Source organism: Monodon monoceros, unplaced genomic scaffold, assembly GCF_005190385.1.
Source record: "Monodon monoceros isolate NGI ecotype Baffin Bay Population unplaced genomic scaffold, NGI_Narwhal_1 Super_Scaffold_4, whole genome shotgun sequence".
NCBI lineage: Eukaryota > Metazoa > Chordata > Mammalia > Artiodactyla > Monodontidae > Monodon > Monodon monoceros.
The window spans coordinates 20,074,112-20,215,977 of NW_021703781.1; the positions used below are offsets into that span (position 1 = coordinate 20,074,112).

A 141,866-nucleotide genomic window follows, 5' to 3' on the forward strand; every position below is an offset into this window, starting at 1 on the left:
GTGTGCATTTACAGTGTTACGTGATGCTTCTGGAGGGGCCGTGAGGTGGGAAGGGTGAGTCAGCAAGCAGGGTGAGGTGTGGACTGGGCTGGGCCTGGAGCTTTCTGGGAGATGGGACAGTGGGCGTTCTCTGCCTGCCACCTCCCTGAGCAGAAGTAAGGGTGAGGGCTGTGTTGCTGACTTGCGGAATTCAGGTCAAACGGCTGCCCTGGTTGTAATAAGTCACAGCTGCTGTTTATGAAGCACTTAACCTGTGTTGGGCCTGCCAGTTTATAGGCATCACTCCCATCATCCTCACAGCATCCCTGTGAGGTAGTTTTGCCATTGAAAGGGAAAGGAGCTGAAGGTCATTGTGACTTGTCTGAGGCCACCCAGCTGAGGCTCCTTTTTTAAAATTAATTAATTTTTTTGGCTGTGTTGGGTCTTCCTTTCTGTGCAAGGGCTTTCTCTAGTTGCGGCAAGCGGGGGCCACTCTTCATCGCGGTGCGCGGGCCTCTCACTGTCGCGGCCTCTCGTTGCGGAGCACAGGCTCCAGACACGCAGGCTCAGTAGTTGTGGCTCACGGGCCTAGTAGCTCCGCGGCATGTGGGATCTTCCCAGACCAGGGCTCGAACCCGTGTCCCCTGAATTGGCAGGCAGATTCTCAACCACTGCGCCACCAGGGAAGCCCCCTGAGGCTCCTTTTAACCACCATCTACACTAGGGTGGATCTGGGTTCTTAGATGCTAAGGCAGAGAAGTCCTGGATTGGTTCACAGGTTAGGGGCTTTGCAAAACAAGAAGCTTCTTTTCCATGTGTCTTTAGCCTAATAATAGGTCGGTGTCATGGTTGGGTGCTGCCGACAGGTGTGTTTTGTTTGGTTTATGCAACATTTATAAAAATGGGAGCTCAATTGAACAAACCTGGAAGTTTCACAGATTTGGATTTCTGGCTTCTCTTGAAAGGTTTGGAGGATCTGGCAACACTGGGCTCCCAGCCACATGGCAGCATCTGTCCAGAGCTGATCGGCTGTCGTCCCCTTTGCATTCCTGTGCTCTCCAGTTTGCCGCAGTCCCCACCCTTCCTTTTGCCCCAACACTGAAAGTCACTTACCTTTTATCATTTTACCTACAGTTTTTCTTTTATACTGGATTCGGTTTACTCATGTTGTATGCCCCAGGGAGGCATTCGAGCTTGCAACTCCCAGATTAGATAAATGTTAGCTCACACTGTCTTCTCTGACTTATTGGACGCCCTGAAGCACTGTCAGAGGGGTGGCTGGGAGAGTCAGCACCCACTGCAGAGTTCCTGGCCCCATCTTGTTTTTCCATTGATGTACTGAAGGCTGAGGCATGGGCCAAACTCTCTGATGTAGAGTGTCTCTCTGGCTACTTCTCCAGGGTGCTAAGCCTCCCCCTGCAGCCAGGCACAAGGGTTCAGGGGTCAGCAGACACTTCAGCTTGCAGACTTCCAGCCTGCCCATTGGCAGCCCCAGAGGGGGCCACATCCCCAGCCATGAACAAAGTCTCTTTAGTGTGACACCTGTTGACCCTCGTGGAAAGGGATGAGGTGTGAGTCAGCTCAATCTTGTCCTCCTCAGTTGGCGTGACCCATGGGTAGCAACGGTAAGCAGGCCGGAATCCAGAGCGAAACCTGGGGGATGGAGGGTCATCTTGAGCAACGGAGTGAGGGCGGCAGTTATGGGAACTGTCCTGTGGCTGCTCCCACCTCCAGGAGCCGATCTCTCCTCCAGAGGAAAGTCGCTGCCTCGCTCCTAAGAGCTCAGGGTCTCTGGGGAGACACGTTCTTTAGTGGATTTGGTTTTTGGAAACAACCAGAAGTAATCTGGAGCTAAGTCCAAGGACTGAAGCGAGCCGAATGAGACCGTTTGTTATTACAAACAAACAAAAATAAACCAAGTTCGGTCATAAAGACACAACAGATTTTCTTGTTCGATTTGTTAATTGGCTTCTAAAGGAGTATGCAAAGAGGAGTTTTAAAAACTTGGGGCTTTGGCAATGTTGGGTAGAATACGGATGCTTTGAAAGAAAATATACACATGGAACTACCAAGTTTTAGTACGTTTGCTTAAAAAATAGACAACTTTCCCCAAGGCAGCAAAGAGGGTCCACCTGTAAATTGGAGATCAGAGGAGGCAGAGAGTGACTGGAAGAAGTGAGAAAGAGCCGGCAGAACAGATGAGACCCTGTGTGATGCGGAGGGAGGGAAAGAACTATATGGTCTGTTCCCGGAGACGCAGGGTTCCGAGTTTCAGAAGAGCAGGCCCGATTTTGGTTCCTCCCGCTGTAGCTCTGAAGGTTCCGTGGTGCAGCCCAATAAATGCCTTTATTATGGGAGCTTCATGGCCTCTGCCCACACTCAGCATGTCCCAACCCGAGCTCCCCACCCTTTTCCCCCAACACCCCCCCAGTCGTCCTCGTCTCAGTTCCTGACAACTGACCACGCTGTCCTTCCACTAGTTCAGGCCAGACACCTGGGGTCATCCTTGACTCCCTCTCCATCAAATTCTGTTGGCTCTACCTTAGCAATCTCCGGACTCTGACCACTTGTCACATGTCTAAACCCACCATCTCTCGCCTGGATTATTGCACCTGCCTAACCATCTCCCTGCCTCCCCCACCTTGCCCCTCTGTGGTCCAGTTCCAACACAGCTGCAAGACTGATTCTTTTAAAAGGGAATCAGAGCATGTGTTTCCCCCGCTCAGAACACTGCAGGGCTCCTCATGTCAGAGAACCAACCCAAGTCCTTACCTTGACCACAGGGCCCTTGCTTTGGCTGTTCCCTCTGCCTGGAATTCTTGTCCAGACACCTACAGGGCCCACTCAGTCCTCAAGTCTGCTCAAAAGACCCCTTAGTAAAGCCTACCCTGACCATCCTGTAAAATCACAACCCTTATGCCCATTACTTCCCCCGGCACTTCCTGTCCTCTCTTACCCGGCTCTACTTTTTCTTTTTTCTATAGGATTTATCACCTAATACACAATGTATATTTACTCATTACATTTGCTTATTGTCTATCTCCACCTCCCCACTAGAGGGTCAGCTCCCCGAGGATAGTGATCACTGTTTTTGTTCCCCGGGGTGTCCCAAGGGCCTGGAACAGTGCCGGGCACACAGAGCCACTGGTGAATGTTTTGCGGAAGAATGAAAATTCCGCCAGGAACACCAGTCTTCAGAGCTATTGTCATCAAATACTGAATGATTCAGAAGTTGTAAAGCCCTGGGGTGTTCAGACTCCCAGGGACTGTGTCTTTGGGTAGCGGGAGAGTGACCAGTGCACAGACACAGAAGGCTGGGAGCCCCCTCCCTGATGTGACAGTCCCTGTCTCCAAGTTCACACTCCTACAACTGCATGCAAGAGAAATGTGTGATGCGGGGATGAGATTACAGGCCTTGGAGACACATGGAATTCCTGCTGTATGAGTTTAGGAGAGTCTTCCTTTTGGAGGCTCAGTTTCCTCATCTGTAAAATGGGGATAACACCTCCCTCCCATTATATATTTGCCTCTCAAGTGGAGGGTTCTGGCAGCCATTAAACAGTCAAAAAAAAAAAAAAAAAGTACAGTCTCTTACTTCCTTCTGGCCTGCCCCGGGTGGGATGTCTGAGCAACAAAGATCCTACTGGCATTATGAGTGGTGTGGACATGTGGGCAGGGAGGTGATAAAAGATGCCCAGGGCCAACCTCACCCACATCATTGCCTCGTTAAGGCCAGGACTCAGTGTCCACCTCTCATCTCCTCTTACCTGGCTCCACCGTCAAGGCTTTCTGAGAGGCTGAACGACTTGCTCTGCAAGCAGGACTCCTGGGCTGGGGCTCCTGCCTGGCCCAGCACCTCCTCACCTGTGCAAGTGCCCCTGAGCAAATGCCAGCCCCTCTCTGGGACTACACTTCTCTAGAAGTACAAGGGTTGGGGGGGAAGTGAGAACTTGGCTCCTTCCTTTCTGGCAGTCTCTGCCAAGGTCACTTCCTAGCTGCCCTGAAAGCCCCTTCTGTGATCTTCCAGGGAGTAACCTGCTCCCCCTCTAGTCTTGGCCCCGGGCCTCAGGTTGAGTGGTTCGTTCTGCTGCGGTTGGCGCTGTTCTCCTCGCCCAGGGACAGTCCTCAGTTCTTCCTCAGTGTAGGAAGCTCTTAAAACCATCAGTCCCTGCCTCCTTTACCTGGCTCCTTCCTTCCGCCCTCTCTGGCTGTCCTTCTCCCTCTCTCCCCTCCCTCCATCTCTCTGTCCCCCTCCTTTCTTCTCCTTGTCCCAGATGCAGCCCCCAGAAGAAAGAGCAGGGGCAGGCAGACGCGAGAGCTGTGGCCTGGGCAACGGGGCAAAGCTTTGGGGAGGAGGTGGGGCTCGAGCTAGGCCTGGACCCGAGGGAGGACTGTGCTGGGGGCTCCCTGGGGGGATGGTAATCCCATGGTGGCGGGGATGGATGGGCACAGGATTGAGCTGTGCAGGGGAGTCCAGGTGGAGATGGGCTGACGAGAGGGGCTGGGGTGAGGGCTCACCTGTGGTTGAGGCAGCAATAAGTGATGGGATTGTACATGGTGGAGCTCATGGCCAGCCAGAAGAGCGCCAGGTACACCTGCTGGATGAACTTGTGGCAGTAGATGTCCTCCTGGAAGCTGCCCAGGATGAAGAAGAGGTGGTAGGGCAGCCAGCAGATGGCAAATGTCACCACCACCAGCACCATGGTCTTCACAGACTGGTCCAGGAGAGACTCAGGTCACTCCTCAGCCTGGAAGCCCCAATCCCCAGTTTTCCCGAGGGGAAGCACGAGGCACGTCTCATGCCCGCCTGAGAAGCCCTCAGTAAGCAGGCCCTGTCTACCTCCACAGGCTCAGGCCCCTGGAGCTTCTGCTACCCAGACGCTCCTGGGCCTTCCACCTCAGGGCTTTTGCTCAGGCTGGTCTCTCTGTCCACACTGCTGTCTTTTCTTTGAAGTCCTCACTCCTCAAAGCCCAGCTCGGTAGCCACCTCCTCTAAAAGGCGTCTTGGATCCCTGTTAGAGCAGAGCAGCTCCCCTCCCTGGAGAGTGGATGAGCTGTCGTTCCTAACCCCATCCTTAGAGGAGACCATGCCAGCTACGGGTTCCAAGGTCTCCCTCTCCCTGCAATCTGTGTCTACCACAGCCCAAAGACCAAAGCAAGTCCGCCCGCCCGGGAAGAAGGAATGAATGTTCTGGCCAGGGACTTGGGACAAGGGCAAGTTACAGGTGGAGTCTATCCTCCGCGGCGCCCTCTAGGCGACATGCCCGGAATGGCTGATCCCGAGGCGGGGCCAAACTTCCGGCCCCGCTCCCGGAGTTCACCTTCTCTGCCTGCAGGTGGCGCAAGTTGGCGCCATGCACCTCGTACCCTGGGACAGTGCGTCTCCAGAGCGTGAGACCGATGACACTGTAGGCGACGAACATCACCACGAGAGGCAGGAAGTAAATGAGGGCGATCACCACGAGGTGGTACCTGGAAGGAGAGTCAAGGGACTGGGCACGGGGCGACCTGGGGGCGACTCCAGTATCCGCCAGCACTCAATCCCCAGGACCTTGCTGACGCCCCTGAGCTGTCCCTGGCGGGCTACCCTGGGCCACCTCCCAAGGGCTTGGTTTGAAAAAAAAAGTAAAAAAAAAAAAGAAGGGCAGACTGGCTAGCACATGTGCCCAATGAGAGTTTCCCCTGCTGCAAAAGGGACACCTGTGTTAGCTCTGAGTCCTTCCAAGTGACAGACAAGTTACCAAACAAGGAAATAAATAGGAATGAAAAAGTTAACCAAGTAATACATTTGTTTAAAATTTAAAATGCCGTTAAGCACAAAGGAGGAAGTAAAATTATGTATCTCACCCCCACCACTGTTAATGGTTTGGAATATTTCTTCCAGAATCATGTAATATATGTGTATATGTATATGCACATATGTATTAGATAGATTATGTATATCTTCTATATCTGCATCTGTCTGTCTAGATAGATTTCCTAGAGTTGATATGGTTCTATCCTGTACCAACATCCCTAGCAGGGAAGGGGCAGTGGAGACAGGCCACACTGTACGTGCTAGTGGAGCATCTCTTCCTGACTATGAGCATTTGGTTGGGAACATGGCTCACATCTGCAGGTACTCTTTCACACCACCTGTGAGCAAGTGGCCCGGAGCACCATTGATGGCGCTCATCCAGTCCCCGTGGAGGACACCCGGGGCTGTGTTGAGGCCTTCTCATTTCCTTTTGGAAAGATGCATGCTGCCCATTCTGGTTTCTGAGCGATGCTGTAGCCTCTCTCTGACAAGGCCCAAGCAGGAGCATCCGGTGAATGGACCCAAGACCCCTGGCCCTGTCATGTGACCTTTTTCTAGGAGAACAGAGGTGTACCCAAGCCCCTCCTTTCCTCCCCGTGTGCCAGCCTTGCTGGGTCCCTTTCAAGAGGTACTGACACCTGGAGGGAGGGGAGTAGGTGGCTCCAGCAAATGTCTTCCCTAAAGCCTGAGTTTAGAATTTGGCTTGCTCACTCTTTTGGCAAGCATGCTAATTACAAAAGGTTTGGGGGCTCCTAGACTCCCCGATCATCATCTGTCCTACTGTGGAGCAGGTGAGGGTGGAGCAGCAGCCAGGTGCCAGGCCCTTGTACCTTACCTTCATTGTGACGTCACAGTGTCTGAGATAGATAGACCTTGAGGATCAGCAGGGCCACCTGTCTCAGCACCCAGAGCGGGAAAATGAGGCTCAGAGAGGCACAGGAAGTCTGTGTCCTGTGAAACAGCTCTATACGGACTTAACGCACAAATGATTTTCCTTCCACTGAGGGTCAGCCCTGTGGAGTCGGAAGAACTGGGTTCTTGCCTAGCCTCTAATTTAAAGCATGACCTTGGGCAAGTCAGATCTCTCCCTCAGTCTGTTTCCCCATTTGTAAAACAAGGAGTTAATCTCTACCATCCTTCCGGAGTATGAGTGACGCCTTTCTGTTGCCTCATTCTTTCGTGGGTCAGTTCAGGTTAGGAATTCACTCCGGGCTAGGTTCCCACACAAAAGGGAGTGCCAAGGAGCTTTGGGAACCATCTTCTAGGGCCTGCCAGAATCTCATAGCCTGGACTGCCTTTTTTGTATTTTGATTTGGGGAGCGTATGTGCATTTTCCTAGATTCCTACACACACAGGATGTGAGCCTGTACGGATGGAGCCCCCAGTCTAAATCTCAGAAGCTCCCCAACCCAAGAACAAATAATATATTCTTACACACAAGAAACCAGGCTTTCCCCCAAATCCTCTCAGAATTCGAAGTAGCACCAAAGTATAGCCTTCCTAGCCCACCTCTGCCCTCCTGTTTTCCCCTGTTGCCTGGAGCAGAGTCGGAAATCACCATCCCCAGAAAGGTGGTGGTTGGTACCCGAAATTCTCACTGGTCCGCACCTCAGAGAGAAAAGCTCACTGTTAAGGTGGAGAAACACCGCCCCGCAGTGGCCAGTCAGGAAATGTTCTGCTCTCCGCCCCTTCCCAAAGCCAAGAAGGGGGGCGGGTCCCTACGTAGACTCCGCCCCTGGAGCCGTGAGTCCTGAGAACGTGGGCTACGGAAAGAGGGCAGAGACGCAGGGCAGCAGTTTCCCGGGAAACTCAGCAGTTGCCAGGAGCAGGCTTCTCAGAGGAATGGCGCCTTCCCCGAAGGCCGCAGCGTGGCGCTCTTCTGTCTGGTGCTCGGGACGGGAGGAGACCAGGTAGGGGCGGGCGTTGGGGGAGGAGCGTTAAAGGAGGCGGGAGAGGGAGTTGAGCTGTCGCTGTGCTCTGGCGGCTCTGGGCTCAGAGCGTGCACATCCTCAGGCTTGGGGCAGCTGGGCTTTTCTTGGACTAAATCTGCCAGGTTTGTTTTCGTTTGTTCCCCGTTTAAACTACCACCTACTGGGCGCCGTTTCTGTGCCAGGCACTGTGCTAAGTTGCGTCAGGTACATTTTCTCTTCTGTGTTCGCAACAACCCCTGAGCAAGGTTCTCGTACTAATCCCCTTTAAGAGAGAAGGAGCCAAAGGGTCAGAGAGGTTAAGTGACTACAAAGGGTCCTCGGCCAGCAGGGGACAGCGCAGGACTCCAACTCGACTACTGTCTCCAGAACCTCAACCAATTCTTTATCCTCTACTACCAACCCCCCCCCCTCCCCCGCCCCGTGCTTGGGGATGACAAAGCCACACCCGCTGTGAGAACTGGGCAGACTGACTCCCAGAAAGGGAAAGGACTTACCCAGTGTCACACAGCAGCTGCACCACGCCTGAGTTCTGTTTTCTCCCCCCATCCCCCAGCTCACGGTGCCTGCCTCAGGTCAAGTCCACTCCAGGCTCCTCCTGAAAACATCCCAGGCTCTGGCACCTGCCCTTTCTTTCTGTCTCGGTACCCTAACATGTCCCTTATTTAAGTAAGAGTGGTGAGGAGATTGGGCTCTGAAGCAGGACTGCCTGGATTTAAATCTTCGATTTACCACTTACTAGCTGTGTGGTCTTAGGCACATTACTTAGTTTTTTTTAGTGCCTCAGTTTCCTCATCTGAAAAATGGGAATAATAATACATACATACCCATATTGTTAGGAGAATCCAGTGGGTTCATATATGTAAAGTACTTAGACCAAACCTGACATTTAGTAAGTGCTAAGTGTTACTTTTAGTTGATACTGTACTCACATAATCCCCAGTTCACTCACAGACACATGTGCACACCCATGCATACACACTGCACATGTGTACGTGCACATATGTGCATGCACACACACACATGCATGTGAGCATGCTCCCCCACCCCCAGGCCTTACAAAAGGTGCATCTTGCCGCCGCTGTCTTCTGGCCAGGCCACCACGCACTTGGTGGCACCCCGGTCCATAGTGATGGGGCAGTAGAAGCAGTAGGGGAAGGCGAGGGCCAGGGCCACCAGCCAGATGCCAGCAATTACTGCTCTGGTGCTGGGGGCCGAGAGCCGTGGCTGGAAGGGGTGGACGATGGCCATGTACCTGTGAGCAGAGGGCGGTGTGAGTGGTGGGTGCCCTCCCGTCAGACCAGCCCAGATCTGCTAGTCCCATTCCCTGCACCCTGGCTGACGACCTGCAGAGAGCCAGCTGGGCTGGTGCTCTCCCACAGCCATGTGGGACACTAGCGCCCTACATGCCTGCCCACCCCACCCCGTTCCACCACATGGCCTCCCTCTGAGCACGGATGTGCTCTCGATGGCCACAAGAGAGCGGTGTGGCCACATCGGCAGTCCATCTGGGGCCTTGTCCTGAAGCTCAGCCCTGCCGAGTTCCCCAGCCACACAGCCTGTCCTCCGTTCAGAAACCTTAACAGAGCCCAACGGTCTCCTGGACGAAGCCCAAAGCAGCTGCCCACCAGCTTTCTGCCGTGGAGGAACTGCTCTACATATGCCGAGACGGCTTTGGTCCTAGATGACCCCCGGGCCTTCCTCCCTGGGATTAATCTGAACCCTGAGACCAGGCCAGAGCAATAGGACGCAGCTCAAATCCCACTCTCACAATAAAGCTGATCCTGACACCCATCTAACACTACGACCTGCCCTCCCCCAGCACACATATCCTAGTGCCTCGGATCCCCTTCCTGATATTTTTCCATAGCACTCATGACCTCAAAATACAACATATCATTTGTTTAGTCTTGTGTTTATTATTTAAATTCTCACTAGGGCAGGCATCTTTGTCTGTTTCTTCCCCCAGTGCCCAGAACAGTATCTGTACATAGTAGGCATTGAACATAAGAATGAATGAAGAAATGAATGGACAAGTCACCATTATTACCATCCTGACCTGAGCCACCATCCTTCCTCACCTGGGTTATTATTCAATGTCCTCCTGCCTGGTCTCCTGGCTCCCACCCTGCCCTCTACAGTCCGTACTACCCACCCTCCACCCAGCCTTTAAAATGGAAGTTCCATGAGACCATGATTCCGGGACTCTTTTCGCACTGATGTTTATTCCCCAGTGCCTGAAACAGTGCCTCAAATACCTGAGTGAATGAAAAGAAAGTCTTAGGGGACTTTCAGATCTGCCGACTGATCACTCCTCCACCCCTCCTGCCCCCACCCCATCCCCGTCAGAACGTCACAGTCTGCAGCCCCAGAGAGCAGCATCAGGGAAGTAATTGGCCCCATCTTAATTATATAGTAACTGCATGCAGTGTTAAAATTTCCCCTCATATAATATATCTAGGAATAGGATGACAATATAAGCAATTTCCTTTCAGTAAAACAAAGATCAGCTCCAGAGAAGAACACTTCAGAAGGTCCCTAAAACACCGTTGGTCTTCCCCTGTAGCCTTGAACAGCCGTCTAGTGCGAAGTTCTTCCTTGTGTCTAACGTGAACTTTACTTGCTTCGGTTCCACAGTCCCCTGTCTTCCAGATGCATAGTTTATGATCATGATCAGGTTAGGAGGCAACTAATTCACTGGGTTCTACCCTTAACTTGCTGTGTGACTGTGGGCAAGTTACCAGCCCTGTGTGAACCCAGGAAAGCGAGCCGACTCCCCGCAGCTGCCCCCTCTTGCCTGTCGGCGGCGATGGTGGTCATGGAGTAGATGCTGACAAACATGGCTGTGATGGGGAAGAGGTTCTGGAAGTAGCAGAAGGCACGGCCAAAGTACCAGATGTTGTGGCTGGCGTAGACGAAGTTGAAGGCGGCATTGAAGGCGGCCATGCAGAGGTCGGCCAGGGCCATGTTGACAATGAAGTAGTTGGTGACTGTGCGCATCCTCCAACGGGCCAGGATTATCCAGATAACCGCAGCATTGCCCATCACAGCCACCAGCACCGGGGCCAGGTAGGCTGCTGCCCACAATGCCAGATGCCAGCCAGGCATGGAGAAGGCTGTGATGCTTGTGGTGTTGCTCTCAAGGCCAGATGAGATGTTGGTGTCGGTCACCATGGCACAGGCTCCCATGGCTGCCTCTGGGTCTGGGACAACAGTCTAGCTCCTTGACTCCTTCCAGGCCCTGGTGCCCTGCCGGATATGCTGTAGAAGACAAATCCTCTTTGGTGCATGAGTATGGGCGAGCGAGGGAAGCACTCCTGTGCAAAGCCAGGCACATCTGGGTAGCCGGGGGGCACTCCCAAGTCTCAAGCAAAGATGAGTTAGGCTGAGCAGAGAGCCGGGTCCAGAGCCGTTGGCATTTTACATTCCCATGGCCTGGCCAGACTTCTCCAATGTCATGTGGACATCTAGAATCCAAGACATGCTTTCAGAGCAAGAAACATCCTTATAAATCATCAGTCACCCCTTCGCTGCAGAAATGGAAAAACAGATTCCAAGAGGGGACCAGCCCAGGTCACACAGTAAGTTGGTGATAAAGCCAGGACTCAACCCAGGTCCCTCCTAATGCAATTCGGGGAACATTCTGGATCAGACGCACACACAGCAGCCGTCTTTGGATTCCATAGGTCAACTGCACAGCAGGCTCTCTCTCCAGGCATTGGGGTGCAGGCAGGGCTGCCAGCCCGTGGTTGCCTCCCTGCTGCTCTCCGGGCGGGGCGTGCTGGGTGGTGAGGGCCTTGGCGGAGGTGTTTTCTGCTCACGAGGTCGGGCTGCCCCCTGCCCTTCGTCCCACCCCTGCGTGGACGGCCCGGCCTTGTCTCTTGAGGGAAGATTTAGGACTGGCTGCTGAGGCAGGGAGAGACCCAAGGGAAATGGGAGGTGGCAGCGGTGGGGCTGGGCATGCGGGGCACAGTCCTTGGTAGGGTGTTTACATTCAGCGGCGCTGGAGCTACATCTAGAATGTGATTAGGGGCACGGGCTTGGGAGCCCCAGGGACTCCAGGCAAGTCTTTTAACCTTTCCCAGCTTCAACTTTCCCATCTGAAAACAATAGGAACAGTACGGTGCGCATCTCACAAGATATTGGTGAGTTTTAATGAGATAACGTACGTAAAGTCTATTTAGCACAGGAGCTGGCAGGTAAAAAAACATGTCAAGGAGTTGTAGCCCTGCGGGAGGCCCCCAGACAGCTCAGGGCTCTGCTGGCCGAGGCAGGACGCAAAGCATTTCTAACACGTTCTCAGGTGATTCTGGTGCTGCTGGTCCAGGGACCTCACTTTGAGAACCACTGTCTTAGGACAAGGGCAGGGCTCGCTGCCTCTTCTGTGAGCTCCAGAAAACCCCGAGGGGCTGCCCACAGACTCTACTCTTGGTCATTGACTGTGTGCATGTGTGTCGGGTGCTGCCTGAAGCTGCAATGCTGTGTCTGAGTGATTGTGTGTGTGACAGACGTGTGTAAGCACACACACACTCGTGCACCTGTGCACACCTGTGGGTGTGTGGACCCTCAAGGCCGGGCAGGCTCATAAGGGCAGGGCGTGTCCCTCATTAAAGCCGAGGAGGGCTTCAGTCACCAGCATTGGTGGCCCTGCTGGGCTGCTGGGCTAAGTGTGTGCTTGGTCTCCTGGGAAGCCAGCCCCGTTCCTTGAGGAGGGGCTGCTTGCAGGGGCCCCTGCTCCTCCCGTGGGTATGTGTACCGTGGGGCCCCGGGCCTCCTCTCGCCCAGAGTCAGCTTCAGACACAACTGGCTCCAGCCCTGGCCAGGCCGTGGGGCAGAGGCCTGTTCCTTGTCTGGATCGGGCCGCCAGCCTCTGTTTGCATGTCTGCCCTTTGCTGAAGGGCCTCTGCCTTTGATGCCTTTTGGTAGCAGCGGTAGCCACTCAACTTTAGGGCTTGTTTGTCTCATGCTCCACTGACCAGGGTTTTGGAGGTAGAATGTATAGAAATAAGGACGTAACCGCAGGGCAGTCTTCTCTGTTTGCGGTTCTGCCTCCTACTCCAGGCAGCCAGAGTTTGTTGAGTTTCAGGTGCAAGCCCAGTGCAGGGAAGCCCTAGAAGCCCCAAATAGCACGCTTTCTTCCTCCCCCCAGCGTCCCGCCACCTCCACTGTGTATGTGAAGATTATGTGTTGGAGCTGTGGAATCCAAGAGTTTTATTTCCCCCTTAAATCATGTGCTCTCACGCCTTTCCAACTATGTGCTCGTGGCCTCGTGGAAGGAGAGGGTGGGGGCCGCCCCGCCCTGGACAAAGGGTTTACCAGTCAGCCTGGCCGCTCAGAGCTGGCCTGCTGAGTTCATCGCTAAACAATGTCCTTGAAGGCTGCTCTTTGTCAAAACAGAAAAACATTCTAAATTCCTTTAGCTCCTATGGACGCGTCAAGACTCCAGTTTGCTCTTCAAGCATGTATGGGGGAAGTTCCCTCCGCCAGGAAGTGGAGGGGAAGGCCGCCCGTGGGTTCTGGCTGGCTGGGCTGAGGTGATTGCGCAGGTTGGGTACCCTTGGGAGATGACTCTGGTTCAGACTTTAGAGTGCAGGATGTTTATTAAGGAGTGCATGGGATCAACCCCTGGCGAAGGGAGGGGAAAGAAGCAGGTGTGGGCGGAAGGGGAAGTTGAGCGGTGATGGTGAGACAGCGGCCTTGGACAGCCCCGGGTTGAGTCACTCTGAGCTAGAATGGCCTGTTAGAGTTACCCTCATGGTTTGTGCTATTGTGGTCTTGAAGCGAGCATCCTGAAGACCAGAGTCGGAAGTGATCTGTGTTTCAGGGAGTTTGGAGGAGAAGAAGGTGGGAGCTGCTGCAGGGATGAGGGAAGGGAGGGAAAAGGGGCTCCGGGAAGCGTTGTGGCCTGGGTGCCCCTCAGCAGTGTCCCAGAGATGCCTTTGGAACTCGCCTGACCATGTCTCTGGCTGGGCTTGAGCCCTTGGTCCTGGCTTCGGCGGGTCACATGCAGCTGTGGGTCATCTGGTCACGACGAAGTTCACAGGGCTGTGGGCAAAATGAGGGTGAGGACAACGCACTGAGCTTTTTATTCCGGTGAATGAATCCCGTTTGAAGGCTCAGCCTTCATTCTGAGACTATGCCCTTCTTGCTCTTTGGGTTAAAGTGTCCTTCCTGTCATGAAATAATGGTGACGGCAGATGGTCGCTGTGTTCCTGGGTTTTCTTTTTCTCTAATATTTCTTACTCAGTGGAATAACATTCTGGTGAGCTGTGTGGTTCCTTCAGTTAGGTTTCTGATATTTTGTTGGTCTATGAAATTCAGAGACTCAGGAGCCCTGATCTAGTTCCTCATTTGGAGAAGAGAGGGGGAGCCCCCGAGAGGGGAAGGCTTGTCCTGGGTCCTCTGGCCCTGGAGGGGGGCCGCTTCCTGAGGGCTTCCCTCATCCTGCACTGGCCTGTCTGCCTCTGCTCGCTTGAGGCCCATCAAACCCACCTCCCGGTTACTTCCCTGTCACACAGGCAGGGAACTCCTCCGGACCTGGATTGTGTCTTATTTATGTCTGGTGTCTAGGAGAGTAGTCAGTATATCAGGTGCACTATAAATGTTGATTGAATCAAAATGTTGATGAATAAAATTTAAAATATGACTCGGGGTGAGGGATGATAAATTGTATATATAACATATATCATCTATCTATATCTAATATATATATATCTGAAAGCCTTATACTAATGGCACTGGCACTAATGGTGGGATTTTAGGGAACTTTGAGTGGGCAGGGCAGTATAAAGCCTAGTACATGGCACACAGTAGGTGCTCAATAAATGCCAGATGAATAAATGAATAACAAATAATAAAGTTTAAAACATCACCCTGTCAGGGATGATGGGAGTAGCATTCTTATTTTCACAGAATCTAAAGCTTAAACTAAAAGAACATGTGCATGTAGGTCGGGCAGAGCTTTTGGAGGATGTTAGGGTCTCCGCAGCATTCCAGGATTTATTCCTCACAGATAGCCCCCCCCCCCCACCTTGTCCACAGACTAGAGGGTCCCAGGCTGGCCCCTTTAGCAGATGGGCTCTGGGCCCTCCACCCGCTGGCCCAGAGTCTGGGACTTCAGCTGGGAGAGGGAGAGTTGCCGTCTGCCAAGAGCATGGCTGCAGCTGACACCTTTTTTAAACACTGTGAGTGTGCTGGGGCAGTGCCTCCCCCTGAAAGCCTGAAGTTTATCTAGCTGGAGAAGAGAGGCCGCGAGTGTTTACATCTGCTGTAGTCCTGGTGTACACAGAGCTCAGAAGCTCTTGACACAAAACGGGTTCGTTTCTCAACATCAGGCTTCTGCAAAATCTGCCCATCTATGGCAGGCAGAGGAGGAACTGGGTGCGGCTTGCCCTAGGAGGGGACACCCTAACACCCGCTTGCTGGTTGCATGACTGGGGTCATCCCAGAGGTAGCCTGTCTGTTGCAGGCACAGGGGACTTGGTGTCTGCCCCAGGTGCTGGCAAATGCGGCAGCAAGTGCTGTGGCGAGGAAAGGGGGGTGACAAAGGGTCAGCGCTTCTACTGAAAGGGCTGAGTCCTGGGCCCTGCAGCGGGTCTCTCGACTGGGCAGGTGGTCTGATGGTCAGCCCAGAGTTAGGAGAAAATGTCATGTCTCTACCTTCATGAAGCTCCCAGCCAAGTTGGGGAGCCGGGTCCTGGAATAGCAGAGAGAACTCACTACCCCCTGTATTATCTGTCCCCCTCCACTCCATCCTCTGCCGCCATATGATCTTTTAAAAACACAAATCTGACCATGCATTTCCTGCTTGAAACCCTTCAGTGACTTCCCATTGCTCTCTGGATTAAGAGGAAAATAGCCCTATTCCTTTACCAGGTGTGACTGCTAACTCTCCCTCAGGACCACTTTCCCCTTGTTTCTTTTAGCAATAGAACCTCCCCAGATGTTACCTGTCACCCGGCTGCCCAGCTAAGCACTACATTTCCAAGCCTCCTTCCAACCCAGGTGTGGTCACATGATTAAGACCTGGCCCATAGGATGTGGGCAGAAGAGATTTACATGTGTATGCGGACAACTTCAAGGTCTCGTGTTTGTTTTTTTTTAATTTATTTTTAATTAAAGTATAGTTGAGGGCTTCCCTGGTGGCGCAGTGGTTGAGAGTCCGCCTGCAGATGCAGGGGACACAGGTTCGTGCCCCGGTCCGGGAAGATCCCACGTGCCGCGGAGCGGCTGGGCCCGTGAGCCATGGCTGCTGAGCCTGCGCGTCCGGAGCCTGTGCTCCGCCACGGGAGAGGCCACAACAGTGAGAGGCCCGCGTACCACTAAAAAAAAAAAAAAAAGTATAGTTGAGTTACAATGTTGTGTTAATTACTGCTGTACAGCAAAGTGACTCAGTTATACATATATATATATATATATACATTCTTTTTCATATTCTTTTACATTATGGTTTATCACAGGATATTGAATATAGTTCCCTGTGCTATACAGTAGGAACCTTGTTGTTTCTCCATTCTATATATACCAATTTGCATCTGCTAATTCAAAACTCCCAATCCACCCCTCTCCCACTCCTCTCCCCCTTGGCAACCACCAGTCTATTCTGTATGTCCCTGATCCTGTTTCTGTTTCATAGATAGGTTAATTTGTGTCATATTTTAGATTTCACATGTAAGTGATATCATATGGTATTTGTCTTTCTCTTTCTGACTTCACTTAGTAAGATAATCTCTAGTTGCATCCATGTTGCTGCAAATGGCATCATTTCGTTCTTCTTTATGGCTGAGTGGTATTCCATTGTATATATGTACCTCATCTTCTTTATCCATTCATCTGGGGTTCTTTTTGTTTTTTTGCTATTTTTTAAAAATGTATTTGTTTATTTATTTATTTATTTTTGGCTGCGTTGGGTCTTCGTTGCTGCACGCGGGCTTTCTCTAGTTGCAGCGAGCGGGGGCTACTCTTCGTTGCGGTGCGCGGGCTTCTCATTGCGGTGGCTTCTCTTGTTGCGGAGCACGGGGGCTTCAGTAGTTGTGGCACGCAGGCTCAGTAGCTGTGGCTCGCAGGCTCTAGAACACAGGCTCAGTAGTTGTGGCGTAGGGGCTTAATTGCTCCGCGGCATGTGGGACCTTCCCAGATCAGGGCTCGAACCCGTGTCCCCTGCTTTGGCAGGCGGATTCTTAACCACTGCGCCACCAGGGAAGCCACATTCATCTGTAGATGGACATTTAGCTTGTTTCCATGTCTTGGCTATTGTGAATAGTGCTGCTATGAACATAGGGGTGCACGTATCTTTTTGAATTATACTTTTGTCTGGATATATGCCCAGGAATGGGATTGCTGCATCATATGGTAACTCTAATTTTAGTTTTCTGAGAAACCCGCATACTGTTTTCCATAGTGGCCACACCAACTTACATTCCCACAGTGTAAGAGGGTTCCCTTTTCTTCATACCCTCTCCAGCATTTGTTATTTGTAGACTTTTTAAGGATTGTCATTCTGAAGGTCTCATCTTTAAAGAGGGAGCTGGTTGCCTTTCACTTCCACTCCCCTCTTCCTACTGCCTGGAAAATGGCAACAACAGGAGCTGCCATGTTGAATCCAGAGAGGGCAGCCCTGTCTTATGGCTGGCAGAGCCCAGGGCTGTTACATGAAAAAGAAAAAGAAAAGAAAACAAACTTCTTTCTTATTTAAGGCACTGCATGTTGGGCTCTATTATAGCACTTAACCCTTCATAATACAGTATCCTTCAAGAACTTCCTTGGTGCTCACTCAGGTTAACTGTCTTTGTTCTATACTCCGGTAGTATTTCTGTGCTTTCCTTCTTGTTAACACCCTTACCCATCACATCTGTTCAGAGTGGGTTTTCTCTGCTAAGCTAAGAAATTCATGAGGCCAGGAATCATGTCTGTCTTGGTTATGGCCATGTCTTCCCTTCCCTCCATTGTGATGGGCACATTGTATATGCTCAAGGGTATTTGCTGATTAAGTAAGTGAATGAATACAGTGAAACAACTTGGGTGTAATATTAGGAATACTTTTTGCTATAAGCAACAGTGACTTAAACAAATGGGGGCTTATTTTTCTCACATAACCAGAAGTCTGGAGGTCAGTGATTCCATGCTAAACAGCTCAGTGGTTTCAAAGCTCTTTGGGAATTTTGATTTTTCTTGGCCTTTACCTCATGGCTTCAAGATGGCTGCAACAGCTCCAAATATCATGTCCTTACGTGACAGCATTCCCATCCCAGGAAGGGAGCAGGAAGGAAAAGAACTCCCCTTCCAGGTCTTTCTCTTTTGTCAGGGAGGGAAATCTTTCCCAGGACCCTCCCAGTAGATGTCCCTTATATCTTATTGGCCAGAACAAGGTCACATGACCACCCTTAGCTACATGGGAAGTTGGGAGAGGAAGTGTCTTCCTTCTTCAGGACCCAACTGGGTTTTGGCACTGTGGGACTCACTGGGGCTGGTGGGAAGAAGCCAGTTCTAAGAGCCCTTGCCTTTTCCTTACCCATGTGGTACCATATTCAGGAAGTCCCAGGGACCATGGGGTATCATGATGTGGTCACAAATCATGCATTGTTCTTAATGCTTGCTGGAGAATGTCACTTTCTATCTCTTGAAATTCTCTTCTGGACACTGGCCTGCCCAGGAGACTGAGCTCTGCCAATGAGCTCACCTGTTCCAGTACAGTCCATCAGCTATCATCTCTGTGGTCACAGCAATAGCTGTGCACCACACACGTGCCCATGTGCCTGGTGATTGAACAAGTTATATAACCTCTTCATGCCTCATCTTCCTCATTTGTCAAGTGGGACTAGTTGTCCTATCTCATGGGACTGTTTTTGTGCCAGTACCTGGCGCATAGGGCTAAATAAGAGTTTGCTGTTGTTATTTCATTATATCCCCATTTCACACATGGGAATATATGCTCAGAAGAGTTAAAGAACTTGCCCAAGGTCATGCAGTTGGGGGAGCCAACAGTCAAAGCCTGATCTGTCTGACTCCAGAGCCCACACACTTTCTTCTCCTACCACAGGGCTTCTCTGAGATGACAAATTTGTCCTGAATGTTCCAAGGGTGGGGTGTCTTGCCACAGACACTATGTATGAATCCTTTTAGGGCCCAGATGGAATGCTGCCTCCTCCTGGAAGCCTCCCTGGATACTTGCTCTCTACTCCTCACTGGCACATGGAAGCTTTTCTGGAGGACATGGGAGCTGCCCCTTGTCTCTTCCTTGGAGGGCAGAGAATGTCAGTCTTGGCCACTGTTGTGGTCATCAACACAGATACAGTCTTAGCCCTCCGGGGCACTTAGTCCTGATAAGGACACTGATGCCCAGGTAAGGCACTCACTCCATGTCAGACAGCCAGTACTAACAGAGCTGTGTCTGGAGCTCCAGCCTCCAAATTCCCCATGCAGTGCTGTTTCCTCAGGGCTCCCTCCATGACGTGAGCACTTTGCAGAAACAGCAGCTCATCCAAAGGACACCCTCATTCAGGTTGGACTGAGCATGGGGATCACTGGAGATCCTGGCCTGAGACTAAGGGAGATCATCTCTGATCTTTCGCCTCCACCCCCGTTCCTACCTGGGCCAAGGTCCTGGGTCCGTCCCCTGCACGTGTGTCACCGGCTGCCTGAGTGCCTGTCATACACAGATGGCGACACTGAGGACATCATTGCTTTAATCCTGGTGAACACAAGGGCTTCAAGCAGCCTCTCGGTCTCAAATGATGATTGATGTTGATGATAACGATACCCATGGCCGGGGTTAAGATTTACCGAGCCAAACCTCCTTGTAATAAGTGTGCATAATCTCTAATCAGCAGGTCTTCCCGCACACACTCCTTTCTCCTGCTGTGTTCTGCATCTCAGAAAACTGACCACATCCACCCAGTTCCCCAAGCCTGAAACCGGGGCATCACCATCAGCAACTTCTGCCCTCGCTCTCTCCCCACTATCGCCTACTCGCATCCATTCTACATCCTAAATCTTAACCCATCCACTTCTCTCCATTCCCACTGTTTGTCCTCCCCCCTCCAATTCCCTATTCAATCTACTGAGAGCCACAGGCTCTTGCCTCAAGTCTTGTGGTTCTCAAACTTTGCTGCACGTTAGAATCACCTGGGGAGCTTTGAAAACGCCTGATGCCACGTCACACCTCAGACCAATTAAGCAGGAGCTATGGGGGTGGGAGGCAGGCATCAGTGCTTTTTATTTTATTTATTTTTTATTTTTTTTGCGGTACGCGGACCTCTCACCGCTGTGGCCTCTCCCGTTGTGGGGCACAGGCTCTGGACGCCCAGGGTCAGCGGCCATGGCTCACGGGCCCAGCCGCTCCGCGGCATGTGAGATCTTCCTGGACCAGGGCACGAACCCGTATCCCCTGCATCGGCAGGCGGACTCTCAACCACTGTGCCACCAGGGAAGCCCCATCAGTGCTTTTTAGAAATCCCCAGGTGGTTCCAGTTTGCAGCCAAATTTGGGAACTACTCTTCCCTTGTTCTGAGACCCTCTTCCACACACTTTCACTTGGGCAGCCTCCACTTAATCTGTCAGGTCTCTCTTTCTTTTTTTAAAATTTATTTATTTGGTTGCACTGAGTCTTAGTTGTGGCAGGCGGGCTCCTTAGTTGCGGCTCCAGGGCTCCTTAGTTGCAGCCCGTGTGTCCTTAGTTGTGGCATGTGAACTCTCAGTAGCGGCATGCATGTGGGATCTAGTTTCCTGACCAGGGATCGAAACAGGCCCCCTGCATTGGGAGCACAGAGTCTTATCCACTGTGCCACCAGGGAAGTCCCTGGCAGGCCTCTCTTTGACATTGCTGCCTCCTGGAAGCCTTTCTGGAACAGACAGATCTAAGCAACTGCTCCTCCCCTCGACACTTAACCACTCTGTGTTGTTATTGCTTTTTCAAATGTCTGCCTTCCCTCCCTATCACCACCCCCTTCCTCACTGAGTGGAAACATTAATGGAACCAATCCTCACAACAACACGAGAGGTAAGTTTTATTAATCTTATGGTTTTGAATATTGCCCCAGGTTTTTATTTTTGCAGTTTATCTGTTTACAGTGTTTGAAGCATAAAGAAAAGCATTTTCTCTTTAAATGTGGATGTAGATATAAAGATGTTTGTTCTTAATACCCTTAAAGCCAGTGTTTTCCTGTTTTCTGTTTGAAATGCCCAAGCCATAGCTAATAATTCCTGAGGGACCTTGAGACTATGGAAAATACCCCATATTTAAAGCTGATCATAGATTATGGTTATTTCCTCTCAATCATCTACCGATGTTGCTTTTCTGTGGTCTAGATTCAAGAGCTAAAAATGAAGAATCTAATGTTTGCTTGATACTCTTTTTTTTTTTTGCGGTACGCGGGCCTCTCACTGTTGTGGCCTCTCCCGTTGCGGAGCAAAGCCTCCAGACACGCAGGCTCAGCGGCCATGGCTCACGGGCCCAGCCGCTCCGCGGCATGTGGGATCTTCCCAGACCGGGGCACAAACCCGTGTCCCCTGCATCGGCAGGCGGACTCTCAACCACTGCATCACCAGGGAAGCCCTGCTTGATACTCTTTTAAGGAACCTATTCTCTTTGCTGGAAGATTGTAGCTTTTTCTCTTTTCTCTGTGGAATTCAGGAATTTGCCAATTTATACCCTGTGTATAAAAGAGTATCAGTTTTAAATATGGTACTCAGTGAGTCCTTTCAGTTTGAAAGCACAAGTTTTTCTTCACAGGGAACTTTTCTTCTATAATTTCTCTATTTTCATATTATGTAAGAATGTTTTCAGGTATAAGTAGCAGAACATTTGAGTGAAGAATGACTTGAATAGTTGCTTATTTTCCTCACTTCACAAGGCACTGGGTAGGCAGCTGCTGGCTTGGGTTCTGTCATTTGACAACGTCAGGGTTTGGGCTGGTATCTCCTCAATTCTCTTGGCCTCTCTCTTGTGGTCACAGGACGGTTGCCGCAGCTCCAGGCACTGTGTTTGCAGTCAAGTTAGGAAGAAAGGAGAAAAAAGTGCGGCACTAATTGCATATGCATTTTATATCAGAAAAGACAAAAGTGTTTCTGGATGCTTATGTCTCATGGGCTGGAACAATGTCATATAGCAAGGGAAGCTGGTAGTAAGTGTCCAGCCTCCATAGTGGAGTCAGAGGAGGGAGGAGGAGATTGGGCACGGGGTTCAGCTAGTCAGTCAGCGGCATCTGCTACATTTCTTCATCCTGGATCTGGCCTCCACATCTCTTATCTTTTTCTTCTGATTTCCACTTCTTTGTGTTTTTTGCTCTGAATTGTGAGGTACTTCTCTCCCTTTGTCTTCCAGACTCAATTCCCATTCCTGACTGTCTCTATTAAATTGTTATATTGGAAAGTCATACTTTTTAGGGAATTCCCTGGCGGTCCAGTGGTTAGGACTGTGCCCCCTCACTGCCGAGGGCCTGGGTTCAATCCCTGGTCGGGAACTAGGATCCCGCAAGCTGCGCAGCGTGGCCAAAAGAAACAAAAAAAAAAGAAAGTCATATTTTTTAGTTAGCAGGAATTTTTTTGTGTGTCCTCCAACTGCATCTTCCCATAACCAATTTTTCTTTATTTGAAGTCCTCTCTTTCTTGCTACTTCTACTTAACACGCTCACCTAGGGCTTCCTCCCTTATGTTACTGAGTCTTTTTTTTTTTTTTTTTTTTTTTTTGCGGTACGCGGGCCTCTCACTGTTGTGGCCTCTCCCGTTGCGGAGCACAGGCTCCGGACGCGCAGGCTCAGCGGCCATGGCTCACGGGCCCAGCTTCTCCGCGGCATGTGGGATCTTCCCGGACCTGGACACGAACCCGTGTCCCCTGCATCGGCAGGCGGACTCCCAACCACTGCGCCACCAGGGAAGCCCCTGAGTCCTTTTAAATAGGTGTGATTTTTCTTTCCTTCCTCATATTTTTTCCCCCTTGGTCCCCATAGAGGCCAGGCTGTTGACATGTTTAGAACAGGGACCAAGCCAGTAAGCGGTGGAAGACACAGCAGTTTATGCTCTCCTGGGCCTTTGGCGAAGGAAAGGTCTGGCAAACAGTCACTCCTTCGCCTCTGTCCACTCTAGGCATCCCTGGAGGCTCGCTGGCCACCTGCAACCCATCAGTCCACCAGTGCTGCCCCCCGCTCCGTGGTGGTCAGCTGGGCGGCGCAGGCCCCCAGGACCACACACGGCCTGCAGGCAGAAGCAGCCCCTCCCTGAGAAGAGTTAGGGTTCCACGGGGGTGGGGGCAGGTCACCTCTGGGAACCAGAAAGTCCCTTCTACCTGGTGCCGAAAGGAGGCTGTGCCCCTTCTCCCACCTCTGGCCCTTCAGCTGTAGCTCAGGAGGGTGGAGCCCCAAACCTGCTCTTGCCCTTGGAGATGTAGGGGCTCCCTGCGGCCTCAGGTACTCCTTCCTGGCTTCCGGGTTATGTCACGCAGAGAGTGGGTGGCAGGCAGGGGGAGGGGGTAAGGGATGTGCAATCACTGCTCAATCAAGGCAATCTCAGGATTCACTTCAGCCCAGTTTATAAAGGATTGGCTTTTGCTTAATACCTGGGTACACTCTGTACAAACAAATGTTATAAATCCAGGTGCGACTTACCTGTTTGCTAAAACAGGCCTGGTAGGGCTTCTCTGGAGGCATTTTGTCAGGAGTTTGAATTAGTGATTTCAAACAGTGGGTTATGACTAGTGTTAAAAGGGACAGTATAGAAAATATAAGAACGCATCCTGCGGCAAGGGTGAGTTTGTTTCATGCAACTTTTGCTCAGTTTTGTGTTTTGTATGTACATTGGGCTGTAACGTAAACTACAGTTCTGGGTCATGTTAAAAAAAATGTATAAGCAGGGGAATTCTCTGGTGGTCCAGTGGTTAGGACTCCGCGCTTTCACTGCTGTGGCCCGGTTCAATCCCTGGTCGGGGAATTAAGATCCCACAAGCCATGCAGCGCAGCCAAAAAAAAAAAAAATGTATAAGCGGTATTGAATTGGAGGATGTTCTGGGGACAGTTGTTTTGGCTTCACAAGAGAATAAAATTAGAGGAAGATGAGATCCTTTACTAGAAGAATTCCATAACTCCCTCCACCCCAGCTGACTTTATTTATTTATTTAAAAAAATTTTTTTTAAATTTATCTTTGGCTGCGTTGGGTCTTCGTTGCTGCACGCTGGCTTTTCTCTAGTTGCGGCGAGCGGGGGCTACTCTTCGTTGCGGTACTTGGGCTTCTCATCGTGGTGGCTTCTCTTGTTGCGGAGCACAGGCTCTGGGCACACGGGTTTCAGTTATTGTGGCTCGCGGGCTCTAGAGTGCAGCCTCAGTAGTTGTGGCACACGGGCTTAGTTGCTCCACGGCATGTGGGATCTTCCCGGACCAGGGCTCGAACCCACGCCCCCTGCATTGGCAGGCGGATTCTTAACCACTGCGCCACCAGGGAAGCCCCCCTAGCTGACTTTAAATGCAGGTTCCTATGACATTTATGATGCACTAGAACTAACTACTGTTTAGCAGCCTAAACTCATGGTGTTTTTCCCCAGCCCCTACTTGACCCTCCAGAAGTCAGACCAGCCTGCTTTCTCTGCAGTCCTCGTGAAATCTCAGGGAATTTGCTGGGGCAGAGAGGGAGCCAGCATTGCTCCAGGGTTTGGAGGGAAGCTTGAGGAGGCTGAGCAGGAGGTGGAAACCAGCCCTGGGTCCGAGTTCCTGCGCGGACCCTGAAGGGCTGTGTGACTTTGGGCGCACACTCCGAGACTGTGTCTCCTCGTGAGTGAAGCAAGAAGTATCCTCCTCGTCTTGTTTCCCACACAGAGCGATTCTGATGACCCACAGAAAAGGAAAAAAACCACATTTCAGTCAACACATGTTTGTAACAGAAAATGGCATTTTGCTGGTGGAAGGCCTTTTGTTTTCTCTGAGCCGGGCACAGGGGGACTTGGGAACGTACGACAGAATGTAGGTGCTGCAGCTGGTGTGAATTTGCTTAGCAAACGAGAAAGAGGAAGTTGAAATGGCCTGAGGGGAAATACCGGAAGTAGGAGAAAGGAGTCGGCGTTTCTGGGAGAAGAGAACGGGCTCCTCCCGGGATAAGTTTTTCCTCAAATGTCTGTGCGACTGGCTTTCTGGTGGGAGCCCGGGGGAGGACGGAACCTGCAGTCTGAACGGGGCTGCAGGCAGAGCCGGCCCGCGCTGCGAGGGACAGCTGACCTGTGGCTTCCGTGTTTAATGAGCAGCTACGTGTGCCCAGCACCCGCCCCCAGGTCCCCAGATACCAGGTGGTGAGATGGCCCCTGCCGGCAACCGAGTGGGGAGGGGGGCGATATCCAAGTAAATCTGGGGGTGGTGAGGGTTCTAATAAGTGGGTGAAAGCACTTTGTCAGCTGTAAACTGGGCAGTCTACCTTTAAGGGGGTCCCCTAGCAACCAGCACAGGGCAGGATGCTGTGGCCTGTTAACCTTCCTGGCATAGGCCAGCAGATCCATGTACGTTTTCTGAGTGTAAAACCTTACACCCCTTCCTCAATAGCTGCAAGATCAAGTCCAGACCCCACTTCTGTGTCCCCCAAGGCCTATTCCTGGTACCTTCTGACCACCCTGGGGGCCCGGCCACCTCCTCTGAGGCTCCCCTTCCCCAGCAGCACCCAGCCTTCCAGAAGCAGGTGCCCTGCCCTCCCGAGTGACAGGTGGAGCTATTGCTGCCGCCCTGATGGCTGGCACTTACCGCTCCCAGTGAGTCACACAGGCCTGGCCCAGCAGCCAGTGTTCCCATGGTGCTTTCCCAGAACCCCTGGCTGGGCCCCAGCGAGACCAACCCCTACAGGTGGAGACTTCTCCTCTGTCAAAGCTCTGTGAGGCCAGCCTGGAATCTCCTCCAGAAGGGCCCCTCTCTTATGAGAAGAGATGGGAATGGCGTTTTCTCAGTCTGTCAGCCCTTGGCATTGCCCACTTAAAAGAATCTATTACTTAATTAAAAAATGTACAAAGGATAAAAACAGAAAATTTATAGAACCACCAATGGCTGATCAACATGTAAAAATACACTTGACCTCACTAATCAGGGAAATGCAAAATAAAAGGGAACATTTTTCTTTTTAAAAAACATTTATTGTGCAATATAGCACACATGCAGAAAAGGGCATAAAACATAAATAGGTAGATGTAAGCAGGATTCTGGCCTTCTTTGAGCTTGAGTTCCTCTGTCCATTTATGAGGCGGGTGGACCTAATGATATCTGAAGATCCTCCCAGCTCGGGTACTCCTTGAATCACCACTGTCAGCCTTGGTTTACTGCTAATTCCCTCTGTGGCCAGGGGAAATATCCTAACCTCCCTGTTCTCTCATTTGTAATTGGGCATACAAACACCTATCCAGCCTACCTCCCAGCGCTGGCAGGTGGCTCCAAAAATTTTGAAGGAGAAAACCAGCCAGAGGATAAATGTCCTAGGAGGGTGGATGCCAGGCTCAGGGCCAGCACGTGGGCTGTGAAGAGATGGAAGGGGTTCTGGTGGTCTCCGAGGCCTGGCCCCCTCCATGTCTACTGGTCCCCATTGGACTGGACAGAGGCAGGCCAGCTGTGGGCAGATTTGCCTCAGTTCTTTAGGAGCTGTTTTGTTCTAGGTACAGTGCTTGATAATTTCATTTGGTTACCTTGAAGCATCCCGTTTCACAGATGGCATTGGTGTCCCAGGAGGGTAACGAAAGTTCCCAGTATCCTCATTCAGAGTTGGCTTGCACGTGGTAGGTCTGGCATGTAACCTGCCCCCTGACTGTGAATCAAATGTTTTTCACGAAGCTGTGCTGCTTCAGGGAGCTTGACTCACCTTCAGCAGGTCCCCTTCGTCCCACTCCTATCCCAAGGGATCCCTTAGAATGAGTTTTCCTCTTTCCCCCATGATAACCTTCAGATAGCTGAAGTCACTGGTCCTATCCTCTGAGTCTTCCCTTCCCCTTTCTCTGACTTTTCCTCTGAGGGCACAGTTTGAAGCCCTCACACCACTGGCTGGTCCCTTCTGAACATCTGTGAGATCATGGGAAGAGTAGAAAGAAATAGGATGACCATCTTGTCCTGGTTTTGCACAGGACTCTTCTGGTTTTAGCACCCAAACTCCTAGATCCCAGGAAACCCCTCAGTCCCAGGTGAACTGTTACGGTTTCTAGGGACTGTCCCAGTTTTAAAACTGAATGTGCCATGTGCCCCAAGCCACTGATAGATACTAGTTATTGAGATGTTAACAGCTGTTGTCTGGGGGAAATAGGATTGTGCAGTCAAATATAGTTGGGAAAAGCTGCATCCCCATCTTTCCTCCTGGAGAGAAACAATATCTATTCTCATGTTAAAGGATATGAAAAAGTCCTGCAACATTTCCCAGACTTTTTTGATAGATTCTTTTTAAGGAAACACGTAAAAGCTCACAGAACTACTATTTTGCAGAAACACACAATAACACTATGTAAAGTTTCAGCTCTGATCAGTATTGAACTCTTAATGTTTGCGCTGTTGTGTATTATTTCTCGTTGCTTTTTAAGGCACGTAGTTAACACATTTCATTCTAGTGTAGCTGGGGCCACAACTGCATTCAGTAGAAAGCACATCATTTGCTGGCTCAGAGTATTTGAACTTCCCGCTGGATAAAAGTCAGTTTACTTCTCTGAACCTCAGTTTCCTCATCTGTAAAGTGGAATTCATCACATCAAATTCCATGGGTGGTGGGGAATTAAGAGGTGATTATGTGAGGGACTTCCCTGGTGGTGCAGCAGTTAAGAATCTGCCTGCCAGAGGGAGGAACACTCTCAAACTCATTCTACGAGGCCACCATCACTCTGATACCAAAACCAGACAAAGATGTCACAAAGAAAGAAAAGTACAGGCCAATATCACTGATGAACACAGATGCAAAAATCCTCAACAAAGTACTAGCAAAGAGAATCCAACAGCACATTAAAAGGATCATACACCATGATCAAGTGGGGTTTATCCCAGGAAAGCAAGGATTCTTCAATATACACAAATCAATCAACGTGTTACACCATATTAACAAATTGAAGGAGAAAAACCATATGATCATCTCAATAGATGCAGAGAAAGCTTTTGACAAAATTCAACACCCATTCATGATAAAAACTCCAGAAAGTAGGCATAGAGGGAACTTTCCTCAACATAATAAAGGCCGTATACGACAAACCCACAGCCAACATCGTTCTCAGTGGTGAGAAACTGAAACCATTTCCACTAAGATCAGGGACAAGACAAGGTTGCCCACTCTCACCACTATTATTCAACATAGTTTTGGAAGTTTTAGCCACAGCAATCAGAGAAGAAAAAGAAATAAAAGGAATCCAAATCCGAAAAGAAGAAGTAAAGCTGTCACTGTTTGCAGATGACATGATACTATACATAGAGAATCCTAAAGGTGTTACCAGAAAACTACTAGAGCTAATCAATGAATTTGGTAAAGTAGCAGGATACAAAATTAATGCACAGAAATCTCTTGCATTCCTATACACTAATGATGAAAAATCTGAAAGTGAAATTAAGAAAACACTCCCATTTACCATTGCAACAGAAAGAATAAGATATCTAGGAATAAATCTACCTAAGGAGACAAAAGACCTGTATGCAGAAAATTATAAGACACTGATGAAAGAAATTACAGATGATACAAATAGATGGAGAGATATACCATGTTCTTGGATTGGAAGAATCAACATTGTGAAAATGACTCTACTACCCAAAGCATTCTACAGATTCAATGCAATCCCTGTCAAACTACCACTGGCATTTTTCACAGAACTAGAACAAAAAATTTCACAATTTGTATGGAAACACAAAAGACCCCGAATAGTCAAAGCAATCTTGAGAAAGAAAAACGGAGCTGGAGGAATCAGGCTCCCTGACTTCAGACTATATACTACAAAGCTACAGTAATCAAGACAGTATGTTACTGGCACAAAAACAGAAATATAGATCAATGGGACAGGATAGAAAGCCCAGAGATAAACCCACACACATATGGTCACCTTATCTTTGATAAAGGAGGTAAGAATATACAGTGGAGAAAAGACAGCCTCTTCAATAAGTGGTCCTGGGAACACTGGACAGCTACATGTAAAAGAATGAAATTAGAACACTCCCTAACACATACACAAAAATAAACTCTAAATGGATTTTGAATGTAAGGCCAGACACCATCAAACTCTTAGAGGAAAACATAGGCAGAAAACTCTATGACATAAATCACAGCAAGATCCTTTTTGACCCACCTCCTAGAGAAATGGAAATAAAAACAAAAATAGATAGGACCAGAGGAAAATTCAAAGCTTTTGCACAGCAAAGGAAACCATAAACAAGATGAAAAGACAACCCTCAGAATGGGAGAAAATATTTGCAAATGAAGCAACTGACAAAGGATTAATCTCCAAAGCATACAAGCAACTTATGCAGCTCAATATCAAAGAAACAAACAACCCAATCCAAAACTGGGCAGAAGACCTTAATAGACATTTCTCCAAAGAAAATATACAGATTGCTAACAAACACATGAAAGAATGCTCAATGTCATTAATCATTAGAGAAATGCAAATCAAAACTACAATGAAATATCATCTCACACCGGTCAGAATGGCCATCATCAAAAAATCTACAAACAATAAATGCTGGAGAGGGTGTGGAGAAAAGGGAACCCTCTTGCACTGTTGGTGGGAATGTAAATTGATACAGCCACTGTGGAGAACAGTATGGAGGTTCCTTAAAAAACTACAAATAGAACTACCATACAACCCAGCAATCCCACTACTGGGCATATACCCTGAGAAAACCATAATTCAAAAAGAGTCATGTACCACAATGTTCACTGCAGCACTATTTACAACAGCCAGGACATGGAAGCAACCTAAGTGTCCATCGACAGATGAATGGATAAAGATGTGGTACATATACACAACGGAATATTACTCAGCCATAAAAAGGAACGAAACTGGGTCATTTGTAGAGACGTGGAGGGACCTAGAGACTGTCATACAGAGTGAAGTAAGTCAGAAAGAGGAAAACAAATACTGTATGCTAACACATATATATAGAATCTAAAAAAGAAAAAGAAAAAAAAATGGTCAGAAGAACCTAGGGGCAAGACGGGAATAAAGATGCAGACCTACTAGAGAATGGACTTGAGGATACGGGGAGGGGGTAGGGTAAGCTGGGACAAAGTGAGAGAGTGGCATGGACATATATATGCTACCAGACGTAAAATAGATAGCTAGTTGGAAGCAGCCGCATAGCAGAGGGAGATCAGCTTGGTGCTTTGTGACCACCAAGAGGGGTGGGATAGGGAGGGTGGGAGGGAGGGAGACGCAAGAGGGAAGAGATATGGGGACATATGTATATGTATAACTGATTCACTTTGTTATAAAGCAGAAACTAACACACCATTGTAAAGCAATTATACTCTAATAAAGATGTTAAAAAAAAAAAAAGAATCCTCCTGCCAATTCAGGGGACACAGGTTCGAGCCCTGGTCCAGGAAGATCCCACATGCTGCAGAGCAGCTAAGCCTGTGCGCCACAACTACTGAGCCTGCGATCTAGAGCCCGCGAGCCACAACTACTGAGCCTGCATGCCACAACTACTGAAGCCCTTGTGCCTAGAGCCTGTGCTCTGCAACAAGAGAAGCCACCGCAATGAGAAGCCCGTGCACTGTAACGAAGAGTAGCCCCCACTCGCCGCAACTAGAGGAAGCCTGCATGCAGCGACAAAGACTCAACGCAGCCAAAAATATATATATATATATATATATATACAAAAGAGGTGATTATGTGAAGTCCCACAGCTCAGTGCCTGATGCTAAATAAATAACTGGTCAAGAATAAATGGAGATCCTTGAGAGTTAAGATGAGATGGGAAGGAGAAGTGGCCTAAATTCTGAGCCACGAGATGGCACTAAAAGGAGTCAAGGAAAACCTGAAGGATAACAAAAGTCTCTCCTCAAGAAGAAATATATAGACTCAAAAATGCAGTACTTTGGGGGAAGAATTGGAAGAAGAGGAAAAAAGGAGATGGGTATTTGAGTTTAAAGAATTTTTTTGACTCTAAGAATGTACCAGTTATCTTCTGCTGTATAACAAACCATGCCAGAATTTAGTGCCTTAAAACAACAATCTCTAAATTGGTTCTCTAAGTTGGCACATTTAGGCTGGGTTCAGCTGCTGGTGCCTGGACTCATTCACATAGATACAGTCAGCTGTGGCGTGGATGGGCTGGATGGTCTAAGACGGTTTCACACACATGTCTGGTGGTTGGGGACTGTCAGCCAGGAACCTTGCTTCTATCTCATGTGGTTTCTCCAACTAGCTCATACTTGTTCCCATGGCAGTGTCATTCCAAGAGGGACCAAAGCAGGAGCTGCAAGGCTCTTGATTCCTAGGCTTGGAACTCAACCAACCTCACTTTTGTCACATTCTATTGGTGAAAGCAAGTCAGAATGCCAGCATAGATTCAAGAGGTAAGGAAACAGATTCTATCTCTTGATGAAGAAGCTGCTGAAATTCCTGACCATTGAAACTCTTCCACATAGGTGCTAACTCATGCATATTTGGCCTGGGAGGCTGTTTGGTGGGTTGGGAAGAAGTCCACGTATGCACTCCCACGTGAACGGCTTTGTACACCTGCCTGCTAGTGTATACTTCCCTGTGTTGTCTGCACTTACCGCCTCCATTTCTTCCCTTCCTTTCTCTCCTCCATCCACTCCAATCAGGATTTTGTTCCTATTGTTCCATTGAAAGAGCTCTTATCAAAGTCACCAGTGACCCACATCTTGCAAAGCTGATGGTCAGTTCTCTGCTCTGTGCCACCCATCCCCCGCCGCCCTCTCAGAACATAGTTGAAGCCTCAGCGTATTAAGGGGGGTTCCCAGGACATTAAGTGCTGTTGAGCATCTCTTAACTTCTTTTTTTTTTAACATCTTTATTGGAGTATAATTGCTTTACAATGGTGTGTCTCTTAACTTCTTGAAGCCCTTTCTTCTCTAGGCATCCCTGTCACCTTTCTGGCCTCATTTTCCTTCTACCTCACTGGCTGTACCTTTTCTGTTTTCTTTGCCAGCCTCTCTTCCTCTCAAAGGAAGGGGCCCCAGGGTCTGTCTTTGTCCCTCTACTTTTGCTACATTTTCTCCCTAGATGATCTCACATAGGCCCATGATTTAAATTGACCTGATGACTCTCAAATTTATATCATCCAGCTTAAACCTCACCTCTGAGTTCCCTGGACAATTCCACCTGGATTTTGAAAAGATAGTTCAAAAAGTTAAATGGCCAAACAAAGTAATTGATTTTTTTTTTAAAGGAAAGCTTTTTTCTTTTTTTTTGGCCACACCATGTGGCCTGTGGAATCTTAGTTCCCCGACCAGGGATTGAACCCGTGCCCCCTGTAGTGGAAGTGCAGTCTTAACCACTGGACTGCCATGGAAGTCCAGTAATTGATTTTTTTAAAAAATTTACTTATTTTATTTATTTTTGGCTGAGTTGGGTCTTCGTTGCTGCGTGCGGGCTTTCTCTAGTTGCAGCGAGTGGGGGCTACTCTTCGTTGCAGTGCACGGGCTTCTCATTGTGGTGGCTTCTCTTGTTGTGAAGCACAGACTCTAGGCACGCGGGCTTCAGTAGTTGTGGCACGTGGGCTCACTAGTTGTGGCTTACGGGCTCCAGAGCACAGGCTCAGTAGTTGTGGTGCATGGGCTTAGTTGCTCCGTGGCATGTGGAATCTTCCCGAACCAGGAGTCGAACCCATGTCCCCTGCATTGGCAGGCAGATTCTTATCCACTGCGCCACCAGGGAAGTCCCCAGTAATTGATTTTTGACCCACTTCCCCCCAGCAGCATTCTTTGTGACCTCCCTCACCTTTGTAAATGACAGCAACATTTACCTAGTTGCTCAAGGCAAAAGCACTTGGGAGTATCTTGATTTCTCTTTTCCTCACATTCTACACCCAATCTGTCAGTAAGCTCTGTTGGTTTTATCACCAAGATATATCCCCAGTGCAGCCACTTGTCATTCTTTCCAGTGCTGTACCCCTAGTCCACAGCCTTTTGCACTGAGACTGTGCAAGGGCTTCCTAACCAGCCTTCCTCACCCCCAGCCCTGTCTCCTGTCTGTCCTCCATGCTGCAACCTTCTTATTTATTTATTTATTTTATGGCCATCATGCGGCATGTGGGATCTTAGTTCCCTGACCAGGGATCGAACCTGCGCCCCCTGCGGTGGAAGCTCAGAGTCTTAACCACTGGACCACCAGGGAAGTCCCAGCTGCAACCTTCTAAAGCTTAAATCACATTCAGTATCACGTCCCTGCTTAAAACCTACCAGTGGCCCTCACTAAAACTGGAAACAAATCTACACTGTTTACGAAAGCTGTGAGGCTTCTTCCTATGCCTCTGATCTCTCCCCGTTCTACTCTCCCGAGGTCCTTGCATGAGCCACATGGACCCTCTCAAAGCTGCTTCTTCTCTCATGGCCTTTGTACCTGCTGCTTCTTCCACTAGAAGCTCTCCTCCCGCATCTTTAGCACATATCAGTACCTGAAATTACCCTTTTCATGTAGTAGTTGTCATGTGTGTTGCATGTCCCTGCCCCCCCGCCCCCACCCCCCCTTCCCCTGCCCCAGTAGAAAAGAATAGAAGCTCTTGTCTCTCTTGTTTACAGCTGTATCCCCAGAGCCTGGGGCAGGGCCTGAGTCATAGTAGAAGCTCAGTGTACATTTGCTGACTGATTTGTCTGTGAGGACTATAGCTAAGATTGTTAGAACTAGGTAGAAGAAAAACAGTCCAGCCTCATGGTTTCACAGATGGGGAAGCAGAGGCAGGGATGCAAACTTATGAGAGCCAAGTTGATTGTGTACAATCCGTAGGTTTCATTTTCATAAGCAGTAGTAGCCGCTAAAGGTGAAGGTTAGTTATTTCCTCCTACAATCTCCCTGCCAGGATTATCATGATAATCGATCTCAGAACAAATTCTGCTACCCGTACAAATATGTATACAACAAGCATTTACTAGCAGGAAGCCACAAAACCGGTTCATACAGTCTGTTCTGTAAAGTCAGTGAAGGCTCAGCCCTCTGTCCTTTTAGGTGCTCTGTCACCTTGCATGAAGGGTCCACTCAAGAAAGACACAACGTTCTAGATGCAGGATTCAGCTAGACAGATGGTCACATCAGGCAACCAGAATCCCTCAGGATTTGGGATGCCTCAAGGATTTAGCCCAGTGCATCATCCTTAAGTGAGATTTTTTTTTTTTTACTCTGAAGAGGGAATGGATGGTGCCCCTCATCATTTTAGCCAATCTACATATCTCGAATGCTACAGGCACACCTTGTTTTATTGCACTTCGCTTTATTGTGCTTTGAAGATAACTGCGTTTTTTTACAAATTGGTTTGTGGGAGCCCTGTGTCAAGTCCAACAGCATTTGCTCATTTCATGTCTCTGTGTCACATTTTGGTAATTCTTGCAATATTTCAAATTTTTTCATTATTATATTTGTTATGGTGATCAGTGACCTTCAATGTTACTATTGCAGAAAGATTATGACTCGATGAAGGCTCAGATGATGAATAGCATTTTTTAGCAATGAAGTATTTTTATTTATTTTGTATTTTTTAAAAGTTTATATTTTTATTTTTTAAAAGTTTACTTATTCTTGGCTGTGTTGGGTCTTCGTTGCTGGGTCTTCTAGTTGTGGCGAGCGGGGGCCATTCTTCGTTGCGGTGCACGGGCTTTTCATTGTGGTGGCTTCTCTTGTAGTGTAGTACAGGCTCTAGGTGCTTGGGCTTCAGTAGTTGCAGCACGCGGGCTCAGTAGTTGTGGCTTGTGGGCTTAGTTGCTCCATGGCATGTGGGATCTTCCTGGACCAGGGACTGAACCCATGTCCTCTGCATTGGCAGGCAGATTCTTAACCACTGCGCCACCAGGAAGTCCAGCAGTGGACTGTTTTTAAATTAGGCATATATATTGCTTTTTTAGACATAATGCTATTGCACACTTAGTAGACAGTGGTATAGTATAAATGTATCTTTTATATGCACTGGGTAACAAAAATTCCTGTCGCTCACTTTATTGCGATATTGGCTTTATTGTAGTGGTCTGGAACCCAGCCTACGATATCTCCAAGGTATGCCGGCAGTAATTTCACCAAAAGATAGCTTATTTCTAATACCTGTTGTGCTAATTAATAAGCCATGAATTTCACTGATACATTCATTATGGCGCTCTCTATGCTAATCATTATTGAGAGAGGGAGAGCTGCAGGGCTGTGCTGAGCTGATTGGGTGTGATTGTGTACATCTCAGACATGGCGGAAGTATTTACACTATGGAAAGTGGCAACAGGGTCTCCCTGCCCACCCCACCAACCAGAGAGCCAGTTATTAAACATTGACCAGTGCACCACTGGATAGCTTAGAGCCCTCTGGACTGTGGCCTTTCTGATAAATTCTGGCCGACCACCTCACCCTCATGACTACCTCTAGACTTGGTGATAGTCATAGCTGCACTTTAGAAATTACCTGGCACCTTTACAACAATATTGATTCCCAGGCCCCGGTTGGTGGAGATTCTGACTTAACTGGACTGGGGTGGGGCTTGGATATCAGGATACATTTGAAGCTCACCACGTGGTTCGAAGCTGCAGCAAGGGTCACACTCCCACCTCTGTGTCATACTATTTATGCCACATATTCTAACAAAGTTAATGGCAAAGCCAGGCTTGGCACCAGGCCTGCTGACCCCCAGCCCAGAGGTTCTGGCAAAAGGAGAGAAAAATTGAAAATAGGTCATTACTTCTTCTGAGATTTCAGTATTTGCAGATGTGTCTGAGGAGCAGCCCATAGTGCTTGGGGTCAGGTTGGGGGTGGGAGGGACAACGAAGTTGCCCAGGAGCCCGGGAAAGGCTGTGCTAGCCCCAAAGAGCTCCAGGCTCCCTCTGCGGGGGGGGGGTCTCAGCCTCATCCCTCAGGGCGTCATCGTTTAGGGGCTCAGGGAGAGCTGAGAGGGACCACTCAGATGTGTGTGTGTCACTAGGGAAGATTTGAAAGAGGAGAGCGTGCAGCTAGCTAGAGAGGTCAGGACTAAGATGGGGGCAACTAAAAGAAAACCGGAGTGGGGAAGGAGGCTAGGAGGCGAACCCCCAGGGAGAGGGAGACAGACAACCCCTCCTAGGGCAAGGTGCTGAGCTAGCCCTCCTGGGGATGGAGATGAGCACCTCCATGAGTGGGTGTAAGCCTGGCTCTGTGGGGCTGGTGAGGGAAGGTAGTCCTGCAAAGAGGGGTAAAGATTTAATTTCTTCCTCCTTAAAGGACAGAAAGGATGACTTCTAACCTTGGGGTAGGATGCCTTCTTAGCCCCTGGTTATTCATTTGAAGGTGACCCTCAGCAGTTCCTGGTTCCAAGTCTCTACCCAACCTTGCAAGGCTCGCTTCCTAGTACCAGGAAACTGGCTTCCTTTTAACTCCCTGGGCAGGGCATTGCCTCCCTCCCCACCCCCACCTTACTTTCTTCTTTCTATGGCAGAGCCCTGAGGGCTGGGACAGCCTGGTCTCTGTTTCTCTCTGGGAGGCTTGGGAGTCCAGGGCAGGGGACTGGGACAAGTGTGCCATTCCTGCAGTCACCACCAGGGACCCCACCTAGCGCTGCCATGAGCTCACAACCTCTGGGCCACACATTTAATTCCTGAATGGCACAAACACTGATTGCCAGCCTCCCAAGTCCCAGGCTGAGCTAGGCCTGCAGGGAAAGGAAATAGCAGTGAGTCAAGCAGGGGCCGTGGGAGACAGACTCACAGCCAGGAAGACAGATTCTGACCCCGGGCAGGGGAAAGGCTGGGTGCGAAGAAGCTGGGTCAGAGCTGGGCTGAGTGTGTGCAAGGGAGGGGGCTCCTGAGTTGGGGTGAGGGGGTGAGGGCTTCTCAGAGGAGGAGGCCACTGGGGCAGGGTTGGGATCTCACCTGGCCGCAGAGAAGGGGAATCTCAGAGACCTGGGGAAAAGCCTCCAAACTGTTACAAAAGGAAACTGCGGGCCTCAGCTCCACGAGGGCCCCGAGCCGCTCCCTCGTCTGCAGCACCTTCCTAGATGCGGCTCTCCCACCCCCTTAGGCTGAGGAACTCCACTTCCTTATTCCATGCATGCCTTGCACACTCATTTGCACACTTTAACACCTTAGCCATAAATTCCTGCTCTTTTCCCATAGTCTTCTCTCTTGACAACAGTGGAAAGCGAGCATTTCTGTGTACCCTGAATGAAGCACTCTAGCTGTCTCCCTAGCGCCCCTCTGCACACACTCTCCCACGGCCCCCAACGTGCCTGAGTACAGGCGCTTCCACAGCTGCACGCGACCTCTTTCGCAAAACCCTCGCCCCCGCCCCTCCCTCGGCCTCCTCTGGGTCCAGGCCGCTGCCCCGCCCCAAGCCCGCCCCCTCCCAGAGCGCCCATTGGCCCTGGGGCTGGGTGGGCCCGGGCCGGGGCTGTGATTGCGGCTCGCCGGTGTCAGTCCCCGAGTGAGCGCCGGTGGCGGGGCGGGGAGCCGGGCAGGCAGCCTCAGGTGGGGCTGCTGGCCGCGAGGGACCCAGCCCGGGAGACCCCCAGGATGCCCCGCGGAGACTCGGAGCAGGTGCGCTACTGCGCGCGCCTCTCCTATCTCTGGCTCAAGTTCTCGCTCGTCATCTACTCCACGGTGTTCTGGGTGAGTGACCCCAGTCGGGCCCCGGCATGGGAGGGGAAGTCGGCACTCCCTTGTTCACCCACACGCTGAGCCGGCGGTGGGGGTGGGCTGGGTCCAGTCTTGTCTGCTCCAGGGAGGGGCAGAAGCGCACTCCTGGATTCTCGTCCCACTCTCCTTGTGAACTAGGAAATTATGGTTGCTCCAGCTCCGCCTGAGTTTCAGCGGCTCGGTGCGGAGCCTTAGAGCTTGGTGGCAACGTCTCAGACGAAGGAGCTCCCACACGAAGGAGCTCCGCCTGGCTCACCTGTGTGCACCTGACCAGCAGTTTGGTTCTGCGAGTCCGCTGCGCTTCCGCTGGTGCCGTAGGCTGTGGTTACCACGTTTGGCCGCGCTCACCCCACCTGCCGGGTATTACTGAGTTCGTCTCTCTATCCGTCTGCGGAGAAGTGGTCGGGCTTTGTTGTCCGGAGTCGGGAGACCTGAACTCCTTATGCTGTCCCCACGATTTACTTGCCGATGCCCCTGAGCAAGATGCTTTTCCAGGTGCCTTGATTTCCTCTTTGGTGAAAGGAGGATTCCACCAGACGTGTGGTCTCCGGCTGCTCCCAGGTGCTCAGTAACTTAAAAAAGCCCCTGCATTTAACCTTCTCTCTCTCTTGTTGGGGGCAGGGTGGTAGTGGCTGGACATGAACCAGCCTTCGAATCCTGCCACTACCACTTTCCAGCGGCGTGATCTCGGGGAAGTTACTTCAACTCTCTAGGCCATAGTTTCCCGGTCTGCAAATGGAGACAGTAATTATACTCAACTTTCAGAATGGTTGTGGAGATTAAATGAAACAGGTCAAGTACATTGCTTAGCACAGGGACCAGTGAAGAGCTTAAGAGGTGTCAGCCATTATTATTATGGGCAAGGGAGCTGGGCCCTCCTGGTAAGCTGCCCCAATAGACTGGATTTCTTTATGGAGATTTCAGACTAGGCTGGGCCCCCTTGTAGAAATGAGGACATCTTTCTACAGGCCAGTGCCAGCCCTGCCACTCTAGAATAGCCCCCTACCCCCAGTATGCCACAGGGCAGACTTGCCCAGGTACCTGACACCTCTCCCCACAGGGCAGACTTGCCCAGGTACCTGACACCCCTCCCCACAGGGCAGACTTGCCCAGGTACCTGACACCCCTCTGCCTCAAAACACATGCACACTCCTGGTCTTCTCCTCAGCCCTCACTGGGTCTGTTCTGCTGGCAGGAACTGTTAGATCTGCCATCAAGCCTGGCTTTCCTTGTGACCCCTCTGTGTATGTGACCTTACCTGGTAGTCAAGAGATCCAGATTCTAGTCTTGTTCTGTTTTGAATCACTGGGAGAGCTTAGGCAAGTCATTTCCATGTTTGGGGCCTCAGAGCTGTTAATTGACTTGCCCAGCTCCCAGTCCAATTCTCTGACTATGTAATGTGGAAGAGAGAAGAGCAGTATGTGTGGGGGCCGGAGGATGGAGCACAGACCCATTGATGGAGGCTCCAGGGAGGCAGAAGGTTTTATGTGGAACTGGATGGGGGTGATTTGAGCTGTCATTCAGTGGTTCTCAAAGTTGCATCAGAATCAAGTACAGAATTTTAAAAACACTACAGTTACCTGGGCCCTGGCCTATGTATTTATTTAAACTTATTTAAGCTCCCCAGGTAATTCTAGTGTGTGGTCAGGGTTAAAAACGGCTGAGTTAGATGGTCTCGTAGGCTCTTTGATTCTGATTCTGGGTTTTTCTTGCCTTTTCCTTGTTCGTCTGGCCTCAGACGCTCATTCTCTGTAGGTCAGAGTTGAAAGAAAGAAGGCTAAGGTTGATGGGTGGAGAGGTGAGAAAATAGGGGAAGACCAGGAGTCAGAAGGTGGGGATTACTTTTTTGGCTTCACCCCTTCTCTTGATATATAATCACTGACCAGTCTCTTAACCTCTTCGCGCCTCCATTTTTCCATCTGTAAAATGGATAACTGATACCCTGCCCCACACTTCATTGGATTGTTTTTGGGGTTAGTGATGTGGGGAAACAGTGACATGTGGGGAAACCAAGGACTATAAAAAAGAAAGTTGCACAGTTAAAACGGAACTCGAATTTTCAAGGCCTGTCCTGTCACTGTCCCCTGCAGCCCTGAGAAAAGACCACTCTGTGACCTTTGCTTTGTCTCTCTTGGAGCAGGGTGGGACTCAGAACTCAGACTCTTTCCTTTCCAGCCACCTGAGATTGCCTTACCAAATCGTTAACTTCCCATCCCTGCAGGTATTTGTGCTTAAAAATCTCCCTAGGCATGCCAAGAGCTCAGCCACCTGCCAGGGCAACTCCAGGTGCCAGAATTTGACTGCAGGGTGGAGGCCCAGTTTAAGTAATTTGTCCTAGACTGGGTTTGCTGTTAATTGGAAGCCATTACAGAAGAGCCTATCGTCTCCATCCCTTGGGAGGAGGAGTAGGGCCAAGGGTTACTTGCTTTATAAGCCCAAAGTGCCAACACTTTCATCTCAGTATTTAAGGAGCCATAAGTTTTACCATAGCCATGCACCTTCTATAGGGCTTTTTGCTTTAAAACTTACTATCAAATAGGAAATGCAAGGAGACTGTACAACATTTAAAAGTATAGAAGAATCGTCATCAGTGATAAGCCTTCCTCCTATCCCTCTCTCCTGGCCTGCCCTGTCCAGAGGAGGCCTCTGTTACGAGTTTCTTATGATTCTTTTCTGATATGCAATCCTAGGCACAGGATGTCCTAGGCACAAACATGTGCATATGTTATATATTCCTTTTTGCTCCCCCTGCATAAAGTAGCATACTATACACAGCTCTGCCCTTACCTTTTCACTTAAATTTAAATCTGCGTAAAATTTGGAGCTTTGCTAGGGGCTGCCTCATTCTGTTTGATGGCTGCATAGAATTCACTGTAGGCTAGGCCAAAATAGACTTCATCAGTCTCCAGCTGGGGAACTCAGGTTGTTTCCAATCTTTCGTTACTGCAGACAGTGCCGCAGTGAGCATCTTCGAACGTGTCATTTTGCACATATGTGTGTATGTCTTCAGGGTAATTTCTAAAAGTGGAATTGCTGGGTTAAAGGGTATATGAATATATAATATACATACAAGAATACACTCATAATAAGTGTGTACAACTTGATTAATTTTTACAAAGTGAACACCAATGTATGATCAGCCCCCAGGTCAACCAGCAGAATGGACCAGAAGAAGCCAGCAACTCCCATTGTGTCCACTGCCAGTCGCTACCCCTTCTCACCAGTAGTAATCACTATTGGGATGTCTAATAGCACAGAACAGCTTCACCTGTTTTTGTATGTGCATTAAAAATGTTGATAGATGTTGTTCAAATAGCCATACGTAGAGGCTGTAACTATTATAATATTGTTTACATGTAATATTACATTACTTTAAGCTGATTCACTTTTTAAACTTAAGTTTATTTTTAAAAGGAGGCTTTATATCACCACTGCCATTGGGGAACCAATATTCCTCATCAAAAATAGCAGGTAGAAATGCAGATCAAAACTACAATGAGGTATCACCTAACATCAGTTAGAATGGCCAGCATCAAAAAATCTACAAACAGGGACTTCCCTGGTGGCGCAGTGGTTAAGAATCCGCCTGCTAATTTAGGGAACACGGGTTCGAGCCCTGGTCCGGGAAGATCCCACATGCTGTGGAGCGAGTAAGCCTGTGCACCACAATTACTGAGCCTGTGCTCTAGAGCCCGCGAGCCACAACTCCTGAGCCCACGTGCCGCAACTACCGAAGCTCGCGCGCCTAGAGCCCATGCTCTGCAACAAGAGAAGCCACCGCAGTGAGAACCCTGGGCACCGCAACAAAGAGTAGCTCCTGCTCGCCACAACTAGAGAAAGCCTGCGTGAAGTAATGAAGACCCAACACAGGCATAAATAAATAAATAAACAAACAAACAAAAAATCTACAAACAATAAATGCTGGAGAGGGTGTGGAGAAAAGGGAACCCTCTTGCACTGTTGGTGGGAATGCAGACTGATACAGCCACTATGGAGAACAGTATGGAGGTCCCTTAAAAAACTGAAACTAGAACTACCATATGACCCAGCAATCCCACTACTGGACATATACCCTGAGAAAACCATAATTCAGAAAGAGTCATGTACCACAATGTTCATTGCAGCACTATTTACAACAGCCAGGACATGGAAGCAACCTAAATGTCCACCTACAGATGAATGGATAAAGAAGATGTGGCACATATATACAATGGAATATTACTCAGCCATAAAAAGAAACGAAAGTGAGTTATTTGTAGTGAGGTGGATGGACCTAGAGTCTGTCATACAGAGTGAAGTAAGTCAGAAAGAGAAAAACAAATACCGTATGCTAACACATATATATGGAATCTAAAAAAAAAAAAATGGTTATGAGGAACCTAGGGGCAAGACAGGAATAAAGATGCAGACGTAGAGAATGGACTTGAGGACACGGGGAGGGGGAAGGGTAAGCTGGGACAAAGTGAGAGCGTGGCATGGACATATATACACTACCAAATGTAAAATAGATAGCTTGTGGGAAGCAGCCACGTAGCACAGGGAGATCAGCTAGGTGCTTTGTGACCACCTAGAGGGGTGGGATAGGGAGGGTGGGAGGGAGACGCAAGAGGGAGGAGATATGAGGATATATATATACATATAGCTGATTCACTTTGTTATACAGTAGAAACTAACAAAACTTTGTAAAGCAGTTATACTCCAATAAAGATGTTAAAAAAAAAGCAGGTAAATATGACAGTAAATATAGTGCAGGGAAGACAAAACAAGTTATTTAATCCTAGCTAGATACTGTGGGTGCTGTAGGCTGCAAACCTGAGGCTTGCCCTGGTTGTTCAAAAGCAGTTTGGCAAGTGTTTGAGAGGCGTAAAGACAAACTGACACTGAAGCTGAGATTTGCTCCTTGATGAGATTGGAAAGATCAGAAGGGAAATGAGCAATGAAAACTTCTCAGTCTATGAGTCAATATGAACATGACCTTGAACCCCTTACAGTGACCTCTTGTCCCACACTTGGGGGCCTTCTCATTTTTAGAGGGTGACCTCGGGGCTCAGAGGGGGTGTGTCTCAAGGTCACTGAGCAGAGCTGGCACTAGCCCCCACGTCTCCTCATTCCCAGTTCAGTGAGAAAGGAGCTCACCCAGAGGCCCTTGGAACCTCCTCTTCCCACCACATGGGTGAATCACTCTGACACATGTGCCCTTAGCCCACTGGGGACACATCTCTAATTATAGCACCAACCACAGGGTATCCTAGAGATCCGTTTACATGACTGTTTTTCCTCACTGGACTGTGGGCTCCTGGAGGTCAGGGGTGTAGCTCATTCATATCCTCTTCCAAATGCTGGTCTTGGAGCTGGGCACACAGTAGGTGCTCAGGGAAAGCTTGTTGCATTGGGGCACTTGAGTCCCAACCTGCATCTTGGAAGCAAGGATTGGAGATATGAGTACCTGGATCAGAGGCTGAACTGGGTGTATAGCCAGCAGTGGTCAGGTTTGCTGACGCCTTGAATTTGCAAAGTGGGCTTTACTGGTCGTGGAGACACTGGCTCTCTGGCAAGCACCTGTTGTCTTGACAATGAGGTAGGGTTTTCAATTGGGTAATGGTGTCAGGGCTGAGGGGTGTTGATGATTGAGAAGGAAGTGGGTGTGGATAGGTGATGAAGGTTATAAATGCCAGAGGCAATATTAACTCTTCTTGCCCTCTCCAAGGATGGGCCCCGTTATCATAGTTTGATCTGTGATGCTTTATTTTTCCCTAAAGTTTAATGGTGAAGAGTGTGGACTCTGTACCAAGCTATCTGGGTTCAAATCCCAACTCTGACACTTATAGGTTGAGTGACATAGGCACTAACTTCCATCTGCCTCAGTTGTCTTATCTGTAAAGTGGGTGACACCAGAACCTACCTGAGAGTTGCTGAGACCATTAAATGGATTAATTATAGGAAGAGCTTAGAGCAGTGCCTAGCACATGATAAACACTACACCAGCTACTTAAGGATTAGCCGTTCTTTCCCAACCTTCCTCTCTATTCTTCTTGGTACTCGCTGAGAATTAGAAGGGCCCTTGAAGGAACCTCTAGTGTGACCTTTTTGTTTTACTGAGGAGAAAACAGGCCTGGAGAGAGGAAGCAAGTATCTGAGACCCCACAGCAAGTTAGTGACAGACCCAGACCAGGACCCGGTTGCCTGACCTCACTTTCTTCATGGGGTCACTGTGACCTTTACCAGCCATTGTACCCCCAGCCCCTACCCCGTGGTAGTCCCTCCACATGTCAGGGCTCAAGGTGTAGGTGGAAGACAGCATTCCTGGAAGGAGCCAAATACCTGGCCTCTCACTTAAGCACAGAAGGAATTTCCTTTTTTTTTTTTTTTTTTTTTGCTGCATTGGGTCTTCGGTGCTGTGCGCGGGCTTTCTTTAGTTGTGGCGAGCAGAGGCTACTCTTCGTTGCGGTGCGCGGGCTTCTCATTGCGGTGGCTTCTCTTGTTGCGGAGCATGGGCTCTAGGTGCGCGGGCTTCAGTAGTAGCAGCACGTGGGCTCAGTAGTTGTGGCGCGCGGGCTCCAGAGCACAGGCTCAGTAGTTGTGGCACACGGGCTTAGTTGCTCCGTGGCATGTGGGATCTTCCCGGACCAGTGATCGGACCCTTGTCCCCTGCATTGGCAGGCGGATTCTTAACCACTACGCCACCAGGGAAGTCCATAGCAGGAATTTCTAAGTTTTGAAAAGAGCTTTGTTTGTGTGAAAATAATATGTGCACATAGTTTAAAAAGAATTCCGAGCAATTCAGGTAAGTACACAGATGAAAATAAAAGTCACCTTCGATTCTACCACTGAGAGAGAACCATTGTTGGGGTTAATACCCATTTGGACGTCTCCTTGTACATATATGTACATATTTAACTTTTTTTTATTGTGTTGATTGATCGGGCAGGTCTATTTCCCTCGTGTTCTAGGCAAGCATTTCAAAGAGAAAATAGGGAAACTCAAGCAGGAAGTGAGGCAGCCTTCATACTGGAGAAGCGGTTACCGTGCCTCATGGGCTGTCAGAGATGACCTGGCGCTGGGCTCAGGCCTCAGGCCCAGAGAGGTCCTCCCTTCCCCCAGCTTGGCCATGGGACCTTGAAAATCCAGAGAATCAGGAAGACAGTCCTGGAAGGGATTTGGAGAACCTTCTAATGAACTCATTTTCCATATGAGCAAGTAAGGCCCCGAGAAAGTTTCTTTGTGCTTAGTCGAGGCTTCTGTGCATGAACCTGCCCCCTCCTGTAAGAGAGGGGTTGCTTTAAGTTGTAGGAGTGGATTGGGACCTCGCTGCCTTTGGTTGTTCGTTCCTGAGCAGGAGTAACTACCTGCCCTTCTCCTTTCCCTTGCCCGGTGCCTCCTCTCTCTCCGTGACTCACAATGCCAACCTGGGGTGGGGCTTAGAGTCAACCAGATTAGGGACTGATAATGCAATTTCCATACCAGTTGGCTGCATATACAGGGGAATGATGTCTTCTGGGTAAGCCCCGGACACAGGGGATTGAGAAGATAAACCTTTCCCAGAGAGCACCTCTGGATGTGAGTGGGTTGGAATCGACATCTTCTGGAAGGCAGGAGATTCCAGTCTTGATCTGCCATTCCCTCCAGGGTGGGGACCGTTTGCTTATTCAGTCAACAAAATAGTTATTTAATGCCTACTGTGTATACCAGGCATTGTGATAGTTACCAGGAAACAACTATGAATGAGACAGGTTAGTCAGACAAACCAGTAAATAAACATAGTTGTGATAGGTGCTAAGGAGGAAATTAGGGAGGAAGTGGGAAGAGATGGGAGTTCCTACTTTAAATGGGGTGGTCACAGAAGGCCTTTATGAGGAGGTCAAAGTCTGAGAAGGACCCAGCCACAAAAAAGGCCTGTAGAGAGCATCTCAGATGGAGGGAGCGGTAAGTGCACAGGCCCGAGGTAGGCAAGTATGGCTGCAGCCGTTGAGGAAGGCTAAGGGCCAAATTGTGGGTGGAGAGACTCTGGTCATATGAGGAGTCTGGGGTCTGAGTGGCCCAGAGGGGAGGTTTAATGGTCAGGACCTGATGGCAGTGCCATTTGGAGACATGGATCAAGTGCTGGTTCTGCTGTGACGCTGGGTGAAGGACCAGCTCTGATTCTCCTGGACGCTTCATCTGCGGACACCCTGGAGGGCTGTGGGGAGGACCCTGCAAGATGAGAGATGTGGAAGCACCCAGCACACTATAGGCCCGGTGTCCCTGGGGGGGGATGGAGACTTATCTGGGGAGCCTTACAGAGCTCAGGGGGAGCTGGGACATAAGATGTGATGAGAAGTTCTGGAATTTGTCTTATCAGAGGAAGCTACTTTCTGCTGGGGATTCTCTGCCTGCTTAGAGCAGATGGCTGTGGCCTTGCCCTTGGGCAGAGAAGTCTGACCCCTTGGGAGCGCATTCAGCCTCTTCTGGGGCCTGAGTTCTTCCACCCTTTAGTTCCTAGGCTTTAGTGGTGTACCAGCAGAGGCTGTGTGCCACATGATGGGCACGTGGGTCTAGGGAGGCCAAACTAGAAGTATCCTCAATGCTCTGAGAGCCCCTGGAGAAGGAGGGATGGGAGGAGCACTTCTGGGAGCCCAGGTGCAGGGTCTGCCCTCGCCAGGGAATGTCACACAGGTGTGCTGTTTAGCTCCAGGCTGGGCCTTCCCACGCGAGGGAGCTGGAAGGTGAAATCAGGCGGCAGCAGCCAGTTGGAGGCAGCGTGTGCTTTCCTGCGGGGCTGCCTGGCCGTGACTGCAGAGGAGACCCGGGGAGGACTTCCAGGAGGTGGGAGCCGGGCTTGAAGGGCACGGAGGCCAGGCTGAGGGGAGTGGAGATGAGCTCTGGGAGAGGCGGGTGGGTCACTGCAGGATGGGGTATTTGTTGGGCCTGGATGTTGAGGTCAGACACGCCCTTTTTCTTTTTTTTTTTTTTTTTTTTTGCGGTGCATGGGCCTCTCACTGTTGTGGCCTCTCCCGTTGCCGAGCACAGGCTCCGGACGCGCAGGCTCAGCGGCCATGGCTCACGGGCCCAGCCGCTCCACGGCATGTGGGATCTTCCTGGACCGGGGCACGAACCCGTGTCCCCTGCATCGGCAGGTGGACTCCCAACCACTGTGCCACCAGGGAAGCCCCCAGAAACGCCCTTTGAGGGGACCAGTCCTGGAGGCTCAGCTCTACCACACAGCAAGTTAGGAGAAGGAGCACTTCTTGGTTGATGGGTGAGGAGCAGGTCTGATTGGCTACGTGACAAGTCACGGACAACTCTCTGTGCCTCAGTTTCCCTGTCTGTGGAAATGGGGTAACCATTGTACCTCACAGGGGGCCAGGCTTGGATGGGGCGATGCCTCCAGGGCTCTTAGCCGGGCGTCTTGTGCGGTAAGCATCAGCGCGGATGCCGGGAGAAGCATCGCTGGGCGCGAGCCCGGTGGCAGCTCACAGTGTGTTGGTGAGAAGGGCTGGAGGGTGGGAGGAGCCTCCACTTTGCACTTGCATCACCATACGTCGCTTCACTTCTCTGGGTCCTCAGAACAACCCTGTGAGCTGGGCACTTTCCCCTTTCACAGCTGCGGAGACTGAGGCCTAGAGAGGCCTAGACGTGACTGGCACAACCCACCATTTGCATCCATCCCTGAGACCGGAGCAGTTTCACTGTGAAAGTGGTGCTTGTTGTGTTTTGTTTAATTCTTTCCAGAGTAGACTTTCTCACCAGTGGAGGCGTTTGCATCTTGGCCTGCAGGGAAGTAAATATTTGCCCAGAGGGTTGAAGGAAAACAGCCTTGGCCTGGTCATTCTCAGAGCCCTCCCCCTTCCTGCTGGAGAGCCCCTCCCAGGATGCAGCGTGTGGCCTTGGACAAGTCACAAGGCTCCTTGTGCTGTTTCCCGTCCCTACCAGGGGACGGGCTGTGCTGGGTGCAGTGTGGTGGGCCACAGAGGTGCTTGGGGTCAGGCGGTCAGTTCCTGTGCACCCTCTGTGGGCTGGGCACTGGGCCCAGAGGTGGGCGCAGCCCCCAGCCCGCCCTGTCACAGATTGGGGCCAAGTCGCCCAGCTGGAGTGGAGTGGGGTGCTGGCTTCCGAGGCTGGCACCAAATTCGGAGACTGGGTCACTTCCTGAGGTCAAAAGACAGGACCTTCTGGGCCTTGGGCCTCTGAGGCCTCCCATCTTGAGGATTTCACAAGGGCATGTGTCCAAGCCCCATCTTCAGAGCTGACTGCATGGGTCTAGGGTGGGGCCCAGGCACCTATAAGTTTTAAACTTCCCCGGGTGATTCTAACGTGCAGCTGGAGTAGAAACTGCAGCTCATGGTGGTGTCTGTGAGGGAATTCTGATGGGAGTGGCCCGGTTTCCAAGCTGACTTTCTCTCTACCTGAATCCTGACTGCCTTGCTGAACCTTTTCCCAACCTCGCTGACAATCTGGACAGTGTCCGTGGGCTGGGAAGTCACTGTGCACGTTTGGGAGAGGCTCACCGTGAGGGAGCCGTCCTGGAAGGGGAGGGTGCGCTAGCCAGGGGTGGAGGAGCAGGGGTGTTGGGTGGGGTATTGGCGGGGCTAGTCTAGGCTGACGGAGGTGTGTGGAGACCACCAGCCTGGGGATGGGGGTGACCGTGCGGGAGGCTGGGCTTCTTCCGGGGACCCAGATGTATCCAAGTTGGGGGGTGCCCATGGTTCTAGAATTTTGTTTTCCTTTTGGTTATCTTTATAGCATCCTTTAATCTGCTCTAAAGGCAACACGTCTCTGTAGTTAACTTTGTAATTTGAAGAAGTTTCTATAGAACCAGACTTGAGTTTCTTGAGTCAGGGATTCACACACTTAGGGGGTGAGCTGTGTTAATTCCCCCCCCTCTGAAATTATGTCTCCAGTTTGAGAACTGCTGATGTGTAGGCATCATGTTGGAAAGCTGGTTGTGATCGTTGAGTGTCAGCGACCTGCAGTTCTGACTCTGTAGGGGAGGTACAGCAGGTGGTGGGGAAGCAGAGTTCCAGGTAGGTGTGATGAACTTGCGTGGGGTCACAGTGATGAGCTAGTGGCCAGTTCGTGGAAGGATAGGGACTTGACTTCTGATTCTGACCAGTGAGCTCTGTAGTGGGTTGGATTGTGCCCCCCCATCCCACAAAAAGATGTGTTCATGTCCCAGAACCTGTGAATGTGGCCTTATTTGGAACAAGCATCTTTGCAGATATAATTAGGTTCAGAATCTTGAGATGAAATCATCCTGGATCGCCTGAGCTGCCTTAAATTGAATGACAAGTATTCTTGTAAGAGAAAGGCAGAGGGAGCTTTGAGACAGAAGAGAAGACACAAACACACCTAGGGGAGAGCCGTGTGAATGCAAAGGCAGACGAACCAAGGAATGCCTGGAGCCACCAGAAGTTGGACGAGGCGAGGAGCCTCTGGAAGAAGCATGGCCCAGCGGCAGCTTGGTTTCAGACTTCTGGCCTCCAGAATTTTGAGAATACGTTTATGTTTTAAGCCGTTTGTGGTCATTTGTTGCAGCAACTCAGAAAACCAATGCAAGCCCTTTCCGCTTCACCAGGTTGCCTCGCTAGGGAGGGGTCCAATTGAACAGGTCCCTGAATATCCCTTTCCTTTCTGCGGGTGCTGAAGACAGAGGACAAGGGCTGGGGATGGGGAGAGGAGCTGGGCTGGCAGAGGGTAAGGCCCATAGTTCCACCCCTGCTGGTGGCCCCGCCCCTCCTGCAGCCCCACCCCCAAGCGGCCTGCCCCACACAGGCCCCGCCCCTTCCCAGCAACTGCCTGCCCACACAGCTCAAAGGCTGTGCTCTACAACTGGTTTCTGCAAGGAAAGCCTGACAGAAAGAGGTTAAAGCATGAGAAGGGAATATAAGTTAGCTCCCAGGAAGGACTTCCTGATTCTGAAAAGAGTTAAATTGAAACCGCTTTCTAAGTGGGGCTGTAAAATATCTGTGATTGCCTTACAACCTTTCTGAACAGGAGTATCACCCATCACTTGGGGCAGTTAGTTGGGTGGGGTTCCAGTTGGGCGAACTTCAAAGGGCCATGGAGGGCATCTGGTGTAGCAATGCCTTCCTCTCAGAGGGGAGGAAACTGAGACCAGGCCACACGGCAAGTGCCTCTGGTTCTAATACCTCCATCGTTCAGAGGGGACAGTGGGCACTGCTCAGTGATTTCACCCCAGTGGCATGCTCTCCAGCTGGGATTATTGGTGTCCCTACTGTAAACGGGCCTGCTGCTGCACCTGGGGACAGAGGCCTGATGTGTGACTTATCACAGACTGGTCTTCTCTGCAGAGCCAGAAAGAACTCAGGCAGCGGGAATGCTTGTGCGTGCCACCGGGGAGCACTGTTTGCCTGGCCCTGTGCTGGGTTGGTGGGGACAGATGAGCCAGCCCCGTCCCTTGAGAAGCCGGCACTCACTGAGTCCTAGCAGTGTGCTCAGGACAGCTGCAGATGTTCTGTGATTGGAGTGGGGTGGGCTAGCGGCTCCCAGAAAGCTCCGGTGGGTGGGGAGGCTTAGTCAGCAGTGGAGACTTGGGCTCTGGGCTCCCCACAGGGGTGGCAGCAGCCACTTGACTCTTTCCATCTTCAGCGGGGCGTGGACTCAGGATCAGAGCAGAAAGAAGGCGAGGACAGGAATTGTTCAGGGACCCACAGTCCTGAGACAGGAGCGGCCCTGTTTGTTTGTGTCTTGGTTCTCCACTGCAGTCTCCTCTGGTGCTCACCTCACTTAGAATCAAACGTTCCCCTTTGCAGTGAGAAAATCTCCCCTGGCTGCCCTCTGTCTAGCCTGGTTGTGCCTTCTGCTTCTTCCTCTTTTGTCTTTTTAATTTTTTTCTTTCAGTTTTATTGAAATATAATGGACATACAGCACTGTATACACTTACGGTGTACAGCATAGTGATTTGACTTACATCATGAAATGATTATCACAATAAGTTTAGTGAACATCCATCATCTCATACAGGTATAACATTAAAGAAATAGAAAAGAAAAAGTTTTCTTTGTCATGAGAGCTCTTAGGATTTACTCTCTTAAGAATTCTCAGGGACTTCCCTGGTGGTGCAGTGGTCGAGACTCCACACTCCCAATGCAGGGGGCTCGGGTTTGATCCCCAGTCGGGGAACTAGATCCCATGTGCATGCCGCAACTAAGAGTTCGCATGCCACAACTAAGGAGCCCTCGAGCCACAACTAAGGGGCCAGCGAGCCACAACTAAGCAGCCCTCCAGCCACAACTAAGCAGCCCGGCTGCTGCAACTAAGACCCGATGCAACCAAAAATATAAATAAATATTTTAAAAAAGAACTTTCATATGTAACATACACCAGTGTTAATTATATTTATCATATAGTACATTACATCTCTAGCATTAATTTACCTTATAACTGGACTCTTTGTCTTTTTAAAGCTAACAATTAATGAGCCCTTCCTATGTGCTGGACTGAGTTGTCTCCTAGACATTCTCTCCTTAATCCTCCAGCAACCCTCAGAGGCAGTTTTAGGGTTATTGCCCCATTCTACACTGAGGTAAAGAGAGGCTCAGAGAGGTTAGGGAAGTTGCAAATAAATGCAAAGCCTTATCTCCTCTCTTCTGGCAGACTTCTCGATGCCTTCCTATTCCAGGTGTTTGTCCTTAAGAGAAGGACGCTTTTAAGGGAGGTGGGCTGTTTGGGGATGGGTTGTTTGTTCATTGGTTCGGTCCTTTAGTCACTCACCTAACATTTCCCAGGCATCCGGGGGCCCTCTGGTTCTCCCTGAGGTGCTGCTAGAGGAGCAGGGGCCCTGGAGTGGGGACCAGCTTCCTGGGGCCAGGGCCCCAGGGAGGTGGGCTGACTGTCAGACTCTGTGGGAAGGGAGAGAGCAGACCTGAAGTGGCACAAGGCACCTGGGCCAGGTCCCTAGCGGGCTCTCTGAAGTTGCAGGAAGGCAGAAATGGAGCCTCCGTCACCGTCCTTCAGAAGCAGGTTTTTTATTTTTCTTTTATGAGAGGATATGCCAGGGCGTGAGAACTCTTTGTTTCCGATGAGGGAGGACAGCTTGCAGTGGAGAGAGCACTGGACTGTGTGACCTTATGGGAGTGACTGCCTCTCTCTGGGCCTCAGATTCCCATCTGCAAAATAAGGGGATGGGGCCAGAACAGCATCCATCTCCTTATTCCTGGTGGGTCCACAAGACGATTTTAGGTGGTTCCTGGGGGAACATTTTAAAATGTAATACGTGTGCATTAGGTGTAATGTGTATTACAGAAAATAACTAATACCTCAGATCTATGATTTCATAGATGTTGATTAGGTTAGGCCAAGACCATATTTATTTTAGTAAGAAAAGTCAGTCAATTTAAAGAAAAATAGTGGCACCTCCTGGTGAGGTGTAGGCACTTAACAGTCTTTGTATCTGCTGGCTTTTAAAGAAAGAATGGGGATTCTCATTATGTGTTACAGCATCTTAGAGTTTACAAAGGAGTTTCCCCATCTCCCCAGGTCCTTTGAGTGACCATTAGGCAGGTGTTATCGTTCCTGTTTAACAGCAGAGGCAGCTGACCCTCAGGCAAGTGATCTGTCCAAGGTCACACAGCTCCCAAGTGCAGAGGGCCTCAGCTGGCACATGCTCTTTGCCAGTCCCACCAGCCCAACCTCAGGGAGCGGTGGGTCACTCGGCCTTACCTCCTCCCACAGCTGGCACCGGCTGTCATCATATTGTTCGTTTGTCGTATGCATCTTCTCTTGTCCTGATTTCCTTAAAGCAGAGAAGGATGGGATTGAAGGTGACGAGTGACCCTCTCTGTCCCTTCCTGCAGGCCTCTAACCTGTGCACAAGGAGGAGCGTGTCCTACAGGCCCCCCGGGGTGCTGTTTTCTAGTGAGCTTGCTGGATGGATAATAGGTAGGTTCCCGTCACAGATGATCTTTAGCCCCAGTTGGCAGTTAGCGAAACATCTGGTGAGGGCATTAATTCCAGGCCAGAGGAGGCTGCCTGCCCTGAGCCTCTGTTGAGCCAGCCCCTGGCTGTGGCCACTGAGACTTCCCAGGCCAAAGGGAGACTCAGACTGTGAACAGATCTCCTCTTAGAAGAAATGGAACTTGGATGTTGCTTGCTGCTTCAACGTTTTTATTGTTAAAAAATAAGACATAAAAAAGGTTAAAGAATGATGCAGTGAACACCCATATGCCCACTAACCAGAATCAGTACTTTTAACATTTGGCCATGTCAGAGGAAGCTGCAGACATCATGACAGTTCACCCCAACCATCCTCAGATGCATCTCCTTAAACAAAATTGTCCTTGGATACAACCACAGCACCACTATATACCAAGTCCATGTTAAAGCTTCTCCAGTTATCCTTAAGATATTTCTCATAGTGCATTAAAAAAAAAAAAAATCAGGATGCAGAATTACAGTTCATGCATTATAGTGGATCTCATTTTGACAGAAAAGGTCCCAGTGCCTCTGAAACATGAGGGGTGACCTCTGAGGCCTTGAATGTTATAGGTTCTGGAGTCCCAGGGAAGACAGTCATGTGTCACTTGTCTGCATTTGTCTGATCCACCAAGACCTACTGGGGTCTTGCCCTCTCCTTGCTTAGGAAAATTCAGAAAGCAGAGAGGGAGGGGCTTGCTGGGCCTGGATATCCATGGGGAGCTGCTGGCCCACCCTGCATGATCCCTCTTCTCATTGGAAGGAGAACTGCTCAGTGGCCGGAAGCCAGACCCAGGACTCCCTGAGTGCCCACTGTCAGTCACCAATGGCATGTGCTGGGCCCTGTGCTAGGCACTGTGGGGAGATGCTCTAAAGAGCTTCGAGACCCGGGGCCCACTGCCCACGGTCTGCACGCCCTGGTGTTATCTGTTCAAAGACGCTCTGTTTGCAGACAACCAGCTTGTCTGGGATGTGTGGGGCGGAGCCTCTGTTCCTTGGGGAAGGGGAGGCGGGAGAGGCCCTTCTTTCACGGGACAGGGAGTGCTAAATAAGTAGTGCCTAATCAAGCTGTGATGGGGAAATGAACTTAAAAAAATTTTTTTAAACCCACAGAAAAGTTGAAAGAAGAGTTCAATAAATACAACATTTTTTTTTTTTTGTAGCCATTGTGGCCCCACCCTTACGTACCCCAGCATCCAGCTTTCCGAAAAGGGGGTTCTCCCACATGCTGCCATTGTCCATCTGAAAACAAATCACCATTAAATAGAACATCATCTGTGCTGTCCATTTCCAGATTTCACCAGTTGTTTCCCAAATGTCCTTTGTAGCGGACATTTTATCCAATCAAGGTCCACCCATTGTTTTCACTGTGACATGGCTCTTTCATCTCCTCTAACCTAGACTATCCTCACTGCTTTTGATTCCTTTGAAGCCTCCAGGCCTTTGATCTGCAGAACATCAGCGTTCTGGATTTGCTCTATGGTTTCCTTGTAATTAGGTTCAGGCCACACATTTCCTGCACGAACGCTGTGTGGGGAGGCGGTGAGGGGGTGCAGGAGGCCACCTTAGGAGGCACGTGATGCCCGGCCTCCCGGCTGCTGACTATGCCAAGCTGGACCGCCAGCCCTCTCCATTGCAAGCCTGCATTTCCCTATGATAACAAATGCGTAAACCGTGGATGACACTTGCGGCTGTGTGCATATTCTGTTTGGTAAAACAACTTTTTCTTTTTTTTTTTTTTTTTTTGTTTGTTTGTTTTTGCGGTACGCAGGCCTCTCACTGTTGTGGCCTCTCCCGTTGCGGAGCACAGGCTCCGGACGCGCAGGCTCAGCGGCCATGGCTCACGGGCCCAGCCGCTCCGCGGCATGTGGGATTTTCCCATACCGGGGCACGAACCTGTGTCCCCCGCATCGGCAGGCGGACTCCCAAACACTGCGCCACCAGGGAAGCCCAGTAAAACAACTTTTGAAAGCAAATCTGAGCATGTGACTCCCTGCTTAAATTATTTCAGTGATTTCCCTAATTTCAACTTCAAAATATATCCAGTCTGCCTGCTTCTTGCTACCTTCATGTGCCCACCCTGATCCAGGCCACTCTCACCTAGCATCTAGGTTACTGCAGTAGATTCCTGACCATTCCACCTCCATGCCTCCATCCCCCAGTTCTCAGCACAGCAGTCAGAGTAACTCATTTAAAAATTAAAGCCATATCAGATCACTCCTCTGCAAACTCGTACTGCCTTCCACTCAGCAAAAGTCAGAGTCCCCTCAATAGTTTCAAAGGGTCCATCTGCTCTGCAGCCCACACCCCTGCCCTCTCACCTCCTCCCTTCCACTCTCAACCCATCAGGCTGTAGCAGCTGTTCCTTGAACACATGGGCACATTCCAAGGTCTTGGAAGCTGCTTGGATGTTCTGCTGTGTATCCACGTGGATGCTACAGAGCCACGCCCACCCCTCCCCACTTCAAGTCTTCAGTGTCACTTTCCCTGGCTGTGCTATTTAAAATGACAGCCCCCTCTACCAGCCTCCCTGGGCTCCTTTTCTGTTTTTGTCTTCATAGCACTTATAACCAAGATATACCATATACTTTTCTTATTTGTTTCTCCCCGACTAGAACGTGAGCTCCACCAAGGCTGAGACTTTTGTGTTTCGTTGGTTCACTGCTAGCTGGGCCCCACTCACCACCCCGCAGCCCGTTCCTAACAGCTGCTCTCAAAGTGTGCTCCAGGGATCCTTGGTGGGGGGACTCTTTTGAGGGGTCTGTGAAGTCAAAACCATTTTCATGATAATACTAGGATACTATTTGCTTTCCTGCTCTCATTCTCTCAGGAGTGCCCCAGGGAGTATTTTAGGGGCACGTGATGGTAATGTGGCAGCAAACTGAGTGAGGAGCAGCTTCAAGAATCCACCAGTTCTTCTCATCAGCCAGACATTAACATTTGCAAGAATGTAAAGCCCATGCCACTCTTCCCCCTCAATTTTTTGGGGAAAATTTTTAACAAAAAATATTTATGTTAACATGGAAATCTATTACTGTTATTTCTAAATGAGTTAATAAATATTTAAAATATGTCTTAATTTCTTATGTAGTAAATAATTGATAGATATAATCCCCCAAAACAAAAACTCTAGGGTCCTCAAAAGTTTTTAAGAGTGAAAAGGAATCCTGAGACCAAAAACTTGAAGAACCGCTGGCTTACACAACCTCTCAGTAAAGAGATGTCAAATGAATGAATGAACTTTCTGGTTTAACCTGAGAGACCTTGCCTTGGTGGTCTGGCTTCTGCAATCTTCCCTGGCCTCCTCGCCTCCCCCATCTGCCTGTCCTTGGCTCTAGCTATGCTGACCTGCTATCCCCATGGCACCTTCATGGGCATCTGAAACCCCTTGTCCAGTTCAGAAATTCTTACTTATCCGTTACGTGCATCAGATGGACTCAGTTCAAACTCACCTCCTCCAGGAAGCCTTCCTTGCCCATGATTTAGCGTTTCCTGTCTCTAGTGCCTCTGCACAATTACCTCTACCCCAGTGTTTCCCCAACTCCACTGCATTTGTTGGTGTGCAGGTGTGTCTTACCAGACTGAGCTCCTTGAGGGCAGGAACTAGGTCTTACCTTTTTATTCCCAGTGCCTGGTACATACTAGGCACTTACTAAATATATGTTGAATCAGTGAATGTTGCCTTAGAATTCAGAATAGGGACTCTCTTTCCCCTGATTTATCCTTGGACCAAAGTGCCTCTAAAGGGGAAATGGTTTCTGGCATCTGATTTGAGTCTTGAAATGTCATGGTTACAACAGTACTGCATCTTTACTGGGAAAGGAGAAGTAACATTTATTGAGCACCTGCTGGGTGCCAGGAACTTTTGCATGGTATCTTGCTTCAGGGGCATTGTGGTTCATTAGGCCACTGTGAACCAGCTTGGGCTCTAACCACTTTCCATATGGCTTCTGTGGGGAGAATGTGGTCTGGGAGCTAAGCTAAACTTCCTGTGAACTTTTGGGACTAATGCATTTGCATCATGTATGCGGACTGTGAAGTTGTTGAGGTCAGAGATGGTATGGTATATGTGTTGCTGGGTCCTGCCACCTTGCTCTGCATGCAGTGGGTAGTAAATACCCAGAATGATCTGTTCAGTGGGCATAGTTAGTATTGTAAATAGCAGTACCAGTGAGGGCTTCCCATTGGTGATTTCATAGGTGATCACAAGTGGAGAAAGATCTCTATAGCTGGGGTGATCCAGGAAGGCTTTCCAGGGGAGCAGGCTTTGAGCTGAGCTTTGGGGGATGGGCATTAGCCTCTTTCAGCTTTGTTATTTCCAAAAAACAGTTGGTCTCCTTCCCACAGCTGCTGTGGGAGGCTGGGAGGTGTGTGCCTTGATCAGGGCGGAAAGGGCATCTCTGTCCCCTGTAGGACCTTTCTCATGCAGGAGTGTGACGTCTCCAGGCCAGGTGGGAAAGCAGGGGTAGACCCATGGAGAAGGACTCAGTAGAGGAGAGGACTTTGGACCACCCACGGTCTGCTCATGGCCAGGGTTCTAACAAGGGCTGTCTGGGCATGAGTTGCCATGGGCCCCCGGAGCAGTGAAGGGATTCTAGGGCTTGTGGCCGAATATCTCCCTTTTGGAGCAGGGAAATAGAGGCCCAGAGAGGGGAAGGGAGACTTACCCAAGGTTGCATGGGAGTTAGCGACAGAACTGGGATTAAAGTTCAGGGCTCCCCTCTCATCCTCCCCCCCGCACCCCAGTTCTCCTTCCAATGTGTCATGCTGCCTCCTTTTCCCTTTTGCCCTTTGACCTCTTTGGAGTCTTGAGCCTTTGGAGTGGGGGCAATTTATATTCTTTAAGTGTCATGCCAGGCATTGACACTTGTGGTCTGATTGCCTCCTCTGCCTTCCAGCCTTCGTTCAGGGACAAAGGGCCCTGTTCAGATGTGGGATTTTGTGCAAAGAATGAACCAAGGGCCATATATATATATATATATATATATATATATATATAATCAATTCGCTTTATTTTTTTCTTAGCTATAAAACTACATCTAACATTAAAAACAAGAAACACACAACAGTAAGCTCTGTCATTGCCAAAATTGTGTGGAGACAGCCCTTAGTTCGTATCTGCCCAGCGCAGCCAGGTGTCCCCCGGGAAAAGGCAGCCCTGGCTGTGGGGCCTCACTGCCTTCTGCACCTGCTGCTGGAATTTCCTTCATTCCCCCCCCGCACCCCCCCATGTCTACTCCCCAAACTCCTGTTCTCTTTGGTGCAGCTCCCTTCTTTTTTTTTTTTTATTTTTACAGTACGCAGGCCTCTCACTGTTGTGGCCTCTCCCGTTGTGGAGCACAGGCTCCGGACGCGCAGGCTCAGCGGCCATGGCTCATGGGCCCAGCCGCTCCGCGGCATGTGGTATCTTCCCGGACCGGGGCACGAACCTGTGCCCCCTGCATCGGTAGGCAGACTCTCAACCACTGCGCCACCAGGGAAGCCCAGCTCCCTTCTTTATTGTGGCTTCTCTCAGTAGCCCGGAGGGTCAGGGAGAGTTGAGATCATGGGGGACTCCACCTTCCTGCCCCCTTCCCTGAAATTCCTCTTGCCGCCACTTTGGAAAGAATGGGGGATGCCTGGCCCAGTTCCTGGTGGGCAGCTGGGGGTTTTGAAAGGCTGCTGGGACCTGAACTGGAGGCTGTCTAGGACAAAGTCCCCTTGTCACCTCTGTGAGCCTGTGTCTGCTTTTAGAGGGTCTGAGGGAAGGGGAGACCTGGGCCATCTTACTCACTCCTGCCAGTGGCCTGCAGCTCTGAGCAGGGGAGCCTTAGCCAGCCCTGCTAGAGAAAGAAGGGAGGGGAGACCAGCAGTGGTTTGGCACAGGGTGTACTGCTGAGTGTACCCCAGCAGGGGGTGCCCTACCTGGGCTGAGATCTAGGAAGATAATCACCCAGGCACCGTGGGAATACAGCTCTGGGAGGTGGGCTCTGACTCTCTTGGTTCAGACACATGGAAGGTGGAGAGAAGGAAAGGGGTCCAGAGACAGAAGGGAAAAGAAAACCAGGGAGCAGAGTGTGTTGGGTGGAGGTGATATGCTCTTGACTCTCCTTTGCCCCTTGGCTGTTTCTGTGGTTTTCAGATTAACCAGATAAGTCATCTTATCCTTAAGCCTCAGAGGGCTCTACTCTGGAATGGCATCACTAGTTTCTTCTTTGGGCTCATGGGCATCTGAAGCAATAGCATTTCTGATTCATTCCGCCGACAGATCTATCGGGCCAGTCCCTGTGCTGACGGAGCGTCCAGTGGTGTGAAGTCAAACTCCTGTGCATCCTCCAAGGCTTAGTTCCAATGGGCCTGCTCTGATTTCCCAGGAGGAAGTGACTGCCAGGCCTCTTGTCTCAGAAGATTTTTACCACTTGTTTGTTACACCACTCCCCATCTGCCTGCCCCTAAACTCTACCCAAAGAGAGTCCGGGCTCTGTCAGCTCCTACCCACAGTGTTTCATATGTTTGTGCTGGTTTGTGATTAGAAATTCCACTCTGCCCCGGCTGGGTTGAGTAGCTGGGGCTTGCAAACCTCCCAGTTTAACTCTTTCACAGCCTGGAATGAGCTGTGTGCATCTGGGAGCCTTTTTTTTTTTTTTTCCCAGCTGTAAGAATGTGGACGATCATCTAGTGATAGAGAAAGTGACAAGGCAGACCTCTAAAAAACTTCACAATATAGAGAACAGACAACATGTGGGAGTCTTTTATTTTTTTAATTTAATTTTTATTTTATTTTGGGAATATAGTTGATTTACAAAGTTGTGTTAGTTTCAGGTGTATGGCAAAGTGATTCCGCTATACATATACATATATCCATTCTTTTTCAGGTTTTTTTCTATTATAGGTTATTACAGAATATTGAGTAGAGTTCTGTGTACTATACAGTGTGTCCTTGTTGATTATCCGTTTTGTATATAGTAATGTGTATATGTTAATCCCAAACTCCTAATTTATCGTGTGGGAGTCTTTTAAATCAAGTGCTTGTAACTGTTGGTGACAGGAGGGTAGCAAAACAGACTGGTGTGTCCACTTTGCTTCTTGGAGAGATTTGTTTTCCAAAGGCCATGTTTCCCACCCTGGGCCTAGCTGGAGGGGCAGCTTGGGAAAGACTTCCACAAGTCTCTCCCCAGATCTGCCTAGACAGCCACAGAAAAGCTTGAGGGAGGTGGAGAGCACTGTTATTAGAGAGGTCATAATAAAGGTGATGTAAATAAAGAAGGAATAAATCATGCTTTTGGGCAGGAAGTCCTGATAAAGATGTCAGTTCTCCCCGAAGGGATCTATAGATTCAATGCGGTTCTAGTTAAACCTTAGCAGGTTTTTTCATGGTATTTGATACAATGATTCTAAAATATCTACACAAGAGTCAAGGTCTAAGAGTATCCAGGACACTTAGGAAGAAGACAGGAAGGAGGGATGTGGCCTAGCAGATGCCATGGTGTGTTATAAAACTGTAGTCACTACACTAGGGAGGTTCGTTTTGGGACCGAGTGACCGATGGGAGAGCCAGTGTGTGACAGCAGAGTCGTAGCACATCAGCGAGGACAGGAGGACTGGTTAATATGTGGTGCTTCCTACGATCCAAACAAAAGCAGACTGTCAGAGGATGTCATGGACCAAGTGTTGCAGTTAACCAAGTTCTCTGCATTGATGTCCAGTTTTTTAAAAAGAAAGAAGTCTAGGGTGAAGGCAGAGTTGACAGTGGAGTATCAGTGACAAAGACCAGAGGCTGGCTTTTTTGCTGGCAGTAGGAGGCAGTCTCTGCTGTTTCCTCCAGGGCTGGCTTTCCTTTGGGGTTGGGAGGAACCCCTTTCCTCAAGCACAGGCTGCCTGGACTTAGTGCTGGGGTCCAGGGCCCCAGAGCTTAGAATACTGCCCTGTAGTCCTAGAGGTGGGTCTGGCACCTTCCCAGGAGACAGAATAGGCCCTATATCAGTTTGGGTTGGGGATGCTGGATCTGGTGTGTCCTGCTTTCCTTAGGGGCAAGAGGGATGGGATAATAGGAACTGAGCTTTCTTGGGGAAAGTGGGAAAAGAGGTTGCTTTCTCCTGAATGAAGTCAGTGAGTATGAATTGAACTTCCTCTAGCTAGTGGCAGGATGGTTAGGGCACGTGACTCTCTAATAAGGGTGGTCTGTACTATCAGAAAGGAGCAAGGTGAGAATGGTAAGGGGCAGCGTCCAATGAGAGCTGCTCTGGAGCTGTGCTGTCCAATACGGTGGCCACCAGCTACACGTGATCAAATCTAAACTACTTTAAAGGAAGTAAAATTAAAAATTCAGCTCCCCAGGCACACAAGCCACATTTCAAGAGCTTACTAGCCACACATGGCTAGTGGCTACCGTATTAGACGTTACTATCATCACAGAACATTCTCTTGGGAGCACTGCTCTGCTACTGGAACCTTTGTATTTTGCAGAGACATTTCAGACCAGTTATCTCCCAGATCTAAGTGAAAGGCCCATCTGGTAGCCTTAGTGGCAGGCCAGACAGGTTTTGCCCACACATCCTGGCTCTGCCTCTCATAAGGTCTGTGACACTTAGCCTCACTGAGACTGGTCTGTAAAATGTGATCGGCTGTTTCTTAGACGTGCAAGGATGTGTGATGGTCAAGGGAGATCATGCCGGTGTAGCACTTTGCAGGATGCTGGCACAGCATAATCACTCTGTACACAGCAGCAGCCTTTACTGTTTTACAGGTGAAAGGTGAGGGTCAAAGAGGCGAAGTGACATGGCCAAGGGCGCTGAACTAATAAATGAAGGTCCAGAATGCCAACTCCCATCTCTTATCCTGCCTCTACTGCTCCTTCCAGCCCTAATCTGTGCGTGAGAGAAGATGATACAGAGTGTGCTGAGGAGGAGGTGGCTGTCTGCAGGGTGGGCTCTGCCTAGGGCCAGGCAGGATCGTCCTGGGGCAGAAGAGCTGATGGATGTGAAGTCCGGGGTTTCTTGGCTGGATGCAGGGGACCTGCTAGCCCCATCTTATTTAAAATCTCTCTCAGGCCTTGGATTTTAGCTACTCCCCACATCCTTTCAAGCTCAAAACTCAGAAAAGTGCTTTGTTTGGGCCACACAGAACCCTGGAGCCTTGAGTGACCCATGAGATGGTTTCAGAGTGAAACAGTTCTTGGGACCTTCCAGGAAACACTGGCTCCTCCAGGAAGCCCACCTTGATTTTCTGATGTTTCCTTTCTCCCCCTCAGTTTTGTTCAAATTCCCAGAGCCTTCCCCATGGGAGGGATTGCAGCATGCTTCCCGTAGACCTGAGGTTCTTCCTCTTTTTTCGTGAAAGGAACATTTCAGTTAAAGGCTAATGAAAGTAAGGATTGACTTTTTTCTCCATCCCCAGTTCAAAGACCCCTGAATTCCATCCATCAGGCCACAGAGATCATTTCTAGCCTCTTAATCTCCCCTCCTCCAGACTTAGCCCATTGTCTAGTCTTGGGACCCGTTGTGACCCCCAGGGTCTGGAACACAATAGGTGCCTGGCATGTGCCTTTGTGGGTAAAAATAGGCCTTGCAGGTCCCCTCGAAGTGCAGACCTGCCCCAGCTGGGGGTAAGCCAGCTGGGACCAGGTGCTTCCTGAAGGAGGGGACGACGCAGGTGCTGGAATGCCTCACACGGCCTCCTGCTTCCCAGCAGCTGCGTGAAGCTGGGCCTCAGCCTGCAGAGGAAGAAGCCGGTTCCAGGCTGCAGGGCTCAGAGGGGACCTTTGGGCCTGGTTCACAATGGACGACAGGGCTCCCATGCAGCCTGTTGAAGATGCCATGTGGCTTGCAAAGTCTGAGGCTCTGGTCCTGGCGCGTGGGCTACCAGCAGCATGTTCTTTGCCTCTTTGGCCCCAAATGGGCGTGGCCGTGTGCCCCTCATCCCCAGCCATGTTTAGCTGAAGCTGTGCTGCTTGACAAATGGGCCATTTACTTCCTGCGCTGGAGCTGGAGTGGCCGGCCCCCGAAGAGAGACTATAATTAGCAGAGAAGAGTGGATGGGATTGCACGCTAGCATCAACAGTTAATTTTATACTCACATGGAAACATAAACTGATGTCCTCAGAGATGTAAATATCATTTGGAAATCTTGAAGTGCCTGGGAGGGGTATGCCGGCCTCTCCCCGTGCCTACTGCCCCTGGAACCCTTGAATGAGGAGCCCAGATCAGCGTGTGCTGTGTGCGAAGCCACCTTGGGGACTGCCTGCTGGCCGCTGGGAGGGCTGGACCAGGAGACACGAACCTGTGATAGCTCAGTACACAGTGGTGCGGGAGTCCAGAAGTTTGGGTCTGCGTTTGCCACAGCAGCTTTCCTATGGCTTTAGTGGTCTGGAAATGTTGCAAGGCTGACTAGCAAGGAAAATGTGATCTTTTGTAACAGGAGAGAGATCAGACCAAAGGAAGTTTTGTTTCCTCCCGGCAAGGCTGTTCTGGAGTGTCCGGGGAGCTTATAAAAATAGAAGAAGCCACTGACTGGCCTTTACAAAGAGGGCTGGGGTCAATTCTGCTCAGAATGGAGGCCAATGACAGCTTTGGTGTTTTGGAGATGGTTTACGGTACTTTAATCCAAAAGCATAGCCTCAAGCGGGAAGGAGGGAGGGGGACAGGCTAGGGCACTGGGAAGATGTCAGGGCCTGTGTCCATCCTGCCCAAGAAGAGCTTTTTTTTTTTTTTACAGCAGGAAACAAAACAAAAGTATATGGAATCAATCCTGAAAATATTAAGATGTTATCTTGTTGGTTCAGTGACAACCTGAGAATCATACTTTCCACCAAGATAGAGGGTAAAGCCCCACCTCTGTTGCCCCCATGGCCTTGCATATTGGCTGCACTCCTGCCTGGGCTCTGAAGATGTCACCTCTTTGTGGGGTTCTTCTTTAACTGTCATCCCCAGGGTGAAGGGGTGGAAGGATCCCTGGGGTGGAAGGATCTCTGGGCTCTGTGTCTGGTTCAGGGTTAGGGTTGAGTGAGTGATTTCTTGTAATTGCACTGATTCGGAAGGGGAGGATTTGGCTCTCTAAAGCTGCTTGCCCTTGTTCTCAGAGGACCCGCAGGGCTTAGGCCAGCCTTGAACAATGATTTCACCATGTCCTGGGGTTTGGAGCATGAACTGACCAAATAACTCTGGTTAATCTTTCCCTATCAAAGGTAGGTTTTATTTCCTGTGGTCCCCAATTTCCTATAGAGGGCTGTGTGTGTGTGTGTGTGTGTGTGTGTGTGTGTGTGTGTGTGTGTGTATCCTGTCTTATAAATTAAAAAATTTACCCAACTGGGTAATTTGGATGACATCATTTCACTCACGGTTTTCCTGATATGGCCAACTTGTTAATAAGTGGCTCATGGCCAAGTTTGTCAATGCCTTTCGCACCTATTGGCCCATGTGTGTTGGGAAGGCATTCCTTTAGACCAGGGGAGTGGATCTCAGTAGTCCCAGATTATCCTTTCAAACTAAGGGGAATGGCACTTAGCTGTGAAATACAGCAGAACCCTGGACCCGAGGGAGATGGCTTCCCAGTAATCCCCTGTTACCCAGTGTTTCTAAGTAAGGTTGGTCTGTTTGACTTTTGGCATCCCCGCCACTTGTCAAAGCTTAGGAGAAGCAGGCACTTCCCTTTACCCAGGACAGTCTTGGTGCTCTTTAGAAGGCAGTCAAGGGGATCTACTTTGAGGGCACATTGTAGCCAATTTAAGGTGGGGGTAGACCAGGAGTAACTTGAGGAGTTCCAGATGTTGACTCTAGGGTAGCTGTGCTCATGGCACATCTGGCCCACATCTTGTCTGTATTATCCCTCATTTCCTTTACTCAGACCTTTGCTGACAGCACCATGGCTTCCAGCTCCTCTCCCACACTGCCTTCTGCTCTGTGAAGTCCAGGGTATCTGCTCTCGGGAATGTGTGGCCTGGAAAGCCAGAATCCTTGGACGGGAAGGAGGCTGGGTAGACAGTGGCAGACTCAAACCCAAGGGGGTCTATTAGGAAGCCTGGCTTGCATCCATTCGACAGACATTGATTATAAATGCCTGTTGTACTTCCTAAATGCCAGGGCTGTTGTGGGTGCTGACGATGTCCGAAATGGTCGAAAATCCCTCCTAGCATGGAGCTTATGTTCTTGTTGGCAAGACAAACAGTTAAAAAATAGAGCAAAAAATGTGGTATGTTAAATACTTGCAATTACAAAGGAAAAACATAAAACAGGAAAATGGGATCGGGAGTTTCAAGGAGAGGGATTTTCTACATTTAAACAAGATGACCCCAAAGGCCTCACTGAGCAGGAAACGATTGAGCAAAGACGGGAAGGAGGTGAGGGAGGGAGCCATAGAGCCATATGGAGATCAGGAGGAAGAGCATTCCAGGCAGTGGGAACAGCCTGTGCAAAGGCCCTGGGGTGGCACACTTCGTGTGTTTGACCAGCAGTGAGGAGCCCCATGCAGTTAAAGCAGAGTGAGGAAGTGGGGGAAGTGAGAAGTGAGCTCAGACAGGCTGTGTAGGCTGTGATTAGGGTTGTGGCTTTTACTCTTGGCACACAGAGTACCAGCCTGCCCTGATTAGGTTTCGCCTGTCACTCTGTTGTGGAGAACAGTGTGGGGGCCAGTTAGAACACTATTGCGGATCCCAGTGCAATGTGGCAGTGCAGCCACAGACTCATCTGAGGGTTCGGGGTGATGTCAGCTGATCAATCTCCCTGAAGATTTAGTATGAGAGTTTTCAGGCTGAGAGCAAAAAAGGGGTCCCCCAAGGGCTTTTTTTTGCCTGGATTTTTCTGATGGGTTGTTACAGTGGTCACCTTTCCACCGTTAGGAAAGTTGATGATGAAGAATTCACCGGAAAAGCCCTCCTGCTCCGACTTTCGGCATTCCCGATAGTCTTTCTGAAGATAAATTCCATGTTTATGGTGCTGAGTGAAATGCCCATCTCCCTGAGCAGTTCTGAAATTTCCCTTGGTGACCTGCCTGTGTAATACGCAGCCCAGGGGCCCCAGGCTTTACAGACTTACAGTGTTTCCAGTTTCCTTATCTCACAAAAGCCTTGCAAAAACCTGTGGGGTGAGCAGGGCAGAAATGATAAACTTCAGCCATTTTTCAGATGAGAACACGGACTCATGTGGTCCAAGGCCTATCCAACGCCCAGGGTTAGCAAGTGGCACAGCTGGGACTCGAACCCAGGTTCTCTGACCCTCTAGCCAGTGGATTTTCCCTGACTCACCAGTACCTTCTTCTAAAGCAGCATTTCCAAATAGGGTCTGTATTAGTTTGCTAGGGCTGCCATAACAAAGTGCCACAGACTGGGTGGCTTAAACAACAGAGATTTGTTGTCTTGCAGCTCTGGAGACCAGAAGTCCAAGAGGAAGGTGTGGGCAGAGTTGGTTTTCTCTGAGACCCCTCTCTTTGGGTCTGTAGATGGCTGTCTTCTCCCTGTGTCTTCACATGGTCTTCTGTGTGTGTCTGTATCCTAATCTCCTCTTCTTCTAAGGACAACATTTGTATTGGATTAAGGCCTAGTCATAAGACCTCATTTTAACTTAATTACCTCTTTAAAGCCTCAATCTCCAAGTACAGTCCCATTCTGAGGTCCTGGGGGTTAGGGCTTCAGCATGTGAATTTGGGGGGACACAGTTGAGCCCATAACAGTTTCCCTCACATCCAGTCACCTGGGGTGAGCCCCTCGAACGGCAGACATCACAGCCCTCAGACGAGCCCTTTGTAGGAAAATCACGCAACTGCCAGTTCTTCTCCTCTCTCACTCCTTGCTTTCTTGCCGCAGCTGATCGGGGGCCTGGTCCTGTCAGTGGGGATCTATGCAGAGGTCGAGAGGCAGAAATACAAAACCCTGGAAAGTGCCTTTCTGGCCCCGGCCATCATCCTCATCCTCCTGGGGGTTGTCATGTTCATCGTGTCCTTCATCGGCGTGCTGGCTTCCCTTCGCGACAACCTGTGCCTTCTCCAAGCGGTGAGTCTGCCCCACGCACCCCTCAGCCACTGGTGGTGGGGTCCTTGGCGTCCCCAGGAGAGCTGGGGAGAGCACCCCTGGGCCCTTGGGCATCCCAGTTATTCAGTCCTTGCCTCAAACCAGCTCTTTTAGAGTGTTTCCTGGGTCAGCCTGTCTGTGCACGTTGGCCCAAGAGTGCCCAGCCTCCTCCACTAATGCGTAGAAAGGCTGATTTGAATACTGTTCTTCTTAATTAAACCCTGTGTTGGTCTGGACTGTCGGTTGGAGGTGGGAGAAAGCACACTCAAATGAGAGCAAGCAAAACCAAGAAAAGTTGTTGGTGGTGAGTCAGTAGCTCATGTAACCAGCAAGCCCATACTGGGTCCAGGGCTACAGACGGTGCCCTCAGGCTCTCTCTCTCGCCACCTCCCAGCTGGACGCCCGATGCTGTTCTCAGGCTCTCTTTGCAGTGGTGGCCAGCAGCCTCAGGCCAACAGTCCTTATGGTTCTTGATTCCGGGGAATCTTTCCTGGTAACTCTGGCCAAGGTCCTAGGACTCTGATGGGCCTGCTTGGCCAAGTGCCTGACCTGGGGTCAGGGAAGGTCAACCCCCCTACCCCCCTTACTGGCAGGAGATGGATGGCTTCCCAGAGTGGGGGGTGCCGGGTAGGAGGATCTGTTTTCTCTGCAACCACGTGTGTGTTTGACCTCATTGACCCCCTCACGCAGGAAGCCCCTAAAAGCCCCTATGAGGATAGTCTTGGTGCTGCCTGAGCCTGGAAGTTATTGCCATCAGTTTGGACAATGCCCGTTTCTGTGATAAAGGGGGGTGTATCCTGTAAGCCTCAGGCATCCCCTCACCCACCCTGGGGGTCTGGGAAGCCACTTTGGAGAGCCTCTGCAGGCAGAGCTGGAAATGCTGCGCAGCCTGTCCATCAAGCCAGGCCTGTCCCCTCCGGGTCAGCCAGAGCGAGGACCAGCTCTGCTTGTGGTGGGGGGTGGGTGGAGGGGATTGTGTTTCTCCACCTAGACCCTGCTGAGGACCCCTGGGACAAACCTTGATAACAGTCTGGCTGGGACAGCTGAGTCACTTTTCCTGACCACTAGCTCCAGCGACAGGCTTTCCCGGGAATGTGTGTCCACATCCTGTGTCCTCACAGGAGGAAGGGGCGAAAGGCCCAGGAGCCGCTAAGAGCTCCGACAGAGGTGATTCTCTTTATTGTGCTTGACCTCGGAGCAGATGGCACTTCCCCTTCCCCTCTAGGTGAATCTCTGAATTTTGTTTTCCAGTTTATGTACATCCTTGGGATTTGCCTCATAATCGAGCTCATTGGTGGCGTGGTGGCCTTGATCTTCCGGAACCAGGTGGGCCTCTGGCGCAGTTATCAGCCATGTATATGCTAGTCACCCACTGTGTGTGCGCCCAGGGCTGCAAACTGGGGGTGCAGCAGAGAGCTGGGCAGATAATCCCTTGTGGAACATCCACTGGGCTGGGGCGATGGGCACTGAACAGGTAAACCGGAGAACAAGAAAACAAAACAGGCTGATAACAGAGTGCCTGGGGTGGAGGTGGGGAGGATGCTGCTGAAAAGGAACCAACCAGCTAAGGCTCAGAGGGAACAGAGGTCCAGGCGGAGGGAGCCACTGAGGCAGAAGGGAGTTTGGCGGGTTTGTGCACAGTGTGGAGGCCGCTTGGCTGAAACAGGTGAGTGATGGGGAGAGGGTAGAAGATGAAGATCTAGGGCAGATCAGGTAGGGCCTTGGATTTTTGTTTTAAAGGCAGTAGGAAGCCTTTGGAGAGTTTTATGCTGGGAAGTGATGTGATCTGATTCACATTTTACTTGCTGCTGAATGGAGAGTGGACAGTAGGGAGACCAGCTGGGTGGGCCTTAACCACAGGCATGTCTATACCCTTGGAATCCAGGGGTCTTCTTCCTGTTTTGTGATGGAAGGGGAGATTCCCATCATATTGATGGAGTCATTGAGGCACAGAGAGGTTAAGAAGCCCCCCTAAGAAAACACAGGAAGATGGAGGCAGCTCAGGGATGCTTTCCAATCTTTTTTTCAGTTCTTTTTTTCTCCCCTGCCCTAGCTTTATGGGGAATAATTGACAAAATTGTGATATATTTAAACTGTACAGTGTGATGATTTGAGATACGTATACATTGTGAAAGGATTACCACAATCAAGGTAATTAATACATCCATCACCTCAAATAGTTAACTTTTTTTTTTGATGAGAATACTTAAGATCTGTTCCCTTAGCAAATTTCAAATGTATAATACAGTATTATTAACTATAGTCAGTACGCTGTACATTAGATCCTCAGAGCTTATTCATCTTATAACTGGAAGTTTGTACCATTGACCAACATCTCCGTATTTCACCCGCCTCCTATCCTCTGGCAACCACTTTTCTACTCACTGGTTCTATGAGTTTGAGGTTTTTTTTGGTTTTTTTTTTTAGACTCCACATATAAGTGACTCCATATAGTGTTAGTCTTTCTCTGTCTGACTTATTTCACCTAGTATAATCCCCTCGAGGTTCACCCATGTTGTCACAAGTGGCAGGTTTTCCTTCTTTTTTATGGCTGAATAATATTCCATTATATATACATTTTATATATATATACATATATATACACACACAATGGAGAATATATGTATATCTATATATCTACGTATCTGTATCTCTCTCTATATATGTATATATCTCACATCTTTATCCATTCATCTGGCAACAGACACGTTGTTTCCATATCTTGGCAATTGTGAATCATACTGCAATGAACATGAGAGTTCTTTTCCTGGCAGATAACTCTTTGAGATAGTAATTTCATTTCCTTTGGATATATACCCGCAAGTGGGATTATACCACGTATGGTAGTTCTATTTTTAATTTTTTGAGGAATCATCATACTGTTTTCCATAATGATTGTACCAATTTACACTCCCATCAACAGTGTACAAAGGCTTCCTTTTCTCCTCACCAACATTTGTCTCTCGTTTTTTGATAATAGACATTCCACCAGGAGTGAGATAATATCTCATTGTGGTTTCAGTTTGCATTTCCCTGATGTTTAGTGATGTTGAGCATCTTTTCATATACCTGTTGGCCATTTGTATGTCTTCTCTGGAAAAATATCTATTCAGGTTCTCTGCCTGTTTTTTACTCAGATTACAGTTGACCCTTGAACAGCATGGGTTTGAAATGTGTGTGTCCACTTATACACAGAGTTTTTTCAATAAATATAGTACCTGTATTTCATTTTACAGATCCTTAAATAACTAAGTGTGAGGAAAAGTTTATGTTCAGTTAGAGATTACAATATGTGGAGTCAAAAGAACTAGGGTTTGAGTCCTGACTCTATTTAAGCTGTTTTAGCTTCCTGCCCTTGGGTGAGTTATTTATCATTTCCTTTGCTTTTGAGGCAGAAATAGCAGTATGCAGATTTTCAACTGTGTTGGGTGTTGGCATCCCTAATCCCTACAGTGTTCAAGGGTCAACTGTATTTGTTTTTTTTGCTATTCAGTTGTAAGGGTTCCTTGTATATTTTGGATATTAACGTCTTATCAGATATATGGTTTACAGATATTTTCATAGTTTGCCTTTTTACTTTTTTGATTATTTTGCCGTGAAGAAACTTTTTTGTTTGATGTAGTCCCACTTATTTATTTTTGCTATAGGCGACATTGCCTATAATGTTTGATGTCAGATCCAAAAAATCACTGCTAAGACCAATGTCAAGGAGTTTTTCCCTATATTTTCTTCTAGGAGTTAGTTCTACAATTTCAGATCTTATATTTAAGTCTTTCATTCGTCTTGAGTTGATTTTTGTCTATGGTATAAGATAAGGGTCTAATTTCATTCTTTAGCACATGGATTTCCAGTTTTCTCAACACCATTTATTAAAGAGATTGTCCTTTCCCTGTTGTATATTCTTGGCATCTTTGCTGGAAATCAGTTGACCATATATGTGTGGGTGTATTTCCAGGCTGTCTATTCTGTTCCATTGACCTATGTGTCTATTTTTATGTCAACACCATACTGTTTTGGTAACTATAGCTTTGCAATATTGAAGTCATGAAGAGTGATGCCTCCAGCTTTGTTCTTCTTGCTCAAGATTGCTTTGGCTATTGGGGTTTGTTGTGGTTCCATATGAATTTGAGGATTTTTTTTTCTATTTCTGTGAAAGATGCCATCTGAATTTTGATAGGGGATCGCATTGAATCTGTAGATTGCCTTGTCCCACTGGTTGTCTTCCCAATCTAGTTTTGATACCCGTTCCTCCCTTTTTCTCTTTTCTGCTTTTCAGACCATCTGCTCTGGGCTGGCAGTTCCAGGGTATTGGTTCATTTTTCAGCAGCCCTGAGGGGAGAGAGATGTTTATTCCATTTGCGAATGGGGATGCATTTTTGTGCAGTCAGCAGGGCTCCTGGCCAGCCCACAGCTTTCCAGAGTTATGAGTGCTTTACTGACTAAAGCCCAGGTCCAGGCCAGGGTTAGCAGCATCAGTGGTTTAATAAACAATCCCCTAAGTGAACAGCAGTTCTGGTTTCCCAGGTGCTTTCACAAAGGTGGTTGACTTATTTTCCAGGGCCGGGTAGGTCAACAGGGACTGTGACACCACTCTTTTCCAGGGAGAGAACTAAGACGAAACCTCCAGGGACCCTTAGCTCTTACAGCCGAGGATGCCGTGGGCCTGCGGTCAGGGGTGAGAGTTTCCATTATCCCCAAACCCTGAGGGCACCACGGGGTGAAGTGTGTTCCTTCCCCTTGGGTGGGTTGTCCCCTTCATGGGGCCCTGTCAGGAGAAGGTCTCAGTGTGCAACCCAGGAAGGACCTTCACCTTCAGGGCTCTCAGCTCTTTGGAGGCTCATGATGGGCTGTGCTGTCATATGCCCATGATACATAATTCAAAAAATTAAAAAATGAGATACAAAACTAAGTGCAGTAAGATCTCCACAATGAAAAAAATAGGCCTGGAAAAATCTGGAAGGAAATAGAAATATTAACATATTAATTCATATCTCCTCTGAGGGATGGGACTCTTTTTTTCCCTAGCTCCCAAATTTTCTTTTTCTTTTTTTATAATCAGGGGGGAAAATACCATATAAAGAAAAATGATGTCCCTGCCAACTGTAATGCCATGCGATTTTGTAAAACAAGAAATGGGCCAATGGCGAGGATAGGGAAGGAGCAGCCTGGCTGTTGATGGTGGCAGAAAGGGGCAGCGTACGATGGAGGAAGAGGTGAGGCACAGTCAAGGTCAGGTTCCAGGAGGAGGTGAGTTCCCAACTCCAGTTTTTCTTCACCAAGAGGAGAAGACAGACTTCTCTGAATCACAATGTAATAAGTTCATTCTCCAGCCCTGCAGGCTACCTCTTAACTCTAAGAATGCACTTGTGGTGACAAATGAGGACAAGTCATCAGGCTAATAACTTCACACAGGGTTCTCAGGAAGGTGCACAGACCATGGCCACCGCCAGGCAGAGAAAGATAAACAGACTCCCGAGTGTAAGGAAGAAACTCCATCAACCACTGCCCCTGCTGCCAGGCATGACCCAGTAGTTGGACTGAAGCAGCTTTTCTGCTTGTGCAGGGTCGAGTGGCCGTGCATTGGAGAGCTGGGTGCAGAGCTGTTGGCCCCAAGGGCCCGGGCATTAGAAGCGGAAGTGCAGCACCTTGAACCCAGTGGGGGGCAGAGAACCTGAACGACCTCCACAGCTGTCTGGGTCTCACTGCTCTTGACCTGCCATCACCACAGCTTGTCCCGAGGCTCTCTGGAGGGTGTCGGGGGTTTTGGAGGTGGGCAGCTCCTGACCGTGTGTTCCCAGCGAGGCAGGGCTGAGCAGGGACACCCAGAGGGCACTGGGCTGTAGCTGGTACGTCTTTACCCATCCCCGACCTCCTTCCCTCTACCACCAGAACAGTCAGGGGAGCGACCACTTTCCTGGCCTTGATCAGAGGGTGCTGTGGTCACACCTAACACCAGGCCATGGGATGATGGGCAGCACCCAGCCTGTTTATCATGGCATTGCCACTAGCGGGCTCTGGGTGTGACCATGAGGTCAGGGCAGGGAGAAAGGAGACAGCATGGCCTGCTTGGCTGAGCACCTGAGCATATATATCCTTCCCACCCAGAATAAAGTAGAGAAAGTTCTGCACTGTTGTGGACAGATTCCCATAGCTGGTGCCTCCCACTGTGGGAGTGAGAGCTAGAGCCCCAAACACCTGGGAGACCAAAGCATAACCCTCCCCCACCACGGGGATTAATCCTGTGACCTCCAGCCGGGTATTCCAGAGAACCTTGCAGAGTTTGCACCTCTTTCCTTCTCACTCCCTGGGTTCCTCTCAACCCTTGGTTGTCTGATGGGGCCCATCTCAGGGCTGGAGCAGAGGCTGGGGTCTGGAGGCAACGAGGATGAATCCCCACCTTCTGGGGGTACTGTGGGGAGCCCAGAGATGCTGGCTCAGCCCAGGCACTAAGGGAGGAAGGAAGTCCTAGGCTGAGCACCCGCCTCTGCGTTATGAGAGCTGAGCTGCCAGCTATTGGGCCTCCCCAGCATGGGCCTCAGAAGCGGACATGAAGTGATGGAAGCTGGCTGGCAGCCTGTAGGAAACTAGGACAGTTGCGTCCCCAGAGGCCTGGTGGGAGGCTCCGGCTACCAGCCAGCCCTTCCACCCCTGCCGTCCTGGGGGAGCTGCTGCCCCATGCCCCCCACCCCTCCAGTTCCTCATTTATTTAGGCTAAAAAAAAAAAAGCTTTATTGATATTTAATTCACATGCCATACAATTCACTCATTTAAAGTGTACGTTCAGATATGTGCAACCATCACCACTGTCGATTTTAGAACATTTTCATGACCTCCAGAAGAAATCTGACATCCCTTCGCTATTCTCCTCATTCATTTAAAAACTCTCCAAGTGCCTCCACTGAGAGCAGTGATGCAGAGGCTTCAGATATCTTTAAAACTAGATTAAAAGAAAGAACTAGAAAGGGCAGTTCTTTGTAGCTTGAGTCTGGTAGCTTGAACAATGTGCTCTGAAAATCCCATGGCCTTTGATGCTTGCTTACTCTTTGCTTAATTTAGCCCGGGCCACGTGCCTCTGAGGCCATGCCAGCCATTTGTGAAAGGTGGTTTTCTAGTCCTCATTGGAGCTGCCCCTGCTGTGTGACCTGGTTTAGAGCAGGGTGGGGCTGGCACTGTGTGTGTTTGGCCTCTGGACGCAGCAGAGGAAGCCAGAATTCTCTTTTCCCTTCCACGCTCCCACAGGGCGCGTCCTCTCAGCGGCTCCCCCAGTCCCTCAGGACGTTGTGGGATATAGCACCATGCTTTACACTTAATTAGAGTTAATTAATGACCTGTATGCCCTCCACCCCCACAGGAACCACCCAAGCATTCTACACACGCCTCTGGCATGGGCACGCACGCGCACACGCACACGCACGGTGCCAAAGGCAGTGCACACGTGCAAGAACCAGCAGAACCCAAAGAGCTCTCTGATGGGAACTGGGGGCAGCTGCCGCCTGTGGAGCCTGGGACCATCTGTTCCTCCTGTCCATCCTGAGAGGCCTCCAGCGGGGCCTCCCTTCCCCACAGGGTCCCGGTTCAGCTAACCAGATGGAAGGCCTGATTTGCACAAAGAGGGCTCTTTTGGAGTCCGTGCCTTTGGAAAATGCTCAGAGACTAAGCTGGTTTGGGGAGGGAGGTCAGGGCTGCTCACCAAAGAGGGAGGGAGAGCCTTTCCCCTTTGGGCCACTGAGCGTCCCCTCTGCCGCCTGTCTTCCTCCCTGCCCTGGGCCTCCTGCCCTCATCCCACCCTGTTTCCTAACAGCATGTGACCCAGTGGGAGGGCTGAGGGGTGAGCCGATGGGCTGGGGTAGGTGGACCAGGACGGTCCGCAGTGCCTTGAGAGTGGAAGGAAGCCACCCCGCCTCCCATGAGTGTGGCCCTAGACATGTCCCTGACCTTGGACATCAGCCCCTGCACCTCAGTTCAGCCAAGGGCCCCTTACACCATGCCATTTAACGCTGTGAGCTCATTCCCTTGCCCTACCCTGGGTGACAGACTGATCCTGCCTGGTGTCCTGTTTTCTTCGACACCCCCAACCATGCTCCAGCTGGCTGGCCTGTCCCTTCATCACCCAGAGGAGCAGGTACCCAAGGTCGGAAAGGCTGCAGGACCTGGGAGCCTCTGGGAAGGGTGGCCTGAGCCCAGGCAGCCTCCTGCTCTGCCCAGGTCGAGTGGCCAGCAAGCAGCTCTTACACTGAGCCCCTGCCCTGGGTGGGATCCAGTGCCAGACCTGGGCAGGGCTGAGGGCTGGTGACTGCAAGAGCCTCTCACACGGGAAGGGGGCTGGCCCTGTGCCTCCCGAGGCCTGCAGCTCCCAGGTCTGCTCCTGAGCGGCTGATTTTCATCAGCAGAGGGTTTTCCTTCTGGCCACAGAGATAGGTTTCCCTGAGCCAGTCTCCTTTGTCACCTTGGCTTTGAGCAGTGTCTAAATTTCAGGAAGGAGATGGCTGTCACATCCTTCATTCCTCTCTTTTTGATACGGGAGATAGTTTGGGGAGATGGCCCCAATCTGAACCTTGGGTTCTTATCTTGGCTTCTTTTTTTCCTGTTTTCCATATTAGCTTTAATCATTGGTAACACATGATCTTTTATGAGTCTTAAGATTGTTAATATTGTTTCTCATTTTACAGAGGAGTTACCTTGGATAACCTATCCCCACACAGAGTTTTTGTTTTTGTTTTTAATTTTTATTGGAGTATATAGTTGATTTACAATGTTGTGTTAGTTTCTGGTATAAAGCAAAGTGAATCAGTTATACATATACTTATCTTGGCTTCTTAAAGTGTATCAGGCCGGGAGTTTGACGCTTTGGTTCCAGCATCTCTCTGCCAGTGATCAGCAGGGTGACCTTGGACACGTCACATCACCTCTTTGGGCTGCAGGGCGTTTGTGAGGGGTCCCAGGCTAGGGCCCAGCTCTTGGACAAGACTTAGGGCCTTAATTTCTTCTGGGATTAGCCATTTTCCACTGATGACGTAATGGGTATGAAGTGATACCATAGGGTATCTGTCTCCTGGAAAAAGAAAGACCTATCATAATAACAGCAGGGCTTACTATGTGCCTGGCATCCTGCTAAGCGCTTTTGTAGATTTAGTTTATTTGAATCTCCAACCCCTCCCAGGCAGAGGATTCTCCCCCGCACCCAGCCCCCATTCCGTAGAGGAAGAAATGGAGGCCTGGAAGTTAAATGAAGTGCCTGAGGCCTGCGTGGCTGCAGGGAGTGTTCTTGACCACGAGGCCTGACAGCCCCTCGCAGCCTAGTCTTTGATCTTCAGAGCTCGGAGGTGTCTTAAGCATAGGCCTGCAGGGTTGGTTCACAAGTGGGAAACTGAGGCCCAGAGAGGAGAAGTAGCTGTGATGGGGCCTGCAGTCCCAAGCTGGGGCCTGGAACCCAGGGCCCTGCTGTCCCCATGTACCCTGAGGGCACCTCCCCCGGGAACTGTCCGGCTCCAGAGCTGAGAATGCACCCTTTGTGCCAGCACAATCTCTGATGAGACACGGGCCTTCCTGCTCTGAAAGCCCCGATTGTCGCTGCCAGTGTGGAGCTGGGCTGCCCACGCTCCCGCCCCATCCCTTCCTGCTGTGGGGCCTTTTGTGCTCCTGGATCCCAGTACAACAGCCGGGCTGTTGATCCAGAAGGCCCAGTGTGACTGGGAGAGGGCGACCTGCCAGCGCCCTTCCCGGTGGGGATTGTCCCAGCCCGAGAGGGAGGTGGGCCCTGTCATCTCCCTGCAGTGACAGAGAGAGGCCCGGAGGAGAGTCAGGAGACCTGGCCAGGCCCCTAACCAGAGTTGAGACCTGCTCGGTGATCTGGGGAGAATCAAGCTCCCTCTCTGGGCCTCCTTATCTGTAGAACAAGAGCTTGGATAGGAGAGGAGAGTGGAGAGAAGGCCTGGAGGGCAAAGGGAACATTCCAGCACAGGCCTGTCTTTGGCAGTAGAAGGAGTGCCAGGCCAGGAACCTGAGCAGCTGAGTCCCAGCCCTGGCCTGGATGGGTTGTTTGATCTGTAAAGGAATGAGGTGCACCATTCCTGCATCCGATGGGCACTGGGGGCGTGGAAGGGGTGCTTTGTGCAGGTAGGGGCAGGGGCCCCCTGAGCATGTGGGCACTCTGGTTCAATTCCTACTTTTGGGAAATCTCGGGTGGGACTCTGGGGATGTGTGCCCTTCTTCCTTTGTAATTTCTCTGTCTAAATAGACCATCGACTTTCTGAATGACAACATTCGAAGAGGAATCGAGAACTACTATGACGATCTGGACTTCAAAAACATCATGGACTTTGTTCAGAAGGAGGTGAGCCAGGCGCTTTGGGTCAGACATCTGCCTCCCATGCCCTTTGTCCCCTACTGGGGACCCCGCTCAAGAGGGTGGGGGTGAGGGTCACATGGCTTATCCATTCCCAAAGCAGGTGGCTGGCCACGTTGGGAGGCAAGAGTGGGCCATGGATGGCTGCCAAGGGTAGGGATGCCAGGGCCTGACCTTCTCAACCAGCTCTCTACCCATGTGCTTCCCCCACAATATACTTGCCCTACCTGTTCCTCTCCAGGTACACGGGCCCTCCCCTCCTGGAAAAAAAAAAAAAGAACAAGGTCAGGGGTAGCTACAAGCCACCTGGCAGTGCCTCAGGGTGCCCCTCTCCAGTGGGTAAAGATCCTGCTTCTTTGAGGTGGGAGTGACCTCCAAGCCACCCAGTTCAAAGTTCCCCCTGCCAGGACCCTTTAGTGATGGGGAGCTCACTGCCTTGCCAAGTCAAGGACAGCCCCGATGGGGAGAGAGCTCTTCCCCGATTCCATATCCCCCTGCATGGGGGAACAGAACAAGACTTCTGCTTTTCCTCGATGACACTTCTTTGAATGTGATAATTGTCCTTTGGGGATGTCATCCCTCTTCCCAAGGTCCACCCAAATCTGTGGGTGTAATAATAATAGCAGTTGCAGGGCAAGCTGCTGCCCTCGGGGGCTTCTACACATCAATCTCACTTAGTCCTCCTGCGCCTTAGCCTCCTCATCTGCCTCAAGGGGATACTTGGTCCCTTCCTCTTGGCGTCGTTGTGAGATTGCCTCAACCTGTTTCAGAGGTGGTTAGAGCAGTGCCAGGCAAATGATGAGACCTAGGTCAGTGTCAGCTGCAGTGGTCATCATCCTCATGTCCTACTAGGTGAGGACAAGCAGAGTTTGAGGGCCGAGGGCCCGCTCAACCCTGGCAGTGCTTCTTTGGATGTGACCTTGGGGGCGTCAGCTGGCCTGATTCCCATGCTAGCCCTCAGTGGGGACAAACGTCTCACCGCACCCAGGGCCACCCGTAGTGGCCACACCCTTGGCTCAGGCCTTCCATGTAGTCACAACAGGTGCAGCCTCTGGGAGGCCCTTCTTTGCCAGGGATGTGCCTGCCAGCTCTGGCCATCAAGTGGAGCAAAATGCTTTTATTGGAACCAACCTTCAGCTGGCTCGCAATTTTCATTTCTTCCAGGGTGGAATGGCGGGATGACTCATGCTCACTGGGCACCCTGCTTGGTGCTGAATGCCTCATGCATGGCTTCCCTTTGTAATTCTCAGCTCAGCTGTGCAAAGCTGACGTTGCTCTTCCTGCTTTATGGTTGAGGATCTGAGGCCCAGAGAGGATCACTGACTTGCCCAAAGTCACACAGCATGGAGTTACCGGTAGTGTGAGCATTTGAACTCTGGCCTGTCTGATGGCAAAGCAAATGCCCTTTGCACTGTACCCCAAAGAGGCACTTCCAGGTCCCTCAAACTGATAACCTAAAAGGCTCTATGGGGACTCTGAAGGGGTATCTGCTTTGTGTTTTTACTAAGACCTTGGATCATATCACTCCCCTGGTTAAACCCTGTAGTGACTTTCTGTCACTCAGAATACCATCCCAGCTCCCTGCTGGTTCTGGCTGACAGGGCTTTCACGGTCTGGCCTCATGTCCTCCATTCTTGCTGGCTCTGCTCCAGGCACACCTGCTGCTGAAATATAACCACCTCGTCTCTGCGTGGGGTCTTTGCATGTCTTGACCGGCTTTTTCCTGTTGTTCCTATTTCAGATTAAATGACATCTCCTCAGGCCTTTCCCGACCTCCCCACTCCTTCCCCTGTTTGCCGTATCCCTGGTACCCAGCACTACCTCACTGTCCTTTTCACAATGCTGATTCCTCTCTGTCTCCCTCTGCAGATGTGTCCCATATGGGCAGGGCTGTGGTGCTTTGGCTGCCCCTTGTCTCTCTGGCACACAGAACAATGCCCGGCACACACCAGCATCTCAGTGGAGTAACTGCTTCCCCCAGGCGTTGGCATCTGTACAGGGGGAGATGCAGGGAGGGGCTAAGCTAAGGGGAAAATGATGCCAGCTGTGCCATCGCTTCAGTCCTGAGCCCAGGCCAGGGTGTGAGGTGTGTGCCCCTTTGCTAAGGGCAGGACAGGCAGAGCTGGGGCAGGTGAGGAGAAGGTCAGTGTGGTTCAGGGACCCCTGGGTTGTGGGGCTTCCCTAGAATCCTATTCTCTGGGACCTTAAAGGCCAGCTCCTCGGGTTGAGCGCCTGCCCTGGGGATGTGAAGATGGAGCCCGGTTGTCAAGGAAGGATGTTCCCTCCAGTGTTTAGTCACCACCCCGCTATCCCACCAAAAGGCTACCCAGCCTTGGCTCGCATGCCTCTCCAGTGACGGGGCGCTCACTACCTGTTGGGCAGCCATGCCGCTTTTGGCGAACTCTGACCCCACAACAGATGCCTCATTTGCTGCCTGTAGCTCCCCCTACCAGGGTGACCCCCATCATAAATCACATCGTCCATCCCCCGGCAGGGCCCCTCCCTGCCGTCTGCCCGGGGCCCCGGCGGTGATGGCAGCTCTCCTCCCCGCTTGTTCCATCCCTCAGTTTAAGTGCTGTGGCGGAGAAGACTACCGAGATTGGAGCAAAAACCAGTACCACGACTGCAATGCCCCCGGACCCCTGGCCTGCGGGGTGCCGTACACCTGCTGCTTCAGAAACACGGTACCCACTGCTCCTGGGGCTTCCCGGCTGGTCAAACGCTTCTCTTACCTTTCAGGACGGGTGGTGGAGATGGTTGGGTGCAGCAGGCAGGAGGTGGTGGTCATTGTCGAGGCTTCCTGAGCCTCGAGGGCTACTAAAGGGGGTGAATCTGGGAGGGGGGGCGGGGAAGTCTTGTCTTATTAGTAGCGGTCGTTAACATCTACTGAGCACTTAACATGTGCTGGCCTTTTCTAGGTTCTTTAGTTGTATTAACTCATTTAGTCTTTTCAACAACCCTGTGAGGTAGGTACCGTTATTTCACCCACTGTACAGATGAGAAAATTGAGGAACCAAAAGTTTAGGTGCTTTGCCCAAGGTTGATGGAGCTGGGATGAAATTCAGGCAGCCATTGTCAGAGCTGCACCCTGGACTCCTGTGCAAGCCAGACAAGGAGTAGGAGAAGGTCCAGGCCGGGGGGGCTTAGCAGGGTGGCTGGCTTGACAGCCGTAGCCAGAGGACCAGAGCAGGGCCTGCACTGTGGGCATTGCTGGTGGACTTTGGGCTTGATGTCCTGGTCACCATCAGCAACAGGGTATTTGGAAGGGGTCTGGTGATGTAACCGTCAGCCTCCACCTCTCCCCAGTGGGATCCTCTCAGCTCTGTTGCCTCCTTGGCCCCTTGGGAGGCTGCCCTGTGCTGTCACTGCTAATAAATGAGAGGCTTGGTCAATCCTGTGTTTGACTAATGTGTCCCCAAACTGCATGGTTTCTGGGTTGGAATGAGGCGGAGAGCTTTGCAATTACTCACACCCTGAAGAGTCATGGAACATTTCTCTTCTGATGCTCCACCATTCTGTGCCCACTTCCGGATTCTGTAAACCGCACAGCTGCTGGTAGGGGTGGGGGCCTCACCCAGTGAGTCAGGGAGCCAGTGCCAAGTGCATTAGCCCTAAAAAGGCTGGACCAGGAGGGGAGGTTTGTTTGGAAATTGTAGCTGCCATTTTAGGGTAGCTTTCTGTGCAAGGGGAGTGCTGGGGAAGAGCCCGGGTTTTTTAGGGAGGCCTACGGGGGGTGACCCTGAACTTCATCACCCAAGGCAGTGGCACCTGAAGGTCCAGGTTGAGATGTGGAAGCCCAACTTGTATTCATTCATTCATTCAACGAGTATTTATTGAGGACCTGCCAGATGTGGTTCTACATTCTGAGGGTACAGAAAACACACAGAGAACTTTTGCCTGCATGGAGCTGACATTCTTTCTAGTGGGTAGAACTGACAAGAAAAATAAATAAGTAAAAGAGATAGTATGCTAGAAGATGATAAATGCTAAGGAGAAAAATAAAGCAGGGGCGTGGAGGATTGCAATTTTAGATACTGAGAAGGTAGGTCCTCAGTAAAACCCTGAAGGAAGTCAGGGAGTGAGCCATGTGTATCTGGGGATGGGAACTCCTGGCAGAGAGAACAGCAAGTGCAAAGGCCCTGAGGTGGGAGTTGCCCTGGTGAGTTTGAGAAACAGTGCAGAGACCAGTGTGGCTGGAGCAGAGTGAGTGTGGGGGAGGAGAGTGGCAGACAAAGTCAGGGAGGTCATGGGTGCCCTGATGGCCGTGGTCAGGACTTAGGTTCCCTTGAGTGACAAGCAGTCAAGTGACAGGGCTTTAGTAGCTGAGTAGCAGATCTTACTTAGGCTTTACCAGGACCACCCTGTCTGCTGTGGGAGCAGAGGTGACGTGGGGAGTCTGGTTAGGGGCTAGTGCAGTGGTCCAGGTGTCACAGCTAAGGCTGTCCGGGAAGTGGGCTCTGACATGCTGGTTAGTGAGCAGGAGGTTTAGTAGGAGGTGTGCTCAGGATTGACACCTGTAAGGGAGGTGACAGAAGCTGGGCTGGGCAGAGGGAGAGGTTGAGCAATGATGCAGGCTCAATGGGGGCCTCAGCTGCCTCTCCAGGAATGTCCTGCGATAATCCTTCAGAGCTGTCCCATATTGGGGCAAGGGGAACAGGTCTTCATACCCTCCACATGCACCAGGCATTACATGAGGAGTGTCCCACCCGGAAGGGACTTGCTGGCTTGTTCAGCAGAGAAACAGAATCAACAGGATGCGTGTGTGTAAAGAGATTTATTATAGGAAACTGACTCACAGAATTATGGAGGCAGGCAAGTCCCAAGATCTGAAGAGTGAGTCGGCAAGCGAGAGCCCCGGGAGAGCCAATGGTTTAGTTCCAGTCTGAGTCCACAGGCCTGAGAACCAGGAGAGCTGATGATGTAGTTCCTGTTTTAAGGCTGGCAGGCTCAAGGCCCAGGAAAACCCAGTGTTTCAGTTCACATTTGAAGTCAGGCAGGAAGAATTCTCCCTTACTCGGGGGGAAGGGCTGCCCTTTGGTTCTATTCAGGCCATCAACTGATTGGATGAGGCCTGCCCACGTTAGGGAGGGTAATCTGCTTTACTCAGGCTACTGACTTAAATGTTAATTTCATTGGGGGCTTCCCTGGTGGCGCAGTGTTTAAGAATCTGCCTGCCAGTGCAGGGGACACGGGTTCGAGCCCTGGTCTGCGAAGATCCCACATGCCCCAGAGCAACTAAGCCCGTGCGCCACAACTGCTGAGCCTGCTCTCTACAGCCCGTGAGCCACAACTACTGAGCCCGTGCGCCACAACTAGTGGAGCCCAAGCGCCTAGAGCCCGTGCTCCACAACAAGAGAAGCCACCGCAGTGAGAAGCCCGTGCACCACAACGCAGAGTAGCCCCCGCTCACCGCAACTAGAGAAAGCCCGTAGCCCCCGCTCACCGCAACTAGAGAAAGCCCTCGTGCAGCAGCGAATACCCAACGCAGGCAAAAATAAATAGATTAAATAAACTAATTAAAACAAAACCAAAACCAAAAAATGTTAATCTCATTAAAAAACCACCCAGAATTACTGTTTGCATAGATATCTAGGTGAGTCACCCTGGGGCCTAGAGAAGAGTTCTGGGCTCTAGGGTTAGGGAGGCCTCTGCTGCTGCATGTCTGTTCCCTGAGGGGCAGGAGCTGTGGTTCCACCTCCAGGGCTGGAAGCACAGTGAAGAGTAAGTTTATTCTTGTCACCTTCTTACATACCATATAGTTTACTTATTTATTATGTTCATTGTCTGTCTCCCTCCCTAGAATAAAAGTTCCATGAAGGCAAGGACCTTTTTTTGTTCGTCTATATTCCCAACACCTAGAACAGAGAATGGTACATAATGAGTGCTCAGTATTTGTTCAGTAATGACTGAATGAATGAACAAATGAGGTAGGAAGCACCTGTTCCCATCATGCCCTCGTGCACTTGCTCCCCAGGCCTGACCTTCTCCCTGGGGGTCATGTTCTTGGCCTGGGGGGCCACAAATGCCGACTGACATGAAGTGGATGCTCAGTGTTTTGGGGTCTGAGGGCTCCTGGGGGACAGTCTAGACTGAGAGAGGTTATTTTGCTCACACATCAGGCCCTGACATTTAGACTGATCTAGATGACGCCTGAGGTTCAACCCACTCTTTTGGAAAGAGAGTAGACAGCCCTCCTTGCCTTCCAGGGGCTGGGATCGTGTCCAGAGTCACTCCAGCCAGCATGTCTGTGTTCTGCCATGTGCCCAGCCCTGGGATAAGCCCTTTATGTGTATATCTCACTTTATATTCAAAACAGCTCCGTGGGGTACATTCTTAGATCACCATTGCTTTATGGAACAGACCAGGGAAGCTATTCATTCATTCAACAAATCCTTATTGAGTGCCTGCATGTGCTAGTCCCTCAGCAGCCCACCTAAGGTCGGTCACAGAGCTCCTAAGTGGCAGAGCAGGACCTGGACCAGGTAACATGATGTCAGAGACCATACTGGCCACTTCACTGTCCTGCATTACTGCTGGAACCTGTGGCACCCTGGTCCCACAGCAGCTTTCACTTAGATGTGAAGGGATGGGACCAGGACATCGAGCTTTCTCTCACCTTCTAGAAAATAGAGGAAACTATACAAGGGCTCAGGCAGTGATGGGAAGTGCCCCTGCCAGTCCTGTGTTATAGGTCTGCTGGGAAGAGATTTGATGGGTCTAGGGCCGACCACAGCTTCCCCTGCGCCTAGATTAGTCAGCCGCTGGGAGTTCCTGAGAGCAGCTCTCTTCCCAGGAAGGAGGTTGGGCGGTCCTTCCACTGGTGGGTGGCTGTCTGCAGGAGCAGGGAAGTGTGGTCAGAGGCCTGGCTTTGCCCTCAGGTAATCCCCAGCTGGCCAGGGCCCTGGCTGTGGTCTGGGATTTTCTTTCATAAGAGCCAGCGTAGTGGGAGCGGCCCAGCCCTGACCTCAGACAACCCATAACCATATCAGCAAAGCTTGGGCTCTGGGGCGGCTGCAGTAAGGGAGCCTGGGGCAGTGCCCTTTCCTCTGGGTTCCTAGGCTGCCACGGGTGGAGTAGTGGGCCTCCCACTGAAGCGCCACGGAACTGGCCTTCCCGCCTGTCCTCCCTGTGCATTTCTTGGAGGCGGGAGGTTAAGATGCCGACTTGAGCCAGGCTGCCGGGGTGGGAATCTCAGCTCCAACCATACTGGGCAGTGCAACTCTCTGTGCACTATAAAATGGGGGTCAGGGGGAATAAATGTCTTCTAGAGTAAACACTATGTAAGTGTTAGCTAATACACATTTCTCTTTCAGACAGAAGTTGTCAACACCATGTGCGGCTACAGAACTATTGACAAGGAGGTAACGTCTTTGAAATCTCTTTCCTCCAGAAAGGTTGCCCTTCCTGTCCCATCTCCAGGGTGATCAGATGGGCTACCAGGGGTGAGGCTCCTGGCTGCTGAGATTTCCCAACATTCCTGGCTGTGAAAAGGAGCCAGGGACTGCCCAGGTTTTCTGCCCTACCCAGAACAGGAGGACTCGGGGAGCGAAGAATCCCCCCAGGCTGGGAAAGGCTGGCTGCCAGGGTGTGCCGAGCACCTAATGTGTGAGGCCACCGAGGCCACCGTGCCCCTGCCAGTGCCCCCAGCATGTCCCTGTGCCTGGCCGCGCTCAGCACCAGCCTGCCTCTGCCCTTGGAGCTGCCCTTTTGCAGACGATGCACACTGGCTTCCTCAGCCTGGGACCCAGGAGTCCCTTGGGGAAGAGAGCCTCTGGAAGGTCCCTCCTGGCTCAGCTTCCTGGGCATTTCTCCTGGACTTGGAGACAAGCTGGGGTGGTGCTGAGAAGGAAGCTGAAAATAGTGACGACTTGAGATGCCTCTGAGCAGTGGTTCTCAAAGTGAGGTCCCCCGACCAGCAGCAACAGCAGCGCCTTCCACCCCCCCGCCCCCGACCTGGGAACTTCTTAGAAACGGGCATTCTTGGGGTGGCGCCAGCAGGTGATTCTGACACACATTTAACACGCAGAGCCACAGACCAGCAGTGGTTCTCCAGCCATCAAACCCAATGGCCAGTTTTTATATTAAACACTTGGTAATGCCCTATTTATTATTCCAAAGTGAAATTCACAGATAATATAACCTACCTACACACATAATTCCAAAACAAGTAACGTAATGATTTGAGATAAAAGGAGAAATAAGATAAAACAATTTACAACCATATACCATATTTCAACACGTACATGTTCAGGCACTAGACAGAAAAAGCGAAGTGGTTGGGTGTTTACACTGCCAGGGGCTTCTGATACTTGGGAGGGGTGTTGTGTGGACAACTTGCATTACCATGGGCGTATTTTTGCCATTGACATGGTTTTTCAAAATGGTGAACAATTCTTGATAAAGTTGCAAACAAAATAAAGTATAATTATTCCTTACTTTATCTAATATTCTTTCTACAGAATTCAGTGCATAGTAAAGACATGCAGAAAACACTTTGGTTTTTATGTCCCTGGAGTTAGGCTTTGGGCTCAGATAATTATGGATGGCTTTTCACCCATCCAGATGCCCAGGGGACATCTAAGACGCAGGTAGTCTGGAAAGTTGTCCATGGAGTAGGATTGCCCTGAGCTCTACAGTCCCTCAGCCCCCAGCCCCGATCGCAGTGATAACCAGAAGTGCCACCACAATGTCCGCAGTGCTCTCTAGGGAGCGGTACCGCCTGCTGAGACCCAGTGATCTAGAGCCACCTTCTCATCACATTGCATACGAGAAACTGAGGCCCAGAGAGGCTGAGGGACTCGCCTGGACCTGGGGTGAGTGGCAGAGTTGGGACCAGGGCTCCCAGGCGAGTGCTCAGCCAGGCTCCTCCCCGGCAGCGCCTCAGCGTGCAGAATGTCATCTACGTGCGGGGCTGCACCAATGCCGTGCTCATCTGGTTCATGGACAACTACACCATCATGGCGGGCCTCCTGCTAGGCATCCTGCTCCCCCAGGTGTGCTGGTCCCCCCCCCACCCAGGGAGGGGAGCTAGAAGTGGGGATGGTGTGGGCGGGCTGTGGCTTCAGGTGATGTGTGGCTTGGTGATTACAGGGTGCAGACTAGGCACAGAGGGCTGGGGTGAAGAGAGCTCTTGGACCAGCCACCTGGGCTCACCCTGGGAGGGGTGGAGGGTTGGAAGGAGGGGGTGAATGGCCTAGAAAGTGAGTGACATAGCTGGGGGGGGAATAGGAGTCGCAGAATGGAGGGTCTCTGGGATTTCCCAGCAGGCGCAGAGGAGGGCCCAGGCTGGGGCCATTGGGGTAGTGGGGGCTAGGGACTGCCGGAGAGGGCCACCCAGATGGCCAGCAGGCTCTCACCCACCCTGCCCCTTCTCCTCAGTTCCTGGGGGTGCTGCTGACATTCCTGTACATCACCCGGGTGGAGGACATCATCACAGAGCACTCTGTCACCGATGGGCTCCTGGGACCCAGCACCAAACCCAGCGTGGAGGCAGCAGGCACGGGGTGCTGCATGTGCTACCCCAATTAGGGCCGTGGCCTGGGGCGGCAGCTCCAGAAGGACCGTGACAGGACATCGCTGCGCAGGCCACGTCGTGGGGGCCAGATAGGACTGTGGCCCCTCTCTCCACATTCGGCACTGACCAAAGCCATGGCTGTGTTTGCTCAGGGCTCCCAGGCCACCGCCTGTCTGGGGGGCGGAGCCCCTCCCCAGCTGTGGAATTCTGTGCGTGCCCACCCTGTTGGGTGTGGGGAACAGGGGACCCCTCCTCCAGGCTCCGGCTGCTGGGGAAGGGGGAGCTTGGCACTGGGCTCCGGACCCATTTCATTTCTGGTAGTGCCTTGGCCTTGGTGTTTGTGCCCCTTTGAGGGCAGTTTTATAGTGATTTGTAATCAGGGAGGGAGGAGAGCATGTGTGCCCCGAGGTGAAGGAGCAGAGGGGTGGGGTGCAGACCTCAGGTCCCAGTCCTTCGGCCTCACCTTGAGGCCACGTTGGGTCCGTTTCTCAGCCTCCTGGGTACCTCGAGACCACCCCAGGGCTGCTGCTTTGTTGACCCTGTTTTGTACCTGATTTTATAGCATTCATTTTGTACACAGTTAACAGGAGTTTCCGACTAATCAAAGCTAGCTGTTCCCCCCATTACTCTTCCCCCTCCAAGCCAGTTTATTAATCAGACAATAAAGACATGATTTTTTTTTTTTCTGGTTTTTTGTTTGTGCTGTTTGGGTCGAGAGTGAGGAAGACCTCAAGTTGGGCTTGGAAACCCCTTGTTGGTGCAAAGATTGAAGGGGAGCCACCCTGAGACCAAGATTTGGAACAGTTTGGGACACTGAGGCCCAGGAGGATCAACCGAGGCTGCCTGTTTCCAGCTTGGAATGGCCTCTCTCACCCTTTGGTTTGTGGACTGGGCCTGGAGCCTCCTGTGCCCATCCTTCCTGCCAGGAATTCACTTGCGGGAAACCTCAGGGAAAGAGGCAGAGATGACAACCTATTTTACAGACTGGGAAACTAAGGCCAAGCCACACTGGCATGAGTCTTCTCTTCCGGGAAGTGGGGTAGATGGGAACTAGGAAAGTCAGGGGTCCAGGAAGGAGCAGTGCCCACAGATCCACCCTCGACCTTTGGGCTATAGAACTGGAGTGACTCTTTTTTTTTTTAACCAAACAAAACGTGCTTTATTTAGTAAAAACTGGTGAGTGTGGGCAGGACATGGCAGAAGTGCACAGGGGCTGGGGATGGGAGGGTCAGGGGTCAGCACAGGGGGGACATGACTCAGGATGGAGGAGCCAGAGGTCAGAAGACTTGGAGGTGGGTGGGTCATTGGTAACTTATCACCTGCTCTTCTAGAGGCTACATGTGGCTCAAAAGCCCCTGGGGGTTCCAGAGGCCTGACCAGCAAGGGAAGGTTTGTCTCTGCAGGCCTAGGGAGGCCCTACCCCCAACATCAGCAGGAACTCTCGGGGACAGGATGAAAGCACCTGGATAGCATCGGACTGTAAACAGCCCATTGTTCCAGGGCCTGGGGCGGGGCTGGACGGTGCTCACTGCCTAGCAAAGGGTGGTGCTGGTCGCCCCCTGCTGGAGACGGCAGGACCTGCGTGGATCAGTCCACCCAAGCCTTCCTGCCCCAAGAGTTGACTTCTAGATTTGCTGTGAGGTTCTTAGTAGCCAGGGCAATAGAAATAAACAGCATGAGCCCCAAACCTGAAGAATTCAATTTAAGAGTGTTAAAGGAACTGCCCATCACACCCACAAGAGGTAGGATGCCTGGTTGGCCATATGTACAAGCCTGCATTGTCTGATGTGTAGGAAAGGGCAGAAGAGGGATTTTTTCTTTTTTGAAGGATAGAATAATGCAACAATAGCAAGCACATCACTGAGCACACTCTGTCTCAGAAACTTGTCTAAACATAGATATTAACTCCTTTAATCCTTACAACTGTATGTGGTAAATCCTGTTATCTCCATTTTATTGATGGAGAGACTGAGGCATATTGTGAACTTGCCCAAAGCACTTTGAAGTGACAAAGCCATGATGTGAACCTGGGTAGAATCTCCCTGGCATGCAGCCCCTTCTGCTCTACTGATTCTGTTGCCTCGTATGGACACATGGTACTAAGCGTGCAAAACCTGGGATGGCTGTTACTGTAGCTGTTCCCATGGGGTGGCCACTGCAGCCGCTGCTGGAGCCTCTGCCTGGTCCCCATTTTGACCAGTGCATTCAAGGCCAGGTCAAACTCTGTGTCTGGCTGGTGGCCTTGTGGCACTCTGGCTCTGGCTGTTCTCTGAGGATTCTCTCTGTGCTCAGAGGGTGTGGCAGCTGCCTTTGGGACAGCAAGATGGCAGAGGCACCGAAGGGGTTGGGACTGCACTGAATCTGCTTATCCAAAGTCACATTACCCTGGAACCTGGAAACCTCTGGTCACCTTGTCCTCCCTCTTCTCACCACCACTCACCAACAACCCTCTACCTCCCACTGCTGCTTCTGTGCACCAGGGATCACAGGTTGGTGCCCACAGGAGGCTGAGTGCCGTGGACACTTAGCTCTTCTTTTTTTTTTGAAACCTCAGCCACTCACCTCTCCTGAAAACACACGGAACCCATGGAGAGGCCTTTCTCAGTCCTGTGGTTGGGCTGCCCCTGCTTTGCACCCTTTGTGCTTCAAAAGCAGTTACATCATCCTGGCCCCTTGTAACACAAGGATGGAAGAATGACCCTCAAAGTGAGTCATTTTCCCTCACCGTGGCACACACAGAAAATGATATCAGTGCAGCCCACAATATTTGTGAAGCCGGGGGAGATTTGTAGGCTTTGATTTGGGACTTTTTTGCTTCTCATATATTTATAAGAAAAACAAAACAATAAAATGCATTAAGGAAGACTGGGTTAGTATAAAAATTCCAAATAGTATTCTCCAAACTTTGTTTTAACAGTATATTGAGGTATATTCAACCTAAAATAAACCACACACATTTAACGTGACAAATATATCACTAGTCAAACCATCATCACGATGGAGACAATGAACAACCCCACCATGCTAAAGAAATTTCCTCTTGCCCCTTGGGGATTCCTTCTTTATAGCCCTTCTCACCACCTGCTAACCCATCTCCAGGTGACCATGGATCTGCTTTCTGTCTCTATACATTATATTTTCCAAAATTTTATACAAGCGGATTCATACAGCATGGACTCTTCTCTTTGTCTGCCGTTTCTTGCTTAACGTAACTATTTTGAGTTTCATTCATTTCCTAGCACGGATCAGTAGTCCATTCCTTTGTATTGCTGAGTATTATTCCTTTGTATGGCTTTGCCATAGTTTATCCAATCACCTATTGATGGACATTTGTGTTGTTTCCAGGTTTTTGGTTGTTTCTAATACAAATAAAGTTGCTATGACCATCCATGTACCTGTCTTTGTACAGAAATATACTTTCATTTCCCTTGGGTAAATATCTAGGAGTGGAATAGCTGGATCATATGGTAAGTGTATGTTTAGGTTTATGTTATAAGAAACTGCCAAAGTATTTTCCACAGTGGTTGCATGATTTTATATCCTGACCAGTAGTGTAGAGTCCCTGTTCCTCTACATCCTTGCCAGTATTTGGTATGGCCAGTCTCTTAAATTTTGGTCATTCTAATGGGTGTGTGGTGATAAATCGTCGTGATCTTACTTTGCATTTCCTTTTTTATCTATGTGTGTGTATATATATCTATATATATGTATTTATTGAAGTATAGTTGATTTACAATGTTGTGTTTCAGGTATACAGCACAGTTACATATCTATAACTGATAATATATTGGTAATATAAATCTATTCTTTTCAGATTCTTTTCTCTTATAAGTTATTACAAAATATTGGATAGAGTTTCCTGTGCAGTACAGTAGCTCCTTGTTGGTTATCTATTTTATATATAGTAGTGTGTGTATGTTAATCCTAACCTCCTAATTTATCCCTCCTCCACCCCTGTCTTTGAGAAGATGACCCCTTCTTTGGGTGACCTCTCTCCACTGTCCCACAGAATCAATCAAGTAACAGCTGCCCCCCTTTTTCATGCTTGTTGTGCACCAGCTCCATGCTCATCTATTTTTACCGATAATGATGGTCCATAATAACCATGTTATAGAAAAGGGAACTGGGATCAGAAGGGTTGAGGAACATGCCTAGGGTCCCCCATCTAGTAAGTGATACTGCCAGGATTTGAGAACATGTCTGACTCCAAGGCCCTTGGTCCCCCACGTGCTAGCCTGGCATTGGAGGTCCTACCTACCATTCTGGCCTCATCCATGTCCTTTGTTCCTGTCAGCAGGGCTTACCCAGTTCATTCTTAGCTCGCACGGTTCTACCTATCATCTCGTGAGAAAGATCCAGCTCTCAACTCTTCCACATTCCCTTTCCCCATCTCCTTTGAGTTTCAATTCTGTGTGTGGAAAGACTTATTTTTATGATTGCCTATTTTGCAGATGGAGAAAACTGAGGCCAGACTAGTAAATTGTATACCAAGTGGCTCCACCAGCAACCCCAGAACCTGGTTCCTTCCAAGCCCCTGCCCTGCCTACCATCCGCCTGGGGCCTGGGACGTGCACAGTAATATGGGGCTGCTGGTTCCCGGCGATGGCCTCCCACAGTCTGAGCCCTTGGAGGGAGCCTGATTTGCAATCCTGAGAGCCCAGGAAGGCAAAAAGCACGTCTCCTGGCATGGCTGCATATTGCCACTAGGTGGCGCTGCCGGCCCGCGGCTTGACGCCCAGAACGCAAACTCCACCCCCCACCCCCGCCCCACGCCGACCAGAGCCCGGGCCGGCGCTGTGGCTGCCGCCGGAGTGTGCCCTTCAGACCGTACCCCAAGGAGCGGGCCAAAAGGTGAGGCTAAAATACTATAGGTATCTGCATCTAGTAGGCACTCAATAAGTGATTGTTAACTGGGAAACGGAGGCTGGATACTAACAGTAGGTTACTATTATTGACTGTCCCTAGGTGGCTGTGTGGTGTGAGGGCGTGTGTGTGGTGGGCGGAGGTACACCATGCTTAGCACATTCTAGTCTTCATTCTCGTTAGTCGTCACAGGTGCTTTATTCCCGTTTTGCGGGTGAGGAAACTGGGGCTTAGGTCGGTTCGTGGTATAGAGGGAAGAACCAGGATTTGAAGCGCTCTGCCCACATCCTGTCGGGATCACCTGTTGGTCCAGTGCCGCCTGAGCGGGAGCCCGGGGTGAAAGCCCGCTACCCTGCTCAGCCAGCACAGCCTCAGCCCCCAGCATCATGCGACCACCAGAGGGAGGCCTCGGCCTTCGGACAGCCGCAGAGGGGCCTCGAATGAGGCTGGGAGGGTGGCGGAGCAGTGGGGCAGCTGGGCCCTGGAGGGCAGCTTCTGGCTCTGGAAGGAGGATAAGCACCTCTGCCCGGCGGGTCGCCGTGGGCTGACAGGAAGCCATGCAGGTCCAATTGTTGCTCTGTGAGGGCTCCGCAGCCAGCCCTGCCCCAAGCCCTTGCCCCGGCCCTGAGTAGGCCTGAGCAGGCCGTGTGGACGAGCAACCATCGTAACATAGCGGCCACCGCACGTATTTATAATATTTTCCTGATTTGTTTTGCCGTTTTCCGTCTCGCCCACTGAGCCACTGACAGGCGGGATTTTGCCTGCTCCGTGCACTGCTGTCTCCCCGGCACTCAGCACTGGTGGTGGAGCGTGGTGGGTGCTCAGTGAGCAGACGCTGGCGGAGGGAACGGAAGTGGCCCGGAGCACGGGGCACCTGCGCTGGGCGGGGCTCCGGGACTCAGTGGGCCCCTTGTAACCCACATGTGAACCCCAGAGGGCCAGGCTTGGCGTGTTGCCCTGCTCTGCAGGCTGTCAGCCTGGTCAAATCTTTGTACCCCAGAGGGCCTCTCTCGCCTCCTCTCCAGAGGAGCATCTAAGGGTTTCCAGGTGTGGTGGCTCAGGGGGTGGCCATTCAATGCACCTGTTGCCCTGTCATGGCTGTACCGCCCCCTCCTTCTCCCTGCTTCTTTCCTCCATCTGCCAAAGTGAACATGCCATGGCTGCCCCTCCCCCTTCCAGTATCCAGTGAAAACCCCAGTGAAATCGCTGCAAATAGAAAAATGTCTGCATCAACTTAAGAAACTAAGCCTGTACTTGAGGCAGCTCTTGTAGCAGCTTCTAGCAAGGACTCAGGCTAAGATGCCATTAGTGAGGGCCCGGATGGGGTTTTTATGACTAGCCTTTGCTGTCCTCCCTCCAAGGTGATGCTGGAGAGCCTCTGGCAGTGGAGGCCCCTTTAGAATCATTTGGACCCTGCTGGCAGCAAAGATGGGTCTCAGAAACTGACTCGCTTGCGAAGAGCCACCCGAAGCCTCCTGCGCCATGTTGCCTGGAGAACTAGAACAGGGTCTCACACCCAGAAGGGCAACCAGCACGTGGAGAACATTGGCCAGGACCTGGCTGGGTACCACATAGCGCAACATCTTCCACCTTAGATCTGTGAGGAAGATTCCATCTGGGTCTGGGGGCCCCAAGTGGGAGCTGGGACAATCCATGCATCCAACAAAGGCCCATAGAAAGAACTCTTCATTAGAGGAAGAGTCACCAGGGAAAAAAATGGGCCTATGAAAAAAGATGCAGCCAAGGGGAAAGGAGGACGAGAGGGCAGGGGCTGTATCTTATAATCACTGTAGCTCTAGCACCTCACAAGACACACACAGATGCTCAATAAATATGTCAAATGAATATGTGCCTCAGAGTATATAACCTTCCTCAGCAATAGATTTTATCAGCAAAGTTAGAATATTTGTACTTTAGGCTCTATATAAGGTACAAGAGAATACAGCTTCTATTAAATGAGGGCAATTCATGGGAGGAGACAATGGTAAACAAAAAATACAGGAGCTGAGTTACAACTTGCATTGGTTGCAATAAATAGTAGACCTGAAAGTGCAAAAATCGAATGAGAGGTACAAAGGACCAGATGGAGAGGCATTCGCAGGATGCAAAGGAAAAGGGTAAGCACAAAGCATTATGAGAACAAACAGGGACAAGGGCCACAGAAACCTCATCCGAGGGACAGGCATTCTCTGCCTCCCACCAGACAGACACACACACACAGACACACACACACAGACACACATACAAGGAAAGAGAGGCAGTGAAGTTATAAAGGAAGTAAATTCTTGATTAAAAAAGAAAAAGACACAGTAAAGTTAAAAATGTGCGATTATGGCACTTCTTTCACTTTCTCCAGTGCTTATAGAGAAAGTGATAATATTTATGAGTTCTCTAGGTAAAGGGAGGAGGCACCCAGGCCCTGGGCTTCGGGGACCAGAATCTCCGCTGCCCGTGGCCCACCCACATGGGTGAGCCCTAGACATGCACATAGGTGCACTAGGAATGGTGACCAGGATGTCCATCGCAGTGCTGTTTGTAATAGTGAAAAATGGGAAACCGCCTGAGTGTTTGCCAAAAGGGAGCGAATCCCTACCAGGTGGTATGTTCTTCCAGTGGAATATTATATAGCACTTCAAGTGAAGGAATCAAAGCTCTACGTATCAGAGCTTAAGAATGCAATGTTGGGGCTTCCCTGGTGGCGCAGTGGTTGAGAGTCTGCCTGCTGATGCAGGGGACACGGGTTCGTGCCCCGGTCTGGGAGGATCCCACATGTTGCGGAGCAGCTGGGCCCGTGAGCCGTGGCCGCTGAGCCCGCGCGTCCGGAGCCTGTGCTCCGCAACGGGAGAGGCCACAACAGTGGGAGGCCTGCGTACCGCACAAAAAAAAAAAAAAAAAAAAAAAAGAATGCAGTGTTGAATGGAAAAGCTAGCTGCATAATGATACATAGAATACGATGTCATTGTATTTCTTTTTATTTACTTTTTTATACAGTAGGTTCTTATTAGTCATCAATTTTATACACTTCAGTGTATACATGCCAATCCCAATCGCCCTGTTCATCACACCACCATCCCCACCCCCCCCGTGGCTTTCCCCGCCTTGGTGTCCATACGTTTGTCCTCTACATCTGTGTCTCAACTTCTGCCCTGCAAACCGGTTCATCTGTACCGTTTTTCTAGGTTCCACACACATGTGTTAATATACAATATTTGTTTTTCTCTTTCTGACTTACTTCACTCTGTATGACAGTCTCTAGATCCATCCATGTCTCAACAAATGACTCAATTTTGTTCCTTTTTATGGCTGAGTAATATTCTGTTGTATATATGTACCACCTCTTCTTTATACATTCGTCTGTCAATGGGCATTTACGTTGCTTCCATGACCTGGCTGTTGTAAATAGTGCTGCAAAACTATGCTGAATAATAGTGGTGAGAGTGGACATCCTTGTCTCATTCCTGATCTCAGAGGAAATGCTTTCAGTTTTACACCATTGAGAATGATGTTTGCTGTGGGTTTGTCACATATGGCCTTTATTATGTTGAGGTAGGTTCCCTCTATGCCCACTTTCTGGAGAGGTTTTTTTTTTTTTTTGCGGTACACGGGCCTCTCACTGTTGTGGCCTCTCCCGTTGCGGAGTACAGGCTCCGGATGCGCAGGCTCAGCGGCCATGGCTCACGGGCCCAGCCGCTCTGCGGCATGCGGTATCTTCCCGGACCGGGGCACGAACCCGTGTCCCCTGCATCGGTAGGCGGACTCTCAACCACTGCGCCACCAGGGAAGCCCTGGAGAGTTTTTATCATGAATGGGTGTTGAATTTTGTCAAAAGCTTTTTCTGTATCTATTGAGATGATCATATGGTTTTTATTCTTCAATTTGTTAATATGGTGTATCACATTGATTGATTTGCGTATATTGAAGAATCCTTGCATCCCTGGGATAAATCCCACTTGATCATGGTGTATGATCCTTTTAATATGTTGTTGGATTCTGTTTGCTAGTATTTTGTTGAGGATTTTTGCATCTATATTCATCAGTGATATTGGTCTGTAATTTTATTTTTTTGTAGTATCTTTGTCTGGTTTTGGTATCAGGGTGATGTTGGCCTCATAGAATAAGTTTGGGAGTGTTCCTTCCTCTGCAATTTTTTGGAACAGTTTGAGAAGGACGGGTGTTAGCTCTTCTCTAAATGTTTGATAGAATTCACCTGTGAAGCCATCTGGTCCTGGACTTTTGTTTGTTGGAAGATTTTTAATCACAGTTTCAATTTCATTACTAGTGATTGGTCTCTTCATATTTTCTATTTCTTTCTGGTTCAATCTTGGAAGGTTATACCTTTCTAAGAATTTGTCCATTTCTTCCAGGTTGTCCAGTTTATTGGCATAGAGTTGCTTGTAGTAGTCTCTTAGGATGCTTTGTATTTCTGCGGTGTCTGTTGTAACTTCTCCTTTTTCATTTCTAATTTTTTTGATTTGAGTCCTCTCCCTCTTTTTCTTGATGATTCTGGCTAATGGTTTATCAATTTTGTTTATCTTCTCAAAGAACCAGCTTTTAGTTTTATTGATCTTTGCTATTGTTTTCTTTGTTTCTATTTCATTTATTTCTGCTCTGAGCTTTATGATTTCTTTCCTTCTGCTAACTTTGGGTTTTGTTTGTTCTTCTTTCTCTAGTTCCTTTAGGTGTAAGGTTAGATTATTTATTTGAGATTTTTCTTGTTTCTTGAGGTAGGCTTGTATAGCTATAAACTTCCCTCTTAAAACTGCTTTTGTTGCATCCCATAGGTTTTGGATCATCGTGTTTTCATTATCATTTGTCTCTAGGTATTTTTTGATTTCCTCTTTGATTTCTTCAGTGATCTCTTGGTTATTTAGTAACGTATTATTTAGCCTCCATGTGTTTGTGTTTTTTATGTTTTTTTCCCTGTAATTAATTTCTAATCTCATAGCGTTGTGGTCAGAAAAGATGCTTGATGTGATTTCAATTTTCTTAAATTTACTGAGGCTTGATTTGTGCCCCAAGATGTGATCTATCTTGGAGAATGTTCCGTGTGCACTTGAGAAGAAAGTGTAATCTGCTGTTTTTGGATGGAATGTCCTATAAATATCAATTAAATCTATCTGGTCTATTGTGTCATTTAAAGCTTCTGTTTCCGTATTTATTTTCATCTTGGATGATCTGTGCATTGGCATAAGTGAGGTGTTAAAGTCCCCCACTATTACTGTGTTACTGTCGATTTCCTCTTTTACAGCTGTTAGCAGTTGCCTTATGTATTGAGGTGCTCTTATGTTGGGTGCATATATATTTATAATTGTTATATCTTCTTCTTGGATTGATCTCTTGATCACTATGTAGTGTCCTTCCTTGTCTCTTGTAACATTCTTTATTTTAAAGTCTATTTTATCTGATATGAGTATTGCTACTCCAGCTTTCTTTTGATTTCCATTTGCATGGAATATCTTTTTCCATCCCCTCACTTTCAGTGTGTATGTGTCCCTAGGTCTGAAGTGGGTCTCTTGTAGACAGCATATAGATGGGTCTTGTTTTTGTATCCATTCAGCAAGCCTGTGTCTTTTGGTTGGAGCCTTTAATCCATTCACGTTTAAGGTAATTATCAATATGTATGTTCCTATGACCATTTTCTTAATTGTTTTGGGTTATTTTTGTGTGTGTGTGTGGTATGCAGGCCTCTCACTGTTGTGGCCTCTCCCGTTGCAGAGCACAGGCTCCAGACGCGCAGGCTCAGTGGCCACGGCTCACGGGCCCAGCCGCTCCGCAGCATGTGGGATCTTCCCAGACCAGGGCTCGAACCCACGTCCCCTGCATCAGCAGGCAGACTCTCAACCACTGTGCCACCAGGGAAGCCCTTGGGTTTGTTTTTGTAGGCCCTTTTCTTCTCTTGTGTTTCCCACTTAGAGAAGTTCCTTTAGCATTTGTTGTAGAGCTGGTTTGGTGGTGCTGAATTCTCTTAGCTTTTGCTTGTCTGTAAAGCTTTTGATTTCTCCATCGAATCTGAATGAGATCCTTGCCGGGTAGAGTAATCTTGGTTGTAGGTTCTTCCCTTTCATCACTTTAAGTATATCGTGCCATTCCCTTCTGGCTTGTAGAGTTTCTGCTGAGAAATCAGCTGTTAACCTTATGGGAGTTCCCTTGTATGTTATTTTTCGTTTTTCCCTTGCTACTTTCAATAACTTTTCTTTGTCGTTAATTTTTGCCAATTTGATTACTATGTGTCTTGGTGTGTTTCTCCTTGGGTTTATCCTGTATGGGACTCACTGCGCTTCCTGGACTTGGGTGGCTATTTCCTTTCCCATGTTAGGGAAGTTTTCAACTATAATCTCTTCAAATATTTTCTCTGGTCCTTTCTCTCTCTCTTCTCCTTCTGGGACCCCTATAATGCAAATGTTGTTGCATTTAATGTTGTCCCAGAGGTCTCTCAGGCTGTCTTCATTTCTTTTCATTCTTTTTTCTTTATTCTGTTCTGCAGCAGTGAATTCCACCATTCTGTCTTCCAGGTCACTTATCTGTTCTTCTGCCTCAGTTATTCTGCTATTGATTCCTTCTAGTGTAGTTTTCATTTCAGTTATTGTATTGTTCATCTCTGTTTGTTCTTTAATTCTTCTAGGTCTTTGTTAAACATTTCTTGCATCTTCTCGATCTTTGCCTCCATTCTTTTTCTCAGGTCCTGGATCAACTTCACTATCATTATTCTGAATTCTTTTTCTGGGAGCTTGCCTATTTCCACTTCATTTAGTTGTTTTTCTGAGGTTTTATCTTGTTCCTTCATCTGGTACATAGCCCTCTGCCTTTTCATCTTGTCTGTCTTTCAGTGAATGTGGTTTTTGTTCCACAGGCTGCAGGATTGTAGTTCTTCTTGCTTCTGCTCTGATGTCATTGTATTTATTTAAAAATGATATATTGCAGATGGATATCTATATAAGAAGTAAAAGTATAAAAATGAGGAATGGATGGAGATAGGTCAAAATCATGAGACTCTGTAAGGGGACAAGGGAAATGGGGCTGGGGACTGAATAGAATTCAATCTTATCTGTATGGCTTATTTATTTTCTTTAAAAGTTGTAAAGGGAAATGTTCAAATGTGAATATTTGTCCATTCGGGATATTGGTAGATGAAAATTTATGTTATGTTATGTCTGTATTTTTTTGGTTGGTTTTTTTTTTTAGTTGAAATATCGTTGATCCAGAATGTTGTGTTAGTTTCAGGTGTACATCAAAGTGATTCAGTTATATATATATTTTTTTCAGATTATTTTCCATTATAGGTTATTATAAGATATTGAATATAGTTCCCTGTGTTATACAGTAGTTCCTTGTTGCTTATCTATTTTATGTAAAGTAGTTTGGATCTGTTAATCCCATACTCCTAATTTATCCCTCATTCCCCCTTTCCCCTTTGGTAACCATAAGTTTGTTTTCTGTCTGCGAGTCTGTTTCTGTTTTGTTTTGTTTTTTTAATTAACTTATTTATTTTTGGCTGTGTTGGGTCTTTGTTGCTGTGCATGCGGGCTTTCTCTAGTTGCGGCTAGCGGGGGCTACTCTTCGTTGCGGTGCGCAGGCTTCTCATTGTGGTGGCTTCTCTTGTTGCAGAGCATGGGCTCTAGGTGCGCGGGCTTCAGTAGTTGTGGCTCGCGGGCTCTAGAGCACAGGCTCAGTAGTTGTGGTGCACAGGCTTAGTTGCTCTGCAGCATGTGGGATCTTCCCTGACCAGGGCAGGAGGACTCCCAACCACGGCGCCACCAGGGAAGTCCCTGTTTCTGTTTTGTATATAGATTCATTTGTATTAATTTTTAGATTCCACGTATAGTGATATATTTGCCTTTTTCTTGCTGACTTACTTCAGTTAGTATGATATTCTCTAGGTCTATCCATGTTGCTGCAAACGGCAATATTTCATTCTTTTTTTTTTGGCTGAGTAATATTCCATTGTATATATGTACAACACATCTTCTTAAACCAGTCGTCTGTTGATGGGCACTTGGGTTGTTTCCATGTCTCGGCTATTGTAAATAGTGCTGCTATGAACACTGGGGTACATGTATCTTTTCAAATTAGAGTTTTCGTCTTTTCTGGATATATGTCCAGGAGTGGGATGGCTGGATAATAATGATAGCTCTATTTTTAGTTTTTTAAGGAACCTCCATACTGTTCTCCATAGTGGCTGTACCAATTTAAATTCCCACCAACAATGTAAGAGGGTTCCCTTTTCTCCGCACCCTCTCTACCATTTATTGTTTGTAGACTTTTTGATGATAGCCATTCTGACGAGTGTAGGTGATACCTCATCGTGGTTTGGGTTTGCATTTCTCTAATAATTAGCAATGTTGAGTATCTTTTCATGTGCCTGTTGGCCATCTGTATGTCTTCTTTGACGAAATGTCTATTTAGGTCTTCTGCCCACTTTTTGATTAGGTTGTTTGTGGGTTTTTCTGATATTGAGTTGTATGAGCTGTTCATGTAGTTTGGAGATTAACCCCTTGTTGGTCGCATCGTTTGCAGATATTTTCTCTTGTAGGTATTCTTTTCATTTTGTTGCTGGCTTCCTTTGCTGTGCAAAAGCTTTTAAGTTTGATTAGGTCCCATTTATTTATTTTTGCTTTTATTTCTTTTGCCTTGGGAGACTGATCTAAGAAAATATTGCTAAGATTTATATCTGAGAATGTTTTGCCTATGTTCTCTTCTAGAAGTTTTATGGTGTCATTTCTTATATTTAGGTGTTTAAACCATTTTGAGTTTATTTTTTGTGTATGGTGTGAGGGATATTCTTTTGCATGTGGATATCCAGTTTTCTAAAAATAAATTGTTGAAAGATTGTCCTTTCCTTACTGAATGGTCTTGCATCCTTGTGGAAAATCTATTGACTATATATGAGAGGGTTTTTTCTAGGTTCTCTACTTTATTGCATTGGTCTGTATATCTGTCCTTATTCTAGTACTACAGTGTTATGATTACTATAGCTTTGTAGTAAGTTTTGAAATCAAGAAGTGTGAGTCCTTCAATTTCGTTCTTCTTTTGCAAGATTGTATTGTGGGGTCACTTTTCTGTACTTTTTAACTTATCAAAAGAAAAGGGACATTTGCTGTGTAAAAGCTTTTAAGTTTCATTAGGTCCCATTTGTTTATTTTTGTTTTTATTTCCATTTCTCTAGGAGGTGGGTCAAAAAGGATCTTGCTGTGATTTATGTCATAGGCTGTTCTGCCTATGTTTTCCTCTAAGAGTTTTATAGTGTCCGGTCTTACATTTAGGTCTCGAATCCATTTTGAGTTTATTTTTGTGTATGGTGTTAGGGAGTGTTCTAATATCATTCCTTTACATGTAGCTGTCCAGTTTTCCCAGCACCACTTATTGGAGAAGCTGTCTTTTCTCCATTGTATATTCTTGCCTCCTTTATCAAAGATAAGGTGACCTAAGTGTCCATCAGCAGATGAATGGATAAAGAAGATGTGGCACATGTATACAATGGAATATTACTCAGCCATAAAAAGAAACAAAATTGAGTTATTTGTAGTGAGGTGGATGGACCTAGAGACTATCATACAGAGTGAAGTAAGTCAGAAAGAGAAAAACGAATACCGTATGCTAACACATATATATGGAGTCTAAAAAAAAAAAATGTTCTGAAGAACCTAGGGGCAGGACAGGAATAAAGACACAGATGTAGAGAATGGACTTGAGGACATGGGGGGGGAGGGGGAAGGGTAAGCTGGGACGAAGTGAGAGAGTGGCATGGACATATATACACAACTGAATGTAAAATAGATAGCTAGTGGGAAGCAGTCACATAGCATCGGGAGATCAGCTCAGTGCTTTGTGTCCACCTAGAGGGGTGGAATAGGGAGGGTGGGAGGGAGACGCAAGAAGGAGGAGATATGGGGATATATGTTTATGTATAACTGATTCACTTTGTTATAAAGCAGAAACTAACACACCATTGTAAAGCAATTATACGGCAATAAAGATGTTAAAAAAAAAAAAAAAGAAAGAAAGAAAAGAAAAGGGACAGGGGAACTTCCCTGGCAGTCCAGTGGTTAAGACTTACGCTTCCACTGCAAGGGTCGCGGGTTTGATCTCTGGTCTGGGGACTATGATTCCGCATGCCAGCATGGCCGAAAAAAAAAAAAGAAAAGAAAAGAAAAAGAAAAGGGACAGGGCTGATGGGTAGACCCAGAATTTACTCCTTACTAGGCAAAAATTTAAGAAGGAAATCCACAGCCTGGTGGAGGTTTTAAGTGCAAGTCATAAAGAATTCTCTAAGAATAGAAGTAAAAAATAAAGGTTATCCACAAATTAACAAAGCCGGGGTGGCTTCACTTGATGGTTCAGTATTAGGAGATTTAGTTATATTGTGTCAATAGATCAAATCCAATACCCATCCCTAGAAGAAAAACTTCTTCCTCACAAAGAACATAAAACAGTCATTGGGCTTCCCTGGTGGCGCAATGGTTGAGAGTCCGCCTGCTGATGCAAGGGACACAGGTTCGAGGCCTGGTCCGGGAAGATCCCCCATGCCGCGGAGCAACTAGGCCCGTGCGTCACAACTACTGAGCCTGCGCTCTATAGCCCGTGCTCCACAATAAGAGAAGCCACCGCAAGGAGAAGCACACGCACTGCAATGAAGAGTAGCCCCCGCTCGCCACAACTAGAGAAAGCTTGCGCACAGCAACAAAGACCCAATGCAGCCAAAAATAAATAAATAAATAAATTAAAGAACAAACAAACAAAAAACTATGACTTACAAACGCATCAGGTCTAGATGATTTTATAGTTGATTATGGTATCAGTAGGCATTACTAACTGCTATAACTTCCCTCCTTAAATCTTAGGGGCTTAACACAACAGAAGTTTATATTTTACTCACATAGAGACCAAAACAGGCATTTCTCATTGGTTGTTGGCTGTTTCCCAATGGTAATTCAGGAATCCATGTTTCTTCCATCCTGTCTCCACCATCTTCAATAGATAGCTTCTGAGGTCATTGCAAAGGAAGATGGTACAAGGAGGGTGGAAAATTGGAGGTTTTTCTGGCCCAGGACTGGAAGGGGTCTGCTTTTGCCCCATTCCATTAGCCAGAATTTAGTCACATGGTACCCTAACAACAAGAGAGGCTGAGAAATGTGGTCTAGTGTGGGCCCAGGAGGAAGAAATGTTGAATTCTAACCAAATTTTTAAACAATGAAGGTTTCCGTTACTCAAACTATTCCAGATTATTAAAAAAGATCGAAAGCCCCTCCAATCCACTTTGTAAGCAAGCATGATCTTAATCATGAAACTTGATGAATATGGTACCAAATAACTATAGACCAATTTCACTTAAGAATATAAATGCAAAAATTCTGAGTATACAAAATTTAAAATTAGGAAATTTGTCAACATAAGTGAAGAATAATTTAAAAGACAAAGATCACATAATTTGATCAATAATTGCTAAAAATACTACTGATAAATTCCATAGTGATCCCTAATAACAACTCTAACATTTGTTAGAGACTATCACTAGACATGATAAAGGCCTGGAGTGGAATAAAAATTGTTCAGGACAGGAACAGTAGAGATGAAGTAAAGAGCTGATCCAGGGAAAATTGGGGTGAGGGAAACAGAGCTAGAAAATCTGAGTAAGCAACCACCATATTTTTAACACTGTATAAACAATAGAAGAGAGATTTGTGCAGTAAAAAACATCTTGAACCATACCTTCTTCATAAGGTTCAGGAAAACTAAGTTCACATAAAAACAAACAATCAAGAAATATTGAGGTCAAATCTTACTCAAATTTATTATAAGAGAAAAGAGGGACTAAGGAGCAGAATACTGTTGCTACAGCAATGAAAGCATAGCAGAAAGACAAACCTACACCAAAAAGTATCAAACTGTAACCTATTATCTCAGTGGTAAAAAATACATTAAGAAACTGATATAAAACATGAAAGAGTAACTTAAGAATTAGAAAAATCTGAAATGTGATGGCAGAACTCCAGGAAAGAATTAGAAATAAAAGGAAAAACATCACTTCATAAATTAAGACTAAAACAGAAGGAACATAATGAATAAAGAAAACAGATAATGTGTTAAGAGAAACAGAAATGACAAATATTGAAACAGAAAAATAAGATCCAACATATCCCTGAAGAAGAAAACCAAAATAAGGGTGCAGAATACTTAAAACTATTACTCAAGAAAACTTTCTTGAAATAAAAAAAAGATTAGAAGCTATGTGTGGGAAAGAGTACACCACACATCTGAGTGTCAACCCAGAATGAACTATACCAAAACATACTCTAAAAAAATTACTGGATTTGAAGAAAAAGAAGAATGACCTGGTCAACTAGGCAAAAAAATCAAGTGTGTTAGAGGGAGAGAAAATTAGATTATTATCAGATCTTTAGACAGCAAAACTTTAGGACAGAAGAAAACTCAGTACCACATTTAAGATACTCAAGGACAGAAAGTGTGAGCCAAGGATTTATATCCAGCAAAGTTGACTTTAGAGTCTTAAAGCAGAGACAAACTGTTAACATGCAAGAACTCAGAGAGTATTGTTCCCACGACCTCTTCCTGGGAATCTGCTAGAGAATGAGCTTCAGACAAGCAGAGTGACCAGAGAGGCATCAGGTCAGCATAAGGACTGTTGGTGAATGTTAAATACATAGTTATCTGTAGAATGCAATGGCTATATAATCTGACTGGGTAATTATAGTGCAGTCTCCAAAATAACAGGGGCTGGAGGAGAATGGGAGAGTGTAACCATTTTCAATAATTATCTCAGTTGTGGTAGTATTAGTATTGCTATTCTGATACTGTTTGTGTACAAAGTGGGGTAAAGCAAATGAGTGTTTATGGGGTATTCTAATCTTTTCATAGCCTGGTATTGGTAACCAGGAATCTCGATTCGAAAGAAAGAAGGTATAGATGTATATGTATACTAGAGGTTACATAAAAACTCTGTAGGGACTTCCCTGGCTGTCCAGTGGTTAAGAATCTGTGCTTCCACTGCAGGGGGCACGGGTTCTATCCCTGGTCGGGGAACTAGGATCCTGCATGCCTAGGATCCCGTATGCCGCGTGGTGCAGCCAAAAAAAAGAAGAAAAAGAATTAAAAAAAAAAAACCCTCTGTAATATTGGACTTGAATTGGAAGACCCAGAATGAACTGTTGAGGTATTTCGTCTTAAAATATTTATATATTTTTATTTATATTTTCTATCCCTGCCCACTGAAAAGACCTAGAAACAACGACTTATCCAGCAGCAATGAGTATTCCTAGGAGAAATGCTAAGAAAATCCCAGATTATTAAAATGTTGTAGTGCCATTTCCCATGAAAGGAAAACAGGACTTTGGAAAAATAGAAGATTCCAGTTTGGGACAGGAAACATCTAAGATTAATCTGGAACGTCTTCTCATACCAGATAGAGAGGAAGTTATCAAGCTACTAAAGTTGTGTCATATGGACCGAGGAGCCAACTTAAAGAGGCTTCCACTGGCCAAAGTGGGACAATTTGAGCTTCAATGAGGATAATAATGATAATGAATTCAAATCTATCAAGTGTTTAATGCATGAATTCATAAGGATAATAAAAAAAAAACTCCACAAAACTAATTTGTCTCTTTTGGATGACAGAGAAACAATTTATTGTCTTAAAACCTGATAAATAAAGGGAAATAAGCATTCATACTGCTTTTCTTATGTAACTAGTACTATGGAGTAACCAAATAATAAATGAAAGGAGTTATTGCTTTATAAAATTATTCCAGCTGATAAAATGGAATATCTGGTGGGATTTGAGGGCCTCCTCCCCACAGAACATTTTTCCCATTAGCTTGCTCAGTAACCAAAATGCCTCCATAAGAAACCAGCCCTGGGTCCAAGGTACCAGAGCATTTGAGGGAGGCTGGCACATGCCCTGCAGAATCCACAGGCCTGGAGATACCCAGAATATGGCCCCCAGGAGAGAAAGTCTCAAATCTGGTGGATATGGTGGGCTGGGGTCAGTAAAGGAGCATGCAACTGGAGAGGGGGGTTTGGGGCACCATGGTGGCCAATGAGGATGGGAGAGACCTTGAGACCAGCCTCCACCCCACTTCAGAAGAGGGTAAACCCCAGCTGCACGGTATGCAGCACCAAGGCATCAACCCGCGAATCAAGCCTGTTCAAGAACTGCTTCCACCAGGGAGCCTTTCCTGATTCCAGATTTCTCCTCTCTGGCCTCCTGCCCCTACCCCAGAGAGCTGGGCATACGTGGGAGCCAGAAGGATTCTAGGACAATTGACAATGGACCAGCAATTCAGTGTTTACTGTGGTACAGTCCTAAGCATATTACTTGTTTAACTCTGCTTTAATTATTCTTTGCTGTATAACAGACCATCTGGAGATTTAGTAGCTTAATTACCTAATACACTTCCATAGGATGACTGGGTTCAGCTAGGCAGTTTTTCTTCTGGTCTTCCTTGGAGTGTCTTGTGCAGTTGCAATCAAATAACAGGTGGACATGGGGTCAGTTGGTGGCTCGACTGGGACACTCAGATGTTGGGATGGCTGGTCCTCGTTCCCTCTCCATGTCGTCTCAGGGCCTCTCTTCAAGTGACCTGTGCAGGTGGCCTCTCCTCCTGCAGGACAGCAGGACTTCTTCCATGGCAGCTCAGGGCCATGCCTTCCAAGAGGGGAAAGCAGAAGCTGCTGGTCCTCTTAAAGACTAGGCTTGGGACCAGCGCAGCAACCCTCCTTCCACATCCTCTTAGTCCCAGGCCTGCCCAGGTTCAGCACTACGGGGGGACTGTCCAGAGCTGTGGATCGTTGGCAGCCGTCTTTGGAGACCAGCTACCACCAATCCATTGGCTCCTCCAACAATGCCTTGGTGGTGATTGTGATTATTAGCCCACTTTACAGACAAGGAAACAGACATAGAGAAAAAGTAGAATAAATGGAATAAAGGCATAGACACACTGTGGTGGGGTCCAGAGAGGGAAGTCTTGGCAAGTTTCACAAAGGAGGAACACTAGACCAATGAGCAGGTGTCTTTCAGGAGAACAAGTGGCCGCAGCAGTGGGGGAGCTCTGTAGCCTTGCAGACACTGATGTATGAAGAGCACCAGAGCACATGCAGGATGTAGCTGGTGGCTGAGGCACAGCATGTGAGGAAGGGGCCAACAGTGGATGGTGCTGGAGCAGCAAGCCGGGCTAAATCATACTGTGGAATTTGGACTTGAGGGTGGTGGGAACACCGATGAGTTTCCAAGCAGGAAGGTGACAATGCTGGGTCTATGTTGCTGCCCACCCCTCTGGCAGCTGTGAGGAGATGGATTATAGGAGCAAGGTGTGGGCAGGGGAACCAGTTAGGAAGTGTATTAGTTTGGCAGGGCTGCTGTAACAAAGTACCAAATATGGGTGGCTTAGAACATTAGAAGTTTATAGTCTCACTGTTACAGAGTCTAGAAGTCTGAGATCCAGGAGTCATGCTGCCTCTGAAGGCCTCAGGAGAGGATCTATTCCAGGCCTCGCTCCCAGCTTCTAGTAGTTGCTGGCTTGTGGCAACATAATTCTAATCTTCACAATGCATTCTGCCTGTGTGCATGCCCTTTTTACAAGGATACCACTCATATTGGATGAGGGGCCCACTCTGCTTCAGTATAACCTCATCTTAATTAATTGCATCTGCAACAACCCTATTTCCAAATAAAGTCACATTTTGAGGTACTGATGGGGTTAGGACTTCAACATATGAATTTTTGTGTGTGTGTGGGGGGGTGTTATCAATTCAACCCACTAGAGGAAACTCTGGCAGTAATCCTGGCATGATCTGATGGAGGCCCAGACTATGAAAGGGGTGTGTGGACCCTGGGAGTGGGGGAAGCAAATTGTCTTAGCTCAGGCTGCCGTAACAACATCTCACACTTGGTGGCTTGAACAACAGATATTTATTTCTCACATTTCTGCAGGCTGGAACTCTGAGAGCAGGGTATCAGCATGGTCCAGTTCTGGTGGGAACCCTCCTCCTGGCTTGCTACCACCAGTGCAAGCCACCTTTTCCCTGTGTCCTCACAGGGCTGAGAGAGGAAGCACTGGTGTCCCTTCCTTTTCTTGAAAGGACATTAATCCCATCATGAGGGCTCACCCTCATCTAAACCTGATTACCTCCCAAAAGCCCCAGCTTCTAATACCATCCTGTTGGGGGTTAGGACTTCAACATGAATCTCAGAGGGACATGAACATTCAGTCCATAACAAGAATGGATTTGAAAGGTACTGGGGTCGGGGGGTCTTGACAGGGTTGGTGATGGCTGGATGTGGGCAGGAGGAGGAAGTGGGAGGTGAGGATGACTCCCAGGACCCTGGCTTTTCTGAGGGGGTGAATGGTGGCCTCTTTAATAGGCTCAGGGCTGACAGAGGAGCAGGAGGTCTGTTTTGAAGCCGTTGAGTGGTTTTGGCCACAGGCTGTGCAGTCAGACTGCCTGGGTGTGAATTCTGACTCCCCCACTTACCAGCTGTGGTGACCTCGGGCAGGTCCCTTAACTTGTCTGTGCCTCCTGGGAAGTGATGGTACCTCAGTCACAGGAGTGGAGATTCCATGGAGGGCAAGCACCCACGCAGAGGGCCAGGGCAGCCTGGACCACAGGAAGCACTCAGTCGTGTCAGTCATCATCATCATTACGATGATGCAGCAAGAGAGGCTCCATGGGCAGCTGGGAGGAAAGGAGTTCTGCTTCTGGAGAGAATGGTCAGCCTGACAGTTAAAGCCTCAGCAGTAGATGAACTCACCAGGAGGAGTGTGCAGTGGGAGGAAAAGAGAAATGAGTCACAGTGAGAAGATTGAGGCCGACTAGTCTGAGAAGGTAGAAGAACAAAGAAGGGGAGAGACTCCCAACGAAGGGAGTGGGTAACGGCATCCAATATTGAAGAGACTTGGAGGAAAATGAGGACAGAAACATGGCCCCCGAATTTAGCCAATAGAGGTTCTTGGTGACCTTGGTGAATTCAGCCTCCTGGAGGAGTTGTGAGCAAGAAATTCTTGTCACTGTGGATTGAAGAGGGCATGGCGGGGAGAGGATGCATGATGCTCTTTGAATCTAGGCTCTGAAAGGAGGGGAGCCAGAGGGCAGGTGGTAGAATGGGACACGGGCTGGAGAGCTTGAAAGCCCCTGTAAGGTGGATGAGACAAGGGCATCTGTTCCTAGAAGGAGCTGGGTGTAAGATACAGGAGAGAGAAGAAATGAGCCGCAGAAGGGGACCCTTGAGGAGAAAAATGTCCCAGAGCACACAGCTGTGAAGGAGAGGAAGGGCACAGCCACTACTGCAAGATCAAATAATAGAAAATCCAAAGCAACAGGGCTCACAAAACAGTCTCTCTCTCATGCTGAAGAAGTCTGGGGGAATCAATTTTGGGCTGATTCAATGAGGTCAGGTACCCAGATTTCTTCTATCTACAGGATGACCTGACCTCCAGGCCCAAGTTTACCTCATGACCAATATGGCTGCTTCTGTTCCAGCCATCATGTTCACATTCTGGCTAGTAAGAAAAAGGGGAAGGGATCAGAAGTCAAACCCCCAGGAAAGAGACCCAGAAACATACGGATTACTTTCACTTTTCTCCCATTGGCCAGAACTTAGCATACAGCCACACTTACTTGCATGGGAGACTAGAAAATACAGTGTTTATTCTGGAGGCCACATATATAGCTCACAATCCTCCTAAGATGGAAAAGGGGAGAATGGATTTGGGGGAGGATAGCTAGTCATCTTTGCCACTGGTTATAGGCATGGGGGCATAAAAGTGAGGAGATTCCAATCAGATGGCTTCTATTTCTTTCTCTCTCTCTCTGAATTACGAGGCAAGGTCCCCAGTTACGTAACGTGGTGGGAGAGTAGAACAAGGGACTTGAGGTTTTAAACTTTTCTAAGAGGAATGGGAAGCAAGGCTGCTTTGAGACAGAGAGAGGCTTGCCAAGGGGCACTGGAGGCCTGGCAGAGACTGTGCTCTGTGTATCCACAGGGGCAGCACTCTGCCTGTGGAGAGTTTACCCCAACAGCGTTCACATGCTGGAGGGGATGGCTGGCTCAAGGTCAGGGTTGTCTGAGGTGGGCTGAGGACAAGTGTCTGGGGATCTGGGCACGTGGCAAAAGATGTTAAGTGATGGATCTTGGGATCCGGGATCTGCAGTTTCCCTGCTTTCTGCCCTGTGACTGGGAGGGAGGGAGGGAGTGGGGTGGGTCTTGGAGAAGACGAGAGGAGGTCAACCGGGCTGTGTCCCAAGTTCAGGGGGAGCACTGGGAGGCCAGGAGCCGACAGCCAGCGAGTCTCCAACTTCAGAGTCGGATGGCTCTGGAGATGCCAAGCTCCAGGGTGTGGGTGGCCAAAGCGATTCAAAGGTGACCATCCTGGGCTGAGGAACAGAGGTGCCAGGTGAAGATTCCAAGGGGTGCTGAAGTTCCCCAGAATAATGGCAGACCTTGAGTTGGGGGAGGAAGTGTGATCCAGATGCCAATGTCCTTGAAATTATGGGGTCATCAGAACATTCCATGATGGCCATGACGATGACCGTGTGCCTCAAAGGGAAATACGGTTTCGTACAAAGGGGGAAGGGCAATGATGGTTGGAAATCTCCTGAGGGCCCAGTGCCCACTTCCACCCAGCAGACTGCTCACTGGGGGCAGTTCAGGGTGGAGAGGCTATCCAGGAAGGCTTTGGAGGGAGGAGGGTAGATCGTGCAGGGAGATCATGGGAGAGGCCAAGTGGATGGAGAAGCTTGCAGTTGTGTCTGGTGATGAGAGGACCAGGAGGGGGGATTAGCTGGCTCCAGAGTTCCAAATGGCACTTTGGACTAAAGTGGTTTTGAATCCCAGCTGGTAGTAGTCCAGCCTCCATTCACAACCCCTGCTCCCCACTAAGACAACCCGTTCCATCTTTTCTCAGAAAGTACTTCCTTGATCTGAGTCCTCACCTGTCTCCTGGTAACTTCTGTGCTATTCCTTGAGGCCCTGGGGGACTGGACTCCAGCTGCCCAGTGTGGCCCCTCAGTGTCTCCAGATGGAGAGGAAGTGCCCTAGAGCCCTCCGTTCTGCAGACATGGGATTTGCATCCTTGCTGTTCAGCTGGGCTGTGACCAGAGCACCAGCTGTGGCACTCTCCTGGCCCTCGTGTGAATGTTAATGCCATTCAAAGTTGCGTTTGCTCTTTGAAGTAGTAAGCATAACAATCCAGACACACAAGAATCCCCTCTTGGCCACTTGTCAGCTGTGTAATTTTGAGCAAGTACTCACGCAGTCTTGAGTTCAGTGTCCACATCTGAATAGTGAGGGTAAGGATGGGGGAATTTATCTCTCTCCCTTTGGGGAAAGCCTTTCAAGGTTACAGATTCACGTGACTGCCTTTCCATCTCATTTCCCCCCATTTTTCACTTTGCTTGCATGGTCCCAGGGAAGTATTCTGCTGGATATGTGGATACATTGTGATCCATTCCCCCATCTCATCTTTCTAACTAGGAACCGTGAGGATGAGCAGGTTGTGCTTGTCTGTGGTTCCAGCTGAGGTTGGGTAGCTCTGAGACTCCACCATGGCTTCCTAACTTACAGAACCTCCCTGCCAAGGTGAGGGGAATACTCTTAAAATCAAATTCCTGCAGTGCCTACTTGCTGGGGGCGGGTGGTGGTGATCTTGGAGCCTCAGAATCCAGTCCCCCAGCCCTGGCCCTGTTGAGGCCACTTCTGGCTGGGCACGCTGGTGGGGCAGAGGCGAAGGGGTGCATTGTCAGGGAACCGCAGCTGCCCGGTTGGAGGCTGGGAGGCCTGAATAGCTTCACAGCTCTGGGCTGGCTCGCTGAATGGAGCTCGCCCCTCCCTGGCGGTGGCCCAGAATAGATGACATTTTCATTGCAAACTAACAAGGGGAGAAATCCAATTACCTTACAAAGGGGATCCAAAGGGGCCTCATAGCTTAGAGAGAAGGGGAGGGGAAGAGGGGGAGAGGGAAGAGAAGGGAGAGGATATGTGTGTGTGTGTGTGTGTGTGTGTGTGTGTGTGTGTGTAGGCTCCCACCCAAGCCAGGAGAAACAAAGCCCTAGGGGGCATGGGGGATAGGCCTGGAGGCAGGAGAGCTGGTACTGGGGGTTTTAATTCATTCCATTCTGCCAGAGGGTCTGCCAGGGAAGCTCCAGGTCCCTGGAGACTCTGGGCAGCCAGACCTCCTTCATTCAAGCCACGTGGGCGGTGCAGGAGAGAGCACCCCTCAGGCAAGCCCCAGCCTCTCTGAACCCCATTCTCTGCCTATCAGACCGGGTTTTGCCAGACTTGAATCATCAGGAATTCACTGCATACTTTGCCACATCCAGTTAAACTATTAATCCTTTTTCTTTAAATTTATTTAGAGTGTATTATTTTAAAGTTTAGATTTAAAAAGAAAAGTTTCTATCCTAAATGCAAATAGAAAAAGTAGAAGCTAACTCTAAAGTGAAATATGATTCAATAACCCAATGTTGTTAAACCTCAGCTAGGTATTGGGGTGGCCAAGGGCTTTGGAGCTGGAAGCTGAGAAAATCTAGGGGTGGGTGGGGTGGGAGTGGTAAGGCGGGGGTGGGGTGGGATGTTAGCAAGTGTTTGCAACAAACCCTGATTTCCCCTGGGCCTAATCCAGGAGGATTAAAAGGATTAAAAAAACCACCTCTCCTCTAGGCCCTCCCAGCCCTGGCCCTGGAGTGGTGGGTGTAGCGGCATCAGCCTGGCTGCCCTGAACCTTGGTTGCCCAACTGCTTAGTGGGGAATAGGGGCAAAGTGGGATCTACTGTATTATTGGACAGACCTGCTTTCTGTGCTTTGTGGGGTGGTCACTGGGGTCCCAGAAGGTGTGAGGGGCCTAAGGGAGGTGGAAGATGATGGTGGTCCCAGGACGGCAAGAAAGTCTAGTCTCCTGCTTTTACTTTGGACTTGGGAGGAAGAGCTGCAGACCCCCTTTGGGATGAAATTAGCATTCGCTTCCTCCAGCTCAGCCAGAGCAAATCAGCCTTGAAAAGCTGGCCTGCCTCGAGGCCACACAGCGCGACCCTTTGTGACTCATTCCCTGTCCCCTCTCTCTCTACACTGGCGAATTGAATTCTCCAGCCCAGAACACCTGAAAGGTAGCCTTCCAAGGCAGAGGGACCTGGGAGCTTTGCGGGGGATTTGGGATTTTAGAGACACCCTTGCCAGTGACCTCTCCAAACTGGGGACATTGCCTGTTTCTTCTGTCAAATGGAGGCTTTTTTTGGGGGGAGGAGCTTTGGTCCCAGGGGAGTTTGCGTCCAAGGGTGGGACAGCATTGGCTCCCACCCCTCACTCTCACTGCCACCCCAAACCCTGGGGAAATTAAAGCAGATTGGGAAAGTGGCAGTGCATGCTAGGGGACTGGCTCAGATTAAGCCCCACCCACTCACCACTGAACAGTCCCCACTCTGGGGACTGGATGCTCCCTCCTGCTCTCCCGGGCCATCCCTGCTTTCAGAATGCTGCAGGAGAGGAGATTAGGGAATGCAAGTCTGATCCAGAGACCCAGGGGCACCCCAAGTCTTCAGGGGGCTCTCCAGTCAGTCAGATGCTTGGGGAGGGAGGCAGAGGCAGGGAAGTCCAAGAGGAGGTTGGTCTGCACAGGCTGAAGCAGTCAAAGAAGCTTAGAGAAGGTGAAAAGAGAGTAACCAAAACTAATAAAGCTTTCCCTAAGCATTTACTCGGCATGGTGCCAGGCATTTCAGTACTCTAGGGGGTACTGAGGCTGGGAGGCTGGCTTAACAACATCAGGTAGTCAGTAGCAGAGTTCACCCTGTATATCCTTGCCATCTACCCATTTCTAGTCCCTATTTTTCACCTCCTATGGCATTTGACCCTTTTGAAAGCCCCTCCTGTTTTTTTTGTTTGTTTGTTTGTTTGGGTTTTTTTGCCGTACGTGGGCCTCTCACTGTTGTGGCCTCTCCCGTTGCGGAGCACAGGCTCTGGATGCGCAGGCTCAGCGGCCATGGCCCACGGGCCCAGCCGCTCCGCGGCATGTGGGATCTTCCCAGACTGGGGCACGAACCCATGTCCCCTGCATCGGCAGGCGGACTCTCAACCACTGCGCCACCAGGGAAGCCCAGCCTCTCCTCTTTATACTCAGGCTTTCTTGCTTTCAGGACTACACTCTCTCCCTGGCCTCTTCCTACTTCTCTGAGCATTCAATGTCCATCTTCCTATGAGTCCATCCGGGGCATCTGCTGCCAGGGTTTTGTGTGTGTGTGTGTGTGTGTGTGTGTGTGTGTGTGTGTGTGTATTTTAAAAATATATAGTCTCTAGCCTACTAGAGTACTGTAATTTGGCAGGGCTGGTACCATCCACTGAATGTACCTGGGGTTCATTCCTTAACCTACTCATCTATAACCGGTCTCATTGTTTTAATCTTATCTCTTCCCTGATGACTCCCAAATTTATCTCCATCGCTGACAAATCCCACAGCTTATAAGACACATCCACCTGGACGTCTCAACTCAAAAACACGAAAGACCATCAACTGAACTCGTGTTTCCTCCAAACTTTCTTCTCACCATGAAATCTTCTGTCCCAGGCCCCCAAAGTGGAAACTCCTAGGTCCTCATTGATCCACCTCTGTCCTGACACCTCTCATCCCCCTTTGTGACCGAAACCTGCCCCAGGCCCCATTGTCATCCTACCCAGTGACCAAGGTAGTTCTGCCTCTTAAATCCCTCTTGTGTCAGCACCTCCCTCACTCTCTACTGGCATCTCATATGACTATTGAAGAAGACTCCTAACAGGCGGCACTGCTCAGTCTTTCTCCTGCAGAGAGAACCCCTTTAGCATAGAAATCTCCCTGCTTATGGATTCCTGTGCCCTCCCCTCACCAAAAACGCATATTACTTTCTCTTGTGGATTCACTTGCCTGTGTGCTTTACATCGCACTATAAACGCTGATCTATACACTCCCGTCTTTTCATCTTTATTCATTTGTTTATCCAACAAATATTTGTTTATTTATTTTAGAAACTGTTTATTTTTCATCAATTTTGGTTTTATTTTCTACTTAAGAGGATGGAGAAGAACAGCTTAAGGCCACTCAGTGGTTGTTCCTGCCCGTTCAGTGGCCTGAGCAGTGAGAGCTGCAGACCCATTCTGAGCTTCGGGCTGAGGGCTCTGTCTTCTGTCGGGAACTGAATAGGCACGGAGGGGCCCTGTGCCTCCAGAGCAGCCTGCGACTTCAGAATGAGTGGAGCAGTCCATTCACTCGGAAATTCTGGTGGTCAGCCTAGCATCGGTAACCACTGGAAGTCACAGCTCCTGGAGGGCTGCCTGGATCTGAATAGTGAAGGTTCCAGGAGTGAAGCAGCCAGCAAAAGGAGTGGCCCCGGTGGCAGCAGCAAACTTCAGTACGGGCTGCTGGCTGGTATTCCTGGGGTATATGACACTGACATCAGCCAGGTTTTCAATGGCGACAATGGCATGGGCCACCAGTAGAAGCTTCTCTCAGGTCCTCTCCAGATTTATGATGTAGATGCCATCACTGTTCCCTTTGTAGACGTACTGTTTCATTTGGCTGTCAAGGTTCATGCCACCTGGGGCTCCAGACATTGTGAAAGTTGTTCTTTAAGTTATGACGGGAACCCAGAATGATGCTATAGGGACCCCTTTATAAGTAGTGTGGAAAAGCCAACAAACATTTATCTGCTGTCAGCTATGAGTCAGGCCCTGGGCTCAGTGTTGGGAGAGAAAAGGATGAGGCAGATCCTGGCCCTGCCTTCACGGAGGCTGGAGTCTAGTCTTCATGCCATTGCACATACTCTTCTGCCACGTAGATATATGCCTTTTCCATCTGGAAGATGCCCGCTCATAAATAGGAGACCTTATGTTTCCTTCCCACACACTGACGGATCATCTTGTGCCCCCTTGGAGTGTACACAGTGCACTGTAAAGACACCTGGATCAAGATGTAGAAATAGGACAGTTAGGCAGGTTTTGTTCTTGTTGTTGCTGAAAGTGACAGAAAACCAACTCAAACCAGTAGAAAAGGGAATTTACTGCTTCATATAAACAGGAAGTGCAGAGGCGGAGCTGGCCTCTGGGACTGCAGGGGTGTCACTCATGTTGCCAGGACTCCCTCTGCTCCTCTACTCGGGCCTTCTGCTCTGCTCTTTTTTACTGCAGGAATGGGGAGAGGAGTGGGATGTAGCTGCAGAAAACTGTAGGCTTACCTCTATCCAGATTAGTGATGCCCCTAGAATAAAGCTTTTCTCTCCTAGCATCCATGTAAAAATCTTAAGGAAGGGTTGTGATTGGCCCGACTTGGATCAGGTACTCATCCCTGAATGAATAACCAAGGCAGAGGGGTACAGAGCTCTGACTTGCTGCGTGTGGATCAGATACCCATCACTGTCACCTGGAGGGCAGGTGATGTGATAGGCAGCCCAAGCAGAACTGTATGGAATTCTCCAAAAAAGATGGGTGCTGTGACCAGGAGAAGGAGGAAAAGGATGTGGGGCAGACAAAAACTTTAAATTCTACTACAGACAGTGAGGGGGCAGAACGATATCCCTGTTCCATGATTCTCTCCATTGCACCACACAGCCTTGTAGCTAGGTGATCAAATAGAACATCCCTGAGCACAGGTATGACCCTAAAATGGTGCAGTTTCTCATTCTTTCTCATCCTTGTACAGGAACTGTTAATGGTAGAAACATTTCCTCACTCCTAATATTTCTTTCTAGATTTCTTCCAGCCATGAGGGAGTAATAGGGGAAGGAAAACTTACCTAGAACACTGGACAAAACATAAGATACAACAGATTTTAGACAATAAACAGCAGACAGTACAGGATTATCATCCTTGAGAGAAGGGAAACAAATGAGGTGAGCCCTGTCAGCACCCTGGCTTTTTGCCTGGAGGTGATTTCTGATCTGTGGTATAAAGATGAGGAAACTAAACAAAGCTTGGTGGTCTTGTGAGTTGATGAGACAGAGAACAGAGTTCAGGAAGTTGATGTGGCTAGGATTTGCAGGACAGACTAATGGAGAAGAGGGATCTTTGCAGAGAAAACCCCAGAAATGTGCATAGTATTCACCTGAGTCTTGGGCTGAATACAAATTTGTGCATGTGGAGAGTGAAATTCCACAAGGCTGGTCAAAAAACAACTTCCAGGGAAGCTGTAAGATCAAAAATTCTCAGAGCTCACACAGGATGGGGAATCATTTGATTTCCTACTAGGCAGGGTAGAAAGACATTGTTGAATATATGAGGTGTCTATATATTTGATGCCAGATGCCAGGCGGGTCTTATTTCATAGTGGGACTAAACTACCTCTAGAAGAAAAGCTACTCTAGTCCTACCTTTTAAAAGCTTAAAAACAATCCTGTAAAAGATCATCATGTTCTTTTAATGACATGACAGAGCAGAGTCCAACCCTCTTTAATGGACTACAACAAAATCCAGTACTCAAAAACAAACTTACATTGTGCAACATTCAATCAAAAGTTAATAGAAATGCAAAGAAGCAGAAAAATGTTACTTGTAACTAGGAGAAAAATAAATCAATGGAAATGTATTGAGAAATGACAGAGGTGATGGAGTTAGTATTCAAAGACACTAAAATAACTCTTACAAATATACTTATTTTGCTCAGTGATTTAGAGGAAAACGTGAACATAATGAGGAAAGAAATAGTTGATAAAAAGAGCCAAATGAATTCCTAGAAATGAAAAATATTTGAAATGAAATTCACTGGGCAGGATGAACAATTATTTAGACATTGTAGAAGAGAAGATTGATAAACTTGAAGACGTAGCCTTAGAAACTGTCCAAATGAAGTAAAGAGAGAAAAAAAATTGAGAAAAAAATCAATAGAGTCTCAGTGACCTATGGGGCAACATCATGTAGTCTGATATACATGAAACTGTAGTCCCAGAAGGAGAGAGTAGAGACAGAAAAAACATTTGAAGAAATAATAGGAAAATCTTTTCAAATTTGATGAAAACTATAAATCCACAGACCAAGGAAGCTCAATGAAACCCAGGGAGCATAAACACCAAAGAACACACCAAGGAACATTGCAATCAAATTGCTGAAAACCAGCAATAAAGACAAAATCTTGAAAGCAGTCAGAGAAATAAAAAAAGACATTATGCACCCAGGAACAAAGATAACAACTACACAGACTTTTCATCAGAAACAGGTCAGAAGACAATTAAACAACATCTTTGAAGTGCTGAAAGGAAAAAAAAAAACCCTGTTAATCTAGAATTCTCTTTCCAGGGAAAATATCTTTCAGAAATGAAGATGACTACCTCTTTATTCCTGCCCTGCAACTAGGTTCATCAGTACCATTTTTTTGTTTTTTAGATTCCGCATATATGCGTTAGCTTACAGTATTTGGGGTGAAGTGAGAGTAGCATCCACATACATACACTACCGAATGTAAAAGAGTTGGCTGGTGGGAAGCAGCCGCATAGCACAGGGAGATCGGCTTGGTGCTTTGAGATGACCTGGAGGGGTGGGATAGGGAGCAGGGGAGGGAGGCTTAAGAAGGCGGGGTTATGGGGACGTGTGTATGCATATGGCTGATTCTCTTTGTTGTACAACAGAAACTAACACAGTATTGTGAAGCAATTATACTCCAATGAAGATCTATTAAAAAACCTTTTTAAAAAATAAAGTTGAGGGCTTCCCTGGTGGCGCAGTGGTTGAGAGTCCGCCTGCCAATGCAGGGGACACAGGTTCAGGAAGATCCCACATGCCACGGAGCGGCTGGGCCCTGTGAGCCATGGCTGCTGAGCCTGCGTGTCCGGAGCCTGCGCTCCGCAACGGGAGAGGCCACAACAGTGAGAGGCCCGCGTACCACAAAAAAAAAATGAAGTTGAAATGAAGATTTTTTTTCATGCACATGAAAGGTGATAGAATTTGTTGCCAGCAGACCTATGTAAGAAATGTTATAGGAAATTCTCCAGGAGAAGGAAAATGATACCAGGTAGAAACTTGGATCTTCATGAAGGAATGAAGAGAGCAAGAATGATAAACAGTTGGGTAAATAGAAAGTATTTTTTAAAAAGATAATTGAGTGTATAAAGCAAAAGTAATAATGCAATATTTGGAGGTTTATAATATATGTAGAAAATGTTGAAATTGCTGTCTTGGGAATGTCTTCTGGGCTCTGCAACAAGTGTCAGTGCAGTAAACAGACCCAGGGGACCAGGTTCAGGCACTGGGAAGCCTCCTGGCTCCCATCTAAAAAAAAGAAAAAGGGAAAAGAAAATGTATGACAACAGTGGCACAAAGGATGGAAGGGGAGAATGGAAGTGCACTGTTGGAGGGTTCTTACGTTATACATGATGGCAGACTGCGATATGTGATATGCAGTAAGCATATTGTAAACCGTAGAGCAAGCATGAAGAGAATGACAAGTAGAGATACTAAGCCAAAAGCAGAGCTACAGTGGAATCTTGATGTTTTCTTCTGTGTGTGGGGAGCCCCATCAGCATAACGTACTTGGCGTCTCTGCTGTCTCTCCCTTGTTCTGCTCCAGGAAATAGTGAGTGGCTTACTTGATTGGTGAGCTAGGCTTGGGTAGCCCAGCCCTTTTCTCTAGGTACAAGCTACCTGCAGGGAACACATGTTTCTGCTGTGCCCTAGTGGGTTGGAGAGGCTGGTGATGGTGCCCAGTTGCCTGTGACTTTGTCGGTAAGTCTGACTAGATCTAGGTTTCCGCGAGGATGCCCACCTACCCACAGCCATGAGCCATGTTCTTCAGCATTTGCTTCATGTGTAGTAAATGTGCTACTTGGTCTCTATCTGCCTTGCTTCTTTGTCTAATTTCTTAATTGGTTTAGAAATCAGTATTTATCAGTCAACTCCCTGAGAGAGCAAGGGTGTGCCATCCCTTCCCCACCCGCCTTGTGCGGTTGACCTGGAGCAGGCAGGGAGCAGTGGTGGAAAAGGTGATGAGGAACACCTTGCTGCTGGACCCCTGGGCTCACAGAGGACTGGAGGGGCCTCAGGTGAGGCTGGCAGGGAGGAAAGGCCTCAGTTTTCCCATCCTCACTCCCTGCTCAGAGTCTCCAGTGTCTCCCCAGGTCCCCCCCAACTAGGCAAGTTATGGCAGAAGCACAGACTGGGGGCAGAAGACCTGGATTCCTTGCCCAGGGGGCCACTAACTCACCGTGCAACCTTAACCAAGTTATGCCTCTCTCCCCAATCTGGCCTGAGTTTCCCCATCTGAAACAAAAAGGGTTATGCTAGACAGTATCTAATAGTGGCCCCTCTGGTCTTTTTAAAAACTGATTAATTACTTAATTAATTAATTCGGCTGCCCTGGGTCTTAGTTGCAGCACGCGGGATCTTCATTGTGGCACATGGGATCTTTTAGTTGCGGCATGCAGGATCTAGTTCCCTGACCAGGGATCAAACCCAGGCCCCCTGCGTTGGGAGCGTGGAGTCTTAATGACTGGACCACCAGGGAAGTCCCCCTCTGGTCTTTATGTTGTCTGTGTCCAGACGACAGACTCCAGCCTAAGGCTACATTTAGACTTATTTCGTTTGGCCTACCACGTGTTTGATTTTTTTTTTTTCTCCCGAGGTAGTTGCTAACATTGGGGAGATTTCACATACAAATCTGAATTTCTAGCTTCTCTTGAAAAAGTCTGCCTTCGTTGTTGCATAGAAATAATAAGCTGGACTTAAGCAGCAGCTGGCTCCTTTAGGGGTACGTGGCCTCTCCAGGTGACTACAGTCCCCACTTGGCCACTACCGTCGTGATGCTGCCTGCTTGCCCTGAAGCACTTGTTCTGGGGCCTCTGCAGGGACAGTGGGGAAGCTGCGATGTGAACCCTAATCTCTGGATTCTTAAGCCAGGGTGATTTCTGCTATATTCTGTGGCCAGTTTGACTCTGCCCAGATGGGACAGGAGAGAGGAGTGACAGTATTTCAGAGCTGCCTGAAGTTACAGGGAATCTGGACTTAGGGCGGGGAAGGCACAGAACTTCACGGGCTCCGTGGGTCCTGGTGTTCCACAGTGGACCCCAATGCAGGAAACACAAGCGCAATCAGAAGTCCCTGGCCTCTCCCTAGGTCCTTTTCCTCCCACTCCCAGCTAGTGGCTGAGCCAAGAGGCTGGAGTTAAAGCCCCTCCCCCACTGACAGCTTTATAGATCTCTCCCAACCCCCCACCAGTGTGGTTAAATCATTGTCAGAGGCACAAGGTCGGGTCACCAGGTGGCTGCCCCATGCCGAGGAGGCTAGTGGTGGTGTTGGGGCAGGAGCCTGTGGGAGTCCCTGCCTTCCATCTCCACAGCCCCGGATCCCACAATCCCCAGCACTGCAGACCCTTGTTGTAATCCAAAGGGCTACTGTCCTAAGTGATGCTGAGAAGTAATCCCAGCTCTGGTGACAGCCTGGCCCAGGGAAGGCTCAAGAGCTATGGGAAGGTCAGACAGACCTGGAGTTGAATCCTTGCTGCCCACCAGCTGTGCCCACCGAGGTCAATTACTGAATGCTCTGAGCCTCAGTTTCTTCACCTGTCAACTGGGACAAACAATAACTCCTACTTCTCAGGGATGCTGTAAAGATGCAATGAATGACAGAAGGAGTGTGGACGTGGAGTGGCAGCACTTGGTAGGCTCTCAATAATTATTCATTTTCTCTCCCTTCGTTGAGCCCTGTGGAACTGCTCCTGGGAGTCCTCCGCTAAGCTATTGGGGCTGTGTGTCCTATAGGCAGACAAGATAGCCCAGAAATGACAGCATGGAAATATGACATACTTTAGCTTTTAGGACAGAAAACTAGAAAGCAGCTTCTATTAAAAAAAAAAATTAATCTCTTAGACTAGTCACAGTTTACAAAGGCCCACCTCCTGTCTCTCCCTCAGTCCCCATGGCCATTGCGTGAGAGTGATATAACTATCATTCCCGTTTGCAGATGGGAAGACTGAGGGGCAGAGTGGTTCTGTGAGTTGCTTAAGGTCACAGAGCTAAGTGTGGGAGGCAGCCCTTGTTGTCAGTTTAGGTCTGGCCATGGGGCAAGGCTCTGCCCTCCCAAAGACTCAACTAACATGGTGGGGGACGGTTGCCACAGCTGAGGGCAGGCTCTGGCTGCCTCTATCTCCCACCTCCCCTAGAAAGGTGGGGCACTTCTTCCCCAACCCTTTGCCCCACGTGGAATACTGCCGCTGAGCAGCCACATCCTTCTCACCTTTCAAGGCTGGCAGAAGTGTCACCCCCTCTGATATCATCTCCCCTGTAGATTTTCTCCTTCTCTACTCTGACTTCTATGGTGCTTCCAGTACTCACCTCCCAAACCCATGGGCTTCCTTACCTGCCTGCTCAACAACTTCTCTTCCTGGGTGGAAGCCTGGATGACAACCCCCCTGGTGGGGTGGGGTCCATGCTAGATTGGCCTTATTTCCAACCTCTGTCCACAGGCCACCCTCCGCCTACCTCTGCCTCTCACCCCGGTGCCGGTTGGACAGTCCACAGGCTCCAATAAACACAGGTATAACCCTTTAGCAGTATATATCAAAAGCCTTAAAAAGTACATATACTCTGACCTAAAGTTCCACTTCTAGGACATTTTCCTAAAGAAATAATTGAAATATATATGTGTAAAAATGTTCATCTAACTGTTATTTATAAAGGGCAAAAATTGGACAGAACTTAAATATCCAGTAGGGGATTTGGGGTTAAATATATTATGATACTATACCTGAATACTTAGAATATGTGTAGCAATTAAAATGATGAGATAGATCTCTACTTCATTGGCATCATAACGTATTAAGTGTAAAAAAAAGATGGTAAGAAAAGTATACGAGAGTGATCTCTCTCTCTTCATATATGTATGTGTGTGTTTGTGTGTGTGAGATGTCTGTGTGTGGATAGATAAAGATAGATATAATATCTACCAAATGTTAACAGAGTTATCTCTTGGTGGTGAGATTAATGGGTGATTTATAATATTTTGCTAATCTACACTTTTCTACAGTGGGTTACTTGGGAGATTGAAGAAACAGGAAAAACATTTATTTTAAAGCTGGGTGTCACAGGTTGGGCTCTAGGAGTCTCTGCAGGCTCCCCCCCATTAGAGACCGAATGAGGCCAGGTGAGGCCAGGTGGGATTGGGGACGGGGTGGGTAGCAGGGGCAGCGAAGCTGGCTCCAGCTCACCTCTGGTCAAGTACGAGCCAGGCCGAATGACATCAGGTTTGGTTCTTGGCCTGGGTGGGGCATTCAGTCTCCAGGAGGCACCTTGTAGCCAGGTGATTGTCCCTCCCCAGCCTGCACCTGCTCCATTAATCTTCCCTGTCCCAACCTGGCCGACAGAGCCCACTCTGTCTGTTGACCTAAGCGGAGGGTGCCAAGGGCTCAGGGAGGGGCTCCTGTTCTATACCTGCCGTTGCTCAGCAGCTGAGCCTGGAGCCCTCACAGGGGGCCAGGTTTGTCAGCACTGATGGATGGGGAGCTGCAGGAAGGCCACTCTGTCCTGCCACCACTGCCCCACCTCCCCTGGCCCATGCTGTTCTTTGGAGTGTTAGTGCCCTAGACAGGATGGCTAATGAAATCCAACCTGCAGATGTCCACGACCCACACACAGACCCCTCCACAAGTACACTTCTGCAGTACCACAGGTTTTCTCATTTAAACCTCCCCTGAGCACGAGAACATAGCAAGTCAGATACTAGCTTTTTTATAGATGAGAAAATGGAAGCAATTAACCTAGCAATTCAAATAACAAGGTAGATCTGTATTTCACTGAGATTGAAAGATATTTGTAATATATTAAGTGAAGTAAGCATAGTTCGACAAAAGTAGAGTATCATTTTTCCTGTGTAATATATATATGGAAGGATATCTACCAGTTGTTAAGAGTGACACAGCTGATGTTTGAACCAGGTGTGTGGGCTCACATCCCATGCTCATTTCACTGTCTGCCATTGCCTCTTTGTCGTGAGGTTCTTCCCTCCTTCAAGCTCCACCTCCTCCAGGTGGCCTCATGGGACTCCTCCCCCAACCGGGGTTGGGCCACCTCAGTCTTCTAGAAACTCTCTCCTCTGACGAGCCCTTAGGCTGGACACTGCCCACCGCAGCAAGTTTGTGTTCAGCCTGATGTCTGTACTCCTGAGAGCCCCCAGCTGCTACCATGAGGTCTTTGCCCCGACCCCACTAGATGAGGCCGCCCTCCTTCCCATCTCCTCTGGCATCATCCTGATGGCACCAAGTCCAAGACTCAAAGCTCATGCGCTCAAAAGGAAGAGTTCCTAACTTAGATCCCACTTATTCTTCTTTTGCACACAATCCCACTCAGCTTGGATAACTGGCCCCACAGGCCACAGGTCTCTAGATATTTTGTAGTAGTTTGCAAGTTGCCTTGCCTGCCGTCTTGCTTAAACTCCAGTTTTTCTCACTTAGCAATATACTGTAAACATTTCCCCTTTTAAGAAGCATTATTTTACAACACAATTTTCAATGGGGCATAGTAACCCCACTGAATATATATAATAATCTAATATATATTAGAATATATAATAATCTAATCTGTCTTCTGCGGTTGAACATTTCTTTTGTTTTTGATATTTTAGACACATATCTAATAATCTAATATTTAAATGTAATGTGTAATTTGAAATATAATCTGTCTAATATATAGTAATATAACTTGTTCTCCATGATAGAATATTTCCTTTGCATCTTAATTTTTTGCCATTATAAAAGATGGTGTTATGAATGCCTTTGTTGACACATTTTCATGCAATTTCTTTTTAAAATTAATTAATTATTTTGGCTGCGTTGGGTCTTCATTGCTGCACGCGGGCTTTCTCTAGTTGCAGCGAGTGGGGGTTACTCTTTGTTGTGGTGTGCGGGCTTCTCACTGCGGTGGCTTCTCTTGTTGCGGAGCACGGGCTCTAGGTGCGTGGGCTTCAGTAGTTGTGTCATGCGGGCTCAGTAGTTGTGGCTCGCGGGCTCTAGAGCGCAGGCTCAGTACTTGTGGCACGCGGGCTTAGTTGCTCCATGGCATGTGGGATCTTCTTGGACCAGGACTCGAACCAGTGTCCCCTGCATTGGCAGGCGGATTCTTAACCACTGCGCCACCAGGGAAGTCCCTTATGGAATTTCTGATGATTTCTCTAGGAGGAATTACTGGGCCAAGATGTTTGACCATTTTCAGGCATTTGATAATACCGTCAGCAAGAAAGGATGGGTCAATTTTTAAAATAATTAAAGTAGTATATGGACATTATAAAAAACTTTTAAGTACAGAAGGACACTAATCATGACAGTAGCCACAGCTAACCTTCACTGATGATCTCTTGCAGTCTCCTACTTTTGTATGTTATTATGTTGTATATAGTGTATACTATATACAATATATAGTGTATACTATATAGTGTATAGTTGGATATTGTATTATACTGTAGATACTATGAGAGAGGCACTATCATTATTCCTATTTCACAAATGGCATCGAGGCTTAAAAAGCTTGCCTAAGGTCACCAAGCTGTAGGTGGCAGATCTGTCATCCAAGTACAGGCAGCCCAGCTCCTAAGCCGTGCTCTTGTCCACTACAACAGAGAGTTAAGTGGCTCTCTCGCCTCCGTGGAAAGCTCTGTGCGGAGGAGCTACAGGACCTGCAGTGGGAAGATAGGCTGTGGCGTGCGGGCTGGACCAGAGGAAGAGGGGACAAGATGTCTCCCAGCAGGGACCTCTGCCATAGTGTAGCCAAGAGTTGAAGGAGAGCCAGGGCGGCTCCACGGACATTGCAGAGGCAGAATCAACAGAGCCAGGGTGAGGCTGACACCCAGGTTTCTAGCTTGGGAGGTGGGTGGCTCGTGGTGGTGCTGTTTGTAGGAGTGGAGCCTCAAGGAGGAGGTGTGGCCAGGTCACAGAGGAGAAGCCTTGCTCTGCTCTGCTGGGGCTGTGCTTGTGGGTCTGACTGGCCCCTCCTGCTGAGGCCCATGGGGCTCTCTTTTCACACAGCTCACACAGGGCCTGGCATGCACTGAGGACCGGTGGAGCCAGAGCCCCTGTAAACCTGCCTGCTTCTCTTTCCCCTCCTCCTTCTCTCTTACTGCTTCCTGTTTCATGTTGACCTGGTGAGATGCCTGTTGCCACCTCCCTCCCTGCTTGAGGCTTTGAGGATCCCAACCTATTTGTCCTGCCCCTGGAGAAGGGTGAGAGCACCTTTCTCCTTTCCGCCAGTGTTGACTGTTCCTAGAAGGGGAAATGGCTAGAAGGGGTCTGACTGCTAAACATACACCTCTTTCTTATGTATCCTCCCTGCTCACTGGGCCCAGGGAAGGGAACACCCTGGGCCTGGCAACAAAACCACAGCCCAGAAGGTGGCTGATAAGAGATCCAGAGAGTAGGGGGCAGCCTGGCCCCTGCACTCATTCAGTTCAGTTTCATTAAAAACATTACCACTGAATGCCTACCACATGCTAAGCATTCAAGGGACACTGCGATGAACTGGACACTGCGATGGCCCCTGCCTTCGAGCTATGACCCTCTCTTAGCCAGACAGCTGAGACATAAAAGGAGAATAAACTCGGTGCCGTGGGCATGGAGGGGTAGCCTCAATTCTGCGTAGCGAGTCTAGGCTGCAAAACTGGGACACTCAGCTCCAGACCCGGACCTGCCACTAACTCTGCGTGTGACCTTGGGCCAGTCTCTTCCCCTTTCAGGGATTCAGTTTCCACAGCTGTGAAGCCAAAGTTCAGGACTCAGGGGTCCATGAGGCAGTTGCCAGCCAGAGCAAGAGGCAGTTCTGTTCCTGGATCCCGAGTCCTTTTTCAGTTGCTGCTAGCTTTTTGCTCCCACTCTTTAAAAGCAATGAGAAGAGGCTGGGATGGGGGCAGGGGACATGGGGACTGTAAAGAAATTCCCAGACTGATCTGTTGCTTTTTGTGTGTGGATGGAGGAACTGGGGAGTGCTGGGGGAGGGCGGAGGGGAAGGACAGGGATGGAGTGAGGAGGGGGAGAGGAGGTGCACAGAGGAGACAGAAGAATGAAATAAAGGCGAATCCAACAAAAGGAAGTGAAAAGTGAGTGACAAGTTTGAGGCTGCAGGCCCGAGGCCGGCCAGGCCTTTAGGGCAAAGAATGGAGACAAACGAGCTAGATTTTCATGCTTGGTGGATAGTGAATGAAGAGCATCTTTTAAAACCCTATCAGGAACTCTTTGGATTGTCATTAGATCTGGAGACGGGAAAAAGACGGAGGGAGGATACTGCTGAATTTGGCCCCCTGGGTGTGAAAAGATCCTGATTCTCTGCTGGCGGCTGGGGGGGCCTTGGGCCTTCTTCTTCCTGGAGCCAGGCACGCCTGGGCCCCTCAAAGCTTTCGGTAAATTATTTATTATTTCGAGGGCCCTTGAAATTCAGTGGCAGGCTCCCCTTGCTCTCAGTGGGTGACACCACACTGGAGCTAGGAGGGGGAGGGAGGGCTGGGGTGGACACAGGTTCCTGGTTCCTTGTAGGGTAACCAACCATCGGGATTTGCTGGGGACAGGACTTCCAGTACTAAAACTGGGAAAGTCCTGGGCAAACCAGAATGACTGGTCACCAAACTTTGGGGTGAGACTGGTGGGGCGGGGAGGAAACTGACTTGCCCAAGGCCAGTCCCACTAAGCCAGGGAGTCAAGGCTGGCCTGGTCTTGGTCTTGGCCTTGGTCCTGGCCTCCAGCTGGCCGCCTGGCTCACCTGCTCAGTTGGGAGAGAGGAGATTCTAAGATGGAGATTCTTTGCACATTTTTAAAAAGTTGATTGGAAGTGTTTGAATATGACTAGCTATTAGATCATATTATAGAATTGTTAATTTTATTAAGTATAAAAAATGGCTTTTTTTTTTTTTAATGTTCTGTCACCTAGAAATGGACACTGAAGTCTTTACAAGTGGGATGATCAATATCTGGGATGTGTTTTTAAAAATTCCACACAAATAAATATAGAAGTGTGTGTGCAGGATTGGGGCAGACAGGGGCGGGGTGAATAGATGAAACAAGGTTGACCATGACTTAATGGTTGCGGAAGCGGAGTGATGGTCCATGAGGACACGGGATTCTATTCTAGTTTATGCATGTTTGAAAATGTCCAAAACCAGAACTTAAAAAGAGGAAAAGTAGAGCATGGCAGTGGTACAGTGTAGCCATGGTTAGGTCTACTGCCTCCAGGGCAAAGGAGCCTGAGTTCAATCCAACTCCACCTCTCACTGGGTAACGTGTAACATGTTAATCGCTCTCAGCCTCAAGTTCATCATTTGTAAAATGGGAATAATAATTCTGATCTCATAGATTAACAGAAAGCACTAGAACTCTGCTTAGACATAGTAAACACTCAATAAAAATTAGTTGCCATCCAGAAAAAGGGAAATTTGGGGGGCCCTTCCCACCCAAGAGAACTCTTTGGAGCTTTGATCCTGGGGGTGTGGGTGATTTCCTGGAATAACCTTTTTTGGAGAGGTCAGCTATTAGGACCCAGGCCTCCTCTATACAACAAACCTCAGTAGGCTGGCTCCCTTCCCCCACCCTCGGCTTCCATGGAGCCCCCTCCCTGCCCCTCTCTTCTGTTCCCAATCTTATGTGTTTGGTAGACCTTAGTTTCTCCCTGCTTCCTCCAGGAGGTCTCAGTACCATGCTTGTGCCGTCATGCCTTTGTTTGACCAGTTTGACTCTGGTCTCTGTCAGTCAAATGTGAACTGCAAGAGGGCAGGTTTTAGTCTCCATCTGGGGTCTCTCTCAAAAGCTGAGCACATGGAGACATGAGAATATGCTAGTTCACACAGAGGGACAGCACACACTCAGACACGCATGTACATGCACACACAGAAGCATGGGCACATGCACGCACACACATATACATGCAACCTTAAGGCAGGTATATTGACACCTGCTCACAAGTGGGACCATCAGGAAAGAGGTCAGAAGGCCTAAAGATGCAAGGAGAAGAGAAGGGGGTCCTGGTCTTGCTGATCTGGGGGTCCATAGTGCAGAGCTGAGCAGGGTTGTGAGTGGTAGAGGCTGGGGGCCGTCATCACCTGACACCAAGCTCACTGCTGAGGTCTGTGTTCTCATAGTGCAGTGCTAGGCACAGAGTAGTAGTGACAAGCCACTTGCCTCTATGCCAGGAGACAGCACCAAGAGACCTGGATGTTGGAGGCCAAGAGCTGACTTCCTGCCAGACTACAGCCATTGCTGATGGTACAGTGGTAGCAAAAATGGAAACAATAAAAGCCTCCATTTACTCTGCCCCTGGCACAGATGCTGAGCACTTGTCTTATAAAATTTCATTTAATTCTGACAATTACCCTCTGAAGTATCACTGTATCCTTTTATAGTTGAGCAAACTGAGGCTCAGAGACATTAGGTTACTGGCTGAAGGTCACACCGCTGGGAAGGGGCAGATCTGGGATTTGAACCCAGAGTGTCTGTCTTCAGAGCAGCTCTCAGCTCCTACGCTCTATGATGCAAAAAACAAACAAACAAACAAACCCAAAAAACCCCTGAAACTGGGGAAGGATTCGTGGTTGAAATTGTATGATGTCTTGGATTTGCTTCAAAATAATCCAACAGAGGTAGTGCTGGGGGAAGTGGGTAGGTATGTGGGTGAAAAACAATTGCCCCTGTGTTGATAATTGTTGAATTTGGGTGATGGATACATGAGAATTCACTATGCACCTCTATCTGTGATTTTTTTGAAAACGCATTTTACTGGTTCTGGGTTCTACCTTGGCCACACCATCACTAGGTGACCGTGAACATGTTGCTGAACCTCTGTATGCCTCCGTTTTCCCACTGGGCCTTGCCCCATCTGTTTCCACCTCATTGCAGGACTGCAGCGCTGCTTAATTTGTGCCCGTGGATTAAGGGGTGTGGAATCTGGATCTGCTGAGACACAAGCTCCCCTGTTTCTAAGGACAGCCATGGATCCCTTCTAACTGAACATCATTCTCTGCCTCTCACTTTCCAGAAAGAAGAATTGTGGCAGAGCTGCCTGTGTGTTTGGTCTGTGTCTGGACTCCTAGAGTGGAAAATATAAGTGTGTGTGTGTGTGTGTGTGTGTGGAGGGGAATGTGCAATGCCCTGCTCACTCCACCTGTGTGGGTCTCCTCTTCTCTTCCAAGTCACCACATGTTCATTCCTCGTTCAAAAGGAGCATAGGGGCCCCAGGCAGAATGGTGGTGCTCAGACCCTGGGGGAGGCAAATGAGACTCTGGGCCTCCCAAACACTGGGGATGATAAATGGGGTCCAAGTCTTTCAGGCTTCATTATAGAGTCACCATGGGTTTGCCCAAACCATGGCAACCGATTCAAGCAATGATTAACCTAATAAAGCAGAGGCAAAGGGGAAAAAGATGCATTCAGGACCCCAAGTCAGGCTCTGGTTCTCTAGAGGCAGTAAATTTCCCTTCAGTGGGTACGGTGTCCAGGCTCCAGACGTCCTAAATCTCTGCCTCCGAGAGTGGGGGTGGGAAGGCCTGTGAAAGCAGTAAATGGATGTCAGAGATCAGCTGGGGTAGCTCCAGTGCTCACTTAATGGTGCCCCTCCTGGGCCCTTCTTGGAAACAGACCCAGCACCGGGCGACAGAGAGACATTTGCTTTAGCCCCAGGAGTCAAATCACCTAGGCTTTCTTCTTTTGAACTTTGATATATTTGGTCCTAGGGAGGTATATGTGTGTGAGTGCACACATGTGCGTGCACATGTGTGTTTGTCTGTCTGTCTCTAGGGTGTAGAAGGCAGGCAGCAAATATTCTGCTACTGCCGCTGTGATGGGCAGCCTCTAAGATGGACCCCAATGATCCATGCTTCCTGGTATTCGTGCCCTTGTGCAATCCGCTCACCTTGGCTGTGGCCTGGATTTAGTCATTTCTAGTGAATAGAATGTGGCAGAGGGATGAGATGTCACTTGTGAGATTAGATTACAAAAAGACTGTGGCTTCCGTCTTGGGTGTCCCTCTACCTCTTGTTTGTTTGTGTTGAAGGAAGCCAGTTTCCATGTTGTGAGCTACCCTATGGAGAGGGCCACGTGGCAAGGAACTGAGGAACACTTCTGGTCTAAAGCCACTGAGGAACTGAGGCCCTCAGTCCAATGGCTCTCGGGGAATTGAGTCCTGCTAACAGCCACATGAGTGAGCTTGGAAGTGGATCCGGCCCCAGCGAATCCAACAGGTAAGACTACATTCTTGGCTGACACCCTGACTGCAGCCTCATGGGACACTTTGAGTCAGGGATGCCTACCTAAGCTATGCCTGGATTCCTCACCTACAGAAGACCCACAAAATAAATGTTTCTTGTTTTAAGTAATAGAGTTTTTTTGTAATTTGTTATGCAGCAATAGATAACTAGTAGGACAGAGGTACTATAGCTGGTGATGATGTTAGAACAGCAGGAGCATCAGTTTGTCTCCATAATTAACAGGCTTGGGCAAGTCATATAAACTCTCCCTGGTTAATGTGGGAAAGTCAGTCCTGGTCTCTGCCTTCTTAGCTAGCCTTCTGTAGGCTTAAGATGGAGATGGGGTGGGAATTATAATGAGGTCTGCTTTAAATTGCAGGCAGGCACATGAAGTGTATGGACATACCTGTCATCTCATCTGAATCCTCATAAAACCCTATGAGGTATGTGTGGTTTTCTTCCTGTTGATATTTGGAGAAATTTTTATATATGGAGGCTTGGAGAGGCTACGTAACTTGCTCATGTGATAGAATTAGGAAGTGCTGGAGTTGAGATAGATGCCAAGCTTCATGCTCTAATGGACTATCTTAGGAGGGATCACCCACACCTGACTATTGGAATTGTTACTGGTGATCTCAGAAACAATGATACTCTTGTGATAACCCAGTCTCACCAAATCAGTTGGGGCATCTTCTAAAATAAACCCATTGGCAGCCAAAGACAGGCTATTTTGATGCTGAGGAGGGTATGATGCAGGAAGGGTAATGGGTCTCTGTATAATTTATTAATTTATTCATTCACTTATTCAACGAATATTCATTGACCTTTATACAGCAGCCAGTCGGCGGAAGGATAGAAATTTCTAACATATAATTGAAATACCTTTCATTCAGTCAGTCAATTCACTTACTCTAATTCATTCTAAAAACATGTGGCATATGGTTGAGAATGGGTACTCACTGGAGACAGGAAGGACACTTCCTTTTGCCAGTGGAGGGCACAAATAGCAAACAGATAATCACAAATGCTACCTGGAAAGTGCAAGGATATTCTTATGCACAGGATATTATGGAAGCAGGAGCAAGGAGGGAGGAATAGTTCAGAGAAAGATTCTGAGAAGAGGTGATATCCACGTTGGAGATTTGGGGACGGGGAAATGAGGGTTTGGGCAGGGACAGCAGTGTGGGGAAAAAAGCATGGAAGTGGTACTGACTGTGTTTAAGGGTAAGACTTCAAGCAGGTCAGTATTTCTGAGGGTAAATGCCAAGACAAGCAAGACATTATGAAAGAAAGGCTGTTGCAGCAGGACTCTGGTCATAAGCATGAGTGATTCGCGATGATAAAAGCAAATATTAGCACATATAATCCAATGTAATCCTGACAACAGTCCTGTGGTGAAGACTGCTCATCACCTGCCAGAACCCATTCTTCACTTCTTCCTAGGCACATAGCCCCTCTTCCAGTTAGGTTGATGGGATACGATCATGTACTCCCAGTGGAGTGTTAGCAGAGGTGAAACATGCTACTTCTGAGTCTAAACTTTAAGACTGTGGGTGAGGCTCCTCCATGACTTATTTCCCCTTCCCACTGGCTGGGACCCATGGCAATGAGCCTCAATCATGTGGATGGCAGGGACCTAGGAGCTGGGGGAGGAAGAAGATGGAAGGAGTGTGGGTCCCTGAGTGATGCCACAGAGCAGAGTTATCCACTCACATGGAATGCTCACTTCAGAATGAATTATTGGTGAGCCTGTTATAGCAGCCTGGGTTTACTTTAATCTAAACTCCATAAGGTAATATTATTATCCCTGCTTTACAGATGAAGAGATTGAGAGAAAGGCTAAGGAACTTGTTCATGAGTCATACTGATAATTAGTGAACCAGATGGGAATTGAACCCAGATCCATATCACATCAAAGCTCACATTACAACATCCTTCTCTATTGGAATGTGAGCTTTATCCCAGGGATGATTGGAACCATTTGAAGATTTTAAACAGGAGAGTGACAGTGTTATATTTGCACGTTTCTGTGGCTGCAGCATGGAGGGTATAGGGACAAGTATTGAGATTAAAGGTAGAGAAAACAGGGGGCTTCCCTGGTGGTGCAGTGGTTGAGAGTCCGCCTGCCGATGCAGGGGACACAGGTTCGTGCCCCGGTCCGGGAAGATCCCACATGCCGCGGAGCGGCTGGGCCCGTGAGCCATGGCCGCTGAGCCTGCGCGTCCGGAGCCTGTGCTCCGCAACAGGAGAGGCCACAGCTGTGAGAGGCCCGCGTACCGCAAAAAAAAAAAAAAAAAAAAAAAAAAAGGTAGAGAAATCAGTTGGGCAGTCTCTCCATGTGAAAGTTGAGAGCCTGAACTAGAGACGTCATCATAAGGAGGTAAAGGAGAGGCCAGGTTCAAGAAATAGTGGGAAGGACAAATCAGCAGGTCTTAAGGGTTAATCGGTTGTGGGTAGTAAGAGAGAAGAATCAAGATGAACCCTAGATTTCCAGTACGGATGACTGGGTGATGCTAGTTAGTGAGATCAGGTACAAGAGGCAGCATTAGTTTGGAGTTAGGGGAGAGTAATTCCATTTTGAACATGTCTCATTTGGGGTGCCCAAGTGACATCTGGATGTATAATCCTGGAGCATGGGAAAGGTAGATCACAGCTGGGGAGGGTCACCGGGAAGGGGTGGGTGGCCCTTGGCCTTTGTGCCAGCTTGCACTACACAGGAGATTCAAATTCATACAAAAACAACCTCCTCCACCCCAAAAAATCCTGGGAGAATGAGAAGAATTTGAGACAAATGAAGATGTTAATAATAATAATAGTTACCATTTATGGCAGCTTAATGTGCACTAAAAGCAAAGCACACTTAATCAGCCCAGTTAAGTGGCTACTACTTATCGTCCCAACCCCACAGGTGAGGAAAAGGGGCCTTAGGGAGGCAAAGGGGTATAATTGAAACCCACTAGTTAGTGGCAGTACCAGGCTTTGAACTAATGTCTCTGTGATTCTGAAGTAACTGTTCTTAACCACTCTGTCATTTATGTATGTGTTTGGAGGGCTTCCTTTTGTCTTTGTTCTTGGAATAACTAAAATTTCATTTTAACCCAAAGAATGAGACCCCTCCCTTTTAATACTTAAGAGATTTATTAAAGCATCTTGTCACAAAGATGGAAACACCTACAAATTAGAAACATGCAACCGTCATCAGCCACAGTCAGGTTAAAATGTTGTATATTTTTCCTGCTTTCATAGCTGAAAACTTCAGATCTTAGACTGAACTCACTCACCCTGAGTATTTAATTCATTCTTCCTGAAAGTATCCAGGGCAGCAAATAACCAAAATACAAGCGATTACATAAGGAAGGTGCAAAGTTAAAAAAGAATATGTATGGAGAATGCCCCCTTCCCACCCCGCAATCAAAGGCAAACAATGGCACTTTGCTCTTGCTTAACCTAGACTGTCTTCAAAAATTATCGAGGGCAAAGTTCCAAAGCAGTTTTCCAGTTAGGGCTGCTGCATCCTAAACTTCCAATATTGTTCCACTTCAGACCTCTCATATGCTGTCAGGAATTCCTCAGCTGGTAACTAACTCAATTCTAACTCCATCATTTATAAGGGAATTTTTTTTTGTCCTAGCTGAGAAAAGGGCCTGTCTGGGGTCGGTCGTACAGTCAGTTATTAGCAACAGAGTCTGTGCTTTCACCACCATATCAAGGAAACCGACAGCCTTCTGGGTCTACATATCCACAGGGGGCTCCCTAGGGACTCAGCACTGGAAAGGTGGGCAGAGGCGGTTGATAGGTGGTTTTCCTTACTGAGAGCGCCAAGTTCCCAGGAGCGTCTCTCCTCTGAACCGATGCAGTCATTTCAGCACCATGGTCAGGGGCACGCCGCCGCTTTTCAGGACCTCGGTGCCCGACAGTGTTAGCCAGGCATACGCTCTCTCCCACAGCTTTGGTCCTCGGATTGCAGAAGCAGAGGGGGCACACAGCAGCCTGTGAATCTCGCTAGGGTTCCGGAGAGCGGCCAAAGTGCGAGGGAGTCTCTTGGTCTTACAAGACCCAGAGGACACAGCTCAAGTCAGTACATAAACACCTAGAGACTGAGTTGGCACAGAGGGAGAGAGCGCTAAACTACTAGCCTAGAGCCAGGGTCATACTTTTAGCTTGCTCCAATAACTCACTGAGTGATTGAGGGCCTTGGGCAAGTCACCTACTTCCAAGACTTTGGGTCTCTATTTCCATGGGTGTCGCCATCCTGCCTTGCCCCCCTCACCGGCTGTAGGAGGGGACCTGAGATAAGAAGTGTCCAGCCCCAAGTCTCCCACAGTCTGTGCTCTTGGCCCTTTGAAGGTGGAGCAGGCAATAAGGTGAGTGAGTGTCCCTGACGCCCCCACTCCTTCTTGAGCACAGTCTGCAGATATTAAAAAGGAGAAGAGAGGGGAAAGAAACATGACAGAGAATCTTAATTACATATACGTAAAATGTAATTATAATATACTCAGCATTTGTTCTGCACCGCATTCTCAGTCGAATCTCCTCTCCCTCTCGCCCACACACACACTGTACACACACTGTTCCCCTGGGTCTAAAGGCTCTTTCCCACTGTCTCTTTTCCGTGGTTGCCCGGGCCTATAATTCCGTCCATCATAAGCAAGGCCTTCTCTTAAGCACCCAGAAATCCAGTGAAAGGGTATTAGGGACTCTCTCCAGCTTCTCATGTGAATTAGCTGAGGCTCAGAGACTTGTCCAAGGTCACACAGCCGGGCAGTGTGGCCTTTGGGTGAGAGGAGGGGCAGAGGGCGCCTGTGGGGTTGCCTGCTCCCCCGGCCCCGCCTGCCTTTGTGCCAGCCCTGCGGCCAGGCTCCCAGACATTAGCATTCCAATAGCCCTGGGACGCTTTGTCCTCCGACTGCAGCCGGCTTGGGGATGGGGTGGGATGGGGGCAGGACACCATAAATCTACCTGCTTGTGTGTGCGGACGGAGTGGGATGGGGTGGCCGCAAGATTCATGTGCTGTTTTTCTGGAAGCCAGGGCTCAGACAAAGGCACAAGAGGGGGAAGAGTCCTTTGACCGGAGCATCCTTCCTGGCCCCGCTTGGGACCCTGTCTAGGTTTTGGGGAGCTGGGGCGCAGGCGACGACCTCAGACCACGGGAGGCCCTGCAGCCACTCTAGCTGAGGTGTAGTGGGTGGGCTTCCAGCTGAGACTCAGAGCAGCCTAACCAATTGTAAAAGCCGCCAAATGCAAAATGCCCGAGGATGGGTGGGTGGGGGGGCGTGGTGGTGATGCCACTGGGCTAGTTGTAGGTGCTACCCAGAAATGTTTCCTCTCCCTTCTTGATGAGGGGCTCTTTGGAAAGAGGCGTGGATGAGGTTTCCCATCTCAATACGATTCCATGCGCCTTGATGGAACTCATCCTGGGCAAGGAGCCCTAAACCTTCCTCCACCTCCTCCTGACTTGGAGACTAGGGCTGACAGCTCTGGGGGATCAAATCCACCCCAACCCAAGGTGGCAGCCCAGCATTCGAGTTGGTTAAATAGTACTTTTTTTTTTTTAATTTGTGGGGTGAAGGACCAGTCTGCGTGTGTTGGGTGACTAATAGCTCCTTAATGAGCACCCTCACAATCAGGAGAGGGACTGGGCAGTGGGTGTCTCCACCTGGAACACAGGGTCAACAATTTTTCTGCTTCTGGAAGTCGTTTGCACCAAAGGAGTCCCCTGCCTATTTGAACACTACTTCCCACAGCCTTTCACAGGAAGAATGATCTTCCTGCTTGAGGACTTCCTCTCCAAACCTTTAGTCCTGGCCCAGAATGCCACCTTCTCTGGCAAGCTTCCCAATCTGGCTGCAGATAACAGTTCCACTGTCCCTTCTGTGGCTCCTACCTCCACTCAGCACCAATGTTTTTTAGCCTTGAATGATTTTGTCTATATACTTGCTATTGTCCTAGGAGGACAGAGATGGACCTTCCTGATTTTTATGTCTTTCCACCCCTCCCCCCAATGCCCAGTAATTAGCAGACCCTGGCTTGGTCTGTGCAACTTGGAGCTGCCGACAGCTGCCCCAGGGCGGTGCCCCAGGTGGAAAATTGGCTGCTGCAGAAGTCACCAATAACCCATTAATCTTTTCCTTCCCGATTAAAGCCATGAAATACAACAACAGCCTCATTCATTGGTTTGCAGCGTCCCCCTTCCCGCCCCCGCAAATCCAGCCCCTGATAACTAAGACTTATCTCCTCCGAGCTACCTTTAGGGACCTAGGAATAGAGGAGAAAGGAAAAGCTCAATTTGAAGCGGGGAGGGCATAAGAGGCAGACACAAGAGGCATTAACCCCTGCAAAGCCACCACCTTTGCACTCTAACACTGGAAAGCAACCTACCCTACCCAACCACTCCCAGCCCCTGACTGTGCCATGCATTCCCCACTGGGATTGGCTTGCTTCTTCCCCTGGCACCCCGGGCCAATCCAAGGAGGCCTCCGGGGTTCAACTCGTAGGGTAGTGTGCCCACCCTCCATTTTCCTGTTCCTGAGAGTCAGGCCTGGGTTCTTAGAGCTCAAACCTGCTTCCCAGAGGTCCTGGGGGTCTTGGAAGCTAATGTAGGGCTGCTCCAGCAGTGCTCTGGGGACATGTCAGTGTCACTGTGCATCAGCCCTACTCTACCTTGGAAGTAATAGAGAACATGGGGCTGGAAGCCTTGAACAGTTCCTTGAAAAGAATAATAGTTTATTCAGTCAAGTTTGCTGGGTGTTGGGAGGCGTCAGAGACTGCAGCCGGACCCTCCACTTTCTCTACTCCCTGCTGCTTAGGTCCATGAGTCTAAAGCCACAGCCTCAGCACCGGCAGCAGCGTAAAATGAGCTCAGAAGATGGGCTTGGGCTCTAAGCACTTTGGGAAAATTCCTGGGATGCCCAGCCTACCAGCATTTCTGAGGGCTCTGACCCTGCTGCAGGGTTATTACTCCCTCCCTTCCCCCAATGCAACAGTCACTCTAAATCCAGGCTAGTGGCATAGGAAAAAGGGCCAGCACGACCAGTGAGTAACCCTAGTTGGAGGCTTGTCTTTCTCCTAAACCACTGTTTGGAACAAGACAAGTCGCTGCCCCATAAATAAAACAAGGGGGCTGAGCCAATGATTTTTAAGAGCCTTCCAGCTCTTCCTTTCCAAGTGTGTATAGCTGACTTGCCCTGAGAATGCAGTCTGCCTGGCCTCCAGCCTAGCACCATAGTTTCTCAGACCAGGCCTCAGGAGCGGCCCCAGATCCCCAGAAAAACTCTCATCCCTCTCCTTGGACAGGGCCCTCCTCCCCCAACCCCAGCCACAGAGGCTGGCCCCTCCCCTCTGCACCGTCAAGTTACCTTGCTCAGGCTTCTTTTTATTGGTTCAAAATCTCATTCACCAGTCCCTAAATCATCTTATGTACAAAATAAAAACTTTTCCCACTGTGAAATCTCATCAATAAATACAAACGTGTAAAACAGGGGAGGGGCCATATAATTTACCAGACAAAAATTCATTTCAAAAGATATCAGATAATTTACAAACTGATTTTTTTAAGACAAGGGTGCTTCAGTTTGCAGGGTGGTGGTGGAGGCGCTCCCCCAGCCGAACTGGCGCTTTCCCTGTTCATAGCCTCGTCTCCCGCCCCTGGGAGGGCAATGGCTCCGGGAATTGAACAAGGAGAAGGCAGAGGATCGCCTTCGTGAATTAAGGCAGAGTAGAGAGGCCCAAACCCCGGGGCTTGATAGGGACTAGAGGAGGTCGGCGGCATCCTTGAAGAAGACACGCTGGGCAACAGGAGCAAGTGCTGAGAAACCAAATATTGGATTAAGCCGCATTGGGGGAGGAGTGGTAAGAGACAGACGGGCAGACAGACTTTGGTGAGGGTAGGGTGGTGGAGACAGTGGGTGTCACCTGCTGTGTAGTGCTATCATTCTTGTCTTTTCTGCATGAGATTTTGGGGTGGCCACAGGGAGAGGGCCTAAAACGCGCGGAGCCTGCAGTGCCCACTCGCGCGGGCAGCGGCAGAGGGTTGCAGTTGGCTCGGCGCAGAAGACCAAGGGATTGAACCCGGCCTGCCACCCTCTTGGGCGCCTGGGCCCGCCAGGGGTCAGCGAGCCAGAGGCAGCAGGAGCAAGTAGGCCTGAGGGCCTCCACCGGGCGTCTCCGACGGCTTCCGCCCCTTCCCTTTCTACCATCACCCACTGCCCAGCAGCGGACAGGCCCCTTCATAGAAAGTCTGAAAAAGCCAGGGCGCCAGGGTGCAGGCAGGCAGGGGAAGCAGGCGCCTGCAGCCCGGGGCGCTCCTCCAGCGAGGCGGCGGGACTCAGGCTGCCTGCCTGGGAGACCGGGGAATAGAGGGAACCCCAGTCTCCCGGGGAGCAGCCGTCCGGGCCGGCCAGCTCCTCGCAGGGAGGCGCAAGCGACTCCAGGCCGTAGAGGCTGTGGTCCGCTATGCGCAGCGTCTGCGTCAGCGCCCAGATGTAATTGTGAGCGAAGCGCAGCGTCTCGATCTTGGTGAGCTTCGCATCGTCCGGGAAGGTGGGCAAGACGCCGCGCAGCGCGTCCAGAGCGGAGTTGAGGTTGTGCATCCGATTGCGCTCGCGGTCGTTGGCCTTCTTGCGCCGGCTCCGTCGCTGCTTGCTCAGAGCCAGTTCACTCTTGGGGCGGCTGCGCCCTCCGCGTCGCGCACGGAGCTTCCTTGAGGACCTTCGGCAACCGCCCCCTTCCGTCTCGGCGCAGTTCCCCTGCAAGCGAGTGGGGCTGGGCGGAGCGGATGCGACGCAGGTCACTTCGTCGTCCGAGGTACCCGGGAAGGGCTGCTCCGTCTCGTGGGTCACTTGGACAGCTGGCGCACACGAGGGATGAGGGGTCATCCTGCGGCGGGGTAAGAGGTAAGCTTGAGAGTGGGTCAGTCACCCGGGCGCAGTTCCCAATCCTGGGGCCAGGTGGGAAAAATCGAGAGAAAGCCACCCCCCACCCCCGCCGGACCAGAGGACCCCCTTTCCCCTCCCAGGCGTTACCTTGTTGTAGGGCGCAAAGGGGTAGAGAGCCGTAGGCAGTGAGAGCAGCGGTGAGCTGCGCTGGCTTTTTCGTCTGCAAGTTCAGCTGAGAAGCAGGCGCCGCCACTGGAAAGTTTCTTCGGCCCCAGAGAAGAAAAGTGTAAAGGGGGCCCCGGGCCTCTGTTGCTGTCTTTTGGCGCGGCTGCGAGACCCTGCAGATTTTCTGAGCCGCCAGTCGTGTGCCCCCTTGGCACGCTTTATCTGCTGCGCCCGGGCTAGGAGCGTGCCTGCCCCGCTGCTGCCCGCGCCGCCGTCCAATCAGCGCCCGGGCCAGGGGGCCGCGCCACGCGAGCCCGCTCCGCCCTTCGAGGGGCACAGCTGGATTCCGGACAAAGAGATGGATGGGGTCGGGGGAGGGGAATGCCGCTCTGTTTGCTTTCTCTCCGCGGGCTCTGTCCCAGCAACTCTCGGTTCCTCAAAGAGCCTCGCCCAGTGAGAAGGGCCTTGTCTGGCTCGCGTCTGGCGGCCCCAAACCGCTTTGCTCCTATTCTGGCTTTCCTTGGCATCTGTCCAGACCCTTTCTTGGTACCCTGAAGGGGGCTTTGAGAAGTCAGTAGGGTAGGTCAATCCCCGTGTGTTACACAAGGGGAAACTGAGGCTCAGAAAGGAGACAGCTTGCCCCCAAACCACTCTGAAAGGACAAGGAGCCAGGTGTCCTGTCAGCTTGGAGGAGCATCCACTAATTCCTAGTGCCATTCTGCTCTCCTCCTCTATGGGTCAGGTTAGGAAATACAGAGGGTGATGTTTCACTGACCCTTTCTATTTTGGGAGGAGGCACAGGGTGACCACAGAGAGAGATCCTGCCTATGTCCCTGCCACTTAGAGACCTTTGCCTGGGGATGACGAGTCCCCCACCATGCCCTGAGATGATGCCCCATGCTCAGATGTAGGTGCTTAGAACTTCTCCCCTCATCCCATCACCCATCAGAAACCTAAGACATTTTTATCGTGCCTCAGAGTTGGAGGGTGGCTATGGTGGGACCTCCAGGGGCATTCCACGACTGCCAATTGTGGACAGTACCCTAGCAATCTGCCGGGGCCTGTGGGGGAAGAGCTCAGATGAGAAGGGGTCAGGAGAGGGCCAGGAGTTCACAGCGAGCCCCTGTGTATTTTAAATGCCCCTGGAGTGCTGGTGCTTCAAGAAGCAGATCAACTCTTTCTCCCCTTAGTCCTCCTGTCCAATCACAGGCCGGCAGGGGCTGCCTGCACTACCTGGTGCAGCCCCCTAGGCAGGGGTCAGGCAGTGAGCACAAGGCAGGGTGTCTTCAAGACCCCCAGTTAGCAATGTGTGGAAATAAAAGTGAGTCTGAACACACCATCCCTCCTTTCTTCCCCTGCCTGTCCCTTTGTCTCTGCTTTGGACACCCTGTGGTCTTCTGCTTCTGGTCAGTCAGGGTGAGTGTGCCCCCGGGGAGAAAGCCGAGTCTGGGAAGACCCGGGTCTGGATTAAGTCTCTGCAGGCCCCGAAGGCTTCACTTTCTAGCAGAACCAGATAACCTGAGCCTCTGGAAGCTGGCAGAGGGGGGCAGGACCCGGCAGGGAAACTGAGGGGATAGGGTGAGGGAATGAGGTACGTAGGTCTGCATATCTGCCCTAGTGACAGCCTCTTGACACTTGCCCAGTCTGCTCGGAGGGCGAAGTTACCTTGAGGCAGAGAGAGAGTGGATATGCTTGGGAGCCAGGGAGCCAGGGCTCTAGGTCTGCGAGGAGGTGACGGTGCTGTCCTCAGGATCTCAGCTGCTGTGCTGTTGGCAGAGGCTCCTTCCCTTGTTGCTTGGGAACTGAAGCTAGGAGCCAGGCTCCAGACCAACAAAGGGACGCTACTGAGACTCCTGAGTTCCACATTTTGCTGCTGCTCCTCCCTTAGGTCACAACTTGCTCCAAACTTGTCTTCTAGTCATAAGAATGAGAACCTTAGGCCCATTTTTTTTTTTTTTTTTTTGCGCTACGCGGGCCTCTCACCATTGCGGCCTCTCCCATTGCGGAGCACAGGCTCTGGACGCGCAGGCCCAGCAGCTCACGGGCCCAGCCACTCCGCGGCATGTGGGATCCTCCCAGACCGGGGCACGAACCCGTGTCCCCTGCATCGGCAGGCAGACTCTCAACCACTGCGCCATCAGGGAAGCCCCTTAGGCCCATTTTACAGATGGAAAGTCAAGGCCCAGAAAGGGTAAGTGACTCAACACAAGGTCACACAGCAAGTTCTAGCAGAATCACATAGAACTCAGGTCCTAAGACTCCTAGTCCTAGATTCTCCCTTGCAGCTGTTGCCTCTCTTTGATTGGGGGAAATTTTTTTTTTCAAGGCAAAACCAGACATCCCCAAATGTAGAAGATAGAAGTCCTGGGTCTATGAGGAATGACAGGGTCAGAGGACAAAAAGGATAGTGGCCCCATCTTCCAGTGCCAAGGGGAGCCAGTATCCACTCAGGCTCCATCTCTCTACTTTCACACCCTATACACCTGCCTTGCTTGATTTCTATCCTGCAAATGAGGATCTGAGAGAGGAAACCCAAAGCGTGCTTCCCTAGGGCTGGGGGACCCAGCCTGGCTCCGAGGAGGGAGCCCTGGCCATAAGGGATCAAAGCACCCCTATGGGTCCCTGGAGGCCTGAAGAG

General features: G+C 49.3%; 3 protein-coding genes across 4 annotated transcripts; 1 reads left to right on the forward strand and 2 right to left on the reverse strand.

Moving 5' to 3' along the window:
• Window positions 1-1,415: 1,415 nt before the first annotated feature.
• On the reverse strand, window positions 1,416-10,893 carry TACR2 (tachykinin receptor 2). The gene is made up of 5 exons (XM_029201208.1): window positions 10,502-10,893; window positions 8,765-8,959; window positions 5,301-5,451; window positions 4,498-4,694; window positions 1,416-1,632 (listed from the first exon to the last, which is right to left on the reverse strand). Exons 1-5 carry the CDS (start codon window positions 10,891-10,893, stop codon window positions 1,416-1,418), a joined length of 1,152 nt encoding a protein of 383 aa, XP_029057041.1.
• A 9,680-nt stretch (window positions 10,894-20,573) lies between these two features.
• Window positions 20,574-86,868, forward strand: TSPAN15 (tetraspanin 15). 2 transcript variants are annotated; one of them, XM_029201211.1, is made up of 8 exons: window positions 20,574-20,701; window positions 66,114-66,299; window positions 67,569-67,643; window positions 76,555-76,650; window positions 79,230-79,346; window positions 83,976-84,023; window positions 85,539-85,655; window positions 86,041-86,868. In XM_029201211.1, exons 1-8 carry the CDS (start codon window positions 20,672-20,674, stop codon window positions 86,188-86,190), a joined length of 819 nt encoding a protein of 272 aa, XP_029057044.1. In that variant the 5' UTR covers window positions 20,574-20,671; the 3' UTR covers window positions 86,191-86,868. The 2 variants fall into 2 exon arrangements, with proteins under 2 accessions (XP_029057044.1, XP_029057043.1); XM_029201210.1 differs by lacking the exon at window positions 20,574-20,701 and adding an exon at window positions 37,210-37,402 and having other exon boundaries at window positions 86,041-86,859.
• A 51,450-nt stretch (window positions 86,869-138,318) lies between these two features.
• On the reverse strand, window positions 138,319-139,094 carry NEUROG3 (neurogenin 3). Its single transcript, XM_029201227.1, has one exon. It carries the CDS (start codon window positions 139,061-139,063, stop codon window positions 138,416-138,418), a length of 648 nt encoding a protein of 215 aa, XP_029057060.1. The 5' UTR covers window positions 139,064-139,094; the 3' UTR covers window positions 138,319-138,415.
• Window positions 139,095-141,866: the final 2,772 nt, after the last annotated feature.

Bases quoted from the DNA above. Each gene is read 5' to 3' on its own strand.
- TSPAN15 (XM_029201210.1), top strand. From the start codon at position 37,307: ATGCCCCGCGGAGACTCGGAGCAGGTGCGCTACTGCGCGCGCCTCTCC. The intron at 66,300-67,568 runs GTGAGTCTGCCC...TTTGTTTTCCAG, and splicing joins ACCTGTGCCTTCTCCAAGCG to TTTATGTACATCCTTGGGAT. The intron at 76,651-79,229 runs GTGAGCCAGGCG...TCCATCCCTCAG, and splicing joins TGGACTTTGTTCAGAAGGAG to TTTAAGTGCTGTGGCGGAGA.
- NEUROG3 (XM_029201227.1), bottom strand. From the start codon at position 139,063: ATGACCCCTCATCCCTCGTGTGCGCCAGCTGTCCAAGTGACCCACGAG.
- TACR2 (XM_029201208.1), bottom strand. From the start codon at position 10,893: ATGGGAGCCTGTGCCATGGTGACCGACACCAACATCTCATCTGGCCTT. The intron at 5,452-8,764 runs GTAAGGCCTGGG...CTCTCCTTCCAG, and splicing joins GGCGGCAAGATGCACCTTTT to GTACCACCTCGTGGTGATCG. The intron at 1,633-4,497 runs GTGAGCCCTCAC...TCCATCCCCCAG, and splicing joins TATTGCTGCCTCAACCACAG to GTTTCGCTCTGGATTCCGGC.